This window comes from Pogoniulus pusillus, chromosome 3 (assembly GCF_015220805.1).
Source record: "Pogoniulus pusillus isolate bPogPus1 chromosome 3, bPogPus1.pri, whole genome shotgun sequence".
In the NCBI taxonomy this organism is placed as follows: Eukaryota; Metazoa; Chordata; class Aves; order Piciformes; family Lybiidae; genus Pogoniulus; species Pogoniulus pusillus.
In genome coordinates this window covers 27,678,704-27,822,882 of record NC_087266.1, presented here as the reverse complement: position 1 = coordinate 27,822,882, position 144,179 = coordinate 27,678,704, and the positions used below count along the sequence as shown (strand labels likewise).

The window sequence follows — 144,179 nt, the reverse complement described above, 5'->3', positions numbered from 1 at the left end:
GCTTGTGAATTGCTTCTCCATTTAAACTTTCCAATAACTCCCCAATCCATTGCATGAGTGTTTTCTTTTACCCCTTGTGGAACACTACAGCAATCTGTCTGCTCATTAAATCATGGCAGCAGGACACATGTGCTAGTTTGAAGCAAGCTAGAATGTTTTGGTGAAAAGAACTAGATAATGGGCAGCGAAAAGATAAAAATGGTTGTGTCTCCTTCCCTCATCAGTCTCGCTGAGAGTTCTAGGAAGAAGAAGGAAAACAATTAGATAACATTCTCCATTTTGTCTTTCATTCTGCCTTTGTCTTCAGACATAGCCACATCTCCTTAACCCCACTGCCACTAACCTTCCTTCTTAACCTCTTGGCTGCACCTCTCTTCTTCCTGGGAACTGGGGTAAGGTTGAGAGGGGCCAGGGAAGGTGTTGGGGTGGTTTGAGAGCCCCTCCTGGGGACTCAGGTTTCTGGGAGGGGAGTTGTGCTTCTGTATTGTTTATCCTTTGTATATTTCTGTATATAACTGTATATATTGTAAATAGCTGCTTGTGTATTTGCTGCTGTAAAATAAATAGCTTCATTTATATTCCTGGAGTCCCTTCTGAGTTAGCTGGGGCAATTACAAAAGTGTGGGGGGGGTGGGTAAGAGCCCAAACCATCACAACACATCACTTTAATTTTGTGTCCTGTCATAGAAACAAAAATCTTTTTGGTGGATTGGAAACGACTGAGAGCTGTGTTGCTCAGATGAGAATGGTGTGCGAGGTATGACAGGGATGTTACTGGTCTGTGAAACAAATGGAGACAAAAGCATATACACGCTCACCAGACAAAAAGGCAAAACAGAAACCAATGCATTTAATACATTCCCATTAAAAATACATCCTATTTTTCAGCTGATGTTAATTTAAAGCCAGTATGGTGGACAAGGCAGCTGGCAGAATGCTTCTAAGAAAAAGTTAATTTGCATCTCATTAAAAAACAATAAAATCAACACACCTCTAGACTATTTGAATGCAGTGAAGAATAGCAAAGTAGACAGTTGTATGAGGAACACTTTAGATTTAAAACAAAATTTGTATTGAGAATCTTACAAAGAAATCTCATTCTGAGTCCTTCACTGAAAAAGGAACAATTTTTCAGTACTCGAAAGCTTAAAAGAAAATAAATGTGAATTAAAAAAATGTTAAAAGATCACAAAAGAGCCAAAACAGAACATGACCTGTGCCAAAGCTGCACACTTTGCTGATCTACAAAGGGTTAAAATATTTCTCCCAGTGTTCTGTCATTATAAACTCATTATAAAATCAGAGAGAGGATTAACCATTAAGCACGGTGAATGGGCTCATCCTTCCCTTAGTGATTTCATGTTTAAAATCAATTGCTGACAGTGGTAGCACCAACAAAACTCTATGATGGAGCTGCCTGACACTTCATACAGAGGCTGCTATTCATTTCTTTGATGGGTTTTTTCCTCTGCAGCTCATGAGGTCTCATCTGAGTGTGATGCTGATGATCTCTCCCACATACATATAAATGCATTCCAGGAAACAACTAGTAGAATCTGCTGCAGCATTTTAATTTATTCAGTTAGCATATTTATTTCTATTGTAAGGATAACAAGGGTGGGAGATCTTATGTACAATGATGTGCCTTAAAACGCCCCAGGCTTTGCCTTCAGCTGCACACTATGGTGCTGAGCAACATTCAAATGAATCCCCACATTGTTGAACTGGAACCTCTATCTTTAAAAATCATAACTTTTTTTTAAAATTAATTATATAAATAAATCTTTGTTGACTTCATCCTCCAAGAGATGGATATAAAAAGATCTAAGTATATATGGAGTCACAGTTCTAGTTCTCTGACAGTTAATCTTTGCAGCTACTCCAGTTGCTGAAGATTTTTATGAGTAATGCCTACAGCAGTTAATTAATTCTTACGACTAGTTTGAAAACAGAAGATACAACAGCATGTATGTCCCAGTCCCAACTATTATCTTTTGCACTAATTACTTACCTGTTATTTAGTTCTCAGTTCAATGATTGATTTCTTATTACATATGCCTCATGTAATTTTGGGTATTCACCTATATTTACATTTTTTTCTTCTGGAATTCAAGGAAACATCAAAGATGGAGATATTGTTTGAAGAAAGGTGAGAAGGCCTATGTCAAAAGGCTTTTGGACATGATCAGTAAATGATGCCATAACCCAGTAAATAATGAATTTTCATTCTGAATATTATTAGGGCAATATTAAGGTAGCAGGCTAATAATACACTAGTTGGGATAGTAAGTGTCTGAGACCTCAGAAGAAAATTGACTCATTTCTCTGGATAAATCTTTCCCCTCTTCAGCTGGACCTCATTTCCCAGACTACCACACAGCATTTACTCAAACACACTTTCAAGCAAAGAATGGGGCATTCATGGTCCATGAACTGTAATGCATCAACGTTAAACATTTGGAAGTGCTCTTAAGCTCCCAAGCTCTCCAACCATGTCTAACCCCTTAACAGGAGAGAAATAGATGCTTCTTTTCCTGCTTTTCCTTCCAGCTCTTCTTGCACTGATAAGAAACTAGGATATATTCCCTCAATAAGAGCTGCAACATCTTCCAACAGGCAAGTGTGGGTGTGAACTGTGCTAAGTCCATCTCTGCTTAAAGTTTCCAGCAAAAATGCAGGCTGATTATGCTCTAATTAGAAGGATGATAGAGAAAAGTTGAACATAACTCTAGGATCAATTTCAGAGAAGGGAAACTGCAGATAATACACATTAGTTACAAGTCTGGCATCATTTTTATGGACAGTAGAAATACTCTTCAATACAATGGATGCAAATATAGTACACAGGGAAAAAACCCTTTGAGGTGAATACTGAATATTAGAATTTGTGCTTTCCATGTGCCTACATTTAACAAAATCATAGAATCATAGAATCAACCAAGTTGGAAGACACCTCCAAGATCATCCAGTCCAACCTATCACCCAGCCCTATCCAGTCAACTAGACCACGGCACCGAGTACCTCATCCAGTCTTTTCTTGAAGACCTCAAGAGACAGTGCCTCCACCACCTCCCTGGGCAGCCCATTCCAATGCCAATCACTCTCTGTGAAGAGCTTCCTCCTAACATCCAGCCTATGCCTACCCTGGCACAACCTGAGACTGTGTCCCCTTGTTCTATTGCTGGTTGCCTGGGAGAAGAGGCCAACCCCCACCTGGCTACAATGTCCCTTCAGGTAATTATGAATATGAAATGTAAAAAGGAAAGGACAATTAAAAGTGAAGTAAAGTCACCCTTAAAAGGGACAACATCCATCTATGTCTATATATTAGGTCACTCTCTAGGGAAATTCAGAGCAATTACTGAAAATCACTATTCATGATAAAAAGAATGGAAAGTCTGACCAGAGTATGTATCTCAAACTCTTTGGCAGGTCCTCAGAAACCTGCAGGCATAATATACCTACTTAATGCAATGTACTGCTCATTGAAAACAGCGAGCACATCGCAAAAGCTGGAACCAGCTGTCATAACCAAGGAGCAGAATAGCCCCTGCACTCCTCCAAAAGTACATAAACTCCTACAAGCCCATGCTGTGTTGACAGCAGAACATTTTCAGTGACAGTTGCTTTTGTAATATGAGTAGACATGTTCATAATCATAGGTAAAGCCAACAGTATGGAGTATTACTTTTTAACTAGTCTGTCACAGAGCACAAAAAGAATATTTGGTCCTTTGGAAATTACATCTTTAAATAGGAGGAGGAGGACAAAATGCCAACACCTTCCTTTTTTTTCCCTGCCTACACCAGAGGTCATCCAGAGTAAAACACAATTGAAGGCCAAACCTCACTTGACCCTGACATTATTGTTTTCTTTAGGATTTAACGTATCCCAGAGATAGTTTCAAAACACTGTTCTTTAAACTTTAAACTTAAAAAAAAGAGTTCCTGAAGCCAGTTCTTGGAAACTGATAAACCAGAGAACCCTAGAGCCTACATCTGCTGGAATTACTGAATCACTGAGAATGAGATCACCAGACTCACAGAGGTGAAAGATGGTCTGTGTTACCCATTCTCTCTCTCTTCTTTCCCTAAAACAAACCTACACTGAGAACTTGGTCATGCATACAAACTTTTTCACAATAGCTTTTCAAGGAAATATGATGATTTTCCAATGAAATTTTTTTCATGTATTTCTTTATCCCTTTATCATGCTTATTTTGCTTTATTATTTGACTTTTTGGGGTCCTTTCTTTGTTTGCTTTTCATACTTCTGTATTTGCTTAATAGCATTTGCTTAATGCAAGTTGGACAAAAAGCATGCTAAGACACACACAGATGTTTCCAGAGGCAGCCTGGTTTTAAGTAACCAGGTAGTGGGAAAGAGTTTCACAGAACCACAGAACTGTTAGGGTTGGAAAGGACCTCAAGGATCATCTAGTTCAAATCCCCCTGAGATTGGCAGGGACAACTCAAACTAGATCAAGTTACACAGGGCCATATCCAGCCTGGCCTTATAAACTTCCAGGATGAGGCTTCCACCACCTCTTTGGGCAACCTGCTCCAGTGTCTCACCACCCTCAGGGTGAAGAACTTCTTCCTAAAGTCTAATCTAAATAACTCCTCCTCTATCTTGGATCCACTCCTCGTAGTCTTATGACTACCTGACACCCTTGAAAGTCCTTCCCCAGCTTTCTTGTAGGCTCCCTTCAGATATTGGAAGGCCACAATAAGGTCTCCTTTAGAGCCTTCTCTTCTTCAAACTGAACAACCCCAACTCTCTTAGCCTGTTGTCATAGGAGAGCTGCTTCAGCCTCCTGATCATCCTCATGGCCCTTCTTTGGACACATTTCAGCACGTCCATATCTTTCCTGTAATATGGGTTCCAATATTTGACACAATACTCCAGCTGGGGTCTCATCCGAGTGGTGTAGAAGGGGAGAATCACCTCCCTCGACCTGCTGGCCACACTTCTCTTCGTTCAGCCCAGGACACAGTTGGCAAGTGCACACTGGTGTCTCATATTTGGCTTCTTACCCATGAGCACCCCCAAGTTCTTTGCTTCAAGGCTGTTATCGAGCCAGTCACTCCTCCATTTGGAGGAGAAAGTTGTCATCTATGCATTCCAGGAACATCCTGGAATGCTGGTGCCTTGTTGTGTTGTCCCTCCAGCAGATGTCAGGGTGATTGAAATCTGAAACAAGGACCAGGGCCTGTAAATGTGAAGCCACTTCTATCTGCTTATGTAGGGCCTCATCTGCTTGTTTTTTTTCTGGTCAGATGGCCTGTAACAGACTCCTACTGTAACATCACCTTCCCCTGTCTTCCCTTTAATCCTAAGCCATATGCTCTCAACCAGCTCATTGTCCTTTCCCAGGCAGAGCTCCACCAATCCCAGCTGGTCACTGATGTAGAGGGAAACACCTCCTCCCCTCCTACCCTGCCTGTCCTTCCTAAAGAGCTTGTATCCATCTATCCCTACATTCCAGTCATTGGAATCATCCCAACAAGTTTCAGTAGTAGCCACTAGATCATGGCTTTCCAGCAGTACAGTGACCCATAATTCATCCTGTTCATAGTCCAAGCTGCATGAGTTCACATAGAGGCACTTCAGCTGGGCTGGCAGTGTCTCCCTCTCAGGGGAATCCCCCTTGATTCCCTTGGGGTGTCCTGGTGCATTATCCCTGGCTTGCCTCAGGGCAACAATTTGAGAGCCCTTAATAGTACCACATTCCCTCTACCCCTGCTGTGCTGCCCCACTGTGTGTCACAGACAGGCGTGAGATTATTAACCCTTTCTCCATTCAAATCTAGTTTAGTTTAAAGCCCTATCAATGAGCCCTGCCAACTCCTGCCCCAGATTCCTTATCCCCAACTTGGACAAGTGCAACTCATTTGTGGCTCACATCTCTGGAGCCCTGTATACTGAGCTGTGATTGTAAAACCCAAAGCTCTGTCAATGGCACCAGTCTCAGAGCCATGAATTGACCTGCTGGCTCCTTCTATATATTCCCTCATCCATCACTGGTGACAGGGGGATGGAGGAGGACACAATTTGAGCTTCTGAGCCCTTTACCAGTTGCCTCAAGGCCCTGAAATCCCTTTTAACTGATTGAGAGCCTCTTGTTGCTACATCATCTCTGCTCACCTGAAAGACCAGAAGCAGGTAATCATCTGAAGGCCTCACAAGGGTGGGAAGTTTTCCTATCATGTCCTTTACCTGGCACCAGGGAGACTCCAGCCCTCCCTATGGGGCTGGATTGGTCTGCATATCAGGCCTTCTGCTTCCCTCAGCAGGGAGCTTCCTACTACAATGACTCACTGATTTTTCTTTTCAGTTTTGATGGCTGGACTCAAGCAAGTCCATCTTGGTGGCACTTCTGGCCTTCCCCCATCCTCGCTCACAACCAGTTCCTCCTGCAGCATCTCTTACCTGTCCTGCAAGGCCACGGCAGGCAGTGCACTTCTTAAAAGAACATGCTTGCTCTATGTGGTTCATCAGGTGGAGACCTGTTCCCATTGACTCTGCTCCTGTGAGTTGTTATAGGAACGCAAGGAGCTTGCTGATGAAAGGATATGGAAACCTCTGCTTTGCTCCCCTAGAAGTTACTTCCCACTCCACTTTTGTAGACATCTCACTCTTTCTGATGTCTCTTAATCTGCTCACCTATTCCCTGAGCTCCAACACTTCATCTTGGAGCTGTGCCATCTGGCTGTGCAGGTCATCAGCCTCTGCACACTGCACACAATCATAGTCAGCATTGCCCCCTGTTGTCAATGAAAGGCTACGGCATTCCTCACAGGCTGTAGCCTGGATATCTATATTAATTTTGGTGGATGCTGGGAACACAGTAGGCACCATCACTCCTTGAGCAATTTCCAGCACCAAACAGGAGAAAACTTCAGCAACACACTCAGGTGACTCAGCACCTCCCCCTGCCAACTTTGTTTGGTTTGCAGGAGTCAAAGATCCCTGTGCTCTTGGGGCAGGGTGGTGGGGGAAAAGAGCTCATAGTGGTTTAGACAAGAGAGAAACCTAGCAGGAATGACCAGCATTCCTGAAAATATCAGGGAGAGGTAATAGCTGCGAGGCCTCTGTTATCAATTGTTTAGATTAATAAGAAAAGATGTGAGACAAAGAAAAATATAGGAGATCTTTCCCTGACATTTGGATGACTGTCAGGAGGACTCATACAATCACTTTCAATTCACTAACTCTTCCTGTAAATGTCTTTGTATAATCACAATTCCCAGAGCAGGCACACGTACCTCCCTTTCCCTCTTTTTGCCAGGCCAATCCACACAACAATCTCACATCTGGATTATCAAGTGATTACAGTGGCTATTTCAAGTTTTCTTTCAGATCTCCAGGACTTATCATAACTCTAATGTGCTAGAGAATTTAGCCAGAAGAATTAATCATAAACCACATTTCATTTCATATAGTAGAGTTAAATTATTTGAAGAATCCTTGCACTGCTATCAGGAATGAAAGTACTACTATTAAATCCTTGCACTGCTACAAGGAGTGTAAGTGCTACTATTAAAACAAACAAACACAACAAAAAAACCCAACCCCAAAGGATCACAAATAAAGCCATTTAGTTTCTTTTAAGAGTTTCTATATTGACATAAACACTTTATTGGACATCTAATTCACTCACACCTTAAATTCAATTGCCTATAATTTCCTTTTTCTTATTTCCCTGCTTTTTCATGGGCAATTCCTTTGTTGTGTCCTTGTGACCCCTTAAAGACATTTTTTTACTCTTTGTTTTTTATAATGCAATATCAAGATTATAGTGAGAAATGGTTTATGTAACACACTGAGAGGATATTCTTTGTCCCTGTAGATCATAGCAAAAAATACCCATTCCCTTGCTTGCAACTCCTCTATTAACTTGATATGGTAGCTTGCTGAATAGCTGAGATGCAGCAGCCCTATTCAGAAGTGAAAACAAAGGGAAATAATTTGGGAGGATGCTGTGATGAGAATGGGTGTTCATTGGAAGAGATTGATTTGTACTAATGGAACACTGCAGAGACAGAGCTCCTGAAGCATGGAAAGAGAAGACTGTTGGAGCATGGAAAAGAAGTAGTCCACTGTATAGAAAGACTTGTCCATATTTTCATAGTATTGGAGCAAGTATTATTACTCCTATATAGCATCACATTAATAAAAATTAATAGATTATATACTTTGAAACCATATGGTTTCTATTGCAGTTCCATATGAAATCACAATGGTTTCCATTAGTGAAGAATGAACTGGAAATGCACCAGATCTCCAAGCTGCCCTTCTAACCCTCTCAGCAGAAAACTTCACCAGGGCTTAAACTCCATGAACTAGTTTCTCCCTTGTTCAACTGCTACAGCAAACTTCTGAGTTTTGATGATTTTTTTTCTTACCTTTTTTTTAACCTTGTTTCAGTGTCTCAACATAATCATAACCTTCAGGCCATTACTCTGTGTAAGACACAATACAGTTCAAAATGCTTTGGATGAACTGTAAGGAGAAAAAATCTTATTACCTTTAGGTTCAACAGAAGTCCTTCACAATGTTTGCACATGGTGAATATGACACATTAAGTGCATATGTGCTATGGATGAAGGTAGGTTGCTCACTTTCTTAAGGCACAGACATTAACTCACATTTGCAGCAAGAGTAACTTGAAAACTTTGTTCAGATTCACTCAAACGCATTCCTGCACTTCCCTGACAACATATGGTGGACAACATCTCCATCTGGTCTAAATCAGAAAAGATGCACTGAAGAACATTAAATCCAGAATAAATTAACTAAACAAGTTCAAAATAGGACATAAAATTTCACAGACACTTTCCCAATTTTCCATGGCATTTAACCTGCTAGAAACTGTATCTGTACAGTAAGATGTATTACTGCAATCTGCAGTGTTAGATTTGTGAGCCCTTTTCCACCCTCACCTCAGGGAAATTTTAACTTTCTGATAGCACTGTGCTACTGATTAAAAAATCAGTCTTAATATAAACATTTTAATAAGCTCTTGAATGATGTTTTCATGTGTTTTTCTCCCATTTTGAAAAGCCCATCAGACTGCAAATCACTTCCACAATCTGCCAGGGTCATGAAGAAACATTCTGTTGAGTTCAGGAAACTTGAGTAGTCTATGCGTGTACCCGCTTTTATGCCAACTAACTACGAAAGATATTGTGAAAATGGCACCTACTGGGCTGAATAAAGGTGCCCTGGAAGGACTCCTGAGGCATTTGAAGAATGCAATCTTTCTCAAAGGACAAGAGAAACATTTTGTAGAAGACAGAGAAACTCCACTCCTCTGATGAGCAATAGAAATCATTCTCTTGTTAAATTGAGTAGGTCCTTCTGTGACAGTTCTTGTGAGGTTCCCTGGTTGTGTTAGCATGCAAACACAGTCACACAAATGTACAAAATATGGAGGTCAAGAGGACAGAGGCAGGAACAATAGCATGGACTATCTGAACACATGAGTGACGTCCACTTGTTGCTGTAAAGGAGTGCCAGCTTTCCAAGTATTGTCAAAACCACTGACAAGCTCAAAGTCTGTAACAGTTTTGTGTATATTAAAAATGAAAGGGCCTGCTCATAGCTTAAATTGTTCAGGCAAGCAAAAATAAAAACAAAGAAAGTGGAAAAAAATGTTAAAGTTCTTCCCAAGACAAAAGACTATGCATTAATTAAAGGGACCTGTTGCAACTCCATGTGTTTTCTTTCTTCCCCCTGTAGTTGTTAACAGTGATTCATGAAGCACATTTGTGAAGATTGTGTAAGCCATTTCTTGTGTAAGGTCAGTGCTCCAAGATTTCATGGTCGTAGAATGATAACCAGAACCATTGTGTGCTTTCTAAAAGCTAAGTTCTGAAAGAACTTTCATGCAAAGGACTCTGTTTTAGTAGAAACCGAAGTATGAGTAGTAAAACCGAAAAGCATTTGCAAAGGTGCATTTTACATATCAGTAAGCCATGTGGATCATTGCTATGAGATACATTCAAGCATTGGCCAGCAATAAAAGTAGAATTAGGCATTCATATAGATAACAGGAACATGCAAGGTTTTTATCAAAAGGGTATATTAAAGCATATGTATTATTCTTACTTTAGCTCACTAATGCAATAGCCAGGAGGAGGAAGAACCTTCTGAAAGACAGGTTTTGCCCATAGCCACCTGTCCAACCTTGCCTATACGTTTTTCAGAATTTTTTGCCAGGACTGAATGTCAAACTGAATGGGCAATTCCTAGCTCACAGATAGATAAATAGGTTTTGCTCTCACTTCTGATGTTCTAAGGTGTTTGCCAGAGGCCACTTGCACATATATTGCATGCCATTATTTACCACTGCACCATATCACTCCCTGTGGCTCGTGAAGACATCGTGTTTGCAAGGGTTCTCATGTCTGTTAGCTATCTTAGAGATGCCAGCAAGTAGTCTACAACAATTGTTATAAATTCAGCCTTCAAAAGCTCAGCCCAATTCTCCCCTGAGATCTCAGTGGGAAGCACTCATCGCAGCAGTGCCTGCATCACTTCTCAGCATGAACAGAACTGAGATGCACAGCCACTCAGAAAAGCTTCCCAAATTCAATAGACACCGAAGCACACTGCAGAGGAGCAGTCTGCCAGAACACACAATCATACAAAAAGGGTCATATTCATGTTAAGGAAATGAGCCAAAACCAAAGCCCATTTGCAGAGCAGGACTAAGGCTGCATGCAAATGATTCTTCACACCTGTCTGACCTCCAGAGCCCAGCTGTAAGCATCTCTTATATTGGAAGTTGTTCACACTGGGGTCTGAATTAAGCATTATGCCCAGGATTTATGTTTAATACTTAGTCATATTGTGTTGCTGTGTCACAGGTTGAAAATCAATACCACTTTAGGTGGTATTGCTTTAAAAAAAAATTAGAATGACCAAGCAATAGGTAAAATAATGCTTTCATTAAGCAATGGTACATTTTTTTCCTAGAGGAATAGACACTCAAAACCTGAAATATGCAGTAACTAGCAACTTAAGCTACTTCAACTCCAGAGTACAGACAGTTTTCCAGCAAGGGTAGCCTTACACCTCTCTCTCTATATGCATAATCTGTATCTTCCCGAGGAGCTAAAGCTGTAAATGCTAACAAGATTTTCCCAGAAACAAACTGGTTCACAGCAGCATTCCAGACTGCAGGAGGGACAACACCAAAAAGCCAAGGAAATATAGCACTCATCGAAGGCAGTGTAATTATAAAATGAGGGAAGTGTCCTCACTTTCAGCACTCCAATCATTAGATGCCTCACACCTTTGCATGCCAACCTATAATTACAAGACATAAAGCAAAGGAAAGAGATTAACAACAAAGCTATGACAAACATAGAATTATAGAATTAACCAGATTGGAAGAGATCTCCAAGATCATCCAGTCCAACCTATCACCCAGCCCTACCCAAGCAACTAGACCATGGCACTAAGTGCCTCATTATAAGATCATGCAAAACCCCTCACTAATTATATTCAAGTGTGCTAGTTTGAAGCAAGCTAGAATGTTTTGGTAAAAGAACTAGATAATGGGCAGTGAAATGAAAAGCAATTGTGTCTCTTCGCTCACAGTCACGCTGAGAACTCTGGGAAGAAGAAGTAAACATTCTCCATTTTGTCTTTCATTCTGCCTTTGCCTTCAGACATAGCCACATCTCCTTAACCCCACTGCCACTAACCTTCCTTCTTAACCTCTTGGCTGCACCTCTCTTCTTCCTGAGAACTGGGGTAAGGTTGAGAGGGCAAGGGGAGGTGTTGGGGTGGTTTGAGAGCCCCTCCTGGGGACTCAGGTTTCTGGGAGGGGAGTTGTGCTTCTGTATTGTTTATCCTTTATATATTTCTGTATATAACTGTATATATTGTAAATAGCTGCTTGTATATTTGCTGCTGTAAAATAAATACCTTCATTTATATTCCCAGAGGCCGTCTGAGTTAGCTGGCACAAATTCAAAAGTGTGGGGGGGCGAGTAAGAGCCAAGGTTTCTGGGGGGGGAGTTGTGCTTCTGTATTGTTTATCCTTTGTATATTTCTGTATATAACTGTATATATTGTAAATAGCTGCTTGTATATTTGCTGCTGTAAAATAAATAGCTTCATTTATATTCCCAGAGGCCGTCTGAGTTAGCTGGCGCAAATTCAAAAGTGTGGGGGAGCAAGTAAGAGCCCAAACCATCACATTAAGAATCAGGTTAAGGAAGAAAGGAAAGTTATTCAGTCTGTAGAAAACACTTCTGAAATTTTCTACCCTGCTATGATATTCAGCAATACAAATATCTCTCTTCCACTGGCACAAGCATTTAGCAATGCAATAGTATTGACTGGAGCAATGAGATCAGAGAGTACTTTGATTTCTACCTCCCTGCCTCTTTTGCTTTGGGTTTTTTTTTTTTTTTTTTCCTATTGAGCCTCTCCTAATAGTTAGAGAATCCTTATCTACTAAAACTGTTAAAGTTGTGAGGTTTTCTTAATTGCTTTCAATGTCAGTTCAGTAACCCTGTAAAGCAGCCTATGAGAAAATGTCTAGAAAATGTCCCCTAAACAAGTAACTGTGCTCCTCCCTCATGTGTTCTGTCTTGCCTTCCTGAATAAAATTTTGCCTACTGTCTACACCAAATTTGGGGGTTGAGTTTTTTTTTTTACTTAATGCACTTGAAGTAGGTCTTCCTGCCTACCTGAGACTTGGATAAACAAGAAAGCAATTCACTGTCAACAGCAAAACTATGCAATAAATAAACTGAGCTCAGGGATGGATGATACAGAAAAACTCACCAGCCCAGGATGTGTAGAGCTGTGGAATCCACAGACACACGTTTGGAAAATTAGAGAGACCATAAGAAAAAGGAAGATAATTGGTATATGAATTCATGCCCTTCACATTAAAAATATAACATGAGCCACCAGTGTGTATTCGCATCCCAGAAAGCCAACTGCATCCTGGACTGCATCAAGAGAAGTGTGGCCAGCAAGTCAAGGTGATTCTCCCCTTCTACTCCACTCTGGTGAGACCTAAATGGGAGTACCACATCCAGTTCTGGAGCCTCTATTACACAAAAGATTTGGACATGCTGGGACATGCCCAGAGAAAGGCCATGAAGATGATCAGAGGGCTGGAGTACCTCTCCTGTGACAACAGATTGAGAGAGTTGAGGCTCTTTAGTTTGGAGAAGAGAAGAGATTTTTTAAGATATCAGGTAGTGATAGGACTAGGGGGAATGGAGCAAAACTAGAAGTGAGTAGATTCAGATTGGAAGTTAGAAAAAAGTTCTTCACCCTGAGGATGGTTAGACACTAGAATGGGTAGTGCAAGCCCCATCCCTGGAGGTTTTTAAAGCCAGGCTGGATGGGGCTTTAAGCAATCTGATCTAGTGTGAGGTGTCCTTGCCCATGGCAGGGGGGATTGGAATTAGGTGATCCCTGAGGTCTCTTCCAACCCTGACAATCCTATAATAAACCACTTTATTTTCTAAATTCTATTTGACTTCCTTTGGTAGTGAAAATGTCAATCTTGGCTGTATCTGCTGCTGTTCAGACTACTGGATGAAGCTGAAAACACAGATGGAGAGTATCACAGCTCACCCTTGGAAATGCCACGTTGTGCTTCCAGTTCTGTTCTGCACTTCATCCTTAAAATATAAAAAGAAAAGATTGTTGTATCAAGAACAGACCTCTGATCCATCTGTCCAGTAAAAACTTGTGGGATAACCTATCTGGAGAAGGAACATCTTGCTCATTCCACACAGACAGTTGTTGAATTACATTCTGAAAACCAAGTACTTGTTCAAAACTATTTCAATGTTCCCACTATATATACGTGTCTAATCTCTTGATGTCTGCCAAATTTTGTTCCAGTAGCTCATACTACAATCACCTAAAGTAAGAACTTCACCATAAACGTAGATGTTTCGGATTCTGAAGAGCTACCCAGACTTAATCCCCTGATAAAAAATCTATGAATAGTTCATTCCAAAACATGATTTAGCATGTTAACTTACAGCAACAGCATCAGTAAGCCTGGTAAAAATTCCTTAGATAAACTCTTAATCATATAAATGCTCATTTGAAAAAAATAAGTGTCAATGAAGTGTAGAAAGATCAAGTCTTGATGTGCACTTTGCTTCCAACATAGAATGGATTATTACAGTTAAACATACATTTCAGACATCTATGCCACTAATGACAAACTGGGCTATAATTTGAAACCCCACAATTCTGCCAATATTAGTGTATACTATATAGATTATATACTTGTGATGGTTTGGGCTCTTACCCACCCCCCCACACTTTTGAATTTGCCCCAGCTAACTCAGACGGCCTCTGGGAATATAAATGAAGCTATTTATTTTACAGATTCTGAAACTCTGCCCTGGAGAGACCTCACCTGGAGTACTGTGTCCAAGATTGAGACCCCTAAGACAAGAAGGGCAGGAAGCTGCTTGAACAGGTACAGAGAAGGGACACGAAGACAATCAGAGGATTGGAGCACCTCTCCTACAAGGACATGCTGACAGAGTTGGGGCTGTTTAGCCTGAAGAAGAGAAAGCTCCATGAAGAACTTAGAGCTGCATTTCAATGTGTGAAAATGACCTACAGATAATCTGGGGAAGGACATGGAGTGACAGAATGAGGGGCAAGGGTTTTAAACTAGAGCAAGGTAGATTTAGGATAGACATAAGGGGAAAATTCTCATTGTAGAGTGGTGGAATAGTGGAACAGGTTGCCCAGAGAAGTGGTTGAGGTCCTGACATGAGAAGAAAAAACCTTGTAACCCAGAAGGTTATAAGGAGACATTCAAGGTCAAACTTGATGGGGCCCAGAGCAAAGCAACCTAGCTGGAGATGTCCTTGCTCACTGCAGAATGGTTAGAGAAGATGACCTTTGAAGCTCCCTTCCAACCCAATGTATTCTGTGATTTGTTGATTCTGTATTATCTGTCTGTATAAAAGAGAATAGAGCAAACCTTCTCTCACTCATTATTTCACCTAATTCCCAAATCAACTACAAAAGTTGGCTTATCTATTATGTGGAATGGAATATTTTTCTTGGAAGGGATTTACAATAATCATATAGTCCAACTGCCTGACTGCTTCAGTGCTGATCAAAAGTTAAAGCACAATATTAAAAGCATTCTCCAAACGTCTCTTACACACTTACAGTCTTGGGGTATTAATCACCTCTCTATGAAACACCTAGTCAAAGACCTGTTCCAGAGTTTGACCACTCTAATGTCCAGTCTTATCCCAATGTCATATAATCTTAGAATCATAGAATGGTTTGGGTTGGAAGGGACCTACAAAGGTCATCTTGTCCAAACCCACTGCAGTGGCCAGAGACACCCTCTATTATATCAGGCTGACCAGAGCCCCATCAAGACTGACTTTGAGTATCTCCAAGGACGGAGCCTCAACAACTTCCCTGAACAACCTGTTCCAGAGTTCCACTACCCTCATGGTAAAGAATTTCCTCCTAACACCCAACCCAAATCTACTTTTCTCTAGTTTGAAAGCACTGCCCCTCGTCCTATCACTACAGGCCTTTGTAAACAGTCCCTCTCCAGCCTTCTAATAGGCCCCCTTCAGGTATTGAAAGGCCACTATTAGGTGTCCCCAGAGTCTTCTCTTCTCCAGGCTGAACAATCCCAGCTCCCTCAGCCTGTCCTTGTAGCAGAGGTGTTCCAATACCCTGATCATTTTCATGGTCCTCCTCTGGGGTCTCTCCATCAGGTCCACATCCTTGTTGTGTTGAGGACACCAGAGCCGGGCACCCTATTCAAGGTGAGGTCTTATCAAAGAAAAGTGGCAGAATCTCTTTTCCAGAATTGCTGACCATGCTTCTTTTGATGCAGCCTAGGAGATGACTGGCCTTCTGTCAAGTCAGAATGATACACCATACATAATGACATCTCAAATCACTCCATAGAAGACAAGTTTTCACAGTTAGTTTAGTGCTATTCATCAGTACTGTGATATGCAGAAGTGCCATCAAATCATGCACACAGTAAGAGAGAACAGATAGCTCAGCTGCCTATGCAGAGTAATAACTGCACCCTAGGAAGCTCTCTCTGAGGCTAGAATAGGACCCATTTCAATGTTTGATTGCTTTGCAAAAGGAAATAATGTTTTAGGCTTCCCTACAGACCTTTTCTATCCATAAAGCATGCTTCTAAAGGGCAGAAGATAACAAAGAAAGACTCTGAGGTGCAGATACAGTGTCAAAGTGCTGCCAAATATCTATGCAGTGTGATTCCTCAAGAGACACAGAGTCAACAAGTACTCTGGGTGGTTAATTCCAAATTATCTACTTTGTGTTCACTTGCAAAAACACAGCTTGATTTGTTCCTTTTCATTTTTTTTCTTTTCTTAGGGATACCAGCTTTGCTTTCTTCTGGAGAAAAAAATAAAACCCAACACAAAACCTACTAAACACACACAAGGGTTTTTTTAAAGACATCCATCCCTTCCAGTTTACATCTCAGGAGCACTTTCACAAGAGATGTAAAGAAAATAAAATATATAATAAGCACTTTGGCTGGCAGGCAAAGCAAAACTCCTGGGAACTGATCAAGCATTGTATCTCTCTTTGCTCTGGGCAGCACAGTAGCACAGAGAAAAGAGCAGCTCATGGGTGAGGAAGCATCCACTGTCTTTGTGTCCCTGGAGCTGCCAGTCCTGAACTTGGTCAGATATTTGAGTCCCACCATCTATGATTAGTCATCTCCACTCATTTTGCATTTCCAGCTGCTCCTCAGCAATTGTCCAAACAAACTGCAGAACCCTGCAATTTAAGCCCAAAGCAGACATGCTGTATAGATTTTCTCAAAAACAACCCACAAACCACAAATAGCTGTGGAACAGAGGTGAAAAAACACTTACAAATAAGTAAATAATGTCTAGTCTTTCCTGTAAGGAAAGTCTAACAGGAAGTTATTGCATTAATATGAAGACTGAAGGCCCACACTTCTCAGAAAAGACACATTTGACAGCCATTGTAGGCAGGCTTTGTTGGGGAAACTCTGACAGTCATGACAGACAGAAATTAATTAATTAATTAATTAGTTTAAAGGACATCTTTTAACTGGCAGTTTAAAACAAAACAAAACAAAACAAAACAAAACAAAACAAAACAAAACAAAACAAAACAAAACTTTTAATTTCCAGTTCCAAAAGCTCCCTTCAGGGTTGTATAAAGGAAAAAAAGATTAATGGTGTGCTATTTAGCACTGCCTGGTGTTGCCTTGTCCAACAAAAATGAATGCAATCAAGAGAGAGAAGCACATTCAGTGTTAGCAAATAGATAAGATATGAGTAAATAAGACATGGAGTAAAACACTTTGGTGCTTGGGCTGGGTTTGTTAAATTGTTTTCTTCACAAGAACAAGGAAGGAGAATAATTTTGTGTGCTATCGAACACAATTGCCATGCACTGCACCTCTTCAAAAAACATTGGACAAAAGTAAAGGGAGAGCAAAAATAATCACCTTCACCAAATATCAAACCAAAAGCAACTCAAACTCAGTAGCTTTTTCAAACTGTTAGTATCAACAAGAGATTTTCTGCTTGAATGTTTAATCAGAGGTGTGTTCTTGTGGAGGAGTGATTTCCAGCAGGCTTTCTTCCTGAGAATGTTCCCATAGCACACCCAGACCTATCACTGCTGCTCACTCAAAAGTCATGACAGACTTTATAGAGTATAATATTTTAATGAAGGAATTAAGATTTCTTAACATTTAAGGATGTACCTGACAATCTTCTCTGATATCCCAGCAAACCCAGGTACTGGGGAACTTTTCCACCAGTTGGCTGAGTAACAGTTATTAGCAAGGTTTCATGCAAGTGTCCTGCCATAGCCGTGCAATCTGTATCAGTATAACCGAACGAAGAGTCCAATTCCCAATCTGCAGGAGCCCCAGGATCTAAAAAATACTTTTTCCATTGTGTCTGTACTTCCTGAACGCATGATGATACTCTTAGAAATCAGTGCTAGACTACTACAAGGTGCCAGGACAAGTACATCTGATTTGTAAAAGATTATTGTTTAATTAAAACACAGGTTCTTTGTGCCAGCAGTTATCCTTCCTGTGTGTTTGTATGATGACTAATGTAATGGGAGCTAGATTTGAACAGTGGTAGTATATGGAACAACAGTGATAAAAAAGAAAGATTATTGAGGAACAACCATTATTCTATTCTATTCTATTCCATTCTATTCTAGTCTAATTCTAGTCTGTATTATTCTGTTCCATTCTATTCTAATTCTTTTCTATCCTAAATGTCTTTCTCTGTTCTCTCTCTTCAACTCAAATTCCCTCCAGTTTCCCAAAAGGAAAACTGAAGTCTTTCTAGTTTGAATTATGTAATGTTCCATCGTAATGCTTCTACTCATTTTTGAATGATGAGGTTTAATGCAGCGGTTTGCTTTGGTGTGATTAACTGAATTTAAACAAAAAACAGTTGCATTTTTTTTTCAGCCACAACCTTCATCCACAAAGAAATTGAGCTGCATCATCTGAAACTTGAGTATAACCTGGAATTAGTGGGTTGGGGAGCATGAGAAGGAATGGTTGATTTTTGTTTTGAAAAATGTGCTTGTGAATAGAAAAGTTCTTACATGTGCATGAGCATGTTCTTTTGCTAGGCATATAACCCACAATTTTCTTCTATAGAATTGTCAGAACTATAGTTCTCTTGCCAAATTCTGCAATTATAGATTATATAACAAATAATAAGAGTTCTTTTCATGTCCACAAGTAAGTTCAAAGTTACCTACCCCCAGCAGTGGTAAGACTGCCAGCAGGGCTGTGAAAACGACCATATTTGAGAATTTCCCAATATTAATTTATCACAAGGCAGATGGTTACTGTTGGTTGAGCATCCCTTCTGCTCCACCTGGGCAGATTTCAAGCTTCCTTCTAGCCAAAAACCTCATACTTTTTGTTAAATCATGTCTAGACACAGTCTAGACCATGCCCAGTCCCCATAGACAAGTGCACATCCAAGATTTCAGACCCAGATGACCATATCCCAGCTTCCTATCTGGGTGGGTGTGCCTTTCTGCCTACACTCCTCATCCTCTCATGTGTCTCATTTTCTTGCAGAGGAAATCTACATGTCTGCTCTGGACAGGCACAATGCAGCCTTTATGAGCTGCTGAAGATGCATGACTGAGATTGCAGAACTCTAGGACAACTAATGTGGTTAAGGTCAAAGTTAAGAAATCAGATTCATGAGAGACAGTCAAAAACTTATACATAATTTTTGCTTTATCTTAATGTGCTAGTTTGAAGCAGGCTAGAATGTTTTGGTGAGAGAAAGTAGATAATTGGCTGTAAAAGGAAAACAATGGTTATGTCTCCTTCCCTCACAGTCTCCCTGAGAGGTATGGGAACAAGAAAGTAAACATTAGATAACATTCGCCATTTTTTTACTCACTCTGCTTCTGGCTTCTGACTGAGCTGCATCTCCCTAACCTCACTGCCACTAACCTTGCTTCTTAACCTCTTGGCTGAACCTCTTTTCTTCCTAGGACTGGGGTAAGGTTGAGAGGGGCAGGGAAAGGTGCAGGGGTGGTTGAGAGCCCCTCCTGGGGACTCAGGTTTCTGGGAGGGAAATTGTGCTTCTGTATTATTTTACTTTGTATATTTTTGTTATATTTCTGTATATAACTGTATATACTGTAAATATCTGCTTGCATATTGTGTTAGCTGTAAATAAATAGCTTCATTCATATTCCCAGAGTCCGACTGAGTTAGCTGGGGTACCTTCTAAAGTGTGTGTGGGGGGGGATAACACCCAAACCACCACACTTAATAAAGACTTTGTGTTTATTAGTAATACTCTCTACCTTAAATACACTTGAAGAAATAAACAGCAGAATTCTCCAGGTAAAACAAATATTTCAAAATTACATCTTATTGACACACAGACTTGAAATTTTTAGTAACAGCTTATTGATGAGAAAATTAAAGCCAAGGACTAAGTAGTATCAATGGAATAGGATCCACGGATTAACGTAAAGCATAGGGTTTATGTGGCTTGAACAGGGGCACTTTGTGCTGGGTTAAGAACTGGCTGGAGGGCTGGGCCCAGAGAGTGGTGGTGAATGGTGCCACATCCAGCTGGCAGCCAGTCACTAGTGGTGTGCCCCAGAGATCAGTGCTGGGCCCAGATCTGTTTAATATCTTCATCGATGACCAGGACCAGGGGATTGAGTCCAGCATCAGTAAGTTTGCAGATGACACCAAGCTAGGAGCAGGTGTGGATCTGTTGGAGAGTAGGAGAGCCCTGCAGAGGGACCTGGACAGACTGCATGAGTGGGTAGAGGCCAATGGGACGAGATGTAACAAGGCCAAGTGCAGGGTTCTACACTTTGGCCACAACAACCCCAAGCAGCACTACAGGCTGGGGACAAAGTGGCTGGAGAGCAGCCAGACAGAGAAGGACTTGGGACTACTTGTAGATCATAGACTGAACATGAGCCAGCAGTGTGCCCAGGTGGTCAAGAAGGCCAATGGTATTCTGGCCTGTACGAGGAATAGTGTGGCCAGCAGGACCAGGGAAATCATTCTGTCTCTGTACTCAGCACTGCTTAGGCCACATCTTGAGTACTTCATCCAGTTGTGGGCCCCTCAATTTAAGAAAGGTGTTGAGATGCTCAAAGTTGTTCAGAGCAGGGCAACAAGGCTGGTGAGGGGGCTGGAGCAAAAGCCCTACGAGGAGTGGATGAGAGAGTTGGGGTTGTTCAGCCTAGAGAAGAGAAGGCTCAAGGGAGACCTTATTGCTCTCTACAACTACTTGAAATAAGGTTGTAGCCAGATGGGAGTTGGCCTCTTCTCCTAAGCAACCAGTGACAGAACAAGGGGACACAGTCTCAAACTGTGCCAGTGCAGGTTTAGACTTAATGTTAGGAAGAAAGTCTTCACAGAAAGAGTGATTTGCCACTGGAATGGGCTGCCGGGGGGGTGGTGGAGTTATTGTCCCTGAAGGTGTTTAAAAGGAGACTGGATGAGGTACTTGGTGCCATGGTTTAGTTAATTAGAAGGTGTTAGGTTATGGGTTGGACTCAATGATCTCAAAGCTCTTTTCCAACCTGGTTAATTCTGTGATTCTGTGAAATCTGAGTCCAAATACATCACGGAACAAATATTTGATACTAGAACAAATTCAAACATGGTCTGCCAGCCCCAGCAGATTCATAGCTAAGCATAGGGAGCCCCAAATCATCTATATTGTTCCACTAGTTTCATCCAGCAACAAAAATACGTGTTATGGAAGCCAACATCTCACATCGTCACATCAGTGTCAGTCATAGGATTTCCTTGCTTGCACATATTGCTCCTCCAGACTGAGTCTAACATTACAGTTGTGAGCATAGGCTGAAGCTAGAGACATGTAAAGATTTTTGTCTGTTCATTCCACAGACCTATTCCTTCTTTCTAGAGTAGGAGGAGCAGGAGAGATACTACGATGCTGCACAGCTATTAGGGCACTGTGAGTTGCCAGCACAGCAGTGTGAGAGCTGGAGAAGGTTCAAACAAGGACAAAAGCATCTTTTTTATAGATTCATAGATTCATAGAATTGTTTAGGATGGAAAGGACCTCGAAGATCATCTAGTTCCAACCCCCCTAGACCAGGTTGTTGAAGGCCGCATACAATCTTGCCTTGAACACCTCCAGGGAGGGGGTATTCATGACCACCCTGGGCAGCCTGTACCAGTGTCTTACCACCCTCACCATAAAGAATTTCTTCCCAATATCTAGTCTAAGTCCACCCTCCTCATGCTTAAAGCCATTTCCTCTCATCATATCACTACAAGCCCTTGTAAAAAGTTGCCTCTCAGCTTTCTTGTAGGTCCCCTTCAGGTACTGGATCTCGCATCTGGTACACTCTCATCTGTGTCTAGCATTTCTAACAACTTTAGAGTTCAGTTCACTGTTTTGAGGTGAGGTCTCCATCACAGGAATATATGTGGCAAAAGTCACTGTAAGGATCAAAGGACTTCATCTGAGACATGGTAATAAAGAGAAGGTACAGAGGTACTGCTACAGTGTTCCAGCATGAACCTTTCTCATTATAACCTTTCATGAGGCAGCAGGAGAGAAGGCATTAAATGAGCTCCAGATGACAATTTACTGTTCTGAAAAAGTTACTATCCTCTGTGCAAGTTATTGTAAAGCAGTGTTCATGCTTATTAGTCCTAGCACATTCACTGCGTACTGAATGTATGTAAGTATTTTTTTTACTACCACAAATCCAAACAGCTGTGCAACTGTTATCCAGGCTGCATTTTATCAGGTTCATATAGCATGGATAGAAATTATGAGATTAGAAAGAATTTAAGAATTCTATGGCTAGTTCGTGAGCTTCTGAAGGATCCAGGTCTCTCTACAAGAGTTATCAGATGTTTAATGCTAGAAGTCATCAAATCTAAGGGAAATATCCTTGGAAGAAGTTGATACAATGCAGAATTATGTCTTGTGCTTGTGGGTTTTTCTTATGTTCCAGCAATGCACTATGTATATACTTATATCCTCAGAGTAGAGTTATTTGACATCATGTCAAGTCATTTTACGTGACTATTGGAAGAGTAAAACGGGTTCTGTCTTTACTTCACGATACAAAGTCTTCATATATATACTCATGAACAAGAATGTGAAGACAGCTCATGAGTTACCATATATAAAAGATAAATAGTATAAAGAGCCAGTGTATTTGCATTGTGGGTCTACAGTGGACTTCTAAATTTCTGCTTACTCCTTCTTGATAGGGAAGGAAGGAATTCAGAAGGAAAGAAATAATTCAGAAGGAAGGAGTTTGGAAGGAAGAAAGAATGGAATTCAGAAGGAAGGAATCCAGAATGAAGGAAGGCATTCAGAAGGAAGGAAGGAAGGAAGGAAGAAAGCTATCACTGTTTCAGCAGTTGACCATGGAATAATATGACTTGTTTCAGCATAAACTGTGACATCTGTCCTGTTTTATGTTTATTCTCCTCTGTGATTATTACAGTACACTCTGAGCTCCTTTAATTTGGACAGAAAGAAGAATGTAAGATGAGGCACTGTTGTGTATTTTTCTTATCAGTTCTCCAAGAGCAGAAAAAAGAAAAGAGCCAGAAACAGGACAGTTTTGCCTTGTTGTAGTTCAGATTTTATTTAGTTTGATGTCTGAGTTTTCTGAGGGGGCTGTTTATTTCATATTCTAATACATTAATCTTTAAAATATATAGTCACATTTATTTATCTTAGAAAAAGCCAGTTTGAAGGCAGAAAATGTACTGAGATTAGTAATATCCCTAGTTCCCCAGTGATTTATTTCCAAATCCTGAGACTTTGCCAGGAAAACTTCATGAGTGTTGCATTGCGCAGGGAAGAAAATCATCAACCTAGAGATTTAGGACAGCTTTTAGATATCCCTGGATTGAATCACTGAGTATTTTGATGAACTCCATATTTTGTATTTTGATGAAAAACACCATAGGATGCCAGAGTTTGTCTGAAGGACAAGTTTGATGCTGGCACCTCTTTAACAGAGAAGACAGAGAAGAAGAGATATGATTTCAAACATTCTAAGAGCTAAAAGACTCATGCCCAGCTAAGTTACATTGCAGTAGTGAACTCAAAATATTATGAAGGCATGATTAACTATCTTAACATTCAACTACCTTAACATTATTACACTATGTAACCTGATGGAGAGTGATTTTCCATGTCACATCTTTCCAGCTGCTGATGGTAAATGGTTTTGGGTCTCCTTGAACCAAAAGTCACATCAATATTATGAAGTTTACTTGTCATCTGTGGATTTATCCTCCACAAAGCAGATCAGCTATTTTTGACTACTTAGGTTTCTGCTGCCACTAAAGTTTCATGATTTAGCTATTCACTACATGAAAGGTACTTCTTTATATTTTCCTATCTTCAGTTTATCAGCGGCTATCTCTTTTTTTTTCTTTTTTTTATCTTGTTAATGAAATTAGCTGTGACAAATTCTTAATGATCATTCTTTATTCACCTCTTGAATAGTCAGTCTACAGATTGCTATTAAATTCTCCTAGTTATATCTTTTTCAACATTAAAATTTCCAGTCTTCTATCTTTTCATGGATACAATTTCCTGTTTCATTTTCGTTCTTCTCTGTGCTTGTGACTGTTGTAGTCAATAGGATGACCTGCCTTAACATGACAGGAGACACCATGGTTATTTCTAAACTACAGACTAAATTGACCAACTGGGTCCCTGTGATTCTTTCAGTGGTCTTGGCCTTCCTTACATCCCTAGCTTGTTTGTCCTCAGCTTATGTCTGCTGAGTGAACCAGCAGGTTCTCCTGCCTCTTCCCTCCTCTATCTTTGGCTGTGAGTGCTTAAGACAATGTGGTAGCAGACCCAAACAGGCCCAGCACAAATCCTGGCATGTCCAGGCATGGACCCCAATTCCTCTCCCCCTTCCAGAGTGAGGCGATGCAGGAAGGAGGACAAAGCAACCTGGAGCCACGAAGTCTACGTTGGGCTATGCTAATTTTAATGACAGTATCACAGTATTATCAGGGTTGGAAGAGACCTCACAGATCATCAAGTCCAACCCTTTACCACAGAGCTCAAGGCTAGACCATGGCACCAAGTGCCACGTCCAATCCTGCCTTGAACAGCTCCAGGGACAGCGACTCCACCACCTCCCCGGGCAGCCCATTCCAGTGTCCAATGACTCTCTCAGTGAAGAACTTTCTCCTCACCTCAGGCCTAAATCTCCCCTGGCGCAGCTTGAGGCTGTGTCCTCTTGTTCTGGCGCTGGCCACCTGAGAGAAGAGAGCAACCTCCCCCTGGCTACAGCCACCCCTCAGGTATTTGTAGACAGCAATAAGGTCACCCCTGAGCCTCCTCTTCTCCAGGCTAAACAATCCCAGCTCCCTCAGCCTCTCCTCGTAGGGCTGTGCTCAAGGCCTCTCACCAGCCTCGTCGCCCTTCTCTGGACACACTCAAGCATCTCGATGTCCCTCCTAAACTGGGGGGCCCAGAACTGAACACAGCACTCAAGGTGTGGTCTAAGATGCACGCCCCTGGCATATGCTTACCTGATGCAAGGCCCCTGCCTTCCCAAATTTGGGCAAAGCTTGGCTCATGCCTTCATCAGATGTTGGTTAGCCCTAGCAAAATGCCGTCGTATTGGTTAATGGTTCTGTTTATCTCAGTTGCCAATTGGACCAAGTGATCCTTAGGCAACCGATAAAAGCAGGCCAGAGTTGTAAAGCACTTGCCTTGTTGCTTTCTACCTAACTTTGACACTTTAGGCCTTGTTTCCTGGAATCTGCCATGCCTCAGTTTACCAGGGAGAAGCACATGAGCACTACATAGCAGTAGCGTGCAGCTTTGCATCCTAGACCTCACCGCTTCAGCACATAGAGTGAACCAGGCCATTTCCAAGAGCCTGAACCCCACTGACAGGTAACAGCAGCCTAGTTGAGCAGAAAAGGAGTAAGACCAGGAGAGCCAAGTGCCCTCGAGTAAGCTGCATTACTGCCACTCACAGTTACAGCTTTGAAAGCAACAGGCCACTCCAGCCTGAGTGCCTGCTTACATAGACCTCACTGCAGTTGGTGCTGAGAGAGAAAGCAGTTTATTGCCAAGCAGCAAGAAGCCATGCTTGCCTGCACACATGGGAACCTCTGTGCAGAGTCCAGAGCCCCGCAGGATACCATCCACCTGAGAACAGGCCAAGACCTGATCAGGGGATGCTGCAAGACTCTAAAAGCTTTTACCAGTTACCATGCTGATGACAGTGCCCTTCCAAGTGCTTTGGGTATTGTTAGCTCTGGTAAACTCCAGAGAATTCAGGTCGTGAGTAAACTGACCTTATTTTGATAAAGGCTCTTTGTAGTTAAAAGTTCTCTCCTTTAGCTCTGCTCCTACTCCCTATCTTACAGCTGCTTTTAACAGACAGGTTCACTAGAGGGCAAGCAGCATATTGCACCGCAAGGTCCCCCTCACAAAGGTTCACTGTTTTGGGTTTTCCTGGGTTTGCTAAATTGTCTGGAGCTGCAGTCATCTTTCGCGATTCAGAAGGTACACCCCCCAGGAATTTTAGTACACTATCTTGGATATTACTTCTCCTTTAGGCAATATATTTCATCATCAGTTCATTGCTCATTGTTAGGAAATTTTATCCTAATTTTAATGACAAAAGGATGAGCCAAACTGAGGATGGGGCAAAACATAGACAAATATTACATGAACATATAAATGGTATTTAATCAGCTGCTCTGTAAATCTACTGAAGAACATAGGAAGTTATAATGATTGTCAAATAACTGTGACTCCTACAACTAAGGCAAGCTCCCATAGTCTTTTTTTTTTTTTTTTTTCTTTTTTTCAGAAAATGTCCAGTCTTGCCACTTTTTAATCTCTGGGCAGGGAATCCTTACTAATAGAAGAGGTTTTGAAAGAGTTTTATATAAAAGTTAAACTTCTTTAAGCTTGATGGGGCTCTGAAAAACTGATTTATTTTGGCATGTCCACGTTACTGCTGAATATTGGACTAGATGACCTTTAAAGTTCTCTTCCAACTCAATGCATTCTACAACTCTATGCTTGCTAGAGTAGCTAAATCATTATGAATTCAAACTCCTTTGTCCTAGTGTAGAATCTTATTTAAGTGAATAGTTGCATAATAGTGTAAAACTCCAGTGTAAGACCAGGGAATTTGTTCATCTTTTATGATAACTCGTTTATGACCAGGTGGACTATAGAACATGCAAAACAAGACCTGTGAGCCTGACCTCAGTACCAGGCAAGGTCATGGAACAGGTCATCTTGAGTGCCATCACAAAGCACCTACAGGCCAAGGGATCAGGCCCAGCCAGCATGGGTTTAGGAAGGGCAGGTCCTGTCTCACCAACCTGATCTCCTTTTATGATCAGGTCACCCGCCTGGTGAATGTGAGGCAGGCTGTGGATGTAGTCTACCTGGACTTCAGCAAAGCCTTTGACACTGTCTGCCACAAGAAGCTCCTAGCCAAGCTGGCAGCTCATGGCTTGGACAGATCTGTGCTGGATCAAGAAGTGGCTGGATGGCAGAGCCCAGAGAGTGGTGGTGAATGGTGCCACATCCAGTCGGCAGCCAGTTACTAGTGGTGTTCCCCAAGGATCAGTGCTGGGCCCAGTCCTGTTCAATATCTTTATTGATGACCTGGATGAGGGGATTGAGTCCAGCATCAGTAAGTTTGCAGATGACACCAAGCTAGGAGCAGGTGTTGATCTGTTGGAAGGTAGGAGAGCCCTGCAGAGGGACCTGGACAGGCTGGATGGGTGGGCAGAGGCCAAGGGGATGACATTCAACAAGGCCAAGTGCAGGATTCTGCACTTTGGCCACAACAACCCCAAGCAGCACTACAGGCTGGGGACTGAGTGGCTGGAGAGCAGCCAGGAGGAAAGGGACCTGGGGGTACTGGTAGACAGTAGACTAAAGATGAGCCAGCAGTGTGCCCAGGTGGCCAAGAGAGCAAATGGCATCCTGGCCTGCATCAGGAACAGTGTGGCCAGTAGGACAAGGGAGGTTAATCTTCCCCTGTACTCAGCACTGGTCAGGCCACACCTTGAGTACTGTGTCCAGTTCTGGGCCCCTCAATTCAAGAAAGATGTTGAGGTGCTGGAACATGTCCAGAGAAAGGCAACAAAGCTGGTGAGGGGCCTGGAACACAAACCCTATGAGGAGAGGCTGAGGGAGCTGGGGTTGTTAAGCCTGGAGAAGAGGAGGCTCAGGGGTGATCTTATTACTGTCTACAACTGCCTGAAGGAACGTTGTAGCCAGGTGGGGGTTGGCCTCTTCTCCCAGGCAACCAGCAATAGAACAAGGGGACACAGTCTCAAGTTGTGCTGGGGTAGGTCTAGGCTGGATGTTAGGAGGAAGTTCTTGCCAGAGAGAGTGATTTGCCATTGGAATGGGCTGCCCAGGGAGGTGGTGGAGGCACTGTCCCTGAAGGTCTTCAAGAAAAGACTGGATAAGGCACTTAGTGCCATGGTCTAGTTGACTGGATAGGGCTGGGTGATAGGTTGGACTGGATGAGCTTGGAGGTCTCTTCCAACCTGATTGATTCTATGATTCTAAGACCTAAATATTCTAAAATCCTCAAGAATCACTCTAAATATACAGCTTATCATAAACTACAAGCAAGGAAGAAATAACCATTTTCAAACTGAAATGTATCATCTCAGTGATTAAAGCTCCACCATGAAAAGGTAAAGTGGGTTGGGTCTTTTTTGACAGCAAATTTCCATTATTATTAGCAGCACAGAAGCAGAAAAGGAGCATTAGTGTGGGGGAAAATAAAACAGAGTGAAAAAACACATGAAAATATTCCCATTCACTTAAGCTTGGACATCTATAAAAAAATGTGGTAAGTTAGCAGCACATTAACTTAAAACATATGCAAGCAACAAACTTCTTTTATATTTGTCCCTGGCACCACTCGCTATCATTCTAAGCTAATAACTGTAGATAGGCATCAAATTTGCAAGTATCTTTAGCAATTTTATTTTACTTCTATTGCTTGTCTTCTTTTTACCCTGCTTCTCCCTTTCAGAATTCATTATGCTTCTGGAAACAGACCTCTTGCCTTAATTGTGAACTAGTTAGAATTTAAGAAGTTCCAGATTATACTTTCCAGGTGAGACCTCATGGAGAATGTACAGCTCCTCGTATATGAAATAACAGAAAGCTTGCCTAAATTGTTTTTGGAGCTTTTCTTTTGGAAAACTGTCCATGGACATAATTTGTTTATTGTAACTTACCTGGGTCTAGAAGAGATGACTTGGGAAAAAAATACCTGGAAGAATTTCTATGTGTGAATAAGATAGAACATGTTGAGCTGGAAATAGGTGTTGTAATGCTATAGAGTCAATATTGCAGTACAGGCTCTTTCTGTTTCATGAACACACAAAATACATGTGGCTATGCAAAAAAAAAAATAAAGGGGGGGGGGGGGATTTTGGTCCTTTATAATAAATGTGATAAATATATTTTACATAGAAGTACATAGAATATTATAGGGATAAATGAGACAAATTAGTTGCTATAAATGTCCCTTAAATGAGAATAAACAAAAATCCTTCAAACAGAAATGTAGAATCACAGAATATTAGAGGTTGGAAGGGACCCCCCCAAGATCACTGAGTCTAACCACACTGCCAAGGTAGGGTCACCTAGGGTAGTCTGCACAGGAATGCATCCAGGAGGGTTTTAAGTCTCCAGAGAAGAAGACTCCATAACTCCTCTGGGCAGCCTGTTCCAGTGCTTCATCACCCTCATTGCAGAGAAGTTTCTCCTCATATTGAGGTAAAATCTTCTATGTTTAAGTTTGTAGCCGTTGCTCCTTGTCTTATTGCTGAAGACCAGTGAAAAGAGATTGACCCCAGTCACTTGACACCTACCCCTCAGATATTCGAACACACTGATGAGATCTTCTCTCAGTCTTCTCCAGACTAATCAGCTCCAGCTTTCTCAGTCTCTCTTCATACGGGAGATGCTCAAGTCCCCCAGTCATCCTTGTGGCTCTCTGCTGGACTCTCTCCAGCAGGTCTCTGTCTCTCTTGAACCGGGGAATCCAAAATTTGGCACAGTACTCCAAGTATGGTCTCAGTAGGGCAGAGTAGATGGGAAAAAGAACCTCCCTAAACCTGCTGGCCACACTTTTCTTGATGCACCCCAGGATGCTGTTGGTTCTCTTGGCCACAAGGGCACATTGCTGTCCCATACTGATAGATTGTCAGAAAAGGCAGATCACAGCATGTATACAGCCTTTGCTCACACAGTGAAGTGGGAAAGAAAGTGCATAAATTTAAACTCACATTCATATTGATGTATGTGCTTGAAGTATGGGACAGAACATCAAAGCCTCTGCTTCTGAGCTCAAGGCAAGACACTTAGACCAACACACAAGGACTTATATCTATGCCTTCATTTACAAGGAAGCTGAAATGCAGCCACTCATTTAAGAACTTCCTCAAATTTCAGTATCAAAAAGGTTCTATTTTTTCCTTTATTTCATTCACTCACACAATAAAATTCCATTCAAAACATACTCACATGAGCTACCAAAAAACAAAACAAAATCAAATTTTAAGTGAAGAATATAAGCTTTATTGTTATAGATCCTATCTGTATGTTTTCTAAGGCTTTGAAAGCAGACTATTTTAATGACATTTTAAATGTGCTAAGAAAAGCAGTAGTCCAGATGCCTTAGTAAAAGATTAACTTCTTTTGGATTCACTGCTATTGTCTGGCTAGGCCCCAAAGTAGTTTATGTAATGCCAAAGGAGGCAGACAAAAACTTCATAATTAGGAATCAAACTTCTTAGTCAGAGCTTCATGTTTTACTGGAAAATCTGGGTTTTGGTTCATCAGAACTGGAATCTGGACTGACTCCAACATCTAACAATGACCAATTCTCATGTAAGTGGTTCACTCCCACCTTCCTTCCCTACCTCATCTTCCTCTGTATTGCTTGAGTTAGCCAGGCAGTCAGACTGATATCTCACCACCACAAGTAAGTAAAGTTTTTCAGCTATAAAAGAGAACAATTGAAATTATCAGGGTTGACTATGCTGGTGGGTTTTTTCCTATGTTTTACTTAGACACATATATTTTAAGAATGTGGCCATACACTATGACCTTATTTTCAAGGTAATAGAATGCAAAATGTATCATGCAAGAAAATAGATACATAATAAGGATGAGACATATTGATTTAGAAAGGTCTAGGAAGTCATTAGACCTCATCATTCCCCCAAATAAATGTTTTGTAGTATACTTCACACTCATCTGTCATAGTAAAATCAAAATATTCTAACTAGGAGCCACAATAATTTCTTGGTTACAACTTATTTAACCTGGAATTAGTCAGAATTTGAAAAAAAAATAGTTGCTGCAAATATCTGTTGAAAAAATAAACATAAATCTTTAAAACAAGCACACATACTGATAAAAACAGATCACAGTATATATACAGCTCTCACTCACACAGCAAAGCAAACTGGGAAGGAAAGCACATGAATTAGAGCTCCTGCTCATATTAACCCCTGTACTCGGTGTACAACTCCCACTGCACGACGCACATATATGCAGCTGTATTCTCTGCCTCCTTAACACCATTTTTACCACAAAAGTGGGTTAACACCTCCTAATGAGTCTTCTGGGGATGACCAAAACAGAATGACATTGTCTATAGTGGGCCATATCCAAAGCCACAGCATTACACACTGTCCACATCTGGAAGTTGAGAATTTGGAAGACATCCAGCTGTTAGGGCATAAACTCAGCTCAAATTTTGATGGTTAAACTACTCACATATGTCAGCTTCACAGAGCAGGGACACTCCCAAATCCTCCACTTCTGCATGTTCTCAAAATAGGCTAATGAAATCTCTTAACAACTACCCAGTTATATATTGCCTTTTCATAATTGTGTGCAGATGTTCTCTAGATTGTTATGATTTGCATTATCATAGTGGTTGGAAGTCCTGGGCAACAGGAACAGCCTCTCATGGTAGATGACACACTAAAATGCACTGTAGGTCAAACCCCCTCCTCTGAGGAGCTAAATTAAGATTGAAATGCTCTGATTCCTGAATTTAGACATCACAAAACAGGGTTGCTGACAAAACTTACATCTCAGAAGTCCACCTTGACTCCAGCAGAGGGAAAAAACAATGGCTAAAACACTTACAAGTCACCCTCTGAGCTGCCCCGGTAAAGACTACAGTAAATCAGATGAAAACTAGTGACACTTCATTCTAAATCATGACACTGCAATTTTTGCCCCTTCATCCACTGATAAATGGCATTTTCAGATGTCCTCATATGAGAAAGAGTGAAAGCAGAAGGAAGGCAATCCCATTAGTCATCTCATGTTCTTCTCCTCTCCTCATGAATTGAGACTCAAAGCAGAATAGACTGATAAGTGGTAGGGAGGAAGATGGTTTTCCTGCAGATTCATAATGGTTAGTCAGTAAGATTTTTAGAGTGGCATCTCAGATTTGTAGCAGAGAAAGCTCCTAGAGCATTTGGTGTGCTCATAAATCATTTGACAGAAAGCTAAGTTCTGCTCTGGTTAGAATTATAAATAATATGAGGAACAGATGAGCATTGTTTTAAACTACTGAGTGTACTTGTATAAGCTTTGGCTGGGTAGAGTTAATCTTCTTCATATGAGCTGGTGTGGGGATATGTTTCGGATTTCTGCTGAAAACACAGAGCGAAGGCCTTTTCTGCTTTTCACACACCCTTGCAATGAATAGGCTGAGGATGGACCAGAATCTGGGAGGGGACAGAGCTGAGACAGCTGACTAAAACTCACCAAAGGGATATTCCATACCAGGTGATATTACACTCAGGAGGAAGAAGGAAGACAAGACATTTAGGTTTATCACATTTTGTCTTCCCAAGTAACTGTTACATGTGAAGCAGCCCTGCTTTCCCAGATAGAGGTCTGCTGATGGAAAGTAGTTAATGAATGTTTGATTTTGCTTTCCTTGTGTGTGTAGCTTTTGTTTTACTTGTTGAACTGCTTTTATCTCAACCCATGATTATTCTCACTTTTACTCTTCTGATTTTCTCCTCTATCCCATGGGGATCTACCAGTGTATACCACAAAATACTGTAACTATACTCTTCAGCTCAATGAAGGTTATATTGCCTTTTCCTCAGGAAACTATAAAAAGAGGCCAGACAAACTAAACATGAGTAGCAGCAGAAAATCTGATGGGGTAAAGAAGGATGGATATCTTCTTGAGAGCTGATGAGTCTTAAGAAGTAATAACATTGTGATCACAAGAGTTTAATTTTTTTGTTTTCAAAATGTTGAAAATATTGTAATAAATTTTTGGTCAGTGAGGTGAAATGCAAAATGTCACCTCAGACACCAATATATGCTGAGGGGTCACCCATCTGGAAAGCAACTTGACAGATCCAGATCTGGGGGATCTTATTGAACACCAGATTAACACGTGCCAGCGATGTAGCCTTGCTGCAAAGAAGATCGATGTTATACTCAGCTGCATTAGACAAAATACTGCCAGCAATTGGAAGGAGGTGATCCTTCCCCTCTGTTTGACACTGGGGAGGTCACACCTGGAGTGCTGTGTCCAGTACAAGAGTACATTTAATTCCAGGCATCGTTAACTGCAGCTAATTAGATACTTTTACGCAATAGAAAGCTGAACACCAAAAGGGATATTTCTACATTCCCCATGCTCCTGCACCCCTTCATGGAGCCAGGTAGCATGCTGGTCTTAGACCCTGCTCCTTTCAGTAGCTGATAAAAGAAACTCAGAAGGAGCAGTGGGACGAATAGCGCACGAGGGGGCATCTCCTTTAGCAGCATCCCAGAGGCATGCTAACTTGAAGTGGGCCTCTGACCATGACTTAGTCTACTTTTCTCTGCTGGCTGAAAAAGAAGTTTTAAAGAAAAGCTCAGTCTAGGGTCTGCTAGACAGAAATTAATCTCTGCTGCTGTAATTAAATGCATTTCATATTAAATCTGATCAACTCTGCCATGCCTCGACCAGTGGTAAACCCCTACAGTCTTCAGTAGTTCAGAATCAGACCTTGTGTATCTGCACACAGTTCCCAGTGATGAAAACATACACACAAGAGAAAGGCAGAATTTTAGTTTTGTTACTTTGATCAGACATCTTTAGGTCAATTGTTTTCATTCTAAATTTACTGAGAGTATGAATCAGAACTTCTGTTAGTGGAATCCTCCTATCGCTATATCCAAATAACAGTTCATGTAGGTGATAAATCCTCAGAAAGTACCTGTTTAAATGTTCTACTTAGGCACAGAAAAATGCACTCACGCATAGCAAGATAATACATTGAATGTGTTAATTACCATGAATTATACTCAAACAGAAATACACTGTCTTTGTGATAATAATGAAATTCACAGAAACTCTCCCAGAAGCAATGAGATCAGACTGCAGTTATTTTTAATATGGTCATTTTTCATCTGTTCATTATTCTAATTGCTTCATCATTTACAATTACATTTACATTAAAGATTTGCATATCTAACACATTGGACATCTGTGTGTTGCTTTCAGTCTAGTTTGTCTGACACAATCATATAAATGTTCCCATATGTCAATGACTTCATTCTAGCAAACGCAGAAAAGGGGTGAGGGTGCCAATGGATATTGCTAAGCTTCTTCCATAACTGAATCACCATGGCACAAAAAATCAAATACTATAAAAGGATTACTAGGAATCACTATGAGAAACAGATGCATAGTCTCCTAAACCAGATTAAAGCAACATAGCTAAGTTGGAACCTCTGGGACTATGATTCAAAGGAGAAACAGACTGTTTATGAATATTCACATTACTTCCCAGTCTTAGCTTTCAGTGTAACACAGCAATACTCCACCATCCTACTGCTTCAAGAAATCACCTTCAGGGTGATGTATGTCCAGAAGTCCTGCAAAAATTCCAGCTATGCAAGTGCAAATCTGTTATACATACACAGCGCAGGGGACACAGGCATCTAAGTATCCCCAGGCTTCCAATACTTTCTATAGACAGTTATTTCCTGTTCAAAAAGTAGATAAAGAGTGAGCTCAAAACTATCTTACTGGAAATTTTAACACTTACCTCCCAGAAATATAAAAATTTGCATTCACTCCAATGAAGAAAGCTGTGGAAGCTATGCAATACCTTATTGAATACTGAAAACACTAATTCATTATGTTATTTGGGCATGCTCTCAACCTGTGTAAGCCACTATGGACTTTGGTGTTGCCAGCTCACTCTAGCTTTCCTTACAGAATGTCGATTTTTGTAACAAATATCATCATCGGAGACAGATGCTACACATGAGATCCATCTCACCTAACTTTAGACCTCTATACAGAAACACTATCATTATGATTAAAAAATAGATACTTCTAGGGCATGTTTTATCTTCTCTGTCTTTTGTGAATGGTCTCAGATGAGATGAATCACTTGAACCCTTTTAGGACTGATTGTTTCATATGACTGAGCAGAGATTTATCTCATTGTCTTTCAACTACTTAACAGTTTACAAATCTGGACTAAACAGCATGACCATTTCAATAGTCACTAGGGAAAGACAGGAATCTCCAGAGGGTAAGCTTGTCTCAATATGGACATCCAAGATAGGGACGATGGCAGGCCATGGAAGAAAATTGTATAATTCCTCAGCTTCATATTTCTTCCTAAGAGTATAGTGTGGGAACATCTTTCCATAATTACATAACTCAAATAAAAAAGCAAATTATCCCACTACTTATCTCATAAGAGGTTTTCTCTGAAGATAAAGAAGAGGTGAATATGAATACCCAATTATTTTATATAAGCAATGCAAGAAAAAGAACTGAATTTTACTAGGCTGAGAAGAGTGGTTTCTTTGAGACTTTTTTCTTTTCCTGTATTGGGCTGTGATCCACACAACACTGTTGAGCAATCCATGGTAAAAGCATTCAGAAAGCAGTAACTCTGTAGTCCTGCCTATCAGTTCTACAGGTGCTATCCTAAAAACCTATCAGTCCCAGAAATACTGCACAGAAGCACCAACCCACCACGGTTTCCACAGGCAAGTTCAGGAAGCTTAATGCTTGTTCTTTCCTTCACACAAGAATTTGAGGCAGATCAGAGAGCCTATGATGTGAAAAAATGTAAATAATTTTCAAATATATGTCTTTTGCTTAATCAGGTTCACTCATCATCTATGCATCTCAGTTCCTGGAGAAAACAAGAGATGAAAACACTAAAGCATGAAAACACTGAAATGTAAACAGTCAGTGAGAAAAGCCATAGAGTGACTCAGTAGGACTCATAGATGGATGTGAGTTAGAGATACAGAGTTTATTGACATAGGCTATTTTGCATCTCTCTAGGAGATCTGATTTAAGGAAAAGAGCAAGAAAATGTAAGTATAGAGGGATCTTCTTTTTAAATTGTTTCCTTTGTTTCCCACAGTTATAAGCTGAGACACGGTCTGTAGCTAGCCCACCATTTCTAACAGTTATGCAGACCATCTTGCATCCATTTGACTAGACTAATCAGATTTGTTTTCTAATCTGTTTTTATGATGAAAAAATATGTTAAATATTTTTCTTAATCTCTCTATCAAAAGTTATTCAGAAAGCATGAAAATTAATAACTTGGGAAGGCCTTTTCCTCTTCTCACCGCAACGCAAATGAGTTAGTAAAGTTCAGATATTTTCCCTCATATATGGATATACTTTCTTCCTTTTCCTTCTTGCCACTTTTCCAATGAGAGGCTCTAAAACTTACAGAAGAATATAAGGGAAACCAAACAAACAAAGAAATACGAACACAAACACAAAGAAAATCTTACTAATCTTAAATGCTACTCTGTTTCACTCATGAAAAAGGAACAAAGGCAAAAGTAGTGCTGAAAAAAGAACCATAAGCCATTTAGTCCACCTCTTTCTGGGTTTGCAACATAATTCCAGTTGGAAAGCTTAGCTAAAATATATTCCAAGCTATGTGGTTTTATCATTTATCTGTCCAAAGTATATCTACTGTATCTGCTATGCAAGCCACATGCTATTTTCATTGTGCTATGGTGGGAGGGGGCAGGAAAGGAAAATCTATCATCATCATATCAAAGATATAACAATGGCATGACATAATCTGTTTTCTTATGAAAACTCTCCCCTCTTTCATGCAATTTTGAGGTTTCCATTTAATTGCTTGGGTAACAACCGTCACATGTACAGAGGTAACTCTTCTTCTGGAAGTGAGACTTATTGGAAAGAGTGGGAGTTTTACTAAAACAATAACTGGAAACATGAAGAAAGTATTTCTTAATGAATACATTTGCAGGTGCTTTTTTCTGGATACTTAGAACATCTCTGAATCAGAAAAATTAAGAGGTCACACTTACTGGTCAATTCAAATTAATTACATATTTTATGTGCCACCAACTAGTTGCAGTGATTATATTTCTTCTACTTTTTTTACTTTGACTAAGACACAGAAGCTTAGGTGTCTATAGCCTGGACATGATTCCTCCTTATCTCGAGTTCTTGAAGGTACAAATACTTAAATAATGCATGCAAATATCTATAATTTTATTTTTAATCATATCCTCTCCTAAGCTCCATAGAGTTTACATACATGCAGATGTAAAAGAATGGAATGTCCCCAGTTATCAAGTCCACTTTTCTGCAGCTGGAACTATAAATCTTAAGTTGGAAGTGTCCATCCTTGCCCTTACCAACACCAGAAGACATGACGCACTTCCTATTTCCCATACCAGAAGTGATATTACTAATACAAAAGATGAGAAGTACCAAAAAATAGTCCATGACATATTAAGAGCTTTGGCAATAATTAGAAGCACCATAGAGTTGAGAATATATGAACATGTATGATCTGCAAAGTCAAGAAGTGTTTTATTTCCCAAGCAGCAATTTGTCCTGAACACAGTAATTAATTAAACAAGCAAAACAAACCAAAAGGCACCTCAGATCGTGGATAAAACCCAGGCCAGCAAAAGGTTCCCTATGTTTCTTTTAAGGCCACGGTCCTTGGGGTGCCTAGTCTCTTCAGTTAGCTTGCGATCTTCTAGAGCTGAAATGACCTCCATATTAAAAAGCCCTCACAATCATGAGGAGTGGGCATTAGCACTGATAAGACATTTATGTTAACATAAACAGAAACTGCAGAACAACCTTTCACTACCATATGGAACAAATTGGCTTTATTTATGTAAGAAAGGTCCAAATATTCTTGATTTTATTATCGGTTCAAAGTTTGGGATTTATTATTATTTACAGCACGCTGTACAACAGTAATAATACATGAAAGGAAAGAAATAAAAGCCAAAATGAAAAGGAAGCAAATTCCCATAGGAAAGCTTTCTGGATTATCTACACAAGAAGAAGACACAATTACTCTATTCTATCTGGAAAGCAATAAGAAGAAAATAGCTTTGAGTCAACGTTCTTCTTAATAGACACACTTGAGGCTCATAAAGCTTGAAGCAGAGGCTGCCAATAGATGGAGAGAAACTTATATTCTCATACAAAATTATGACCTGATATATAAGTAACATCATAAGGATACGTGGCCTTCTCACCAGGTGATTGTTTTCCATGCTCTGTCAGTTTAGCAGTATTTAATCTGACTTCTTTTCATAACTTCTTCTTCATTAAAAGAAAAAAAAATTAATTATATTGAGTAGTATTTTAAATTTAATTAAAAGTGAGGTAGGTTTTTTTTTTAATTCTGAGACATGCAAAGAGTAGTATAATGTAGTGTCATTCTTTCTGGGCTTGAAATGAGTGCAGGACCTTGCTTTCAGATAGTTTAGTGATCAGTTATTAAGTTTACTACAGTTAAAATCTGTATTAATTAAGTCAATCCATAGTTCCCTTATGTGCCTGAGTCTCACTATAGATGAGTCTCAACTGCCATTTTAGGTGTGTTAATTGTGTTAATTGGAAGCATAGCCCAGAAAAGTCGCCATTTGGTGTCTGTTCAGTCTGGAGTGAAAGAGACTGCGTGGCTGGTAAAGCTTTTGATAACATAGTTCGCCTGATTTCTAGAGTGCTGCACTTGGGAATTCTCAGAAGAAATGTACTCCTGACAGCCCTTAGAAGCTCAGTACATTATTTCATGCCTAAACCAGATTAGGTGTCCTTCCAATCCCAGCATTGTTACCTTAAGAGTTCAATTAATGAAGCATGCCCAGAGCACAGGCAGTGGATCAATCTCTCCATAAAGGAGAATGAAGTGTTCCTCTTTGTAGTGGTTTAAGGCAAAAAACCAGCAGGTTATCCCACTGATTTTCTCAACACAGAAGTGAGGAAAAATTAACACACTAAAATTGGGGATCGAGACCAAAAAAAAGTTCTTGCGCTATATTTTCTGTGATTGCAAGAGATGTGGATAGTGGGCATTTTAAATCCTCTCCTTTACTGGGAGATTAAAGACACTGTCCCTGCTTTCCCAGCAAATCTCAGCTTTAGGATGCTCAGAAAAAAGTGTGCAGCATAAGAGTGGAGAAACTGACCTATTTTTTATGTCAAAGCACTTGCTCTGGCCCTCCAGCAAGTCAGCATAGCATGGTGTGCACCCTGGCCAGTAAACTCACCACCTTCCAAAAGAGAGTGACCTTCTTCCAGATGTCAGTTAGCTGGCAGAGACCTGGGCACAGAATATACGTCTTTTTACATATACCACTTCAGCATCTCATATAGGTCACACGTACTCTCATCCAACTCATGCAGTTGAAAACTGCAGGCCCACAGATACAGAGGCTACACAATGCATATATCCCAGATCTGGTTCTGGGACTCATCAAAAAAGCTGATAATGGTCCCAGACCACTTTGCCAAGACCAGTAGCAAAAAGGAGGGTCCAAATCTGCTACACATTATCACTTGAGAGAAGAAAGATCTAAGGCCTGAAAGAATGAGTGTCACTACAAGTCTCAGGAGAAAGACCAGTTTCTCATCTGCTCAGGTTTCCTTTTTATCACAAGGTGGAGCTGGGTATCTCAGGCTTGTGGTCAATACAGCAGGTAAAAGAATGTCTCCTTTCTTACACCAGAAACAGTACCAAGCTCCCTTGTCTGCCTTTCCCTGGCTTTGCTATATATAAACATGGGCAGTGTAACCTTTGTAGAGGTTTGCCACAAGTCTGGTGGCTGCTTTTTGTATGTGTGAATTTTACAAAAAGGATACTATTAGAGAGCAAAATAAAACAGTCCAAAAAGTGATGATCATAGAATCATAGAATGTATCAGGTTGAAATGGACTCTCGACAGTCATCTTGTCCAACCCCTCCTTCAGTGATCAAGGCCATCTTTAACAGGCTGCTAAGGGCCCCACCAAGCTTGACCTTTAATGTTTCCAGGGATGGGGCCTTCCCTACCTGTATGAGCAAACTGTTCAAGTATTTCACTATCCTCATTGTGAAGAACTTTCTCCTAATATTCAACCTAATTCTACCCTGCTCTAGTTTAAAACCACTGCCCCTCATCCTATCACTACACACCCTTGTAAACAGCCTCTCCTCAGCTTCCTTGTAGGACTCCTTCAGATATTGAAATGGTGCTATAAGGTCTGCCTGGAGCCTTCTCTTCTCCAGGCTGATCGTGCATTGTGTTTTATACATGCATAACAGGATGAAATAAAGTCTTATAATGAACATGTAGAGAGACAAAGTAACGAAATGCTACATCAGAGCCCTTGCCCACCCTTTGAAACACAAATCATTACTATCGTAACCCATTCCTTCCAAACACAGCTGTTCAGGTTACGTAACTGGAACTAACATTTGTTCTACAGACTAAGAATGGTCCCTTAAACCTGCCTCAGATCTTCTTTAAATGGAAAAGTAACCAGTGTATAAAATGCAATTGCAAAGGTGGAAATAAAGCTTCAATAGCAATTATACAGAAATTTAGAGACATATGGATAAAAAACATATCAGTTAATAATATTTTTGTCATTGTTAAATCAAGGTATATGATTTTGTAGTAAGCACGAGTCTGCCAATTAAGCCTATTTCATCAGTACTAAATACAATGGATTATTTAACACTAATTTATTAGTAGAAGAAACATATTTAAAATCTCTAAAATTGAGACACCTCTAACAAAATTTCCACTTCTGGCAACATCATAAGAAGTATCTTCCTAGACAACTTTTAGCCATCTATCTTGGCAGTACAGCCCTGACCTCTAGTGGGTTGAGTGAAACTGTCAGTTGCAGACAAGACATGTTGACGTGGGTCAATATTCATTTAAATGTGGAAAACAGAATTTCCAGCAAAACCATGCAATCAGACAAGAACTAGCTGGTTTATTAGACAAATATGAATTCATCACAGGCCAACAGCAGCACTTTGTTTGCCTAGCACCAACGTCCATCTAACTGATGAGGTGTTTATGACACTCTGCAGTACATTGTTATTTTTTTAGAATCTAAGAACGCCTTTGCTGCAAAGACTTACATACCCCTACCACATTCAGTGAAAACTTAACACTTCCATGATATACTCCAGACTCCAAAGATTAAGAATATTAGGTTTCCTGTTATTCTCATCCCACAGTGAAAATTAACTCCAGAGCTCTGGAAAGATTGTAGCAATGATTTTTCAGGTGAAATATGGGAAGCTTCCCATATGAAGGCTGCAGAAAATGCTCAGGGCACAACATTAAATTTAGCTGTCCTCATCCAGAAAGCCAAAGAAGGCACAAAATATCGGGAACGAGAGCTGTCTCTTCCAAATTTATGACACAGTGTAAATGATGTGTAGACAGTCTTAACAGGATATCTATAGTTACTCTGATATTTGCCTCATATATCCACCAAAGTGCTAATGAAAGCACTCATATAGTTGATTTTCTTAGTTACATCATGTAACTCCATTGAAGTAAATTATGCTGTTCTCATCTACCATGAGCTAGCAGAAGAGAATCAGACCAAACTAGAGAGACAGAACATAACAGATGCATCATTACTGGAATAAAAAATGTATATAAAAATAAAACAAAGATACCTTTTCCAAAGAGTCACATATATGTTGCACATTCCCATCACATGTATATGTTCAAAATGCAAATATGTAAATATGACTTCCAGACCCTGAGTATTACAAGACAAAACCAACAGGTCTGTTGACAAGGAAGTCTGGAAAAATCAGCCAAAGAAGCTCATCTAAAAATTAATTATGTAGAAAATGTACATTTATTTCCTTATTTACTACCTCAATAAAATTGAACGGCTTTTAATCATCAAAGGAGAAAAAACTTCTTTTTCATGTAATTACTATAGATCACTTAACTCAATGCAGGCAATTACTTTATTAGTTATATAAATATATGTATATATTGCCAAATCAAGAATAATTTGACTGAAATTTCTAGGCAATCCTGAAACTGTCCTAATTTTTCTTGTATTCATATTCTTGCAGTTAGATATCATTGCCTTAATTAGAGGTCCTCATTTTATTGTTCCAAGTGGTTTGATGTGGCAACATCACTGTTTAGCAAAGCCAAGTTGACTGCTATGATCTGTCACATTTTACCAACTGGTACTGGGCAAATTCTGCCCTCTGAAATACTCAAAATGTAAGAGATGGTTTAAAGATACTCCTTTTATATGCCAGAACATTACAGTCCATTATGTAAGTTTGGTGTCTAAGACTCACATGCGAATTTTTTACTGTGTCTGTATTGCCCTAAGTTCTCCTCAAAGCACCCCCAGTACCAAAACTCTCCAACCACACGTTCTCTGGCTTTCAGAAAGAGAGCAATAGCTATTCCAATGCCAAATGCAAGCAACAGTCTAACCTAGCATCATGCCAAAATCCTGTGACTTTAATTACTAAAAGTATGATTTGCCAACCTCATAATGGTTTCTGTGTAAACAAAGCAGGAAAATGATCAGCCAGAGTAGCCTTTCTGTATGTCAAGTATAACTTGGACTGCAGAGCCCCTTCTGGCCCTAGCTAACCCTGACTGCTTAGCTCCATATTAGCAGGGAGGTGATGTAATCTGATCATTGCTTATCTCCCCAGTTCTCACTTCCTTCTTTTTCTTAAGGAAACAGGAAAATACATCCAAAAATCACTCCTAATAACCTCAGTCTCTGTCTTACTCTCTGTGACCCATGACATTTCATATTTACCACCAGTCTGCTAATAAATCTTCTTGCTTTACCTGCTAACAGGAGAAGAATGTCAGCTACTAAATTCAGTCTCCAATTTCCACATTTTGATGTACAGAAATCCCAGCAAGCTTTTACCCACATAATTTCCTAATGACCAGTTTGCAGTGTGTCAGATAGGAATTGTCAAGTTCAAACAAGGAGGAAGCAATGAAGAAGGGATGGTAATTAAATGTTCCAAGCCAGATTGGCAATCCTGCTCTTCTTTTGTGTCTGTGAGATGCGAATATTGGTGAGACAGCACAAATAAATTCCAGGTAGAGGAGGATGGAAATGTTAAAGAAGTTGAAATGATCTGTGGAATAGAGGTTGTCTCCAGATGTCCTATATATCTGTGGTGTGAACGCACTGCTCATCTGATCAAGACTTCAAAACATCCTACGATGTTGACAAGGTAGTCCAGCTTTGGTAGCCACACTGTGACTGCTATCAGAAAAGGAAACTCGAAATAATACATGTGGTTGGAACTGAGCAGCTTCAAATCAAATGTTACATTTTCTGATAGAAATCATAAATAATTTGCAATGGTAATTATTTTAGCTGTCAAATTGGAAACCAAACAAAGATGCCTAAGTCACTGAGTGTAAGTCAAAACATTTTGAAAGCTGAGGCTGTTTTAAGGTGTCTTTGACTGAGCATCCCAAAACTAAGGCATTAGAGGTCTTAAAGAAAGCCTCCGTTTGAGATGGAGACACCTGTGCTAATGTTTCCTTAGGCAGATGAATCCATCAACACAGCCAAGAAGTCCAGGAGTGACTCAGGCTGACCAAAGATGAGGGTGTATTGCTATTTTAGACTGCGATGGGTAACCTCCCCAGAAGAATACAGATCTCCCTCATGTTCTCTAGCGTATTTTCCAGCCCTGAATAAAACTGGGTAATGCAAACAAGGCACATCACAGAATTAACTAGATACTTATTTTCAAGCAACTAAGGCTTACCCAATATGTCTACTTTAGAGTAAGATTAATTGATTTCTAGTCTTTACTGAGCCTAATTAAGGTCTATGCTCCTAGCCCACTTAGAGTAACTTTCTATGTCCTAATTATGTACTGAACCCTACTCTGAAGTCACTTCAAAACATTAATGCCGCAGCATTTCGTGCTTTCTTGCCCTTTACTACCTGAATATAAACAAAAGGGATTATCTGGAACCTTCTGTGTGTACTTCCAAGAAGGAGATTTTCAAACAACAAACTGAACACAAATTGAGTAAGAATGTTGCTAACCTCTGGCTGCCAACTGCAACTTTCTGTTTAAACAGTTGCATTAGAAATATCTGGGGATGAATGGATGATTGTACTTGATGAGGCATATCTGACCTTTACAAAAAGAAGCTGCAGGTCTTCAGCACGTCTGCAAATCATTTAAGTTCTAAATAGAGATGCCCATATTAAGGGTAGGAAATGTTATCCACAGGGATTTAAAACCGTTCACACACAATGTCAGTGACATAACTGAGTTAGAATTCAGGAGTTCATGGCTCTTTGCCCTAAGTTTCATTCACATGCCCACAGTCTGTCTGACTTGAACAAAGAGCTTTCTACTCACAGTATGCTGTCATTTCTTTTTTTTTTTTTTTCATCTGTCCTCAAAGGAGAGGCAGCATACTTGTATCATTGTTTCAGGCTAAGCATATAAATCTGACTCAGATTCATATGTCTGTATCCCACTTAATTTTGAAACAGCATAGGAAAGTGAAAAAGAGCTTTGCAATTTTTTGTATTGGGACAAGTGTATCACTATGGCTGCAGAACTCTGATTCTGTTCCCACGAAGACATCAATGATGGGAATCTGTTTATAGATAGATAGCTAACACGAATTAAGGGGGTTTTAACTGTTAAAGAACAATTCAGTTTAGATAGGTTAACAATGAGACTCTCACCTCTGAGATGAACAAATTTTAAAGCTATGGTGGAATACCTGGGTTCAAAATCTTCAATCCTTTCCACAAGGACTGTAGAGAGGACAGAGAGAACACGAAGTCAGGTGGATTAAGTTAACTGAAAGCAGGAAAACATGACTTCCAAAAGTACAACTATTTCATCATGAAAGTCATTGAGGTCCTTCAAATGGGAAAAGACTACACAGGAATTCATACTTCAGATTATCTCAGCCTGATGCTCACAAAACTTTAGAATGGAAGAGGATAGTGAGGATATTCCCCCAGTGTGATGAATGGCTAAATGACTAGGAAAACATGTTCAGTGCTCCAAAGTTAATCACTGAACTCAGAAAAAAAAAAAATCTAAATGTAAAGGCTCCTATTCTGAGCAGGTATGACAAAATGTATTGTGGAATTTGTATCACCACCACTCATTTTTCCTATCCCAAAACTATCATTACAAATCCTCCAATCTTTCCTGAAAAATAAAAACATTAATAGAATATTCCAAGGTATTCTTCCTATATGTTTTTTTTATTTAATTATGAAGAAATCAATAGCTTTTACTTACACAGCTGCTTTATAACTCTAGCTTTAATGTGCTTAGATGAATCATTGTCATATACACATTAGCTCCAGTGACAAATTATCTGCACTTAAAAGACTAGTTTTCAATAAAATATGTAAGATTAATGTATGCCAAGCCAAGCAGAAGGAAAATGACCATAACAGATCTAGGGCAGACAACAGCAAGTGTTCAGAACACCATAACTACAATACTCTACCATTGTGTAAAAAGTCAGCCATGTGTTTATCATTTATTCCATGTGAATACAATAAGAAATACAATTTGTTTCTGACAGGGGGCTAGCAGGGCATGAAGAGGCAATATGTTTAGAGAATATGCAAACTCATCTGTTAGTATAAGATATCTAGTTGTTTTTTTTTTTTTTTTTGAGAAGAAAACCCATTTCTAAATGCAACATTGTCTTTGTAAATAAAGGTTCACACTGAAGTAATGGCTACATGCTGTTTCTCATCCACCACAGCATGAGACTAGGCAAGGCGAAACACACAAATAGGTTAATTGTGGTCAGATTCTCTACCTCTGATATAATCTAACTAGGAGTCAGCTCTGGAGGAAGGCTGTAGGCCGTGAGAAGGCTGAGCATAACACAGGTTGCTGCCTAGATCTGAGAAGAGATTTATTCCTTGGATATAAGGTATTTTGAAGGTTCTTCAAAACTATACATTATGCCACTTTTGTGAGGTTAGATCACATTATTTCTGCTTGAATTGAAAAGGGAGAAAAAAGGGACCTAAAATGTGAACCTTGGTGGTACAGTCAAAGACTATCGCAGAATCACAGAATGTTAGTGATTGAAAGGGACCTCGCAAGATCATCTAGTTCAATTCCCTTGCCAGAGTAGGATCACCTAGGGTAGGTCACACAGAAACATGCCCAGGCTCAAATGCTGATCTTCCATTTCCTATAGCCAGTAAACAGCTGAGAGTAAATCAAGAATATATTTCACATAATGATAATCTTTTTATAAGAATAGACAGGAAATGTGACATTTATTATTCTAACTAACCTTTTGGATGGGCAGCCTTATGAACCATGTAGCTTTCCTGACTTCCCTGCAGCTATTTGGCTCACCATGTCTTTACAGTAAGTTGCTGTGAGGCTTCATGGCATTTGGCACACTGATGGAGAGCTGCTCAGATGAGCAGAGCAGTGACAGAATGAAAAATCAACTAAAGACTGGTATCATGTTCACCAAGCTAGGCTGTAGCAGGAGGTAGGTCCCTCACAGCAGATGATAATGCTGCTGGGCAGAAAAAGGTTGCCTGCCTGTCTTAAATGACACAAGAATGTTCTGCAGATTGCCACTCTGGTGGTCAGCCAACTACACTCTAGGCATCAAATTAAGCTGAGACAAAATGATGCTTAATATATGCCTGTATTTTGCCATCTTCAACAACACAAAGTAACAGAATTAAACAGAAATTTAAAAAAATATAATAAATCTTTTCAACACTGTGGTGGTAGGCCTAAAAGAAGCCTACTGTGATACTGTGTGATACTGTGATATTCATCCTGGCATGTTCAGGCATGGTTTCTCACTCCCCCTTCCCTTCTGGAGTGGGAAGAGATACAGGAAGAGCACAAAGCCACCTGGAGCCACTGAGTTTAAGGACCCTGGCTTGACCAGACTTAGTTTGCTCCTGTTTTCATCCTGTGGTAAACAAGGTACACACACTTGGTTTGTGCCTGCATTGTGCAAGGCCTGTGTTTTCCCAAATTTGGGTAAAGCAAGTCCATGGCTTCACCTAATATGGTTAGTTCTGGCAAAGTGCCATAGCAATTAAGACTCAGGCAATTGATAAAAGTAGGCCAGAAGCTGTAAAGAACTCGCCTCATCTTGCTATATTATGTCTTGTTGCTTCAAGGCCACCTTAGGATGAACAAACCCACTGGCAGGTGACGACAGCCTGGACAGTGCAGAAGGGGTAAGACTGGGGGAACCAGGTGCCCCCAAGTAAGCTGCATTACTGCAACTAGCAGTTACAGCTGTTGAAAGCAGTAAGCAGCTCCTTGCTGGAGAGCTCACTTACACAGATCTCACTGCAGTTTGCATTGTGAGAGAAAGCAGGCTACCACTAAGCTGCAAGGCATCGTGCTTGCCAGCACATATGTGAACCTTCGTGCCAAGCCCAGAGCCCTGGGAGGACACCGTCTGCCTGAGAACGGACTAAGACCAGGTCAGAAAACCGCTCAAGCCCAAAACATCCTAAAAGCTTTACTGGTTACCATACCACTGACAGCACCCCTCCAAGCATCTTGGATACTGTCTGGACTATAATGCAGCCCCGGAATTCCAGAGATAGGAATTTGTTAGTAAATTCTAGAAAGCCTCTTTGTAATTAAAGGTCTTCGCTTTGGTTCTGTTTACTTTGCGCTTGTGCCTTCTGCTCCGGCAGAAAGGCTCCTATCGAGGTCTTGCCCCCTAGAGGGCAAGCAGCATATTGCACTGCAGGATTGTCCTGTCAAAGTTCACTCTTTTGCGTTCTGCTATTCTTTTATACATTGTTCGGCACTGCTTTACTCAATGTACACATTCTGTAATCTGTTTGCACAACCAAGTACAAAAGACCCTGTAAATAAGTTAAAGAAATATTGTTTATTAATGAACAATGCTTAATAATTGTATTACTAACTCGTATTTAATAATTCCACAGAAAAAAACAAAACCTACCTAACAATTTAACACTCTGAATTCGCAAATTCTTCAGTTCACAGAAAAATGTGAGCAAAATTGCTTTCATAACAATTATGTTCTGAGAACTTTTACAGTTCCTAGGTAACAAGAAGCGGATGGCACACAGAACTACAGAAAATTTTAGATTGAAACGTAGTCTGACTGCCCACTCAGAGGTGGGATAGCTTCAAAGTTGGCTCAAATTATACTGCAGAACTGCTGTACCATGCATCAACAGCTGCATCAATGACTTCAGGGAAGAACTGCCACCAGGATGGGATCCAGGTTATCCCTTCTCTAAAGTTCAGGAACACCATGGGCTCCTAAAAAGATGTTGAGGTAGCTTTTGACAAGCTGAAATTAGGTGTCCGTCTTGTTTATCCCCAGATTTCAAGAACGCTAATGCCATCATAAGATTTTTTTATATGTGTTGCCCATGCTGAGGGACAATTAATTTAAAATATTTTTTTGACCCAATTCTTATTCTAAGGATACAAAATCTTCTTTACTAACACGATGATGTTCCAATCTTTAATCACAAAATATATCAACTAGTAATCTTGATGTTTAACAATCTCTAAGAACATATTATTTAATTTTGTTTGCAGATGGATCTGACCATGGATAAGTAACTGTCAAAACCAATACAGCCATTATTTGATCTCTCTGAAGGAAGAGGTCACAGCAATTTTTTTCCTCAAGCTACTTCAAATCACTTTGTTGTTTACTATGCAACTCAAATTTTCAGCATGTACATGAACATATATATATACCAAATCTGCAATTCTGCTTTATTTGTTTTGCCTGATTTCACAGAAAATTGAACATTCCAGAAAAACAAATAGACACACAAAACTCCCCAAACAGGCACCTATTTTTTAACACTACAAACAACAGGCTTTCAATGGAATTTTAAAATATGTGTTTATCAGTTCAAATGGATAGTTATTTGCATAATGATCTGATGAATCCCCTAGCAGCTCCAACAAGTTACCTAAAAGCAGCTGCTAAAACATTCACAATCATCTATTTCAGGCTTCAATCTTCTCATTCTTTAGCATAATTTCTGTATACCTCAAGTATGAAAACAAAGGCCATTATGATTAAGTAAAATACATGCTGAAGTAACATTCAGGCACTGTTCTTAAGCTAAGCAAAGATTCCCCACTGCTTCCTCAAATTATCCTGTTCAGTATCTTTATTGATGATCTGGACAAGGGGATTGGGTCCAGCATCAGTAAGTTTGCAGATGACACCAAGCTAGGAGCAGGTGTGGATCTGCTGAAGGGTAGGAGAGCCCTTGCCAGGCTGGATAGGTGGGCAGAGGCCAATGGGATGAGATTTAACAAGACCAAGCGCAGGGTTCCACGTTTTGGCCACAACAACCCCAAGCAGCGCTACAGGCTGGGGACAGTGGCTGAGAGCCCCGCCCCGCAGCGCCCAATGGCTAATGCTGCGGTAGGCGGAGCCCATGGGCGGCCCTCGGGGGGGCGGGGCGTTGAGGCTCCCGTCTCTATGGCGACGCCGCGAGTCTCTTCCCGCCCTCAGCTTAGCCCATCTAGTCGCCATGGCGACCGCCCCGCCTCTTCCGGGAGCGGCTCGGAAGCGACGGGGCGGAAGCGGCTGGGGGTGCCGTGGTGGGCTGAGGCGGGGGCGGATGAGCGGGTGGCGGGGTTCGCTGTGCGGGGGGCAGGGCTCCGCGGGAGGCCGGCAGGTAATGGTGCTCGGTATAACGGGTCTGCTCGCGCTGGGGAGGGGAAGGTTGGTCGGTGCTGGCGGCGGCCTCCTGCACCCTGCCAGGCGGGTGGGCCGCAGGAATTGGGGGCCTAGCCTGCGCCCATCGGCCCAGCCGTAGTACGGCCTTGCGGCTTGGCCCGGCCCAGCCCTTTCCGGCTGACTGTCGGCGGTCGGTGGCTTCTTCCGGTCGCTCTCCGCCTTCGCAGGTAGGCCCGGCGGCAGCACCGGCGGGCACAGAGGTGCAGTTGGCCTGACGGTCCACCTGACAGGATTCGGCGGGACTTACAGCAGGGCCTGGGTGGATCTGGCTCCCCCTCCTTCGCGGGGCTTATACCTCTGCGCCTCGCTTGCCGTTGTGCAGGGTGCTCTCAGTCTCCCACTCCTAGAACCTGGCTTCAACCTAAGCCGGGGTGGGGACGGAGACACTTCCCGGAAACCAGTTGGTCTGTGGGGTTGCACGGGTGGACGCCCCTCTAAACAACCTGTCTTTTTCGCCCATCCACTTGCCGTCTGCCAGAAGCCATTTGGTCTTGCAAGGAGCTCAGGGTTTCACTCTGTGATTTTTTTTTTTCCTTAAAACCTGAATAACGTTTAGGGAGATGTAAAGTAATCTGAAGTTTAGGAAGGTGTTTGCCAAAACTAAGGCTGGCGTGGGATATAGCTGCAATGGAAATACTTCCGTAAATTAACATGTGTGTGTGGTACAATTTCATAAGTAAACATTTCAAGTACAGTGAGGCAATTTAATGTCCAGATATTGGAAGTAAAATTAGCTTAAATTTTCCCATCTCTTCATTGAGAATAATATGAAGAACAGGATTTTAAAATTGAGTGTTTTGAGCTAGTTTTTCTTCATACAACTATCTAGCTGAACTTAAAACTGAAATGGCAGAGAGACATAGTATGTGGAGGAAAGGACACGCAAGATTGGTGCTAGAGCTGTGCACATTTAATTCATGATTGACAGCCTACTGTGAGTCAATATTAAACTAATAAAATAGTGCTAAGAAGACACTGCTAGTGGAGGTGTTGCTTATGAAATACATCTTTGTAAAAGCAAAGCAAACCTGGTAAGGTATGCTTAATGTTTTGGCAGCTTGCTACTAAATGTCCTACCCTCCTGTATATTCATGGATGTTACATTTGGGGTGACTGCTGCTGTAGAGCACTTGGCTATGTAATTTCAAGTATTTACTTATTTCACTGTTTAGCTAGTGTAAAATGATCGTGCAAAGTAGTGTTCATTAGAATTGGAACCTCTGCACTTAACGCTGCATGGAATTTTATGATCTGGAGGAAAGAGTTCTATGCAAATGAAATGTAAGTTGTTAATTAGCCACTGAAAAGGTTATATTTAAATAAAATGCTTATTTCTTAATGATTTCTTTTCTCGATTATTTTTCAGCACCCCAAGTATAACTATAAAATATGATTCTTTGCCTGCTGCTCCAGACATTTTAAGTACTTCTTTTGCCATTTGGTCACCTGGCTTCAACTACAATGGTATGTTATGATTCAGATATGGTATTTTCAGATTATAGAATCACGTCTGATAGCTGTGTGACTGTGAGCAAAATGCCATTTATGTTTTTACTTTTTTTTTCAGTAAAAGATAAGAGAAGGAAATTTAGGGATCAAGGGAGACTTTTTCTGACAGCAGTACTTGTTTATTCTGTTTTGAAATCCTTGTCAAATTTTAGTTGAAGAGCTCGTTCATATCTATGAAACTTACTGCTCCTTTTTGAAATTGCACGTAACTTGCAGGTACAGTGAAGTGAAAAATTCCAAAGAAGCTAAAATCTTTGATGTAAATGCTGGTTTGTATACTATGCTGTGGGATGTAGAGAAGCTTCTGCAGATTTTAGTATCTTGTCCTAGGGTTGGTCATCCTTAGCCTGCACTGGAGGAAGTCTGGATTGGAGACTGTGTTTGTTTCTTAGCCATCAGTATTATGTCATAAGAAACTTTTTCTTACATTTTATGTGCAGAAGTATCATTCTGAGATCCTTGTTACCATTCTGTAGAAAAATAACTACTAATATTTAAGCATCAGTGTCTAAAAATAAAATGTTTTCTTCAGGGTCAGCTTCTCTGCAATACTTTGGTGTAGTCTTTCTGTTAAATTAGTAGCCAGCTTAAGAAAAGAGAACAGATTTTCTATTTGTAATCTCAAATTGTTTTGGTTAATATTTGTTACTACTTTTATTATACAAAATTTCTATTCCTACTTTTAATTCTAGTTGCCTTTTATTGTTTTAAGATATCATAATTTAGCTAGAACCTGACAAGCATCGGTAGTAGGATTCATTACTGTTGATGCAGTTACATGAAGCTTAGATATTAGGTTTTGTATTTGTCAAAGAACTTGTGAGCCCATATTCTAACTGTAAATACATATAAGTAGTAATAGAGGGTTTTGTGGTGTTTTTTTTTATATGGGAGGATCTGTAAACAACATACAATTTCTAAAAAATCCTGTTTAATTCTTCTTGCAGCAACAAGCTTTAGAACTGGCATTGGATCGTGCAGAGGTATGGAGTATCTAAGTTATATATTTTCACAGTTAAAAATATCTTATGTTTTTATGGTTCTTAAAAGCAGTGGAGGAGCATGTTACATAAATATATTTGTATATGTATAAAAAAATCACCTGTATGTTTAACACTGGGTTTGCAAAATTCTCACTATATTGCTATGTCCTATATTTGTCTCATGTCTTGTAATGATAATATAATGACGATGGACTTTTTCAGACTTTGGTTTTCTCCTTTTAAACCAGCAAATCTATGTGCTGTGAAATATGTACAGCTATACAGGGGCAGCTGACAGAAATATACGACAAAATTCTGTTTGTGTTTTTTAAGAGTAGTCCAGTGAGAGTGAAGAGGCAAGTGCCTTTACATTCGTATTCTTTTCATGCTGACTATCTGATGTGATAGTTTCTTATTAACTATGGGATACACATATTTCTGTTGGAAATCTTCTCTTTGTTGATATTCTGAACTAAGCTGCTAATTAAAGTACTTCAGATACAAAGTAGAGATTTGGAAAAAACGTTTTAGAATGTAAGCTACATATAATGGGGGATGACATATTTCATCCTTTTTAGTTCATGTATTTAATGTACTCATATTTATAATGCACAGCTGTATGGAAAAATAGTGTAATTGAAAGAAACAAGGAGAAAAATTAAACTTCAGATTGGTTTTGTTAAGGGTAGTTAATTGGTTTGTAAATGTTGTCAAGCCAGAATGCATGAATGGGATTGTATCTTGACGTGGTAATTTCAGTAGTGCTAAGTACAGTAGTGTTGCTACTACAGTAACATAAATATAAAGTCAAGACTTTATGTACAGCTCAAGCTGTAGCAACAAAATGTTGTGTGTCACAGCTGAACTGATCTGTGTCCTTATTGACAGCATACACTAGATTATGATCACTTTTGAAACAGTCGTGTTCCATAAATGAATTAGTTTCTGTATACTGTTAATGATCTGAAGCTCTATGGTAGCAAGCATTAAATTTCTTTGTAATATATGTTGATTTTTGGCTTACTTTTCTCTTCTAGTATATCATTGAAAGTGCTCGTCAGAGACCTCCAAAAAGAAAATATTTATCCAGTGGAAGGTAGTAAGAGTTTTGGTATCGAGTTTTAAAATAGCATTTCTTTAATTTAATTTTGGTTACATCTTAAGGTTTTTTCATTTCAGAAAATCTGTATTTCAAAAACTCTATGATCTATATATAGAAGAATGTGAAAAAGAGCCTGAAATAAAGGTAAGTGGAAATTGCTGAGAAGATTTTAATTTCTGAACTTGCCTGTTTAGACAGCAAATGCTTTTCTTATTTCACTTAATTTTTTTGTTTAAAAAAAATAAAATTAATGAACTACAGTTATTGTAATAGTTACCTAGGATATGAACTATGTTTATTATGGTAGTTACGTAGGACTAAGACAACAGGAGAAACAATTGCTGTGACTTTTGTGTACTAAACTAAATAAAAACAAGGTGATGGGAGGGCCAGTGACTACCTGGCACCCTTTAATCTGTTTTTAAAGGTAATAAAGTAGGATGTTGGCAGAGGATTTTAAAGATTGTGCTCTTGATATGAAAAGAGAGAGTTTAAAAGCATGGTCTAGAGTGGACAGATTTTTAGATAACAGTGCTATTAAATAGTGGATTTGTGTAATATGAATAGTAGGACCTAGACTGGCTTGAGCGACTTGTTCATTCTGACCTAATCCTGTGTCACACAGTTATTGTCAGATTCAGGGCCGACGTTAATGCCATGTGCATTGTCATTATCCCTTTTTCAGAATCAATTGCTTAGCATTTTTAGAATCTCTGCTTTGTTCTAAGTTCAGATTTATTTGTTGGATAACTGATGAGCTGCTAAGACATTTTCTAGTGTACTTACTTTTTCACAGCATTAGCAAAAGAGCTCAAACAGGCATAGCAACAATAAATTTAAGGTATAAGAGGCTCAAGCTACTTTGCTAAACTATGAATATCAAATGAAATGAGCGGAACAGGCTGTGGAATCTGTATTGCTGCTACCCAAGGAAGTAAAAACCATTGAGAAAACAAATTAGTTACTGAGCACCTGTATTTTTTTTTATATAATTTTGATGTACTTGGGTTTATTTAGCATGCAATGCTGATTCAAATTGCAGCTGTGAGGTGTTAAGTAATTTACAGGCTTGAGAAGATTAAAATATGAATGAGTTACAAAATATTTGAGCAGCAGCAACATTTGACTTGCCGGACCAGAATCTAGAAGTGAAAAAAAGGATTTCAAAGTAATAATATTAGTGCCTATAATAAAATTGGTGATGAGAGTTATAACATCACAGTAAGGTAAGTGGATTAGGCTGATCTAGACTTGACTAAAAAATTAAGTTCTTTGTTGAAGGATTGGGAGCTTATTATCATAAAAAGTTTGTTTAGAGCCATTATTCATGGAACAAGATGTGGATAGTTAGTAGATATCTTGGTCTTATGGGTTGTGTTTTTTGAAAATACAAAGCTCAAAGATCAAGGTTCATAGGGCTGTTTGTCTCTTAATCTGCATGCACAGTAAAGCTGAAGGAATAGTATCTTGACTAGAATTTGGCCAGTGACCTGAATGTAGCCTAAAGCTTTTAGTGTACAGAACTATTAAAGTTTCTGTTCCAGTAATGAACCATTTTGATGGTAGAAGTTGTAGTTACATTGTTGCCTTGAAGGCAGTTCTTAAATTGGCACTGATTATTATTTTTCCAGTCTTGTCTTTCTCCCTTAGCTCTTGTAATGCTGCATCTCTTCCATGTTCATATTTTCTACCCTGCACATTACTCACTCTTGCCCTTGTTCTTGGGGAAAAACTGATTTGCCACAGTAATTCACAAAGTACTGATTAATTACTTATCCCCTACTAGTCCAGACTGTTCAGCTTTGTTACTTCTCAGTGTCTCTTCTAGTTGTGCATATGAATATTTGTTAAGAAGTCTTGGTGACTTAGGCATACTGGTGGGTGAGAAGATAGACATGAGCCAAGAATGCACGTATGCAGCCCAGAAGACCAATCACATCCTGGGCTGCATCAAAAGAAATTTGACCAGAAAGTTGAGAGAAATGATTCTGCCGTTCTGCTCTGATGAGACCTCACCTTGAGTACCGTGTCCAGCTCTGGGGCCCTAAACACAAGAAGGAGTTGGACGTGCTGGAGTGAGTCCAGAGGAGGGCCACAAAATTGATGAGAGAGCTGAAGCACTTCTCCTACAAAGACAGCCCGAGAGAGTTGGGACTGTTCAGCCTGGAGAAAAGAAGACTCCAGGGAGACCTCACAGCTGCATTTCAATATCTAAAGGGGGACCTATAGGAAAGCTGGGGAAGGACTACATTATCAAGAGTGTGGCCAGGAGGTGAAAGGAGGTTATCCCCCACTTCTGCTGTGGTAAGGCCGCAGCTGGAGTATTGTGTCCTGTTCTGGGATCCTAAATTCAAAAGGATATACTAGAGAGTGTTCAGGAGAGGGCTATGGGAATGGTTAAGGGTCTGGAACATCTGTCTTACAAAGAAATGTAAGAGACTTGGAGCTGTTTAGTCTGGAAAAGAGAAGACTGATGAGGGATCTTACTGGCATTTATAAAGGGTGGGTATCAAGAAGGTGGTACTAGCCTCTTTTTGGTGATGCTTCTTCACTGTGAAGGTGGTGGAACACTGGAACAGGCTGCCTGGAGAGTTTGAGTCTCCTTCTCTAGAGACTTTAAAGACCCATTTGGATGTGTTCCTGTGCGACTTCCCTAGGTGGTCCTGCTTTGTCAGAAGGATTGGACTTGCTTTTGAAAGGTGCCTTCCAGCCCCTACCATTTGATGGTTCTGTGACTGTTTAGAAGGGCATGTGGCAATAGGGCAATGGGCAATGGTTTTAAGCTATAGCAGGGTAGATTACAGTTGGACATTAGAAGGCAGTTCTATCATGAGAGTGGTGAAGTACTGAACGTGGTTGAGGCCCCACCCTTGGATTAGAGTTTTTGGGAACCTGAGAAACCTGATCCAGTCAGATATGACCCTGCTCACTGCAGGAACGAGAACATTTGAGGGTCCTTTCAACCTGTTGCATTCTGGTGTGTGATTTAAGTCATCTCAGGATCTGATTTTAGTTCAGTTAGGTCACAAACATCTTTTGGCTTCACTTTATTGCTTGTATTTTGTAGTTAAAAAAGTATTCTTCCTCAAGTTGGTCTAGTTTTCAGTCAGTATATACAACAGTCTGCTTTGCTTTTTCTTCTTCCCAGAATAATAATGCTATGCAGTGTTCCTTCACTTCTGTTGAAGTTGAGATGAAATAGTATCTGCCAAGATGCAACCTAAGTAAATTTTAAAGTGGTGATGAGATTAATAGGAAGTGTCCCAGGGAAGAATCTGAGGTGGCTGTTTCAAGATTTCCGTTTCATAGAGATACAATAAATAGCTATCAGAGCTGCCTTTTTTTTTCCACCTGGAGATGATCTATTTTAAGTTTTTAACTTTTCACTCATAAAGATAAGTGGGAGTATCTATTTAAGATACTGCAGTGAGGCTGTTGGAGAACTAGGTATTAAAATTAACGTTTTGCTCATAGCCAAGGACAAAGGAGTTGCAAGCAGTATAAAATCATTAATTCAAGTCTTGTTAGGCATACGTATTCAGTATTCTTTGTTCAGTGGTGGGTGTCAGAAGTCACTGGAAGCCAAAGGAAGCAGTTGTGCCTTCTCTACTACTTTCTACCTGTTGCATAGTCACAATGTTTCATGTTCAGGTGGAAGGAGTGCCACATATCTGTGGGTGAGGTCTGAGAAGTGTAGGACTTTTAGCCAATGTAACCAGGTTGTGTAACTGGCCTGGTTACTTTGTATCTGAACTCTTGCAATATACTGCATGAGTGCTTATGAAATGTAGTACAGCACCCCAGGCAAGTCCTTCGTCTTTAGAATCTTTCCAAACAAGACCTGAGTTTAGTATCAGGTCTGAACTAGTACTTCTTAATAGCCAACTCAACATTTTTGTAGTCATAATTTTCATGCTTATTGAAATATAAGCACCTGCTTATTAAAATGTTTGTATGCTTAGAGTTATCAAAAATGTTCTTAAGCCTGTGTGATTGTCCTTTTTCCTTTACTTGTCTTCTACTCTTGACATCTTAGCCACTGGAAAAAAAGATAATTTTTAAGCTAGCAAAAACCCCCAAGCCATAACTGGCCAACTATTCCTGAACAGAACCTAAAAATAAAACTAACATGGTATTCACTGAATGCACTTAAATTAGACAGTGATGTGATTAGTTCAATTATAATTGTAATTGTGTTAACCATTTTATATTTTTCTTATGAGATGTTAAAGGAGCAGAGACCTTCCATAAAATAAATCTCATGACTATGTCTTGCATGCACACACACATGTCTGGAGAAAGAAGGAATTGGTTTTTTTTTCAAAATGTTGAGTTATTACTTGTGAATATAATTTATTCAGTGATTGTATTTTGGTTGGAATAGTGCCCTTAATCAAATGATCCTTTTACTATAGCTCAGGAAAATAGTAAATTTTGGTTAGAAATGTAAACAGTATTATTAGTAACAACTTACAGAACAAGTATTGATGCTGTCCCAATGGTAGATAAATGGAATTGTTCTGGAGTTGATTTATTTGTTGTGTGTGTGGTTGGTTTTTTTGTTTGTTTGTTGCTGCCTTTTTTATTTTGAAATAGAACTTCAGTATAAGTAATTTCTTCATAACTTCCCATACACTACCCGACAATCCATTTTTAAATCAACTCTTACAGAGTTCTCATACTACTTTCCAATTTAATCCCATTGTGTAACTAAGTATAAGTCTACCCACGCTGTGGAAAAATACAAAAACTTTTCCTTAAGAGAAAAGATAGACTCATAGAGTCATTAAAGTTGGAAAATACTTCTAAGATCCAGCCCAACCTGCCATGACCATTAAACTACATCATGAAATGCCATGTCTACATGTTTTTTGAACACCTTCTGGGATGACTACCACCTCCCTGGGCAGCCTGTGCCAGTACCTGTATCCAATGTAAACCTCCCCTGGCATAACTTCAGGCCATTTCCTTTTGTCCTGTGGCTGGTTACTTGGGAGAAGAGACTGATCCACACCTCACTACACTCTTTCAAGTAGTTGTAGAGGTCACTCAGCCTCCTCTTCTCCAGACTTAAACAATCTAAATTCCATCAATCAGTCCTCACAGAGCTTGTTCTCTAGACCCTTGTGATGGTTTGGGGGTTACCCCGCCCCTCCCACACTTTGTATTTGCCCCAGCTAACTCAGACGGACCCTGGGAATATAGATGAAGCAATTTATTTACAGCTAGCAGAATTTACAAGCAGCTATTTACAATATATACACTTATATACAATTATATACAGAAATATACAAAGGATAAACAATACAAAAGCACAACTCCCCTCCCAGAAACCTAAGTCCCCAGGAGGGGCTCTCAAACCACCCCAACACCTCCCCCGGCCCTCTCAACCTTACCCCAGTTCTCAGGAAGAAGAGAGGTGCAGCCAAGAGGTTAGGGAGCAGGGTTAGTAGGAGCAGGGTTAATGAGATGTGACCAGGTCCAAGGCAAAAGCCAGAGTGAGAAACAAAATGGAGAAAAAGTCTTTCTTCTTCCCAGAGTTCTCAACGAGACTGTGAGAGAAGTTGCCATCAATTGTTTTCATTTCACTGCCCATTATCTAGTTCTTTTACCAAAACATTCCAGCTTGCTTCAAACTAGCACAACCCTTCACCGATTTTAACAGAATCACAGTTACATTCCAGTTGGAAAAGACTATGAGGACCACCAAGTCCAACTCTTATCCCTACTCTACAATGTTCACCCTTAAACCCTATCCCCAAGCACCATATCCAGATGACTTTTAAACACATCTAGGGTTAGTGACTCAGCCATCTCCCTGGGCAGCCTATTCCAATGCATGACCACTCTTGCTGGGAAAAAAATGTTTCCTAATGTCCAGTCTAAACCTAACCAGTCACAGCTTGAGGCTGCTTCCTCTTGTTCTGTCACTATTCACCTGTGAGACAAGACCAGCAGCATACTCTCCACAACACCCTTTCAGGTATCTGTAGACAGTGATGAGATCTATCTCAGCCTACTGTTCTTCAAACTAAACAGCCTTGGCTCCTTCAGGCACTTCTCATACAATTTATTCTCCAGACCCTTCAGCAGCTTCATTGCCCTCCTCTGCACTTGCTCCAGCACCTCCACGTCCCTCTTGTAGTGAGGTGCCTAAAGCTGAACACAATACTTGAGATGTGGCCTCAGCAGAGCCGGGTAGAAGTGGACAATCACCTCCCTGTTCCTGCTGGACACAGCATTTCTAATACAAGACAGGATGCCATTGGCTTTCCTTGCTGCCTGGGCTCACTGCTTGCTCGTAGTGAGTTATTTGTTTGTTATAACCCCTAGGTTGCTTTCAGCCAGACAGCTTTCCAGCCACACTTCCCTGAGCCTGTCGCTTTGCTTGGAGTTGTGGCCCAAGTGCAGGACCAGACATCTGGCCTTATTGAACTTTGTGCCATTAATAATGGCACACTGATCCAATCTATCCAAGTCCCTCTGTGGCGCCTTCCTACCCTCCGGCAAATCAACACTGCCAGCCAACTTGTCTTCTGCAAATGTACTGGTCACACACTCTCTGTCCTCATCAAGGTCATCAGTAAAGACATTAAACAGAAGTGGTTCCATCATTGAGCCCTGGGGGACATCACTTGTGACTGGATGCCAGCTGAATTTAACTCCATTCACCACCACCTTTTGGGCCCTTTCATCCAGTCAGTGCTTTATCCAGCAAGGCTGTGCTCATCCAAGCCATGAGCAGTCAGTTTGGCCCTGAGAATTCTGTGGGGAACAGTGGCAAAGGCTTTTTGGAAGACTTGGTAGACAATATCCACAGCCTTTGCCTCACCCAGTAGCTGGGTTATCTTGTCATAAAAGATAATATTTGTCAGGCAGGACCTGCCCTCCATAAACCCATGCTAACTGGGCCTGATCCCCTGGTTGTTCTCTGTATGGCATGTAATAGACCTCGAGATAACCTGCTCCATGATCTTCCCTGGTACTGAGGTCAAACTGACAAGGCTGTAGTTTCCCAGATCTATCTATCTATCGTCCTCCTTTCCTCTTCCTTTCCTCTTCCTTTCCTCTTCCTTCCTTTTCTTTTCTTTCTTTCCTTTCTTTCCTTTCTCATAGATAGGTGTGGCCCTTCTCTGGACCAACTCAAAGAACTCAAAGTCCTTCTTGTAGTGAGTGGTCCAAAACTGAACACAGTGTTCAAGGTGTAGCCTCACCCATGCTAAGTACAAGGACATGATCACTTCCCTACTCTCATTGGCCCTTATATAGGTAAGGTTGCTGTTGGCCACCTTGGCCATCTGGGCACACTTGGCTGATGTTCAGCTGGCTGTCAAACAGCATTCCCATGTCATTTTCTGCCTGGCAGCTTTTCAGCCACTCTGCCCCAAAACTGTAGCATTTCACGGGTCTGTTGCGATCCACCTGCAGGACCCAGCACTTGGCCTTGTTGAATTTTACACAATTGACCTAGATCCAGCCTGTCCAGCTGTCTTTGCAGAGCCTTCCTGTCTTTGAGTAGATCAACATTTTCATACAGTTTGGTGTCATCTGCAAACTTGCTGAGGAAGCACTCAGTCCCATCATCCAGATCATTGATAAAGATATTAAACAAGACTGGCCCCAAAACTCATCCCTGGGGCTCTGCATCATTGTTAAAATGATTTCTTGGATTATAATGCTATGGGATCTGGGGGTCTGTTTTCGGTCTTCTGTTGCCCTGTAAGTAATGTTGCTTCTTTGTCTTCTTAGTAATTCTGGAAAGATAAATTTGCTCATAAGAGATAATCCACTGCTACTTAGTTTGGTGCATGGGAAATGAGTAATTGAGCAAGCTTAGTAGAGAGATGGCTCCAACCAGACTTGGTATTCAGTGATGAAGTCTTGCCTCCTACCAAAAGGTGCAAAATTATTTGATATTTAGAATTCATTGGTTTAAGTTCTAAGGTTGCTTTAAAAATATTAAATTCTTAGGCTGCATAGGGAGTCTTTGAAATGTACTAATTAATTGTTTTAAATCTGTTCTACATGGAAAAGATCATTCTTATAGCTAAATAAGGGAATAGTATCTGCAGCTGCTGGATCAAATTTCAACAAATACACACAAGGCAATGCAATTAAGAAAGCTTCCAAATGCTGTAATTGTGTATTTTAATCCTGAAAAGAAATACATACTTCTGTTAGGAATATTTGATAGTGGTTTTATTATCAAATGATCTGTAATGTTTAAATGGTGGTACAAATGATGGGTATACAAATGATAATGCACTGTAGATTTACAACACTGTAGCACAGGATTGTTCTTACTAACTGTGTTCTCTGTAGATTTATAATTCAAGGCTTTTTTTTTTTTCATTTAAATGAGTGGTTCTTTGGGAAAAAAAACCAAACCCCTCTGTGTGCATAAACATGTACAGTAGTACATAATGTATGTACTCTGCTAAATACAGTCCAGTTAAATGTAACTGGACCAACATCTAATACTCTAGAAATTGGTTTTATTTCTACTAATTACTTGATAGTATTATGTTCATGAGCAATGTTTACTTTTAAAGCAGAAGCTGAGGCGAAATGTGAACTTACTTGAGAAGCTCGTTATGCAGGAGACGTTGTCATGTCTGGTAGTAAACCTCTATCCAGGAAATGAGGGTTATTCACTTATGCTCAGGGGAAAAAATGGCTCAGGTAATATTTTTGCTCTTCAATTTTTAAAAATACTCTGCATACTCTATGAATAGTTAGAATGTGTTGTTGCTTACATTTAATTGTTTCACTTCTAACATAATCCCTTTGTTGGGGGGAGAACAACCAAAACAAAACAACTGCACTTGAACTAAAAACTTATATAAAGCTGGGGGGTACTCAGAAAGTCTCTAATGGTGCAGCATAAATGAGTAGATATGGATCTTTTTGATGGCATTACTTTCTGCTATTTCCCCTTAGCTTCTCAAGTTGCTTCTCTAAGTTTGTCTTGCTTCAGATTACTTCTGTCAAATTGTTTATTTCACTGCTTTCTAACCAAAGGTATCTGTGTTCTGTTTTGGTTGCATCTTCATGCCACTGGTACTGCAGTGTGCTATAAAAGCAAACAGTATATCAGCAGGGAGCAAAAATACCATCCCATGGAGCTCTTAAGGCATGTTGCCTTTTGGCACAATGAGTGAAAATGGATGTAAAAATACTATGCAGAAAACTTCTCCTGTTTGGATATGTTTCTTCTGTCCTAGTATTTTACTGTGGCAAGCTCATTCAAGATGTCACATTTTTAACGCTTGAACTTGAAAAGCAGTATGTTTTGTTTAAATTCAGATTCTGAGACCATTCGGCTGCCTTATGAGGAAGGAGAGCTGCTTGAATATTTGGATGCAGAGGAACTACCACCTATTTTGGTTGATCTTCTAGAAAAATCTCAGGTTTGAAAGTTATGTTTTCAGAAAAAACATACCGTTTGTACCCATATAGAAAGCATTTTTTTTTAATGCCTCACATAAGTGCTTCCAATATATAAAGCACTTGCGTGTTTAGAACTGTAACGTTTAATGTCCCAAAGAATTTTTTTTCGTACTATGTGGGAGAGAGAAAAACGATGTATATTGGGGAGAAAGTGTTAGAAGAGAGATTGCTATGGCTAAGTTTGCCAAATGTCTTCAACTCCACACTCTAGCAAAATATCCTTTGTTCTTTGTCATTATGAAATACTTGGTATAGGAATTTCTTAAAACTACATTGTAGGCATATGAAAACACTACATTTTAAGCTTGTGTGTTAAGTATGTCTGGGTATGTTGTAAGGATCACTGGTCTAACAAAATTAGTCCTTAGTTTTATTAATAGCATTGCTGAATTTTATATGATAGATAAGTTCTTAGGCAGCAAGGGCCTTTGTTTACAAGTTGTTTTTTGTTTCAACTAGGTTAATATATTTCATTGTGGATGTGTCATAGCAGAAATACGTGACTACAGGCAGTCTGGCAACATGAAGTCTCCAACATACCAAAGCAAGCACATCCTTTTACGTCCCACAATGCAGGTAGGAATTGGTTTATGTCATTCCTCAGTGCTGTGGAAGTTCCTAAACTGGATATAAACTATTACTAAACATAATTTAAGAAGTTTTATTTAGTTGAAAGCTAAGTACCATTATGTCTTTTTCCTCAGACTTTAATTTGTGATGTTCATTCTATAACAAGTGACAACCACAAATGGACACAGGTGGGTTAGCAGTTATTTTAAAACTTTACAATGATATGGCAAATACACAATAAAATTTATTTTAAATGTTTATTTAAAGGATATTCTCAAGGATGTGAGAAGTTGTGCATGGTATGTCTTCCAGAGAGCTGCCAAACTAACTTGTTAAAAACATCTTCCCATAGCACCATAGACATCATAGCAAACAAGAGGATTTGCTAAAAGTTTTGTAGAATCAAACCTTGATTTTTGATAATGCAGAATGGCAGTGTTGGAGTTATACTAACTCGTTTACCTTACTTCATTCATCCTCAACATACAGTCCTAGAACAGCAGTTGGAGTCAAATAACACAATTGCTCCTCTAGCATCATTTTGCTAGTGATACTGTTCCAGTAAAGAAAATCGTAAGTACATACAGTTGTACAGTTATAGTTGGTTAAATGCTGAATAGCATGGTGTACTCGGCATGCTCATTTGTATTTCAGAGCCGCAGTCATGCTCAAATCCATTTCAAAATTTAATCTTAAGTCACTGGTAGATCATTGTTATGGCACTGATTGTAAGTGTCAGTATAAACTGCCAACAGAAAATGGATTTCATTGCCACAAATATCATGTTTAAAACAAATCCCAGCCAAAGCGCCTGTATCTCATTATAATAATCATTAATGATACTTAACAATTGAATATTTTATTTTATTTTATTGACTATCCAAATACAATTTACTCATTTTTCTTTAAAGTAACATGCACCTATGCAAGCTGTATATGTCAAGCTAGAGTAAAAGTCTAGAGATTTTTGCATTTATTAATAGCTGTGTATATTGCAGGAGGACAAACTCCTACTTGAGAGCCAACTTATTTTGGCTACAGCAGAGCCTTTGTGTCTTGATCCTTCAATAGCAGTGACCTGTACTACAAACAGACTCCTGTACAACAAGCAGAAGATGAATACTCGCCCCATGAAACGGTAGTTTTCAGTGTGAAGTTTATTCAGACTTTCTTTGAAATTTTATGACACATTTCAAAGAAAAATATAAGTAGTGCTTTATGTGGAAAATTTTACTTCTCATGTATAGTATCTAGCTAAGTATTAGGAATATGAGGAATTATCAACAAACTATCTTATTTTTTAGGGCTCAATATTGTTCTGTATTTTAATGAGTAATAGGTATGTATTATACTAGGTATTGTATATCAAAAGAACGTATATATAGTTTTCTTAAAGTGATATTGCAGTTTTGACTTTGTCCTTTTTTTGCATAATTCATATGTCAGCTCAGTGAAGTAAAATATATAAATAGACAAGTTTCCTGTTGGTCTCTGATTTGTTGAAAGCTAAGGAAATCAAAGGAATTATTTCTATGCTCACTCTTTAAGCTAAACTGAAGCATAGACATTAGAATTTTAGAAAACCTACAAGTAGTATGGAATGCACTATATACAAAACATTGAAATTGTTTAATTTTTGTGCACGATTTTCACTTTTTTCCACAAAAACTTGGGATGGTTCACATTTTTCTATTATGAGATGCATTAAATCTGTGTGGTAAAAAATGTACTAATGTTCTGTCAGAATTACTGAAACATTTAAAGCCAGATTTGCATCGAGTGTGTATGAATATATGTGTATATGCTAAAGTACAACTAGTGCTAATGTCTAAAAAGACAACTAATGAAATCAACCTGTCCTTATAATTAGATTTTGGTGAACAACTAACATGCCACTACAAAAACAAAGGTGTTAAATGAACATCCAGAACAGCATTAATGTATCAGTGGACTTGGCATAACACAAAAAATGGAGGCTAGCTAGTGTGACTTTATATTAGCAGTACACAAATCTTCTGACATAATTGAAATCTGTGGTAATATGCAAATATCTTAACTTGGCATCTTCTCAGTTAATTACCTATTTTGACAAGGATTTAGACCACACCTGCAATATTGGGTCCAATTTTGGGCTTTCCAGTTCAAGAGAGACAGGGACCTGCTGGAGAGAATCAAACAGAAAGCCATGAGGATGACTAGGGGCCTTGAGCATCTGCCCTAGAGAGAGAGAGACTGAGAGATCTGGGACTGTTTAGTTTGGAGAAGAGAAGACTGAGAGGAGATCTCATCAGTGTCTATAAATGTCTGAGGGGTGGGTGTGAAGTGGATGGGGCAAATCTCTTTTCAGTGGTCCACAGTAATAAGGAGCAGTGGGTACAAACTTGAAAATAAAAAGGTTCACCTCAACGTGAGGAGAAACCTTCTTTACAGTGAGGGTGACAGAGCACTGGAACAGGCTGCCCAGAGAGGTTGTGGAGTCTTCTTCTCTGGAGACTTTGAAAACCTGCCTGGATGCATTTCTGTGCGGACTACCCTAGGGGATCCTGCTTTTGGCAGGGGGGTTGGACTCAGTGGTCTCGGGGAGGTCCCTTCCAACCTCTAATGTTCTGTGATTCTGTGATTCAGTTACACATTTCAGAAGTAATGCCATTCTAAGTGCTGAAACACATAAGCAGAATGCTAGTATTTGTTATGAATATGAAACTGAGAGTTTGAGCTGTATTGTGTCACCCAGAAGAGCAATTTTAAATTAATATTTCAAAACCTATCTTTTGGTCTCAATATAAGTGACATTTGCCTGCAGAGGGGAATTTAATTTAGTTAGGTTTACAAACTTATCTATTATTTTACCATAGTTGCTTCAAAAGGTACTCAAGGTCATCTCTGAACAGACAGCAGGAAGTAACTCACTATTCAACTCCACCTCAGCTCAGACTACTTGACTACTTACAGAAAAGAAAAGAGAGGAAAGGAGCCCAGCAGTATGACCTCAAAATTTCTAAAGCTGGAAATGTAAGTGGGCAGAGACATAGGTGGGTATACTTCTAACAATTTAAAGCGTTTAACATATTAATACTGCTCTTTCATCTTCCAGTGCGTAGACATGTGGAAACAGAATCCTTGTTACTTGACTGCACCTTCTGAAGTGGATGTAAGTTTTTATCACTAGCAAGTATTAGCAATTGTATTGAACGTTATATTGTATGAAGAAGTGACTTAAAAGGTATCCAGTGTCAAAAACTATCTTTAAAAATGGGAGTTACTAACATGTAAAATTATTTTTCTGTACTGTAAAGTATAAACACAATCTAAACAACATTGTAATACATTGTGATACATTGTTATATATTGTGATACATTGTAATGCTTGATACTTTGGCTTACCAGTGCAAACAGACCTTTAGGTATTGTCTGTGGGTTCAATGACCACAGGTTTCTTCGAAGTTGTACAATAATAAAAAAGTAGGAAAAGAAATGAGGTAAGGAAATTATTTAAAAATTAGTCACTTCTCAGCATGGTAGAAATCCTTCTCTTTTGATATGTTATACTAGAGACATAATATTTAAAATAGTTTAATTGCTTTGTGCAGAGAATTCTAGTTGGGAACTCTTTCAATCACTCTGCATTCTTCTCTTGGCAACATTCACATTCTGGGTTTCTGGCACTGCCAAAATAAATGCTACTAGCATACAGAAGTGACTAAATACTAGACAAGATTGTAGCTTTGATCTTAATAGGTCTGCCAAGAGTGTGCATTACATATGAAATGCTGTGTGTGTATACAAGCCGTCTCTCTCTTTGCTTTTCAACAGCATTGTACCTGACCTAATCATAGTCATTAGGAGTTACTAGTGTTGTGAAAACACTTAAGTTTCACATGGCAGGCAGTGATTTCAGGCTGTAGTCTTAAGATATGTTTCATGTTTTCATCAAGTTTAGCATAGCAATCATCGTGTAACAGAATAAGTATAAAGTTCTGAAGGTTCTCTAATTTACTTTTCCCAAATGCTTAACTTTTTACGAAGTATCAAGCTATCCTTGTCTATCTCATGCTCTCACTTTTCAAGGCTATCATGTTAGCCACTGTTAAAAACAAGAAGCTGTGCTAGACTGACTTCAACTCTGGCCCAATACAACCACTGTTGTCTCTTTGCTGATCTCTGTATTTTCTTTAAGGTGGAAAAATATGCCAAAGTAGAAAAGTCTATCAAGCCTGATGACTCACAACCAACTGTCTGGCCAGCACATGTGAGTAATTTGGCCACACTTCTCTGTCTGTAGTTAAAATGCTTCTTATTTCAGTGAAATCAGTGTGGGAATACTCATCCCTCCCCAATTTGATTTATCTTCCACGTGTTATGTAGGCACAGAAAGATTACCACAGATGCATGCTGCACTATATGAAATTACAACTATGTGGTCAGTCTTGTAATATTCTCAGGTTTTCAAGAATTACAAAAGAAAAGCAGCCTCAATCTCCCTAGTAACAGGTGCTGTTCCCATATTGCTAAGAAAGCATCATCATTTACAGGATGAAGTACTCTGCTCAACTAATTGCTTTCTTTACACAGACAGCCAAAAGATTGATAGAAAAGAGCTTCTGTTAAAGTGTTAAATTTGGAAAGAGATTAATATTAAGTACCTCTTACAAAAAGCTTTTTCTGTATTTTCCAAGTTAAACATTAAGAATGTGACACGAATTATGTGATAAGCAGTAGTCATTTCATATAATTAGCCATAAATAAATTCATTGTTTCTTTGTAATATTTTTAGGTAAGATACTGTTGTTATTAACAGCACCTATCATGATGTCTTTGTTGTTTTACATTAGCAAAAAGTAGTACCTTCCCATAGAAATTGATCTTAATCTGCAATGCTTTGCATATTTTGCACTGTCATAATTTACAACAGAACTTATTTCTATCCATTGTCACCCAGTCTGCCTTTCCATATCTAACAGTACTGTTTGGAGTTTGCAGTGGTTTGTTTTTTTAATTTTTTTTCTCTCGCCCCTTGAGTTAACTTCTTTGCAAATCACTTTCAGTTTACCTAATGCTACCGTTCTTACAGAGCTTTTTCTTACTGTATTGTATAGAACTGGCACGTTTCCCTGTTTCTGTTATCACTTGTTTAAACTTATTTTCTTTTCCTTCTGTGTTTCCAGGAAATAAAAGATGATTATGTTTTTGAATGTGAAGTTGGTAATCAGCTTCAAAAAACAAAACTGACCATTTTTCAGTCTCTTGGCAATCCATTGTACTATGGTAAAATTCAGACACTCAAAGGTGATGAGGAAAATGACAACCTCTTAACTCCATCACAGTAAGTTACATGCCCTTTTAAACCATGCTGCAATCTGACAGATGGAGGACAAACATTGCTTACCTTTTTAAGTCACAAAAATAGAGTTAGAAACGTAATTTAAGGAGTTTTGTTTGAAAAATTCAACTAAACGAAACTAGGTTTTAAAAAAAAAAACAAACAAACTCCCATGGTTCATGCAACCATACTATATTGAATGTACTTTTATGTTGTATCTGCATGATCTTAAACATTAAAGATATGTCATAAGCAAACAAAAAACCAACAAAAACCTTATACCCACTCAAATTGTGGAGCCACCTTGAGACACTATAAGCATTCCTTTTTAGTGCTACTCATTTTGATTGTTGTCAAAATTTGCCTGATACTCTGAAAATATAAGACTTAATTATATTACATTTATGCTTATCCAGAGAAACTTAGGCTAAATAAATGAAGAAAAGCATGGGCTTCAAAGAAACTTCATTGTTTTAAATTGTTTTGAATCTTCTTGTTGGTTCTACAAAGATTTTCCATTCTTGGCTTTATTGTAAGTAGCAGAACCTTAGTATGGAGAAACCTGTGCGGCAGAGTAAACCTTACTAATGTCAGTAATGCAAGAAGCAGCGAGCCTGACCAAACTTTAGTTCTGTTAATGAAAGTTATCTAGTACATAATTCTTATTTTTTAAATTGAAATCTTCTTAATACTGAGGACGTTTTATTGCTAGACCAGCTCTTTACTGTTTGTTTTTAACCCCAGCTGGCAACTAAGCACCACGCAGCTACTTGCTCACTCTATGCCTTATGCCACCCCCAGTTAGATGGGAGAGAGAATCAGAAGAGTAAAAGTGAGAAAAGTTGTGAGTTGTTATAAAGACAGTTTAATAGGTAAAACAAAAGCCACGCAAGCAAAGCAGAACAAGGAATTTATTCACCACTTCCCACCAGCAGGCAGGTGTTCAACCATCACCAGGAAAGCAGGGCTTCATCACATGTGGTAGCTACTTGGGAAGACAAGCACTGTCGTCCCAAACGTCCCCTGCACCACCTCTTCCTCCTTCTTCTCCCAGCTTTCTATTGTTGAGCATGATCTAATATGGTATGGAATATTCCATCAGTCAGTTTGGGTCAGCTGTCCTAGCTGTGTCCCTTTACAACTTCTTTACCCTCCCAGCCTACTTGATGGTGGACTGGTATATGAAGTAGAAGAGCCTTGACACTGCAAATACCACTCAGCAGTAACAATGAAACCCTGTGCTATCAACACTGTTTTCAGCACAAATCAAAAACACAGCCCTGTACCAGCTACTGTGTAGAAAATTAACTTTATCCTAGGCAAAACTAGCACGTGTACTTAGTGCTGATCTACCTAGAACAACAGTGCTAGCCTACAATTGTGTGATGCTGAGAATTTAAAGGATTTGTAGATGCTACATGCCTGAGGCTTTTTGGATATCAGTGCATCACTATTTGAAGTTTATCAAAATTTAGATATTCCTCATTAAAAATCTGTGTCATAAAAACTGAAAAGATGCAGAAGATACTTTGGCTGTTCTGCTGTAAAACAAAAGAATGCTTTATTTGTTTATTTAGCTAGAGAAACAGAGAAAAGGTTTGTAGTGTTTTAAAAAATAAGTCACTGAAATAATACATTTGCAAGCCCAGGAATATTGCACAACAAAGAAATTCTGATTTAGGAATTCTGGAAATTTATCTGTAACTTTTCCTTTGTACTTTTTACAGTAGCAATGCTGTAGCATTTATTCACTTACATTTTTTGATATTATAAAATACAAAAGTTTTATTTTCTGTCTATTGCTTTGTAGGTTACTTTTAAAGGAGACTGTGTTAGACCATGCGTATATATTGTATATAGAGTTGTGAAACCAAGTTCACATTTCAAATACTGAATAATACCCAATCCATTAAATGGTTACAGCATCTCTTGTATTCTCAGCATTTCTGGAAAAAAAAAAAGAGCAGCAGTGACATTCCTTTTAAGTTTTGTGATTGCAGAATGTAAACTACAATGTTCTTTTAGTCCAAATCATGACTGAAAACATATTATACATTTTACATTTCAGGTTCCTTATTGGTTCGAAGACTGATGCTGAAAGGTAAATTAATGTAGTACATACATAAGTCTTTGGCTTGATGCCAAATGATGAATTTTGTTTATTTTAGTCATTATGCCTGCAAATGTTGTGGTTATGGGAACATGCAGAACAAATGAGGAAAATAAGAGGCATTAACTATCAAAACAAGAAGTAGGATATAGTGTGCTATTTATTAAACAAGAGATGGGTATTCATCCACTTTTCCATCTCTGGTACGCTTCTCTTTTTGTTTTGAGCAGACTCAGAAGCTCCCAGTTAAGCCAAGGAGGTCTGCTGCTCCACATACTTCCCTTGCCTTAAAAGGGATGAACTGGCTTTGCACTTCTAGGAGCATTCTTGTAAAGCTCCCAGCACTTGATAACTACATTGTCCTGTGTGGAAGCTGAGCTCTGTAGAGAGCTAAGTTTGCTTTTCTAAAATTCAAAATCATTGTCTTAGTACTAACTTTCTGTGAGCTCAACAGGAACCCAAACGCCACAATATTGTGATCACTGCAGCTAAGGCTGCAGTAACCAAGATACTACAAAGCAGTTTTTCTTGGCTTGTGAATAGCAAATCCAGCAGTGCCTTGTTCCTGGTTGGTACACTTAACATTTGTATGAGGAAGCAGTCCTCTATACATTCCAGGATCTTGATGGATGATGTGAGCTGGTGTATTTTCTTCCAACAAACATGTGAGTAATCACCAACGAGAACCAGGTTCAGATGACTTTAAGCTTTCTTAAGTGACAGAAAATATTCTGTGTTTAAATGATACAAATTGGCAGTATGCCTACTGCAGCAGATGCTTGCTGTACCATCCCCCTTAGATCCCCATTAACTGGCATCCCAACGAAATCCAGTTACTTTTGGGATGGAAATTGTTCTGTCTACTGTTTTGCATATTAGCCCAAAAGAATGTTTCTTAAACTTATTTGTTATACTGTATAAGACCATGATTAAAAGAGAAGTTAAACCAGAATAAATTTAACAAAAGAACTTAAAGTAGAAAGATGCATAGAGGTATGCTTCATATAGATGTATGTTTATTTTGTATAGATATATACTTGCATAATGTATACTTATATGACTCTACAAGATGTTTTTTGCATATATGTGTCTACTTTAGAAATTCAAAGCTGTTCAGCTTTTTATGTCTTTATTATTTGTTTCAGAGTGGTGAACCAGTATCAGGAGCTAGTACAAAATGAAGCGAAGTGTCCTGTGAAAATGTTTCATAATTCAGGTGGATCAGTTAATCTTAGTCATCTTTCTCCAGGGAAGGAATTGGAAGTGAGTTAATCAAGCCATACATGTCTTTAATTTGCATTTAATCATTGAATTATTAAAATATAATTTTTGCTGTCCACATTTCAAAGTAAAATAACCCCAAAATGTCATTATAAGGTATTTTTAAGTGCTTTATTATCATAGTCATTCAATGGGAGCTTATTGGAAAAAATGGAGAACAGCTCTTTTGTTTTCATTGTCCAAATATTGTATCCTTTAGCCATGGCTTTGTTTTATTGCTATGTGTAGCCATTTTCCCATTCAAATGAACCTTCCACAGTGCAACATAGTTAAATGCAGCTATGTGTTTTATTTCGCAGGTCAATAAACACAGAAGCAGATCTATTGGCTGAACTTTTTACCTTTAGAAAATATTTTCTTTTTACTTTGAAGAGGAAAACTCTTTTGAAACCCCAGAACAACAACAAAGATTCCAAACACACCCCACACCCCCCCCCGCCCCGAACAACAAGCTAAGCACCAGGAATTCCTGCATTCTCATGCCTGTTACTTGCTCCTTCTGACTTTCTTGGTCAGATTCAGAAGTCTAGGGGAAGAGGTAGTTCTTGGTGTCTGCCAGAGTAGCATACAGAGGCCAGCAGTAGCAGAAAGGTATAGGAATGTTTCTGGGTGCATACACACGTATATAAATCATAGAGTAACTTAGAGTAGGAAGATACTTCTGGAAGTCATCATGTCTGACTGTTCAAGCCCTCACTGAAATCTGGATTCCTTTTGAAGAGGAAGATAGTCCTCAAAATTTTTCTCAAAAGATTCTTTTTTATAAGCAAGCAATTGCAAGCCGGTAGAGGAGGTGTCACTTATTACTGACAATCAGTGAAAGCTTTGCTCTCCAAAAGGGTCGATTCTGTACGGTGCTGTGTGCTCCGATTTATTCAACCATGCACAGCTAATTTAGGCACCAACACTGAAATAACTCTGTTCACTATACCGGTAGCCTCATGCTCTAGTTTCAGATCTTTGTGGACTGTATGTTTGTTAGATGTTATTTTTATTTATGGTTTACCTACTTTATAGGTACAAATTATAGACTATACCTGTCAGTGTGTTTCACTGTTGAGTACTTTGACAGTGTCAGCTATTGGAATGCTGGATTTAGGGTCTGAGTTAGTGCCTGAGAACCACAGACTTCATTAGATGAAAATTTATGTTCAAACAACTGAAGCAGGTTATAAGAGCAAACCAAAAGGCAGCGCTTTTCCTCTAAAAAGGTTAGCAAAGCTCTGATCACATTGAAGTTGGTGAGAAAATGTGTATTGATTTGTGTACATTCAGAATTTTCCTGAATCTATTTAAATTACTATTCCCAGAATCAGGAAATCTGATTCTACTCTAAATCTTTGCTGGAAATGGCAGAAATAAACAGCTGAAAAATAAATGAAATGAAGTAGTTTTTCAATACCAAATCATCTTTTTATTTAAAGTGCTCCTGTCACTCTTGCAGTTGTCAAAATTACTGAGAATGATTTCAGAACTGCACAGAAGAATGAAACTGCTTAATTTTCATTAAATGTTTTGCTTGGTTTAAATTTTATCAGCGCTTTAAAGCTGCCTCTTGATGGTAGACATTTTGCCAAAAGAGAGTGTGTCATAGGTTATGTTTTTAAAATAAATAGAAATCTGAAAATTTTGAAGGGAATTTTATCATGATTTGGAGAAGTGTCTAGTACAAATTAATTGAAATGTCTTTTCTATCAGATATGTGAAACCTTACATTGCTCTGGTAGTGTTAATTTCTCTTTCCTCCTAGCAGCCAGAAAGTATATCAGGCTCTGTTCAGTCTTCAGTATTGGGGAAAGGGGTAAAACACCGACCTCCTCCCATCAAACTACCTTCAAGTTCAGGAAGTAGCTCGTCAGGTAATTATTCATTGACTCGGGCATTTCCTTTTCATATGTTCTGCCTGTTGTAAAATGACATTTCTTTAGTAAAGACTAAATGAAAAAAATAATTATTTTGTATGTGAAAAGAGCTTTTTTTTCCTTTTTTTTAAATTCGTGATTGTATTATTCACAAAATCACATTCTAACAAATACTCAAGTTAACATGTGCTCACAGAACAATGATGTATTATAATTACACTTTTTCAGGTAATATTTTTAGTCCACAACAGTCAAGTGGCCACCTAAAGTCCCCAACTCCTCCTCCTTCTTCTAAGCCTCCTGGTCTTTCTCGGAAACAATCTATGGATCTTAATCAAGTTAGTATGCTCTCCCCATCTGCCATGTCTCCTGCGAGCTCTTCACAAAGTGAGTCACGACCTAAATTCTCCATTAAATCTTAGGCTTTTGCTTAAATGCTTCCTGAGATAAACTTCTTAACCTGTGGAACGATGAAACTTAAGTGTACAGTGTACTGTAAATTGTATAAGTTGTGCAGCTTGAGGCAGGTCTCTTGTTCACTGTATGTATTTCATGTTTATTGTAACTGTGTTCGTTCTTTCTGTATATATGTATGCACCCTCTGTGTATACGTTTTAATACATTTTATGCAATCAGTATGATGATCTCCTTTATGAAAGGCTGGTAGATTGTGTGATGAGATAAAATTCCAAAGTGTAGATTTTTTTTTTCCTCCAGTGTGAAAACAGTGTGTTAGATCAGTTTGCTTATACATAATTTAAGCATCTCGGGTTTTAAATGTTCTAGGAGCTGGTGCAGTTGTATCTTTATGTATGTATATAATCTGATCAGTCCCAAGGTGGTGATACAATAAACAATAAGATGATTTTTTTAAAACACTCCTACACTGTTTTACAAATCATTGCTGATTGCAAGTGTGGTGGTGATGCTGATGATGATAGCACCATACTCTCAGGTGTTAAAATGTAAATTTCAGTAATTAGCATCCTATTTGAAGTATTTTCCTTAACAGTGACAGGATTGTTGCAACCATAGCTACAAATCATAAAGTTTCTAAAATACGTATGCGTCTTGAGACATTTCGGGAGCAGATCTGTACAAAGAGAAATCAAAACTGCAGTCTTTCCTTTTTTAATGCATAATTGTATACTGCGCATTCCAGTATCCTGCACAGTATTATAATATGCTTTTTGCATTAAATAATTTAAAAGCTGGATAGTTCAAAAGGTGTAACTTTTCTGCCTTCTTGTTTTGCACAAAGAAAAAAGGAAAACTTACAAAATTATTCCAACATAATTAGTCTGTTTTTACATTAGTGCTATGAACTGTGTACATCTGCTGCACACAGTTGTTTAAGGCTCTGGTCACAACAGATAAACATTCACGTTTGTTTACTTTCTTTCTGCAGGACATGAAAGCTAAAAAAAAAAAAAACAACCCACCCCCTCATAAAAGAAAAAAAAATCAAACAACAAAGAAACCCAAAAAAACACTAACCAAAACAAACTTAAAACTCTCCCAATGAAACAACCAAAACCACACCTCAAGCTTATGGGGGCTTTTGTTATTCAATTGACAAACTGTACTTACTGCATCCACAACAAATATAGCTATACATACTACACTTAAGAGTAAGGAATTACACAGTAACTTTTAAAGATGCAGTATTATCCTCTGCTTAAGCATCTATATAAATATTTTTATTTGGCAAATGGGACATTATCTATCTGATTAAATTTAGGCCAATACCATGATTATTTAAAGAGTCTGTGTTCTTTGTTGAATCTGTTGTTTTCCATATGTTTTTAATATGATGCAATTGTGCAGGCAGTACAGAGACTATATGTTAACAACTTAGGGCGAAAACATTAGGTTACAACAGTCACCAAGAATTATATATTTTTTACTTTATGTATTTCTGAATGAATTTATGACAGTGTATGATAAATTATTGAAGGACTTAATGGAGGATACAAATCTGTGTATGGCTTAAAGAATTAAGCATGGAGAATGGGTTTTCTGTGTGATTATACTGCATCCTTAACAATGAGTGCGTGCTGCAACACTCGTGTCATGTAGAAATTAACACTTGCAGTCTGAGGAACAAATTGTCAGTGCTAAATAAGATTCCATTAACCTTATTATACAAAAAGGACTGGCCTTTTATAACAAACTAGTACTTTCTATTTTTCTCAATGAGCAGGGTCTGGAACTCCTAAACCATCTACTCCTACTCCAACCAACACCCCTTCATCGACCCCACACCCTCCTGATGCTCAGAGCTCAACTCCTATTACCCCTTCTGCCATCCCTACTCCCCAAGATTCAGGCTTCACCCCTCAGCCCACTTTGTTAACCCCGTTTGCTCAGCAGCAGATGTCTCTGAGCCAGGCACTGCCTGTAATGACCATTCCTCTTTCCACCATGGTAACATCCATTACTACAGGAACAACCTCCACCCAGGTCATGGCAAACCCTGCAGGACTTAACTTCATCAATGTAGTGGGCTCTGTGTGGTAAGTTTTTTGTTGCAATGGGTTTTTAATTTACCATGGGTGGGTTGGTTGTTGGGGTGGTGGCATGGGGAGTTTGGGAATGCTACAGGACTATCCAACATCCATTAGGGTAGGTATTTTTCAGGATCTGCCATACAAAATTATCATTAATTTTGTAATTATGAAGTGAAATGCCACTAGAAGCTATTTGTATTTCTCAAATGTAAGGCAACTACTATCAGAATATTCAGAAGGGCTTTTATTGCTTTCAGCTTTTTTGGACACATATAGTTTATTTTTATAAGGCTCAACCTTAGTTTAAATGTTTTTTGAGATTTTGCCCTTTATGAAAACTTTTTTTATTAATCAGAAAAGAGGAGGAATATCATATGCAGACCACTCTACAGGAAGGGTGAAAAGAGATTTGATAGTAAAGTGCCTATGAATGAATGGTTGGATGTAAAATACAAGAAAACACAAATCTGTTTTTTAGCCACTTAGCTGAAGTTAAATGTTCTTTGATCCTTAAAACTCTTTTTGTGATAAAAATGCTACTGACAAGAATAGATTGTATGGTATAATGTGAACTGCATTTCAAAATACACAAAATTTGGTGATTGATATAGGATAGTCAGACACATAGTGTGCGTCACTGCAAGCACACTTGAGTTACTCCACCAAGGTATTCAGCAGCTGACTACTGCTGATGAATTGGATGCTTTTTTAAATATATATAAAATACAAAAAGAAAACACAAACCTGATCCATGACTTTTTGTTACAACAGTACAACCATTTTGGAGAGCTTCAATCTCTCAGTATTTCTAGAATAAAAGAACCATTTGTGATTTGTTTTTCATAGATTACACCAAAGGAAAAATCTGTATATGCTGAGAATATGGATTTGTTTTGCCCTAGGTGTAACAACTTATCAAGCTGTGTTGATGCTTTGTCCATAATCTCATTTACAGAAAACAGTTGGTTTATTTATCATGAGACAGAGGGCAAAAATGTATGTGTATTTACTCATACCACTTGGATTTGATGTGTTGTCTTTCCTCTTCTACAGTGGAGCACAGACACTGATGAGTGGGTCAAACCCTATGTTGGGGTGCAACACTGGTGCCATAGCCCCTGCAGGTATAAATCTGAGTGGCATTTTACCATCAGGAGGTCTGGTACCAAGTGCGCTGCCTGCTGCAATGCAGTCTGCCTCTCAAGCAGGTTAGTGTGAATAAGTTGAAAAGCCACCCTTCAGACAGGGACAGTGACAAAACATACTGTAAGAAAAGTGAACAAAAATGGCTGGTGTGTGAATACATTGTATATTTGATGTCTGAAGCTCAGAAGCAGCGTGTATTTTTGCATTCCAAGTGCAGGCTGTGTTTGAAATGGATTTTTGAGGAGCTGGACTGGCAATACATGCTCTAAACCTGGATTGTTTGGTATGTTCAGTAGGACAGTTGAGAGGATTCCAGAGTCAAATTCAACATGGATGGTGATGACTGACAGAAAACCAGACACGACTAACTTTAGAGAGAGGCTTCACTTTTTAAATATGCAGAACTGGTACTGCTTTATTCTAGTAGTACAATTATTAATTCCTTGATGCCTTCAAAAACGACAATATAAATTTCATTACACATTAAAGCAGGGTTTAAACTCTTAGGTCTGGGAGTTCTGATAAAAAACCCTAGTGTCTATACCATACTTCACCAATGCTTATCTAAACTGTCTAATTGCCTTTATTTAAGAAGATTCCTATCTTTCTCTGTAGCTGTTTGGAGTAGTTCATTATCTGTACAAAATATTTTGTTCTAATTACAATGCATCTCTTTAATTGCAAATTAAATGATTTTTTTTCTCCTATTCCTTGCAGACATGAAAAGTAGTCGTTCATCCTTTCTCTTTAAGTAGCAAACATGCTGTCATGTCCCACCTTTGTCTTCTCTTTCTGCTAGCTTGTATATTTCAAACCTTTCATAATCCTGTCACTCTCTTCTAGACTGTCCAGTTTGCTTACATCCTTCTTAAAATGTGATAACCAAAACTGGATACAAGCCTGAGCTTGGCTGATTTACCACTGTGGAGCACAGCAGAATAAATGCATCTCATCTCTTTCACAACATTCCTGTTAACATTTCCCCAAATGAGGTCTGCTTGTTTTTAGTCTGTTTTTTTTTTTCAACAGCATTACTTTAACATTAAAAATATTTTACTGAGTTAGGCTAAAAATTCATCCCGTTTATATTCTGTCTCTGCCAGTCACCATTAGAGGATACTTAAGAGAGAGTTTAAGATGAGACAAAAGAGTGAAGTGAAACATCCTTTGTATACAACTGTACCTCTTCTGGCAATCTACAACAGGGAGACTTCCTTAGCTGAAGACTATATACATGGATCTTTGTGCCTAATATCCTGCGCTAGACTTCTAGTCTGGATTTATCTAATTGGTTTTTGAATACGTTTTTATTTTTGGAATCTACAGCATCTTGTGACAGTGAGTTTTATAAATGTAAACTCTGTGAAAAGGTTCTTTTCTGTGTTCTAGAGTTTGTGATACAGATGATTCAGATATGTTTGTGACTTACTGTAGCTTCTCCTGTCCTTTCTTGCTGTATAGACACAAAGCTAATTGCTCACGATTTTGTACTTTTTCATTTGTCTTTTTTAATGCGATGTTACTTAATTTTTGACCCTTTCTTCAATTAACTAGGATCATTTTGAATTCTAATTCTGTCCTTTCAAGTACTGTCAACCTCAAGCACTATCAACCTTTATCAGTTTGGTGTCACAGATCTTTACATGCTACACAGTTGCCCACTTCACATTTGGGAGTAATGAGCTGAGCTAGGTCCATGGAAGACCTTGAAGGGTTCTGTTTGGCAGCCACTGTTTTACTGGACTGGTTTTATCAGTTTTATACCCACCTCACAGCTAGCTGTATGTACAGCTGCTTTTAGCAAAGCTTTGAAGAGTGCCATGTGGAGTAATGGCAGAAGCTCTAGAAGTCAGATAACATCTTGCCAGCAGCTCTTGGGGGAGGTGGGTCGGCCGTTGCTAAGATTTTTAAAAGGGATTGCTTCTGTTAATGATTGTGAAACTGAGAGCCTGTTACTTCATTAAGCTCATGGACACTTCTGGATTTACTGCACAAACAGTAAAGTTTTTTAAAGCCAGAAGAATCACTGAACAGTAACTGCTGTGACTTCACATTCGCCTTTGTGTGAAGAGCATTAAGAGTTACAGAGTACAGTCTTCAATAGCAATACAGATTTCTTTCTGATTAGGCAGTTCTCTTCAGTTTCAAATCTGGATAACTTTGAACCTAGCAAGATTATGGAAAATGCATCATTGTACTAAGTTTAAAATTTACACTTGCCAGTTTCCCATCTTCCAAACGTTTAGCAGTAATCCCAGTGGAAAGGTGTATTAATTGCAATACACGTGTATAATTAAACAAAGACTTCTACTAACAAAAAGGTGTTTTCTTTAACAGGCAGCCCCTTTGGTTTGAAAAATGCATCAAATCTTCGGTCCTTAAATCTTCTACAGGTAATTGATATATTTGGACACAATAATGAGAATTTTTCTATATATATTTAGAGACGTATAATGCTGCTTACTGCATTGCCCACCACAAATCCTTGAAGCCAGTTGATGAAACTAAACCATTTTATTGTAACTTTTTGCTTATTTAAAATGCTTAGAATAAGAGAAAAAGCTACTTCCATTAAGATACAAAGCAGAAATGACAGATCTAGCTCACAGCAGCTAGTTCACAATAACAATCCAAAATTGCTGACATTCGAATTCAAGAGATTAATCCTAAAGTACAATCACCTATTTTCAGGATTTGCTTAAGTTTTTACTCCAAATCATTCTTTCTACTGAAGTTAAGATTATTTTTAACGTACAAAGCAGTACAGTAGAGTCACTCAGAGGTTACATACAACACCTAAAAAGTCATGCTCAGCATGCACTGCTAGGTGCTTTACAGAGCTTCTGGTATTGGAAACAAAAATTCGTGTAAGATAATTTTAGAAGGTTGGTAAACAGTTTCTTGCCATTAAGCATACATTCAAATAAAAAACATAAGCAAAAGCTGCTTATTATGTCATATCTCCATTTGAAAACAAAATAGGAAGTGTTTGTGGAATCAAGTCGAGTTACTGGATTTTGAAATCAGCTGCAAGTTACAGGTGCAGAATTCCAGCTTCAGTGTTTCACAAATGTTACACCATGCTTCAAAAAACTGTACTAATAAAAAAGGGATATGTAGCTTTGCTACTTCCTTCTACCACTCTGTATACACTCCAGAAACATGAAAAAGGACAGGCACAGGAGGTGGTTATGCCACAGTAGAGCTCTTCTATGAAATTAAATGCTTGTCCTTGTGTGATTCCACATTGAACTACATCCTTTCAAGCTACTTCTGCTACTCATATAAGCAAAGAACAATTTGTCTGAAATCAGTGCTATTAAAATGGGAGTATGAAAGAGGAATTGAGTTTGTTTAACTTTTTCCTGCATCAGACCTTGAAGCTTCATGCTTGGAAACATCTACTAAAATTAAATAGAACATTCAAAAGCACTGAATGTTATTTTCCTTTTTGAAAGACAAGTCTTTACAATTTCAGAAGCAATGCAATCTACTTTTAGAATGAGCATCATAAAAATGTGTTTTCCTGTGTAAGTATCTCACTATAACGCAGGTTTGTTTTCTGAGGATAAGGCTTTTTCCACAAACAACAGCAACTGTAAATTGAATTATTTTGAAGGATGTTTCAACAAACACAGCACCAATGAAACAAACTAAAAACAATGAAAAGCAAACCTCCAGGGAGTGCATCATTGTCAATGTCATGTTCATCCTAGGACAGTGAGGATACTCAGCAGTTTGAATTATGCCTTTTGCTTTTAATCTTCAACAGTTTCCAGGTGGTTCGCTTATTTTTAACCCACTACAGCAGTAACAGCAGCTGTCACAGTTCTGGCCATACAACAATCTCATTAGCCTACAGTCTAGCCCTCAGCCACGGGGAGAACAAGGGTGTGCTAACAGCCCTCAATCTAGGATGCATGGATGAAAGAGTTTCTTCTAATCTTCTATCTCCACAAGTAATGTGGAGCCTTTACCCAACAAATCTGAAACACTGGGAATAAAGTCTTCCTCCAAAAGCTTGTCAAACTGCAAAGGCTGCAGTGGTTTGTTGCCATGGCTGGAGTGGGTTATACTCTCTTACTTATATTCTGTATAGAAGAGCTTTATCAACAACTGGCTAAGCATTGTCTGACTTTAGAGAGACAGCCCACTCTATGTATGGTATAAAATCAGCTTAATGTGGTCAAGAACAGACAAAAAGCACCATCATGATTGCAACAGTAACTATACGAGATGGTTTACAATCCTCACTACTGTACTTAACAGCGTTTTTCTCTTTGTGGTGGAGAAACCATCAATTTGCTTTGAAGCTGTAATATTAAAGACGCTTGCTCTATTGCTGCCTGACTAAAGGCTTTAGTCACCAAAGAAGCCTTGAAAAAGTCCCCAGCCAGTCTGTTCTTGGAATGACACGTCTTGACTGGTTGGTTCTACATGTGCTTAAAAATCTTTACCAGCACTAATGTGGCAATTTGAGAAACCTAGCTGCTGTGACTTTGTGTTAGCTTTTGTCTTCCCAGGCATGCAAACTTCTGTTTATCAAATAGTCTCTGATGGATACTTGTTTTGTTGTAATGACTTTGCTTGTGCTGCTGTGGACTATTCATAAATACAGGCCTTGGTCTGATATGTGGGACAGTTTACTGGGAAACTCTCAGAATCTAAATGTCAGTTACTAGGTAAATTACCCAAAAAAATCATGCAAGCACTTATTATTGGATTTTATTTCCTATACATTGAACTTCTAGGGCATTTGGCTAATATGAACCTAGACCTTCTTGTTGCAGAAAGTTCTTCTGAAGGAAATCAATCTCTGCATTGGCTAATTTGCCTTAAGGAACAGTAGTTCTCTCTTACAGGACATTACAGAGTAAGACTGGGGTCATTACCTAAAATGACCAGTTAGGAATACTGCATTCTTTCACTTTCTCCAAGGACAAGAATGTGTTTAGTATCATAATTCAAGTGCTTAGTGCAAAGCACCTGAGCCCAAAAGGACCCAGCAGTTTTCTCTGATACCAACAGACCATACACACTCTCATCTCATGCTTAGGGCTTTTTCCCAAACGTTGGTTCTATGACTTTCTAAGTCTTTGTCAACTTCTTCAAGGTGATTTCTTCTTAAATGTGCGACTGTTCGGTCAAGCTTACCTAGATGCTAAGTATATGGTCTCATATGGTTATTCTGTAGAAGCATGCAACCCCTGGAAATGCACCAGCTCAAATGTTCAGGTGGTTATTTTTCTTTCTGACTGAGAAGCCATGCTGTTGGTTTGAATTGCATGTGTAAGACTTCATTTTCCCACAATATGAATCCAAATTTAGTAGCACCCTTTGATATCATTTGGCACTAATTAGACTCTGCTAATTCCTTTTGAGGGATTACTGTGAGAATGACTCTGTTCTGGCAATAAAACTTTAAAAGTAAGGGTTACCATTTTTAACTAAGGAGTATGTGGTACACCGTGAATGTAAGTTTCATACTTTTCACATTTTGGTGGGTTAGGGCTCTTATACATGGATGGTGTCAGGTGGTACCTGAAGACTTTGAGGCTGGGAGCGGGACAGGAAATTGTGGTAAGATTACAGCTATAAACTGTAGTCTCTGCTGACTACAGCAGGGAAGTAACCAAGCATGTGAGACTTCTGGTGGGTAACAAACATCATTTCTGCTGAAACAACTGTTTTGGGGCATCCAACATCTGTTCATATTACTTTAATAGTGACTGTGTTATAGCCTGTATCTACATGCCCTGGAAGATGCAGAATGAAATGTTTCTAAATGGCACTTCAGAAGTTTGCCATCACACTAGCTTTTACTTTTTCACTGATACTGAAGTTTGGTAATAAGGATCAAGCTTTTCATTTTTGCTAGGGGTCTGATCAAGGTCCATCCAATCAAGATCAGGCATTATCTGCCCAACAAGCTGCTGTAATTAACCTGACGGGAGTAGGGAATTTTATGCAACCTCAAGCCACAGGTATGTGCTTGTTGAGCTTCCTTTTGCAGTTAAATGTGTATGTTGATAAATTTATACTGAAATGAAGTTTGGTGTCGAAGTCTTATGCTAGATCAGAAATTTATTTTCAGCATGTTTGGCAGTTAAATTCGTAAGTATAGCATTTTAATGTGATACTAACTCACATGATAGAAAAAGATAACTTCTATGCCAGACTTCATTGAGGAATGTTTAACTGTGTCTTTAACATCCAGTACAAGAAACCTCTTTTGTTTTTCCACAAGCACTTCGTACTCCAAGTATGTTGTAACTAACAGAGTATGTATATCATGTGTATTTTATTCTGCACTGTTTCAAATTTTACTGTGAAACTAATTCTGTTGATCCTCATTTTCTGTTACACTCAATACCTGTCTTCCTTCCCTGACCCTTACAAACTTGACCTGACCTTTTGACCTGCCTGCTTTCCCCTTCTCCTTTCTTAGTGTTGTCTCAGCTTGGCTCTGCCATGAACAGACCTGGGCAAAGCCTTCCTCAGCAGAGATCGCAGCTCTCTTCTGCCTTACAACAGCAACAACAAGCCTTGCAGCAGCAGCAGCAACAGATACAAGTAATCCAGCAACTTCACTCTGACTGTGTTCAAAGTAAAAAACAGAAATTAAAAATACAATTCTCAGCTCCAAACCCAAAAATCCAGCCCCTCTGTGTTTTCTTTATCTAATGTCTATGTCTCAGAAGTTTAAAAAAAGAAACACCACATTCATTTGGCAAAATATATAATGAAACAATTAATCCTCAGCTTGGAGCACTGAATTTATTTTTATTCACTTGAAGCTATTCACCTTCCTGATTTGCTAACATTCAAGGAGTGTTTGTGGCACATATGTACATAAACTCACCTAGGTGCCAGTCAGTTTCAAAAGCGCATGAATGGAAGTACCTGCAAGTTCAGATCTAGCACTGCTACAGTCACTACATGAAAATAACAGCTCTAGCAAAGCATTCCTTTAGCCTTCTATCATTTGGGTGCTTTATGACAATAAACACAGTCTCTTCTTTGTGACACCAAAAAACACATACACTGCATACACTGAAAAAGTATTATGTAAAAAAAAATACTACATAACCTAAATATTCACTGAAGTTGCTGAGTTACTACGGTTACTGCAATGGAGAGAAAGGGCAAAGATATGAAGCTGTCAAAGTACATGTGAAATGTTAGATATGCCCTTAGCAGGCTTCTGTGCCACTGGTGCTGCTTGACTGTACTCAACTGCCCAGTACATGGTGTATTCCTATTGTCTACCCTCGTTCTGCTTCATTTTATTTTCTGTTTTCCACTCCTTCCCTTCCTTTCATCCTTTCTGACAAGAGACACAGCTTCATAGTCAGCACTAACAAGCCTTTTCTCCCCCTTCTCTATGGCAGCAGTTGCGATTCTTGCAGCATCAAATGGCTATGGCAGCGGCAGCAGCAGCACAAGCAGCTCACCTGCATCATCAACAGCATTCAGGCAGCCACTCAAAAAGTAAAAGGAAAAGAGGCACACCAGCCCCTCCAAAATCCTGAGACTTCCCTTTTTTGTTCCACTCCCTCCAAATGAAATTTTTATTCAGAGGGGATTTATTTTTTTCCAGATTAAAAAGGAATCAAATCAGTGTTTTATATTACTGGCAGGAAAATGAACTTGTGATGTTACACTGAAATAAATAGAACTGGTCTTGGAAGCCAACCCTACTGAACTTAAGAGTTCATCTATAAAGGAGCTGGAGTCTGGTTTTCTTAAGTCAATTTTCTAACAGAATGTTTTCTCTTGTATTTTTTACCACTTGGCAGCATTGTACATAGTATAAGGGTGAAAAACATTTTAGGAAAAAAAAAAGAGCTTTGTAAATGTAGTATTGGTATTTGTTTATTTAGTATAAAAGGTTTGTGAACACTGTAACAAATACAATTTTTACAAATCCCAGTTTTGAAAACATCTCTCCTTTTGTTCACTTGGGCTTTATACTTTTTATTACTTTGTCTATCAGCTTCTTTACTTCTTTGTGTCTTGTAATTGCTCTGGTGATGCAGTCCTGAAGCTTGGCTCCTGTAAGAGGACTTCCTCCTAAAAATTAGAGGAGAATTGCTAGATTTTATACTTCACTTAGGTATCTCTAAATACATTTTCCAAATGAGAATATTTGGTGATACAGTAGTTCTCAATGACCAACAACTTTCATCTGGGGAAGCACAGCAGCTGCCCCATCTCCAGTCTTAAAGCACTACAGCTATCACAGAAGACATGCTCAGAGGCTGCTTTTTGCTATATGTGGGTTAAGCTGTGACATCTTTTTGAACTTCAGTCACACCATCTTTTTGAAAACTGAAGAGCAAATCATGGAATCAGCGCTTAGAGAGTCTGTTACCATAAAGCACCCACATTTTACAAAGAAAAGCTGGCATATAATAACATTAAAGTCAAGAGAAGGTTATCATTACAGATTCCTCTGTAATAAACTTACAAGTACCTGGTTTATGGACTGAACAGAGTCTGCCTTCATCATCAGTTACAACCGTTACTGTTCCAGTTGCCAAGTCCTCTTCTTCAGCAGTTGGATCAACAATCAGTAAAGTGCTTGTGAAAGTAAAACATGCAGACACGTTAGTGTATGTTACTCCATTAACACTGTAACATAACTGGAAGTTTACAAAATACTGTTTAGTTTTCAGGCTTAGCTTCTTTCTAGGCAGAATGCACTGATGTAAAACAAACAAACGACAATAAAACCAACAACCCTATAAATGTGGGAGATTCCACATGCTCCAGTGCATGTGTGTATTAAAATACCAGATGTTGAAAATACAGCTTTATGCCTAAATGCCACAGATGTGCAAATACGCACATATTACAGGAAAATGCCATTGAACTGCCATTTGCAGCAAGACTCATTTATTTTGTAGTGACACAAAGACAATGGCACTGAGTTTCAGGCATAGGCTGCAATAATTTCTACCAGACCTTAAGGCAAAACTTATTTCCAATAGTAAATTCACAAAAGTTATTCTCCGTTTCTTGTCAGAGAACTCTTAACGCCTCAGAAAAAAAGCGTAGTTCAAAAACTGATTTAATGGGTTCCTTAAGACAGCCAAAATAAGCTGTTGTACATCAGATGATGCACAACGCTGAGAGACTAAGTAGCTATTTTTGAACCATTTAATGAGTTCAAAATAGAGCAAAAAGACTTAAACTATAAACCAATTTTGCACAATAAGAAAAACCTGAGCTTTAAAAAATGTTTAACAACTAACGTTCAGCCTTATTCTCTTTAAAAAAAAAATACCATTACAAACATTTGCTTGAAGTGCCAGCTGATCAGCTGTAGTTTTCATGAAGCCTCTGTTCACCCTGGCCAATTAAAGTTTAGTACTGATGTAATCCAACTCAATTTAGCAGCTGTAGTACGCCTATGCTGAGTGGTGACAAGTTTGGAGTGGAAGACAGCAGCAAGGCTATCGCAACCAACTGCACAAACAGCTGGAAGCATAAAAGAATTTCTCAGTTGGAACTCTGACACCATTCATACATTTTCTGGGCAATTTCAGATTGCCAATTAATAGCAATAGTGTAATGAAACATTAAGTCCTTAGCTGCACTACTCAAAAATACTGCATTATTCTACCCACGTGCCCTGTGCAGCACTGGCCCTTTGCAGGACACAGGGAAGTGACACAGATGGAGAGCCCAATGCATCAGACTTTCATCTGTGTGCAGGTTGGCTCCACAGCAGCCAACTGTGGCATGGCATAGCACTCTGCACCAGCACACCCTTCCATAGCCACATAATCAGCAATCCAAGTTTTATTTACTCAGGGCTTTTACATAAAAAGAAAGTTGGGAAGCCAGAGTATGTAAAGAATATTACCTAGAGGGTTGTGTTAACACCTGTTAAAAAAAACAAACTAATAAACCAGATTAAATAAAAAACAACAAAACCAAAAAAAAAACACACACAAAACACAGGCACCTATCTCCTCAATATTTAGTTTCAGGACCTAAAGTGAGACTCGAATAAATTAATGCAACAGTCAGTTTCAATGCAAGGAACAAGCCAAACAGGCAGTCCCTGACAGCTCTCTTCAAAAGTAACTTTTTTGTCTACTGGTAAATACATGTGATTTATGTATAAACAATATCCTACTGACAACTGTCTGCCTGTCCTGCTAGTCAAACTCAGTCTACATAAAACTTCAAACCCACAAGAACTGGTATTAAAACAATTAACAGAAGGTCTCTGAAGTACTGATGACTTTCTGCTTTGATCTTGGTAATCACTTGGTCAGTATTTGAGTCTAGTGATCTCTTCACCCCATCCCATTAACTGCTTCTGCAAATGCAGATATATATGCCATAAACCCCTAAATATACCTAAATCTTTTACCAGATTCGTAACACAGCCTCATCTTATTAGTCATTTTCTAATTTTCAAATGGATACCACCATAAATAAATGCACTTTTTATAAACACCAGTAGAACACATGCTACTCGGACTAATAAAGAGCCAGTGAACTGTTTCAGGCGAGAAGTTATCACATGGGATTATTCTGACTTCTCATAATCAGACTCTTTAAATACAAGAGCAATGACTTAAAAATGCTGGTCATATTTCATCTTGGGTGATTACGTTTTCAGTTATCCACAAGTTCTGTTGTTCTAACTAGACCATTACTTATTTTGTCCTCTGATGATCCAATATTTGGTATAAGCTGCTCAAAACTGCCATCTTTTCCTTTAGCTATTCACATAGGCATCTAAAATGTTTCTTTCATTGGTGGTGACAGTCTTGCATCTCTCATAAGATACTTCAAAAACATATACCCACACCTACTCTCTGACATTTAAGCATATCTTTTAGGTTGGGAACCAGTTCTGCTTTAAGGTGGACTAATTTGTTTTGTGCTGTATACTCACATCACAGAACTACGAGTCAGCTCACAATGAAAGGCTGCAGATTTAAGACCATGTGAAACAGCAATGACCAAGACTGCACACTCTTCACCAAGAAAGTGCATAGGAAGTGCAAAAACATCACTGGTAGCATCAGTTTTTCACTTTTTTCCCCTATGTACAGTTGTTTTCATACATACACAACAGTTAAGAACTTACTCATCAAATACAGCGAATGATGTGGCCACTGGATGTTTTCGGATGATCAAAGGCTTCTTCTGTTTTAAATCAACTTCTGAGGAACCAGTTTCTTCATTTATAGTAACTGATGGCAACTGAACTGAAGAGGTGAAAAAATACAACTGTATAATATTAAAGAATACCAGACATGGGTTTAGAGTAGGCCTAGTGATGTCCAAGACTACTGAAATATTTATGCTGTTCTTAAAAGCAACTGAAAATCAAACAGAATAGAGATTGGGCCATATGACCTGTGTTCTTTACACAAAATTACTTAGAATTACTCATTCAAGAAGACTTTTTTTTTCTCCTCAGAATAACTCTCTTTTATAAAAAAGCATCTTCTTCTTCCAAAATACCATACAATTACAGTACTTTACAGTCATATTTAACCAAAAAAAGGTATTTTTCCCCAAAAAGCCTACTGGATACATAAAAACAGGCACATTGTCTCATCTCATTCATTTTATGTATTTGTAGAAACAGTGCAATCTAGTCTTTAAATAACTCTTGTTCTGACAACCTAGTACTGGAGACAGAGAATTCATGAGCAAGGCACCTACATGAACTCAAAGGCAAGCAAGATACAGCTAGAAAAGGATGCCCTCCCTTCACACTGCTTCCTACATGCATTTATAACCCACATGCCTGCCAACAGTCAATCCACATGTTGCATGCTTGAAAACTATGATGCATTAAGAATATTCTGTTGTGACACATAAGCAAAGCTCCAAACAACTTACTCTGCCTACACAAAATACATTAACAAGATCAGCCCCAGATGTGGCCACTGAACTTGTCTATAGCCACTGCTGAAAGATATAAATCTCTGAAATAGAAGAGCAACAGCAGCATAACTATTAGTTCTGTAAGACAGTGGTACACAAGAAGACACTACTCCCCGAGTTTTACACACCTATGGTAGCCATACCATCATTTCCATTTTGTATTTGTGTTTTAGTAATTTAGCATTGAAATGACAGGAAAAAAAAGCAGCCTTAAAAATGGTGAAACAGTTCAAAACCAATGTATTTCTCTAAACAATGCTAATCTGAGAGTGTCTCTTGTTCTAGAGAAGACTTACCACTTTTTAACGCTGCTAACAAAGCAAAGGCACTGGCATCCAAAATGTTTCCATCGTAGTCCAGACATATGATATCACAGTATAACACCCAAGCAAGCTATCAAAAAAGGTTTGCACATGTGAGATATTACAGCAGCTAAGCAAATCGTGTGGTATCTAAGAAAACACTGGCTACATGAATGAAATCACTCTATCATACGATTTTTACACTTAATATGTAAGCCAAACTATGAAGACTAAAGGCAAAACTAAGAAAATCTACAACCCCAAATAACTTCTCCAGCACCTCAACACAGTGATCTTGTTCGTATGTCCCTCTTCATTTTGAGATACAACTTACCTTGCCATTTGCAATACATAGATCTTCTTTTGCTATCATCTGTGAACTAAAATAAAACGAAAGAGTAAATCAGGAAAGTGAAAATTGTCTTGCAAAGCTGTTCTGCTTTAAATGCACTAAGATAGTTCTTACTTTTCAATCACATCTGCAATGAACTGGCTTGCTGCTTGAGCTTCTTCACCAGGTGGTCCAGAGCGAAATCGTGTTGAACAGAGGGTTGGAAATTCTACATTTGGAACTAGGTAGCAAGAGTCATTATTTGTAAACTAAGGAAAGCAGCAAAAACAGAAGTGAGACAACACACACTTTATATACTTTGAATGAAAGCCATGATCAAAAAGTTTTTGAGCCTTTATAATTCTTCCCTCAAAACTGAAGTTATGCACAAGTCTTAAAGAAGTTGTAGTACTCTGTACTCAGAAACTATGTATTCCATGGAGAGACGTGTACTCCTAACTACCATTTTCTGTTTGTAATCCTGCTTTGAGCACCATGGCTTCACACAAACTCTTCCTTAAGTGTTAAGCATTCTTAAGTAGACCAAGAAGCAACAGCATTTTCATCTTATTGCCTGACTTTACTGGTATGCTATCTGCTTTTCAGCAACCATTAATACCTATCGCCTTAGACTTAAAGCATGAACATAAGTAAGCACACATGAAAAAAAGCAAAACTAAGGAGAAGCAAGTTCACTGAAAACAACACGGAGCTGCATTAGAAAAAGAGAATATAGTCTAAGCTCTCAGTTCCACAGTATTATTTCAAATGAAACTTGAAACAGGAGTTAGGATGTACTCCCTGGACTTCTACAGTTCTCTGACAAATAAACAGGGTTTATATAGTTGTTTGTTGGTTTTTTTTTCAAGACAGAAGTTAAAATGCCTCTGTAAAACCTTGCAGGACACAGTCTCTTACAGATGAACTATCTTCCCCCTCTTAATGTACAGAGTTTTTCCTGCTGTGGGTTTGCTTTTAGTCTCACCTGGAATCACCAAGAAAGAATCTCTACATGACTCACATGCAGAGTAGAGGAAATCCTAACTTTCCTGAGATACTTATATATCATTTTGGTAACTGATTTTAAGTAATACAGTTTTACCCAAACTCTTTCTCTTAAGAAGTCTTCAACCTGTCCCACTGTTACAGCCTTCCAGCTGAAGCAATACAAGATCTGAGTAAGATCCACACTGAAAAGCTTACCAATATATCCCTTATTAGCAGAATCTGCTGTGGGTGCAGCAAGCTCCTGAAGAAAACAAAAAAAAAAAAAGAATAGATTTTGTATAAAAATATTTTCAAGCTATGCTGTATCCAAACTATCTTTCCAGTTATTCTTACAATGAAATTTACAAGAGCTACTTTCATCAGTCCCAGTCTGTATTTTTCCTGTAGGAAAACGCAATACAGGGATGTGCAGCAGTGTACTCCATAGATCACGGTAGACCAGCAGCAAAGCTGAGGTTACAGGGCACTTATAGTTCAGTCATCTAATTACCAGTGCAGTAACTCTTCAGCTTTTATCTAGAAGTAACAGAATTTATTTTTCTAAATATCATCACAAAAATACACATCCTCAGACTACAGAGGTAGGATTAGACAAATTATATATTAACTTTTATGTCCAAAAGAAACTCAGGTAAAAGACTGTAATGGTGCCCAACTGGCATACTGCTGTAATTCTGCAGGAGATTCATTGTAAACAAACACAAAAGTTGAGCCACCAGCGAAGTTAAAATAAAAGCCAACCATACCGCTTTGACTCCACAAATCACAGTAGTATTTCCTAACTTCACCAAGGCAGAACCATCTGCAGTTGTAATTGAACCTGAAAAGAGAAAGTGCTGTTCAATAAAATCTGGCTTTCCACTCAAAAAGCCTCAAAGAGCACCCACTGACACAAAGTGTTTATTTTCCATCACTTTACACTTATCATAGGCCAAGCAGTCTTGATGAATATCGGGCTGGAACAGAGCCTCTGTATCAAACATTCAATCACAGAGAATCAAACAGAATGGTTGAGTCTGGAAGGGACCACTGGACATCATCTGGTCCAGCTCATGTGCTCAAGGAGAGCCAGATACAGACTACTGCCCAGTACCATGTTCACATAGCTTCTGATTATCTCTAAGGATGGAGACTTCACAATGTCTCTGGGCAACTTATGCTAATGCTCTCCCTTACACTAAAAATATTGTTTCCCCATGCTCACAGGCAACCTCCTGTGTTTCTGCTTGTGCCCACTGTCTTATGTCCTGTCCCTATGCACAACTGAAAAGAGTTTGCCTCAGTCTTCTTTACACCCTTCCTTGAGGTATTTATATACCTTGATAAGATACTCCTCTCAGCATTCTCTCCCACTATGTCCAGAACTGGACACAGCACTGCAGGTGTGGCCTCACCAGTGCTGAGCAGAGAGAAGGGATCACCTCCCTCCACCTCTTGACAATACTTTCCCTAATGCAGAGCAGGATACCGTTGGATGCCTTTGCAGCAAAGGCATACTACTGGTTCATGGTCAATCTGTTGTTCAACCCAACTCCCTAGTCCTTTTCTGCCAAGCTGTTTTCCAGATGGGTGGCCCACAGCATCTACTGATGCCTGAGATTGTTCTTCCCCAGGTGCAAGACTTTGTGCCTTCCCCTGTTGAATTTTATGAAGTTTCTGTCAGTCCATTTCTCTGGTCTGGTGAGGCCCATCTGGATGACAGCACAATCCTCTAGCAAATCAGCCACTCTTCCCAGCTTGGTGTCCCCTCCAAACTTGCTGAGGCTACACTTTGCCCCATCATCTAAATTATTAATGAAGATGTTGTACAGGACTGAATGCAACTCTGTTTTTTTTAAACAGAAATCATAGATGGTTACTATCCATAGATGGCCCATTTTCTGGTTGACTTACAGCAAGACCTCACAGAAAGTATTGTTGTACAATGGAAGGTACCTGCAGTGTCAAGTTTGAACAATAACCACCAACTATTTTGTGATGGTACAGTAGCTTGTATTCTACTTCTAGAAATCTTAAGTGTAAGAAGGGTGGGTAAGGTGCTATCACTCATTCTACAAGCGATGTCTTGCCTCTGCTTGACAGAATTGTTCATCAAGCTCAAAACAAAGCAGAACCCAGGAGTCATTGCCACTTCAAAGGTGCACTGCTCAATGTATGAGCAGACACTGTCTTCAGCATCTGTAACATATGCTGTTGATCTTAGAAAAGGACAAGCTTCCACAACCATCCAAATTGTGCTATGCATACCAGCCTGGGAGCAGAACTGAGTAAAAATGGTCAAATGCATTACCGAAACAGGCATTCTCTTCAGTGCTTGTTGAAACTATGAATAAAAATCATCCTTCTTTCTTGTTTCAAAATGCAAGCACCAAGACAACTGGTAATTATTATGTCATTAGGGTCACTAGCTGTTACAACCTGAGAATAAAATACCTCCCCCATTACCATGCCAAGTAAGTACTTGCCAATGTTGACAGTGGTTGCCCGGAATTCACCTAACTCCCTTCCATCAGGACGGCAGTTCTCTTTCTAAACAAAAAATTATAAAGTTCAAATCAGAAAAAACACATTTATATTTAATAACACATCAGTATCTATGATATTAGTTCACATAAATTAGTGTTCTCTTCTTTTCAGCAGAAATAAGCAGTTATAAAAACGCTAGGGAAAACCTGATCAATTGATACATAGTTTGTAGTTGTAGACTCACAAAATTCCCTGTGTTTTCAATTTATTATTATTTATTTAGAAAATAAAGATAACAGAGTACATACCACAGGCTAGACTCAGAACATCATCCAAGAATCAATACCCAATGATACCTTATATGAAGAGTTTCTACTCATATGCATTGTTTAAAACCAATTCCCCTCATTCGTCCCCACCTGGAGGAGCTCTTAAAATTGATGTTACAGTGGACTAAAGCAAAAGAAACAAAACACAAACAAACAAAACCAAAATCCACTAAACATACCCACAAAAAATCCCCAGCATTCAAATACCACCAGTAAGAACCTGTACAATACTTGAGCCTTAAGTTAGAAACTGCACCAGTTCACCATCATATTAGATCTAAATTATTACCCTATTACCCTTCCCAGCCACTATTTTGTTTTTCCATTATAGTTTCAGGTTTTCACACAGACGAATTAGAAAAGCAGAAGAAAGAAAACACTGATTACCAGCAATTTATATACACATATTTTACTCACCAAAAACCTTCTGTAATATTCCAATGGTTCCACCGTTCTAAAATGAACAGAAAGGGAAGTTTACATGCAGGTTTCCAAGCAGGCAAGAGGCAATAACAAAAAGAAAAGCAAAACCAAAACTATGACAACAAATAATTCGAGAATCAAGATGACTACCAAAGCTTCTTAGCAACGCAGTTACAGAAAGATGAGAAAACACTAAACTTATCTAAGAAAAAGATGCTTTCACAAATTCACTTCCAAAAATGCTTCTTCCTCACAAAGAACCTGACTGCACACACACCTAACACAAACTAATAACTTTCAATTTAATAATCATAGAATCAACCAGGTAGGAAGAGAACTCCAAGATCATCCAGTGCAACCTATGACCCAGCCCTGTCCAATCAACTAGACTATGGCACTAAGTGCCTCATCCAGGCTTTTAATGAACACCGCCAGGGACAGTGACTCCTAATCTTGGCTATTGCCTTTGAAGAAATGCTTTTTAAGAAATGCAGAAAGGGTCATTTTATTACAGGCTATGAAGTACCTCAAGGAGTGCATTCAGACATACAGAATGGTTTAAACAATTTTACAGTCTTTAAATGTTAAGAGTTTTGCTCAGAATCTTTCAGAAAATATAAAAGTAATAAATATGTTTTATGCAATGCTTCAGCTGAAAAATAATTATAGTAACAGAATTTGTGTATTAGTTTAAGAAAAGAATATTAAGAGGGTCAGTAATATTTCAACAAAGCATTCCCAGTTTTCTTAAGCACTTCTGAGGAGAAAAACAAACAAACAAACAAACAAAACAAAGTAAAATACCCACAAAAAAACCAAGCACCCACGAAAAAGGTGTCAAAATGGCAAGTCTTCCAAAAGCATACTAACACATCACAACTCATGGCATCCTCAGCAAGCCACTTCCCATCCTTTACCAGCAGTCCTGGCTAAGTGAGGAGGTCCCAGCTGACTACAAATGAGCAAACATCACAACCATCTACAAGAGGAGTCAGAAGGAAGATCCAGGGAACTGTCAGTCTGACCTCAGTGTCAGGGAAGGTCATGGAGCAGGTCATACAGAGTGTCATAATGCAGCATGTGCAAGGTATATTCAGGCCCAGTCAGCGTGAGTTCATGAGGAGCAGATCCTGCTTGACAAACCTGATCTTCTATGATAAGGTGACCTACTTAATGGATGAGTGAAAGGCTGCTGATGTTGTCTACCTGAACTTTAGTAAAGCTTTTGGCACTGTTTCCCACAGCATCCTCCTGCAGAAACTGGCTGCTTATGGCTTGGATGTGTGGACAATTTGCTGGGTTAAGGACTGGTTGGATGGGCAGGCCCAAAAAGTGGTGCAAATGGAGTCAAAACCAGTTGATGGATGGTCACAAGTGGTGTTTCCCAGAGCTTGGTATTTGGGCCAGGTCTCTTTAATATTTTTATCAATGATATGGACGAGAGGATTGAGCATAACCTCACTAAGTTTGCAGACAACACTATATTACATTGGGTGGCAGTGTTGATCCGCCTGAGGGCAGGAAGGCTCTGCAAAAAGATCTGACAAGCTGGATGGATGGGCCAACATCAGCTGTATGTGGTTTAGCAAAGCCAAGTGCTGAATAGTGCAATTGGGTCACGACAACCCCAGGTAACACCACAGGCTCAGGGAAGAATGGTTGTAAAGTTGCCTGGTGGAAAAGGACTTGGAGGTGCTGGCTGACACTGGCTAAACATGAGCTAGCTCAGGTAGCCAAGAAGGCCAACAGCATCCTGGCTTGTGTCAGGAATAGTATGGCCAGCATGAGCGGGGAAGTGATCACACCCCTGTACTTGGCACTGGTGTTCAGTGTTGGGGTCCTCACTACAAGAAGGATGTTGAGATGCTACAGCATATTCAGAGAAGGGCAAAAAAGCTGGCAAAGGGTCTAGAGAACAAATCTTTAGGGGAAGTGGTTGAGGGAATTGGGATTATTTAATCTGGAGGAGTCTGAGGGGAGACGTCATTGCTCTCTACAACTCCATGAAAGGAGGTTGTAGTGAAGTGGGTGATGTCTTCTCTCTAGTATTAGGTAACAGGACAAGAGGAAATGACCTGCAGTTGTGCCAGAGAATGTTTATACTGGATATTAGGAAAAATATCTTCTCTGAAAGTGATCGAGCATTGCAGTAAGTTGCCTAGGGAGGTGAAGTTACCATGGAAGTGTTCCAAAAAATGCATGGCCATGGCACTTGAAGATGTGATTTAATGGCCATGGCAGTGTTATGTTGATGGCTAGACTGAATGGTCTTTTCACACATTTAATATGTAAATATGGAAGATGCAAGGACACAGGAACAGGTTGCCCAGAGAGATTGTGCATGCCCCACCACTGGAAATGTTCAAGGTCAGGCTACATAGGGACTTGAGCCACTAGATCTAGTGAAGCATGTCCCTGCTCATGGTAGAGGATTACAACTAGAACATTTTTGGAGCTCTTCCAACCCAAAGCAGTACACAATTCTAAAATAAGAACTTATAAATATGATGCCACTAACTTTCTACTGTTCAAAGCTCTTTGCAAGGCATTAGTAAGTTTGATCTGTCTGTACCTCATCCCTTCTGCAAAGACGGCTGCCGTTCTTCTAACGTGACAGGAGCTAGGGAGCTGGAGGAGCCTCTAGAGGGCGCTTGGTCCAACCTCTCATCCAAACAGGAGGCACACAGAATGGATACATCACTCACGGCCTTGTCCAACAGCACTGTTTCCCGGGATGAATACACCAGTCTCCCTAAATGACCACCCTTCACTATCACTTCCCTAATCCCCGCAGAATCATGTTTCAGCCTGTATCCAGAGTCTACCTCTTCTGCCACCGCTATCAGGCAGCTCAAGACCTTACTGATCTCCGTGCTTAGCCTTGCCTTTTAAGGCTGAACAAACCCAGCTCGCTCATCACCACAACATATATGCCGGGCCTCCAGCTCCCTCGGCACCTTGCCAGCTCGTCGCTACCCATGCCTTCTCCTGTTCACTTCTCGCCTGTAATGGGATGCCCAAAGCAGAGCCAACACCGCACATACCCAGCGCTAGCGCCTACCGTGAAACGGGAGGCTGCCGGCTCTGGCGCACAGCTCACGCGGCAGCAGGAGGCAGCACCGTAAAGAAATGAGCTACACTTAAAGACAACGCAGTGAGGCTCTCTCCCGAACATTCGCAAGCTGCCGAGAACGAGGCCAGGGCCGTGGCGGTAACCGGGCAAGGGCCCCAGCAGCTCCCGCGACCGTGCTGCCTTACGCCCTCGGAGGCAGGCAAAGAAACCCGCTTGCCCGTCCGCCTGCCTCGTGAGACGCGGAGCGAGCGGGACCGGCCCAGCGTCGCGCAAGCTACAGCCCACAGCCACCAGGCTCGCCACTTACTTGAAAGCCGTCGCCATGGCGGCGCCGTTGCCGCCCCGGATGTGCTGCCTCCTCGTGACCCGACGGGCCGGAAGCCTTCGCCGGCGGACTGGAGGCAGCGGCGGCCGTAGGGACGGCGGCGTCTCGCAGGACCCAGCTGCCAGGGGGCGCTGGCGGACTCCAATGCCGCTGGCCGGCCCCTCTTGGCGGCACGGCGCTGTGCCGGTTCGCTTCCGCGTCGCTGTCGCTGCGCGATAGGGCGCCGCCCCGCGCCGCTGCCGTGCGCCGGCCGCGGGCTATGGCGCTGCTTTCGTCCGTGGCCGCAGCCGTCACAGCCTTGGCGGCCCTGGCTGCTCTCCTTCTTGTCCTGGTGAGAGCCGCTTCGCGGTGCCCGCGGGCTCGGGGGGCCTCCGGCGCGGGGGCGGTACGTAGGGCCGCACGTGTGGCCTCCCGGTCCCCGCCCCTGCTCTATGGGGCAGGGGCGTTGGGCAGCTCCAGGCCCGTAGAGGGGGCTTGGCGACCTGCAGCGGGCCGCGGGCACCGGGACCCCGTTTTGCCCTGAGAGAGGCGGGGGTGGCTGGGATGATCCGTAGCGCCCGTCGCACCTAGCTCTTCTCAGCAGCTGGCATGACTGTGCCCGTACGAGGTTTTATGCGGGAAGTATGTTTTTGTAAGGCGTGGGGTGAATGGTCTTGCAAGAGAGACATAAAATACGCTTTCGCGGTAACTGCTTGGGAGCTCCGTTTGTGCCTGGATGACAGAAATACCCGTGCAAGGTAGAGTTCGACACCTGGACAGGGAAATTCAGGTACCCCACAGTGCCACGTATACAGTGGTCCCAAGCAAATGCACCTCAAAACACGAGTGCTATGGATATATCTTAGTCATACATGAAAACTGTCCGAGCCTTCTCAGTGAAATTACATACGGCTATCTAGTTGTGAGTAGTGCCGTTGATTTCAGCGAGTCTGTCCTGGATCAGAGAAAGCACCAGCCTCTTGACTGGTATAAATTACTTGCATAAAGGGGAAGTGGGGCAGAGACCACAACTTTGGAACAATCTACATGCTTTGCACTTGAGAACAGCAACAACCCAGTGATGCTGGTAGTGGTCAAAGTAAATGAAACTGAGTATTCAAATTGTATGAGAAGGTTTTGGTTCTGTGTGATTTAGTACATGGTAGGGTACCATTGACCCACCATATTACTTAAATGCAGTTGGTTGCCCCTTGCAGTACATTCAAAAGGTAGGTAAACCTTTTAATAGAATGCTCAATGATTTCTGTCATTTCTTTTCCATCACAGATATGCGTGATTGCTCATGTAACTGCCAGAAAAATGCCAACCCTTCACCGACATGAAGAAGAGAAATTCTTTGTAAATGATGAAGGCAGGAAAGAATCTGTACCAAGTATACATGATCGCCCTGTAAAGGAGCTCTCTGTTGTTGTGCCTTCTTACAATGAAGAAGACCGGTGTAAGATTTTTCCTGATTTGAGAAAAACAAGAAAATCTATCCTGTTGTTACTCTACTAATGCAGAAGTCAGTTTGTATTAGGAGTAGATTCTGGCAGGCCAGATTATGTATCTGACTTTGGACACAGTTTCCAGAAAAGCATCCAAGAACATTGAATTGCAAAATTAAGACACTGCGTAACTTGATTGCTGCTGCTAAAAGTAGCATGGGACACACATAAGAATCCTCTTTATTTTAATGAAGTCCAGCAGGATGGCTGCTCATTGCCCTTAAAAATGCTATAAGGCAGGAAGTAGACGGTGACTTTTAAAATTTATTTGAGAGCTTCCCACTCTGTAAACAACAGCAGCAGCTTCAAACAAGCATTAAAAAAAAAAAAAAAAATCTCATTGGTTTCTGGGTTTCTGTTTGACTTGGCCATATATACAAGTACATTACAATAGAAAGGGAAGGCTTTCAGATGGGATAGAAATAACCAAGCTCTGAAGCTATACTTGGGATTGACCTGGTAGCACCTATTCTCATTTGTTTTCTTGGCAAGTGAAAAAAAATGAGCTGTTTGTGATTCTGTTAAGAGAAATGTTGACGAAGTGTAGCTGGACACAAGGTAGGCCTGGCCCTTTCTCTAGCCCAGCACCCTCCTCAGTCCTGGTTCTCACACACCTCTTTTCATCACGCAAGGTCTTAATATGTTTTGTGTGATTTTCAGTTAGTTGTTCCTCTCCTTAGAGATAAAACAATCACTTGAGATGTGCTCAGGAATTGACATACACTGCAAAGACAGCTGTAAGGTTAAATGTCTTTTTAACCTGCAGATAAATCAGCTGCCAAAGTAGTACTTGTTGACTGAAGCATCAAGGCCAGCAGCCTTTCTAAGAGAAGGCATGTAACTGACTAGTGTTAGAAATTTCTCTTGTTGGCTTCTCTGTCAGCTTGCTTGAATAGACAGAAGTCAGTGCTGGTTTGCAATTACTCGTGGAGAATAATTACTGATTTTCCTTTAATATTGTGTAGAGAATCACATATTTCAAAATAGAAAATTGATTCTTCTTTTCAGAAGAAATGTCTTTATTCTGTCTTATATGTGTGATTTCATGTCTGAAACAACAACAAGACTTAGAGTTGCAGGCACTAAGCTTGTTTGCTGAAGTTGGTGAGAGAGGCAGTGTGCTCAGCTTTGCTTTGTGACTGTTTTCAGCTTGCTTTGCATGTGCTTTTTGGTACTTGTCCTGTTATAATCTGCTGACCTGACATCCTCCACTTTTCCTCTAGTACCTGTTATGATGGATGAAGCTTTGGATTATCTAGAAAAAAGACAGGTATTTTCATTTTGCATTCAAAACTCCTTGGTTTCCTGTATGCTATGTATAGTATAGTATACAGTGATCTGTTGACTTTCTAGATTTGGTGCATATTGAAACAGTATTACTTAGCCACTTTTGCCCCTTAACGATGTTTTGGGGCTTGAATGCTGGAAAGCATTTTTAAATTAAGAAAAAATGTAATATACTACTATATGATGAAAAATCTTTGTTTGCATGATATCTCTAAGATGGAAATCGAAGATTAAGCACACACTTAGCTTTTTTTAGTTAAATCTTAATTTGTTCCAGTAAACTTCTTAAGTATGTATTTTTCATTAGGATTTGTTTTCTGAATAAGAAGCCCATTGTGAATTTTGTAGGTTTTGTTTTTCTTAACGGTGATATTTTTCTAAGATGTCATCTTTTGCAACTAAATTGATTTCTTAGTTCTAGATGGTAGCTGAGGAAAATGATGGCAAGTCAGTCTGATAGAAAATGCATTGAATATGGATAAATGCTTTTACTGTGCCATCTTAACGAATTTACTACATCATATTGGTGTTTGTTTGCAACCCTGAATGAGTTAAAAACTGCTAGGAAGAAAAGAATACTGATGTTTGAAAGACCTGTGACCTATTTAAGAAATTGGATGAAATGTATTATTTCTCTTTTTAATTTTCAAGAAACGAGATGCTTCATTCACTTATGAAGTAATAGTGATTAATGATGGTAGTAAAGATCAAACTGAAAAGGTAAGAAGAAGTAGTGACCAGGTAATCAGAGGTATGGAATGTTGTGTTCTGCATTTGTGAAATATAACAATGTTTTGCATTAATATTTTGTATTTGAAGTAGTTGACTATTAAGTTTCTGAATAGTTTCTATCATTTCCCTACATGTGTTGTGAACATCACATACATGCACATACAATTCTTTTGCAAATACTGGCCATTTTCCCACAGCTGAATTTCTAAAAATTCTAGCCTTAATCTCAAGGAATTTCTAATTAAATATTTTGCATGTGCATAATGATGTGAACATGAACTTGAGGAAGCTAGAAGGCCTTTTAAAATAGCCAGTTTATGCTGTGATTGACAGAACAGCGGGCATGTTGTATGGTTCTTTCCCATACTTTTCATGGCATTGTTAATTTAAAAATCTCCATGCTAGTAGTACTATTTTCAAAATAGTTCTGCCTTCTGCTGCTTTGACTTTGATGTATGTCACTGGAAAGGAAGACTAGACAGCTCTAGGATTTTTTTGGAAGGTGTTTCATTTAGCTTCTACAATGAGTGCTGCTTTTTCATTAACGTCGCATATGCTTGTCCATTAAGGACTGCTCACATAAACGTTTTGGCTGCTTTCTATTTTTTCTAGAATCATTTCTAACTGACCACACTGTGGCCATGGGCCTCTGAACTTGCAAGACCTTGAAACAACCTTTAGTAAAAATAGAGGAGAAAACACATACTTTCTCTTCCCCACAACATGGAACAAAATTTGCACAGTCCCACAGTGTAAATGGGATTTTAAATCACTGTGAATATTTTTTAAGCCACAGGTAGCAGCAAGACAAGTGAGAAATAGGTAGCAGTAATAGAAAAATATTTCTCTTTTATTTATTGGCATTGCTAAAAAAGGTCTGTAATGCTGATATAAACTGCATTAGTATTGAGGGGTTTGGACTTGGATGAATGGGGTTTATTGCTGCTTGGGGGAATATCATATTCTCTTTGAACATGACAAGCTTCCTCAGTCTTTTGTTGACTGTGAACTGTTTTTTGTTTTCTCAAACAGACTTCAGCAAACACTGGCGATATGTTTGTGCCAACTGACATGGTTATAGCTCTGTGTTATTAATTTATTCTGTTTTTAAGGGTGAGCAAATGTAAGCTTCCTTGATTCCTGTTTTTGTTTTATGCTGTTTTTTTGTGTGTGTCCATCAGGTTGCAATGAAGTACTGCAAGAAATATGGAAGTGACAAAGTGCGAGTGCTTTCTTTGGTAAAAAATCGAGGGAAAGGAGGAGCAGTCAAGATGGTAATTGATACTTTCATCACCTTCTCATCTGAACTACCTGTGTCTAAATATGCAGAAAACAGAGCTGTGCTGATTGGTGTTTTGAATTCAGTACATTAACAAAATTATTGATGGAAAACTGACTACAAGTTCTGTAAATTATGGCAAAAACTTTTCAAAAGTTTGTATTTTGGATACTGCCAGGAAGATCCATTTTTTTTATGTGAGAATTCAAAAGAAAAAGGAAGCAATCGACACAAATTTCATGTTCCTGTTAGTTCCACTTATAAAATAGGGTTGGGTTTAAAAAAACCCAAAGAAGCAACAACAACCAAAAAAAAAAAAAGAAAGAAACAAAAAAACCCCAAACACAACACACCACCCCTATAAAAAAAAAATCAGACCAAAACAAAAACAAACACAAAAACCACCAACCTTACAGATTAAACTAAAACTTTAGTTGAGGAAATGCAGCAAAATTTGTGAACGTTACATTCCAGATCATACTTGTGCTTTTAAGAATGGCTTTTGAACACTCAGCACACTTTGTGTTTACTGAAGTCTACTGCTATCACCTACACTCAACACAAGAACCAGCAGAGTTTATGCTTTCACTTATTAATTTTCAAATAAATATTATTAAAAAAACATCGTGTTCCAAGTATAAAATAGCTTGTTACACAGAATGAACAGGTGAGTGATACCTTCTGTGAAAAAAGGCAGTAGCATTTATGAGTTATCACTGACCATCTTTATCTGTATTTTAATCTGTCTTGAGTCACCCAGAATCACAGAATGATGGGGATTGGAAGGGAGATCAGTTCCTTTCCAGAGATCATCTACTTCAACCCTCGTATCTGAGCTGGTTCACCTAGAGTAGGTTGCACAGAACAGCATCCAGGCAGATTTTGAACGACTGTAGAGATGGAGCCTCTACCTTCACTGGGCAGTGCTTGACTTACCTCAAAGAAAAGAAGTTCCTCCTCATGTTTAGATGGAACTTCCAATATTCGTGATTGTGCCCATTGCCTCTCGTCCAGTCACTGGGCACCACTGAAAAAAGCCTGTCTCCATTCTTCTCATTGATAAGATCCCCTTCTTAGGCTTCCCTAGGCTAAAGAGCCCCAAGTCCCTCAGCCTTTTTCTTAAGAGAGATGTGCTACGTCCCTAATCATCTCCAGAGCCCTTTCTTATATCCTCTCAAGCAGTTCCCGAATCTGTCAATTTTGATGTTTTTTGTTTAATGTTGCATTAGAATATACGGAACTTTCATAAGCGATATAACACTGAATTTACATCGAGAAGGAGAGTGATTCCCTATGTGATATATTTTTGCACTGCAAAGTGGATATATATATATATATATATATATATATATATATACTACTAATTCCTTGACCAGCTTTTCCAAAGTCACGCATGCTTGGTTATAACAGCACTTTGGCAGACTTAGTGCTCATTTTTTCCTGTCGGGACCCCTTCAAAAATCGTCCAAAACGTCTGACCATGAATATGGCAAAAGCAGCTGTGAGACCTGTGCATCACAAGTGTTTTGCATTGATACTGTGATTAAAGACTTATGTCTCACAACCAATTTGTCTCTTGAATTCCTTTGAAACAGTGTTAGGAAGAACCGATGCTGCATCCTCCTTTCCATGGCTCAAATTACAAAGAAAAGCTATCCAGTGCAGTGGCAGCTACTATTCACTGCTTCTCTGTGCTCCCCTGTAGAGCTGACTATAGCAACTTCTTGTGTCTTGGGAGTTTGGTTTGTAAAGCTTTCAGTTTGCAAGCTTCTCTGGAGAGGGATTGTTAACCTTTCATGTTCATTCATTGTCGCTGTGGGACGCCACTCAGTGTGTGACTTCTCTAGATGTTGTTACAATACGCATCAATAATTAGTTAGTAGCTGCAGAATATTAAGATTTATCTATTGTGTGGTATTTTTGAAATGTCACTGGTTTAGATACTACATTAGAATTTTGAGTGCCTTTCAGGCAACTTAAGACTGATATCAGAAATATTGATTTTTACTGCCTGTTTTGATTGCAGGGTGTCTTTAGTTCTCGGGGGAGAAAAATTCTTATGGCTGACGCAGATGGAGCCACAAAATTTGCAGATATTGAAAAAGTAGAAGAAGGTCTTAAAAATCTTCAACCGTGGCCTGTGAGTATAAATTCTCATGGTTTCAGTTTAATACACATGCATAGAGATTGATTTTTGTAGTTCCCTTCAGTTGGAGTATTTTTGAGATCTGGTTGAAGATCTAGATGTAAGCCTGAAGACCTAATGTAATCTCAGAAGCTGCAGAAGTAGGCTATCATAAGGTAGCTCCTAAAGAGTCCTTGCCTTCTTTGCATTCGCTGTGCCCACTTCAATGCAGTCCACCATGTTCTACTTGCCATTCTTCTTTGAAGTTGTTCTGCTCTGTATAAGTACAATGTGTTGCCTACTTAGTTAAAAAACAATTTCGTCTTTGTGTTTTCTTTTTATCTGATGTCATCTTCCTCTAAGGACGCTTCTTAAATCCACCCTATTCTATAGTGGTTCTCTTTTCTCAGTTGTTAGTTTAATGGCAGTATTTGGTAGAACTTTTATTGTAAATAAAAGTTCAAAAACCTGTGGAACCAGGGCGCCTCCCTGTATAGTCATTCTCTTCGGGTGCCTGACTTGAAAGAACTGAGGTTTATTTTCTGCATACATGCAGATGAGTGAGGTACCTGCAGCGGGTTTGCCCTAGTGCCAGAGCAGCGGCGCGCATTGCTCCGGCGGGGGGCGCGCCGCTGTCGAGGATGGGCCGTGGCCTGCCGTTGCCACAGGGCGGCGCTGTTTCCCAGCGCGCTCCGCGTCGAAGCAGCCTGCGCCTCCAGCGCCAGGCCCGGCACGGCCAGGGAAAAAGGTTCGGGAGGTTTCATGCAAGAATCATAGCGTCCGAATGATGTTAAACCTTTTGGGTTTGATCACGTCGTTTGGATTAATTTGAGGTTATAGTTTTGGCTGATACCGTGGCAGTTTTAATTTGACGGTACATAGGCGCAACAAGTACTTTGTTATCCTTTCCACAGTGCAATATTTAGGGGAAACACACATTGTCACATCAAACACCTCAGAATGCTGAACGTTTATCTGTGCTGTTTTAACACAGTTACTATGCGTGTTCCTCAGAGGAGCAGTGTAAGCTAAACTAGACCTGAATTAATTGCAGCAACTTGCATGCACCGTACACAAAACGTAATAAAGTTTAGACTATCTGTTCATTGTAGAAAAGATTGATTTTTAGCCTCAAAATCTAGTAGAAAAAAATACAGCTGCAGGAGACAGGAAAGTGTACAGCATTGAAGTTTTTCATTATGCAGTTCTTAGCACAAGATTCCACTGAATCAGGAAATGCTACTTTAAATAATAACTCTTTGATCTGTGTTCCTCTGCAGAACCAGATGGCTATTTCCTGTGGTTCTAGAGCTCATCTGGAGAAGGACTCAATAGCAAAGGTTTGTTTTCATTTCCTGCTGTGTGCTAATAGTCAAATACTTCCATTATTTAAATCCACTCTGCAGATTTTGCAATTAAATCACCAGTATTTGTGAAAAAATGGAAGCTAAAAAATAGGAAATATGTGTCTTAAATGTAGTGTGTGCTCCATCATATGCAAAGGATGTGTTCCAGATTTCAAACACATTGAAATGGTGTTAGTTCATGTTCCAATATATGGTTTTAGTTTTCCTAGTTGAGAACATGCAAGCAGAGCTTCTAATCCCCGACAGGGAATTGGTTAATAGTAGCAAATAGTGGGGCTGGAGTGGAAAGTAGCTAATGAGTTCATTTTTATTGATTCCCTTTCAGTGCATCTTGAAAACTGTTTAAAATGAGTTGGGGATAATAGGCAGCAAAATGTTTGAAGAGTATCTCAACTCATGGGAAAGTACTGTAATTTTTCTCTATTATTCGTAGTAAAATTTCTGGGGTTTGAACACAGACATTACTGATCTGTGTGTGGCTCTTGTGGGATAAACAGTGATGCATAGGCGCACAGTCTTATCTCGCATCTGGTTTTCTGATGTCTTGGCAGACAGTAGTTGACAAAGCACAGGCATGGAACTTGTATTGCAACAGACACATTGCTGGGCTAATTTTTTCGGCATCATTGGATGTGCTAATCATGTTGAATGTTCTCAAGAGTAAGCTTTGTTTATACTGATGTTTAAAACTTGAAATGATTCTAAAATATATACACAACTACTTAAATAGTTACAGAAGTTCAAAAGAACTTACATTAGTCGTGTTCAGCCTGTAGGAGATGTGTCATTTTTTTTCAGGTAGTCTTAGAGTGGGTCAATGAAAAGACTTATTGTAAATGCTGCTGACCAAAAATAAAAACATACCCTAAAACTTTCTTCATTATCAGAAGTTAGAATAAATCTTTGAAATGCTACTTGCATGCTTGCAGTGCAGAATATACAATTTGCAGTTATTTTTCAGCTGTGCAGCAAGTGCATCCCGGAAATCTTGCAACTGCGTGGAGACCATGTCTCTGATAAATCTGAGTCCATTGTGTGGTACTGAATACAGATAAAGTTTCTTCAGTGCATTCATGTTTTTTCTCATCTTTGACAGCCTTGATCAAGGAAGGAGAGGAATTGGAACAGGACTGTATCTTTTAATGCAAAAGTGCAGTTTTTAGGATGTGTTCATCCTTTGCTACCTGTTTCTTCCCATGCTTCTGACTTTTTGTGGAATCAACAACTGGTTAGGTAGTAAGGATTTGTTTGAAATATAGCCCATTTCAACCAACCCTGTGTCCCCAGACTGGGAAGGAGACCCTGCCTTTACCACATTGGGAAGGAATTGTCAGGGACTGCAGCAGGGCAGTCTTTGAGAAGCTGAGATTTCTGCCTTTAACTAATGGCGGCCAAGACGGTAGAATGAACCTATGAGAAGCAGCCATATGAGATTTATCATTAAGACCAGAATTTCATGCTAAAATTCAGTCTCAAGACATTAAAAATTCTGTTCTTCCTCAACAATTGTTAATGTACTTTAGTGAATCCTTAGTATGACATGTACAAAGAGTTCTGGAAGAGACAGACATGAGACAGACATAGTGCAGGAACTCGTTTTTGTGAAACAAGTGGACAGTTTCATCAGCTGACAGTTAAGCATCCTCTTCTCCTTTGCTACTGGTAGCCTCGTGTTCTTAGTCACACAGTGGTTCACAGAGGGCACAGAGGATGAGAGCACTGAGGAGCATCCAACTGTGATGATACCTAGGGTGGAGCAGTCCCCAACAACTGTGGTGACTAGCTCCACAAAAAACAAAAAAAAAGAGAAGGGTCATAGTTGTTGGGGACTCAGTCTTGAGGGAGACGGAGGGACCAATTTGTCATCCCAACCCATCTCACAGAGAGGTATGCTCCCTTCCTGGTGCCTGGGTTAGGGACATTGCCAGGATACTCCCTAACCTAATCCGGCCCTCTGATTATTACCCTTTGCTGGTAACACAGGCTGGCAGGGATGAAATCGAGAAGAAGGGCACCAGGGCAATTAAAAAGGAATTTAAGGCCCTGGGGAAATTGATAGACGGGGTGGGAGCACAGGTGGTGTTCTGCTCAGTTCCCTTTCTGGCAAGAGAGTTCACAGAGAGGAACAACAGAACCCATGTCATCAACAACTGGCTCAAGAGATGGTGCGAGTGGCGACACTTTGACTTCTTCGACCTTGGGGGAACTTTTACTGATCCAGACCTGCTTGATCATGATGGGGTGCAGTGGTCTAGGAGGGGCAGGAGAGTCCTGGCACTGGAGTTGGCAGGGCTCATTAGGGGGGCTTTAAACTAGATCTGAAGGGGGTGGGTGAAGCAATTACTTTCTCTGAGAAGGAGAGAGTGGGAAGGAAACTAGGGACAATTGAGGAATCGAGAGCCCAGCTGAAGTGCATTTACACCAATGCACGCCATTTGGGTAACAAGCAGGAGGAACTGGAAGTCCTGGTCCACCAGGGTGACTATGATATAGTCACCATTTCAGAAACTTGGTGGGACGACAGGCATGGTTGGAGTGCTATACTGGGGGGATATAACCTCTTCAGGAGAGATAGGCAAGGGAGAAGAGGAGGAGGGGTGGCCCTGTATATTAGGGAGTCACTCCTTGCCACTGAGCTTGAGGTGAGGGAAGAAGGGATTGAAAGCTTGTGGGTTAAAGTCAGAGGGAGGACTAACAAGTCTGACATCTTGGTTGGAGTCTGTTACAGACCACCCAACCAGGACGAGGAAACAGATGAGGTATTTTACAAACAATTGGAGGCTGTCTCAAGATCATCAAATCTTGTCCTTGTGGGTGACTTTAACCTGCCAGATATCTGCTGGGAACTTAATTCAGCAGAGAGGAGGCAGTCCAGGAGATTTCTAGAGTGTATGGAGGACAGCTTCATGACCCAGCTGTTAAGTGAGCCTACTAGGGGTCAAGCTCAGCTTGACCTGCTGCTCACCAGCAGAGAAGGGCTGGTAGGAGATGTGATAGTGGGAGGCTTCCTGGGGTGTAGTGATCATGAGTTAGTGGAGTTTTCAATATGCAGGGAGATAGGGAGGAACTATAACAGAACCCACACCTTGGACTTCCGGAGGGCAAACTTCAGTTTGCTCAAGAAACTTATTTCCAAAGTCTCCTGGGTAGCAGTCCTTGAGAACAAAGGGGTCCAGGATGGTTGGACCTACTTTAAACAGGAGCTCTTGAAGGCTCAGGAACTGGCAGTTCCCATGTGCCGAAAGATGAGCCGGCGGGGAAGGTGACCAGCCTGGATGAGTAAACAGCTCCTGAAGGAATTGGGGGGAAAAAAGAGGGTGTATCACCTCTGGAAGGAGGGGAAGGCTTCTCCTGACGTGTTTAAGGAGGTAGCCAGATTATGCAGGAGAAAAATTAGAGAGGCTAAGGCCCAGCTAGAACTTAGGCTGGCCACCTCTGTGGATAATAAAAAGCACTTTTATAAATTTATAAATTCTAAAAAGAAGGGCAAGAAGAGCCTCCACTCCTTACTGGACCTGGAAGGGAACACTATAACTGATGACAAGGAAAAGGCTGGGGTCCTGAATGCCTTCTTTGCCTCAATTTTCAACAGTAAGGAGGGAGGAATTCAAGGCAAGTTGCCTCTTGAACTGGGGGATGGGGTCGGGGAGTGGTGTGTTGCCCTGGAAATTCATGAAGAATTAGTTCAGGACCTGCTGAGCCACCTGGACACCCACAAGTCCATGGGACCAGATGGGATCCATCCCAGGGTGCTGAGAGAGCTGGCAGCTGAGCTGGCCAAGCTGCTCTCCATCATTTTCCAGCAGTCCTGGCTCACCGGAGAGGTCCCAGGAGACTGGAAAATGGCCAACGTGGTCCCCATCCACAAGAAAGGTCGGATGGAGGAACCTGGGAACTACAGACCCGTCAGCCTGACCTCAGTGCCAGGGAAACTGATGGAACAGGTTATCATGGGGGCAATAACTGTGCACCTAAGGGATGGCCAAGGGCTCAGGTCCAGCCAGCATGGGTTTAGGAAGGGTAGATCCTGCCTCTCCAACCTAATCTCCTTCTATGATCAGGTGAGCCGCTTGATGGATGTGGGGAGGCCTGTGGATGTGGTCTATCTGGACTTCAGCAAGGCCTTTGACACTGTCCCCCACAGCAAACTGCTGGCTAAGCTGTCAGCCCATGGCTTGGATGGCAACACTCTGTGCTGGGTTAGGAACTGGCTGGAGGGCCGAGCCCAGAGAGTGGTGGTGAATGGTGCCACATGCAGCTGGCGGCCAGTCACTAGTGGTGTCCCTCAGGGATCTGTGCTGGGCCCCATCCTCTTTAACATCTTCATAGATGATCTGGATGAGGGCATGGAGTCAGTCATCAGCAAGTTTGCAGATGACACCAAGCTGGGGGCAGATGTGGCTGGGTTGGAGGGCAGAAGGGCTCTGCAGCGGGACCTTGACCACCTGGACAGATGGGCAGAGTCCAATGGGATGGCGTTCAATAGCTCCAAGTGCAGGGTGCTGCACTTTGGCCACAACAACCCCATGCAGAGATACAGGCTGGGGTCGGAGTGGCTGGAGAACAGCCAAACAGAGAGGGATCTGGGGGTGCTGATTGATACCCACCTGAACATGAGCCAGCAGTGTGCCCAGGTGGCCAAGAGAGCCAGTGGCATCCTGGCCCACATCAGGAATGGTGTGGTCAGCAGGAGCAGGGAGGTCATTCTGCCCCTGTACTCTGCACTGGTTAGACCTCACCTTGAGTACTGTGTTCAGTTCTGAGCCCCCAAGTTTAGGAAGGACATTGAGATGCTTGAGCGTGTCCAGAGAAGGGCGACGAGGCTGGTGAGAGGCCTTGAGCACAGCCCTACGAGGAGAGGCTGAGGGAGCTGGGGTTGTTTAGCCTGGAGAAGAGGAGGCTCAGGGGTGACCTTATTGCTGTCTACAACTACCTGAGGGGTGGTTGTGGCCAGGAGGAGGTTGCTCTCTTCTCTCAGGTGGCCAGCACTAGAACGAGAGGACACAGCCTCAGGCTGTGCCAGGGGAAATTCAGGCTTGAGGTGAGGAGAAAGTTCTTTACTGAGAGAGTCATTGGACACTGGAATGGGCTGCCTGGGGAGGTGGTGGAGTTGCCGTCCCTGGAGTTCTTCAAGGCAAGATTGGACGTGGCACTTGGTGCCATGGTCTAGCCTTGAGCTCTGTGGTAAAGGGTTGGACTTGATGATCTATGAGGTCTCTTTCAACCTTGTTGATACTGTGATACCTTCATGGAGAGCCGAAGGATTTACATCAGATATGCCCTTAACTTAGGGCTAGAGCACTTTTCTAAGAGGGCACAAGCTAAGCTATGTTTCAGTTTCCTTAAGCCAAAGGCTATTACATAATAAGCTGAACATCTTACTACTTTCCAAGTGAGATTTGAAAATAACTACATTTAAAGGTATCTCTTATCACTCAAAGATCCTTACCAGGTAAATTGTTGACTCCTAAAGATTTTACCTGTAATTTGGCTTGGAGTCTTAGATATAATCACCTAAATTGAGCTTAAGACCAGCAGTGAGTTTAGAAGCTGATTTTGGATCAGAGTTCTACTTGTTCAGGAGCTGTCTTGCAAATAAGACTAGGAGAGACTTCTGCAAACCCAGAGTCCATGGAGCCTCTGGATTCGTTGGACAAACTTAGCTGCATGATTATTACGTCAAGAACAAAAGTGTAACAAAAGAGCAAGCTGAGAAAATACTTGAGAGCCATAAAATACATTGGGCGAACAACAGAATAAAAGAAGCTACTATGTAATATTGCAGGAAATGTAAACTGAATCTCACACAGCAGTTGTTACTTTAGTCCTGTTTTCACTTGGTCCACTACACTGCCAGAAGGTGCATTCTCTAATTGCATTCCCTTAAGTGCCTTAACATGGTATATGCAAGCTCTGGAAACTGTGCAGTCCTGAATGAAGGAAATGGGTGGCAAGCAACAAGAGATGCTCTTTTTTTTTTCTTTTTAGTAATACAAAACTTCATTTTTCCTTTTATCAAAGTATCAGCTGGAACATTTTTAGGTTTTGATATGTATTCTTAAGAATAGTTAACCTTATGCAGTCCTGCTGGCTTATTCTCTGTTGTTTGTCCTGGTAATTTTTGAATTTGTTAAACCTATTCAAATGATTTTTAGGAAAACAAGAGGACTAGAGATAGAAAATATAGTTTGTAAGTGTCCAGTGGAGTAGAGCATGTACCATGCCACACCCTCTTCCTTCACCATTCTTTTCCAGGAAGGTTTCCCAGAAAACTACATGAAGATACCATGGGTGTCTCACTCCTTAATTGACATCCAGTTCAGGTTTCTGTCCCATTTAATAAGGCATTACCCAGAACAAAAAGCTGCTCTGATTTAGAGAAAGCAGAAAAAAGAACTTGGACTTCTCATATCATAGACCACTATCTAACCATGTGCTCAGCTGGCAAGTCTTTCCTTTTCATAGAATTTTCATAGAATCAACCAGGTTGGAAGAGACCTCCAAGATCATCCAGTCCAACCTATCACCCAGCCCTATCCAATCAACTAGACCATGGCACTAAGTGCCTCATCCAGGCTTTTCTTGAACACCTCCAAGGACAGTGACTCCACCACCTCCCTGGGCAGCCCATTCCAATGGCAAATCACTCTCTCTGGGAAGAACTCCCTCCTAACATCCAGCCTAGACTTTCCCCTGACACAACTTGAGACTGTGTCCCCTTGTTCTCTTGCTGGTTGCCTGGGAGAAGAGGCCACCCCCCACCTGGCTACAACCTCCCTTCAGGTAGCTGTAGACAGCAGTGAGGTCACCCCTGAGCCTCCTCTTCTCCAGGCTAAACAACCCCAGCTCCCTCAGCCTCTCCTCATAGGGTTTGTGTTCCAGGCCCCTCACCAGCTTTTTCACCCTTCTCTGGACATGTTCCAGCACCTCAACATCTCTCTTGAATTGAGGGGCCCAGAACTGGACACAGGACTCAAGGTGTGGCCTGACCAGTGTTGAGTAGAGAGGAAGAATAACCTCCCTTGTCCTACTGGCCACACTGTTGCTGATGCAGGCCAGGATGCCATTGGCTCTCTTGGCCACCTGGGCACACTGCTGGCTCATGTTCAGCTACTATCTGCCAGTACCCCCAGGTCCCTTTCCTCCTGGCTGCTTTCCAGCCACTCTGTCCCCAGCCTGTAGTGCTGCTTGGGATTGTTGTGGCCAAAGTGCAGAACCCTGCACTTGGCCTTGTTAAATGTCGTCCCATTGGCCTCTGCCCACCCATCAATCCTGTCCAGGTCCCTCTGCAGGTCTCTCCTACCTTCCAACAGATCAACACCTGCTCACAGCTTGGTGTCATCTGCAAACTTACTGATGCTGGACTCAATCCCCTCATTCAGATCATCAATAAAGATACTGAACAGGACTGGGCCTAGCACTGATCCCTGGGGAACACCACTAGTGACTGGCTGTAGTGTTGTTTCACTGTAAGAATCAAAAAGTTCTGATTTTATTCCAGTGCAAAACAAAAGGAGCTTGCGAACGAGATTGTTGTTTTATAAGCCAGCTCTGTTCACTTTGATAATCACATAAACAAAACCACCTAACTTCTTGCTTTTTGTCCACAGCGCTCTTACTTTAGAACTCTTCTTATGTATGGGTTCCACTTCCTCGTGTGGTTTCTCTGTGTCAGAGAGATCAGGGACACACAGTGTGGATTTAAACTTTTAACCAGAGAAGCTGCCTTGAGGACTTTCTCTACTCTTCACATAGAACGCTGGTAATTTTCTTTTTTCCTTTGTTGTTGTTGTGTTTTTTCCTGTTTTCAAAAAGTAATTTCAGTATTGCAGCTACTGTGAAGCATGTGATGTCTGTGTGGAAATCCTAGCTCTCAGGTTTAACCAATTACAGTCCTAATTGCTTGACAGTTTAGTTTTCTTGTTACTCCAAAATCCTGGCGTTTGCAAGGAATTCTACTTTTTTGTCTTTAAGAGGTACTTTAGGAAACAGTTAAGTACTTAGCTTTATTCTTTCTATTCACGATGATAGGGAGAAGGGGAACAGATGGGCTTAATAAGTTTTAATTTTAAAAGATCATGCAACATAAACTGCAAAATAGATTTTAAGACTACATTGCTAAGATTTTGAGTGCCAACAAGTCCATTTTAGTTTGGCATGTGGTATAGAAATATTGTGTAATACTGAGAAGTGAGACATATCTCCCCTGGCACAAGTTGAGGCTGTGTCCCCTTGTTCTGTTGCTGGTCGCCTGGGAGAAGAGACCAACCCCCACCTGGCTACAGCTTCCCTTCAGGTAGTTTTAGACAGCAATGAGGTCACCCCTGAGCCTCCTCCAGGCAGCCTTCTTCTGGACCTGCTCATGTCTTTATTACACTGGAGCCCCCAGAAGTAGCTATGCTACTCCAGGACTCACCAGAGTAGAGCAAAGGGGGAGAATCACCTCCCTTGACCTAATGGTCAAGCTTCTGTTGATGTAGCTCAAAGTACAGTTGTTTTCTTGGGTTATGAGCAGATGTTTCTGGCTCATGTCTAATTTTTCATCCACCAATGCCTCCAAGTTCTCCACAGAACTGCACTCAATCCACTCATCACCCAACCTATATTTGTGTTTGGAACTGCCTCAAGTCATGAGCAAGACTTTGCACTTGGCCTTCTTGAACTTCATAAGATTTGCACAGGCTCGCCTCTCAAGCCTGTCAAGGTCCCTCTGGATGGCATCCCTTCCCTCTGGTATGTCAACTGCACCACACAGCTTGGTGTCATTGGCAAACTTGTGGATGCGCTCCTTCTCACTGTCCGTGTCACCAACAAAGATGTAAACAGCTCTGATCTCCGTGCTGACCCTTCAGGGATGCCATTAAATCCCCACAGTTCAATGCTTCTTAGCCAAAATAATTTACCTAAAATGCATATCTGATGTTAGTACTTGCTGAGGGCTCAAAGTGAAAGGAAATGCCTGCCCTTAGCTTATTTTCTTGCTATAATATTTCATGGAAGAACTACTGATAGATGTAGGAGGGCAGAAAATGATACATAGTCTTTGAATTACTTTAGACCTCTCATAATTTAACTAGAACAGTTTGCTTATGAGGGCAATGCAACCATGACTGAAACCTTTTTTTTCCACACACGTACCATAATTTCTGTAAATTTCCTACACCACAGTTACTGCTGAAAAGGATGGTGACAGTTCCCAAGCTTAACTAAGTGTAATCAAGTATTTTTAAACTACTGTCTTCATCAAAGATCTCTCATGAGCTATTGCGTGCTGACAAGGAGCAGAATTACTGGGCAGTGTTCTCATACTATAGCTGTAGATAAACAGAAACAGAAAGCTATAGATAAACAGAAACAAGATTTCTGCTGCTACCTCCAAAACCAGACTTTCTAGGTTGTTCTGTAGATCTCACATACAGGAATTTTCTAAGCACATGATTAAAGATGTATCTGTAACCTAGAAGTGCTCATCTCAAAATCATTCTATTTAAGTTCACTCTCAAAATGAAGGGTTTCAAGAATACTGAAAGAAGGAGAGGGAGCTGCTTGAGAGAGTCCAACGTAGAGTGACAAAAATGATTAAGGAAATTGAACATCTTCCTTGTGAGGAGAGACTGAGGAAGCTGCGGCTTGTTAGCTTGGAGAGGAGAAGCCTAAGGCGTGACCTCTTTCATGCTTATAAAAGGGTGAGTGCCAGGAGGAGGGAGCCAGCCTCTTCTCGGTGATGCCCAGTGACAGGGCAAGGGGCAGTGGGTGGAAGTTGAGGCGTAGGAGGTTCCATGTGAACCTGAGGAAGAATTTTTTCACTGTGAGAGTGACGGAGCACCAGAACCAGCTGGCCAGGGAGGTTGTGGAGTCTCCCTCCCTGGTGATATTCAAGATCCATCTGGATGCATTGCAGTGTGAACTGCTCTAGGTGATCCTGCTCTGGCAGGTGGGCTGGACCAGATGATCTTTAGAGGTCCTTTCCAGCCCCTTACATTCTATGAAAGAAACAAATAAGAATAATCACTTTAATCTGTAAAAACACAATCTTGAATCTTACTCTTTTGTAAAAGGAAGATTTTGAATAAAGTTGTAGTTACTGGGTGGACATACTATGTTAAGTGTCCAGCTTTTTATTTTAAAATATGTTAACAGGCTTTCTTCTGCTACTCAGAGCCTCTAGCAACAAAAGAACAAAAGAGTAACTGTAATTGTGTTGTTCATTATCATCTCTACCCCATTATCCAGGAACAATGACAGCAAAACAGGGATATTGGTAACTGATTTTGTAGTAATTACATTGCTGATGGGAAGCACAGCCGATCTTCAGGTCTTGATGTGTTAATTCGTTGTGCTTATACGTGTTGTTATAAAATTAGCCTTCTATTCTTGGTCTTTTATTTACAGTAATTCATAAACTACTGCCCTAAATGTTTTCCTATTTATATGAAATTTACTGGCTAGCAAGGAAAAATGTTTGTTTTCTTAGTTAAAAGAGAAATAACTCAAATTATTCCAGGAAACAGTTCTTCAGATACTTCCAACTCATAACATTGCCTAAAACAACAGTGGAGCTTTTTTATTTGGTTTAACTTTTTTGACAAAACAAGCATTTATATTATCTGCTTTTATCCTCACCTGTCCACCAGGCAATCCTTGTACTTCCTTCCCTTTATTTTCATGCTTACTAGCTAATTTCAACAAATTCTGGCATAAGAATACAGATTTCAACATGGAAAGCTTTGAGAATTTTTGAGCAATTGTAAACCTAGTAGAAGAGAGAAACTCAGATTATTGCTGCTGAAGAACAAACGTCAGTTGCTGATCATCAGCTTCATAGGTAACCATTCAGTGTGTGTAATTGGAAGGCAACATTTCAGTGCACAAAACAGAATCCCTTTCCCAGTTAATATTCATGAGAACTGGAAAGAAGAGTGGGAGATAGGGAGGCTTAAGCAGGTGGGGAAAGCAGGTATATTTAAAGGAAATGACATTTAAAAGTGAAATGTCTGTGATATACAGGCCACTGGGATAATTGCAGTAGGAATGATACAGGAACCATACATTGGATTCCTTTGCATATGGTGATGTAAGATTCTGAAAGACCCCAATAATGAAAATTCCTCAATTTAAACAAACAACAACAACCAAAAAAAAAATAAAACAGGCAACACGACCTCTGATATCTTTCCATTGCACAGCTTGTGTGTAAATAGAAAATAAAAACTGGTTAGCCATTGTGAGAATGAAGATGTAAAAGGAAGAAATAGCAGACAGTATTTACTGTATTGTTGCTTACTTGGAACAATTGGGAGTCCCTAACTGGTTCACGGAACAACTTATTTATGCTGAGACCATCAGCAGGGTTTTGTAGAGAAACTGATGTCTTGATATTGGAGATGAGGCTCTGAAATCTGGGTTTGTTACCGCCTCTGCATCGCTGCACTAGAGCTATTTGACATGTGAAGAAATTGATGCTTTTGGATCTTAAAACCCCAGTAGTGTAGTTCATATGTTAGGTATTGAAAGAAAAATTCTGTTTAGTGTAGTCAGTGCTCAAGATATGCTGGTAATAATAGTGCTGGTAATAATAGAGAAGAGTGCTGGGGCCATCTGAGACGGCACCCTAGTCACCAAGTCTGTCAGGAGCTTCTCCGCTGCTAAACTGGAGCATGTGGTGAGTTGTTGAAGAGAATGGACATGATTCAGTTTTTGCAGAAGCCTCGTCTGTCCTATCTGCTGAAGTTTGGTCAGGCTCAGATTTTTTTTGAGGTATTACAGTGGAACACTGGAACAGGCTACCCAAAGAGGTGGTTGAGACCCCTCCCAGGAGGTGAAGCTTAGCAAGGCTCTGTGCAACCTGATTTAGTTGAGGATGCCCCTGCTTACTGCAGAGGGGTTGGACTGGATGACCCTAGGAGGTCACTTCCAACCCAAACCATTCTGTGATTTGCTTTGTCATCTAGGCTCTCTACTTGAACAAATAGAAAAAGGCACAATTTTAGGGTATAATTTATTTCATCGTAATAAAGGCCTCTAAAACATGCCAGATGAAATGGAGCTGAAAAATATATGTTTCCTGCCCTCAACTCTAGACAATTTGCATAGGAAGACCTCTCTTCACTGTAGATGACTGAAGTTCAGCAGGGTAAAACCAACTCAAACTCTAGTAGTATGTAGTCATATAATTGCATGTATCACGCAACCATGTGTCAGGTTGGTGGTTCCTAAACTGCATCAAAAGGATAAACTATTCGGAAAGTCCTGAAAGTCTTAGCTTAGAAGCAAAACTACTTAAACAATTTTGTATCACTTTCTGGGCTGTATTGGCAGCACTTGTCATTTCTGTAGACAGAAAGCCACAAGAATTCTTCTCTTTGGATAAAGGAATCCAGTAGTGTCCTTGCATACAAGAGAGCAATTGCCACCAAGTAGCAGGACCCTGCCCTGAAGTGCTGAAATTATCAATACTGCTCCAAAAGGCAAAGAAGTGCATATTCAAGAAATAATAACAGGTTTTATTTCTGTGTCTTTCATCAGCCTGATAACACACCTCCCTCAGAGACCAAGTGTTAGAAAGCTGAGCATCTTACACTCTGATAATAGATAAGTCCATGTAAATAACACAGCTGTCTTACTGCAAAGTTGGACAGGCTGAAAGATTTCTAAGGTTCCATACTTAAATAGACATCAGAAATAGCAAAAGTAAATACATGAGGTGTTTTCAGTGTTTCAGCAGCACCACCAATAAAATGGAGTCTTATGTTTCCATATTCACCTTTCATAGGAAAACAAAAAGGGGAGATCATCAAGACCTTTACAATATCTTATGTGCATCTTTGACAGTTTCAATATTAGTTTATTCATAAGGAAATAACCAAGTATCAGCTGTATTAAAAATTAAAAACTCGGTGCTTAGACCTTCACTTTTTTTTCTGCTTCATGCTCATTTGATTCCAGTTGACACTGAATCAAGTATTACCTCTTCAATACTAAAAACATCAGAAAACTGACACCAGAGTGCTCTTCTTGCAGTGCCAAATTTGATTTACAGATGCTTATATTTAAGAAATCTTAAAAGCAAACTGAAATATACAAAGAAAATATGCTGTCTTTTTGCTATGGTGATAAGGATCACGTAACACTGTTTAAAGAGAGACCAAGATACTTCCTAGAACACTTTGTTAATCTAACCATGAAGTTTAGAAAGCACTTGAAAATTAATAGGTGCTGGAAACTATTTATATATTCAATACTAAGAAATCCTGCTTGCATCCTAAACTAGCCTGTTTTGTAAGTGTTCTTGTTGACTTTTTTGTTGTTTAGCTGTCCTTTGGTGAGCTGGCTGTGTATACACAAATGCAAACCAAACATGCTTGAAATCTACTTTTTAAACAGCAAAGTTTTGACGTTAGTTCCGAACGAGAGCAACCTTTTAAACAGAGAGCATATGCTTTGTGTTTTGGGTCCTGAGACTGATGACACTGCTGATCTATTTTTCAAAAGTGGTTGGAGCACATTTTTTAAATTAAAACTTAAAAGCAAATTAAAAGAAGTATTTTAAAAACATAGAAGACAGTTGGAATTACCCACTTGCAGGCTCCAAAAGAAGCTCTAGTTCTGCATTTATAGGCTTACTTGACCTGAGATGTAACTTTTCATGTTAAATTTTAGTGCACAGGAGGAGAACTGGAAAATTAAATGGTCTCACTGGCAGATTTTTCCTATCCTCAATTTAATCATTGATTTTTTCCAGTTGAAAAAAAACCAAGTCATATTTCCAGCCAGAAAATGTATTTGCTTATATAGGAGAACTAGACACAGCAGCAGTTACTGTCCTGCCTGGAATAGTGGTAAAATGAGAGGACATTCAAAACATAATTCTAGTCCTGGTTTGGTTGACATACTTTTGTGAAAAGTGGCAATTTAGAGTGATAGGACACAACTCAGGAGATCACTGAGTAAATCAAACTGTTGATATTAATTTTGCCTGTGAAATTTGCCATGTCCACTGAACAAGCCACACTGTTTCGCATTTTAAATTGTTAAAAATCAATACAAAACCCCTGATGCTTACTTCTCCAGTGTGTGACTAATCTCTAAATGTGAATCTGTATAAAAACTACAGAAAAATAGCATTCATACTGCTATGGGGATTGGGGTTTTTCCACTCCCTTGGCACTGTAGACCAGCACAAGCAGTGGAATAAATTGTTTTTTCCTGGTTTTGTGCACAAGTAGTATCTTTTATTAACATCTCATTTGTTATATATGTTTTATCTTGTAAAAAAATCCTACTCCTGGCAGACATATGTGAACTTTCAAAAGCTCCACTACAGCTCGAGCAGTACTGGCAGACTAACTCTTGAAATTGTATTTCATTTTTAGACTTCTTTGGCCATTAGAAGTTTTCTCCACCCATTAAGAGTTTGCTGGAATAACGTATCATGGATATAGAAAAGTCCTGAATTCCCATTAAAACAGTTTAACTGAAGGCCTAATTTTGGCTTTTGAAACATTTAATATGGGAACAGTATTTGAAAAAAAAAATCCTAGTGCAACTTTAAATGCAGAATAATTTTGTAAGATAGGTATTTTAGAAGCTGAAGCATTTTAAAGATTCCATTTAAAAGGATTACATTCAATTACAGAATCACAGAGTCACAGAATGTCAGGAGCTGGAAGGGACCTCAAAAGATCAACTCCCCTGACAGAACAGGATCAGCTAGATCAGATCACACAACGCGTCCAAGCAGGTTTGAGTATCTGCAGAGAAGGGAGACTCTAACCCCTCTGAGCAGCCTGTTCCAGTGTTTTCCTACCAGCTTGGTGTTCAACTGTATTTTAGTCAGCATCATCTTAAATCATAATTTAACCAGAAATACTACTTAGCATAAACACAACCATGTGGAGAAGTTTTCTCCTGTATTTTATACTTCATGTTTCTGTCAATTAACACATAACAAAGCCACTGTTACAAATAGATGGAAAACCATTCACACCATGGAATTTCAGGTGTCTCTGATTTAGATTGGAGCCTGAATTCAGCAAGGCTAGAGCCAAGCTTAGATATTCTGAGCTGTGTCCCCCCTCCCGAGAGGCACCTACTTTCACTGTCTGTGGCAGAATCTGGTGAAGTATGTGGTGTAAATAATTCCCTAGCGTTCGTAACATGGTTCTGTTAGATGTTAACTAGTCACAGATAGCTTCATGACAAAACAGATGTCTTGCACTCACCAACTCATCCACTTGTGTTGCTTTGATTTCTAGAGTAAGTTCAAGCTAGCATACCCGTGCTTATATGCTGACTGTGGAAACTACCATATGGTTATTCTGTACCATCTAGATCTAGTGATCTGCAGTACTGGTGTGCTACTATCCGTGTGTTGAATACACCAAAATCTGTATTGCCTGATGTATTATGTGTATGAGGTGTACCGAAAGGTGGTGGGCAACATTGGAAGAAGAGTTATGCCAGCAGTGTACCACAGAAGTAATTGTTCTGCTGGCTTTGATTTTTTTTTTTTTTTTATTTTTTAATTTCAGGATATGTTCACTGCTACACAAATGGCAGCCACATGAACATATTCATGTTCCACTTGTGCTTTTAATCTTTCCCTCTGAGCTCTGTAGTTCGCCAGACTCTTTTAACGTTGTTGTACTGTGATGTATATGCTGACATTCCAGTAATCAGTTGTCCACAGGAATTGTTGCAAGTAACTAGTAGTTCACTAGGCTAATACTTTATGCAGCCATAGTTTTATAGCAGCTCACGCAGTATAATTCGTCAGGCAATTACTCTGTGTCTCTTTTAAGATTTTTAGTTGGTTAAGTAAATTAGATTTAGTCTTAATACACGACTCAAACATTCCAAGGTGAATAATTGGGGATTTTGGCTTACACATGTAAAGTGTCAGCAGAAAACAATACAACTGCAGTAGAAGAGATCGTGACATAATTAATAAAATAACTTTTAACTCGCATTTGAAGAAAATAGTGAAATGCTTGGAGCAGACACAGTTCACTGAGGTAGAAGAACCTCCTGTAACCTCTTTTGTAACAATCAAAAGGCCTGTGTCCTAAGTCGAAATCATAATTACAGAGTGTTTCTGGAGTCTCTAAACAACATATCTGTAGGTAACATCTTTTTATGCTGCTTTTGCACGTTTTAATGACGTGTAGAATTATATCAATAGCTCTTCTGTAACATACATGTACAAAACGAGTTCAGGCGGCTGCATGTTTGTAATGATTTCAGCAGCAAACCAGCATGCTGTGGTCTGTACTTCAGTGGGAACCTACATGCATGTGTCATACCCAAGTGTACATTTCAAAGGTGACTTCTACTGTTGCATTCAGTAATAGTTTCACAGAAATGCACTGCACTGATTAAAAAGTGGACGGCTTGAAGCAGAAAGAAATAGCATCTGAACTGGGCTAGCAACCTGCTAACATATGTCTTTTTGCCTGCTCTTGATCACCTGTCTGTTCCTTTCTACCCATTCCATAGTGTGTTTTTTATTGCATTGTCTTCTTCAGTGGCAATGGAATTTTTTTTTCATTTCAAAAGAAAATTGTCTTGGACTTAGCAATGACAATTTAAGGAGATTGAAAATTTATGAAGCTATTGAGAGAAAATGAGGAGTAGTGTTGAACTATACTTGACTGCTTTGCAGCCACAATTTCAAGACCTGTGTAAGCTGGTTTGGATCATGTGTTCCATTGACTTTAAACTGGAGAAACTTTACCAGCATCTGCACTAAAACATTTCCCATTCCTCAACCTTCAAGGTTTATTTCACTGAGCCAAAAGATGCTCAGTGTTTAAGTATTTGTTGAGTCAAGTAGAAGTCAGAATTGGATGGCCATTGGCAGTTTTTTCTCCAATACAGATTATTATTTTTAAAATATTTTATTGGGTGGGAGGGAGGGGACAAAGAGTTGTGTAACTTAAATTCCAATTACTAGAACTCATTAAAGGAACAACAATATCCCTACTGGCATTTAAGGATTACAAAGGGGGTATAAAAAAGACCTAGGAATCAATAAGTCTAAGAAATATAACCAAATCACTAGAATCTTCATAACTGTGATTTGCATTTACCCTTGTCAGTTGTAGCTACTGATAGTTACTGCTAGTTTTATATGCTGGTTCCTATGAGTATTACAAGCTGTAATTGCCAAAACACTTCTCTTACATAAAAAGCCTCAGCATCACAGGTCCAGAAGGTTCACTTGAGCATGCATTTGCCAGAGTGAAACAAACAGTTCTCTGAGAGGATTAAAGTGTATTTTGGATAAATTGATGAGGGAGGGACAGTTTAGACTTAGAGTAGGGTTGCTTCCCCAATTCATTTTGCTCCACAACCTGCAAACAATCATGCCAGCAATAATGACAGGTCTCTCAGGAAGGTTTTTGTGGTGTACATTAAATTGTCACCAAGTAAACTACAACTGTTGTTCGACTTCACAGTAACATTTCACATTTCTGTCCGATGCCTTTATTCTTGACTCAGAAAGTAACGAGGAGAAAGCATCAATCAATGTATTTAAAAATGTTAAAATCATGATTGTGACAAAATGGAAAGTAAGCAGCAGTCTGGACACAGCATGACCTATACCTTCAGAAACAGGACACAGCAAAGTACTGCTGTCTGTATATTGGCTGTGTCGTGAGCTGTTATATCAGGGAAATTAATTTCCCTTCCATGTGCATCTGACCTGTATCAGATGCAGATATTATTGGTATCAACTTCATAACTGAACACCAACCTCCTTAAATCAGGCTAGGGATTTAATTAACAGTGCCACCATCTCTTTTCTGGAAATAAGTGTGACTGTATTTGCAATTTCCTGTTCTTCCTCAGGGCGTTTGATGTGGAACTGCTTTATATAGCTCAGTGCTTGAGAATACCTATAGCAGAAGTTGCTGTCAACTGGACTGAAATTGAAGGTAAGAGAATGGATTATGTTCTCATAAGATTCCTTATGTGTCAACACAGAATAAAATATCCAAGAGTCTTCCCATATTTTACTCAGTGTTGATAACACACAGCCTTCTTTCCAAACAAATTTTGAATTTCATGTCCTTGCCAGTCTTCTGCCAGGGCATGGTACAGGAAGGGGCAAAGGGGTAGCAAGGGAGAGAAATTGCACTCCCACTGGAGACAAATGTAGGTGGTTCTATTGCTAGGACAGACCACTGCTTTGGTTCATCTTCTTCCTGTAATGTGTTAATAAAAATATCACAGTTGCAAAACACTGTGCTGAGTGTCTGACAATCACTGTTTACCAATTCAACTGCATTTCACTGTGTCTTGCCTTCCAAAATTCTCAGCCCACCTATTAAGGCCTTGTCTAGGACTGCCTCTTTTCTTAATATGCCATATTCTTTCAGACTTGTAGGGAGGTGTCTGTTACTGAGTTACTGAGGTCTATGCATATTTAAAGCCATAAAAAAATGTTGGTTAAAAAAACCCTTTACACTTATCAAGTCCAACCATAATCTAGCTCTGCCACATCTGATGCTAAAATACATCTATGCATCTTTAAAACACCTACAGGGGTGGTGATTCAGCCATCTCCCTGGTGACCCTATTCCAGTGTTTTAGAGCTCATTCAATGATGAATTTCTTCTGATATCCAAACAAAACCTCCACTGGTGTAACTTAAAGCCATTTCATCTTGTCCTATCACTTGTTACCAGGGAGAAGAGACCAACACCCACCTTGTTACAACCTCCTTTCAAGTAGTTTTAGACAGCAAGACCTTTCAAATAGTTGTGGAGAGCCACATATTCTCCATGCTAAACAACCCCAACTCCTTCAGCCACTCCTTATAAGACTTTGTTCTCTAGACCTCTCAACAGCTTTGTTGCCCTTCTCTATACCCACTCCACTACCTCAGTAGTGTTCTTGTAGCAAAATCTCCAAAACTGAACACAGTACTCTAGGTACTAGCCTCACTAGTGCTGAGAACAGGGCATCATTTACTTCTCTAGTACTACTGGCCACGCTATTCTTGACACAGGTCAAGATGCTGCTCTCCTTGGCCACCTGAGCATGTTGCTGGATCATATTCAGACAACTGTTGATCATCACCCACAGGTCTTTCTGGACAGCTTTTCAGCCACTCTTCCCCAAGCCTGTAGTGCAGCACAGGGTTTTTGTGATCCATGTTCAGGACCTGGCAGTTGGCCTGGTTGAATTTTATGCAGTTGACCTTGGCCCATCAATCCAGTCTGTTCAGATCCCTCTGCAGAGCCTTCTTACTCTCAAGCATGTGAACACTCCCTCCACCTTAGTGGCATCTGCAAACTTACCGAGGGTGCGCTCAATCCCCTCATTCCAATTATTGATAGAACTTGCCCCAGTACAGAGCCCTGGGAAACACCACTCGTGACCATCCACCAACTGGATTTAACTCTGTTCATCACCACCCTTTGGGCTTGGCCACCCAGATGGTTTTTAACCTGGCAGAGTGTCCACCATCCACCATAAACAGACAGTTTCTCCAAGAGGATGCTGTGCGAGACAATGTCAAAAGCTTTCCTGAAATCCAGGTAAACAAGATCTGCAGCCTTTCACTCATCCACCTTGTCATAGAAGGAGATCAGGTTAGTCAAGCAGGACCTGCCCTTCATGAACCTGTGCTGACTGGGTCTGATCACCTGGTTGCTCTGCAGATGCTACATAATGACACTCAAAAAGATCTGCTCTATGACCTTTCTGGGCACTGAGGTCAGATTAATAGGTCTGTAGTTCCCTGGGTCTTCCTTCCTACCCTTTTGTAGATTGGTGCCATGTTTGTCAGTCCCCAATCAACTGGGACCTCCCCAGTTAGCCAAGACTGCTGGTAGATTATGGGAAGTGACTTGCTGAACACTTCCACCAGTTCTTTCAGTACTTTTGGGTACATGCTGCCCAGCCCCATAGACTTGTGTGTGTCCAAGTGGTGCAGCAGGTCACTAACCATCTCCTTTTGGATTATGGGGACTTTATTCTGCTGCCTATCCCTGTATTCCAGCTCAAGGGGGCTGGGAAGCCAGCGAACAACTGGTCATACTACTAAAAACTGACATAAAGAAGGTATTGAGTACTTCAGTCCTTTCCTTATCCTTGATCACTGTGTTCCCCCCTGCACCCAACGAAGGATAGAGATTATCCTTAGTCCTCCTCTTGTTGCTGATGTATTTGTAGAAACATTTCTTGTCGTCTTTAACAGCTGAAGCCAGATTAATTTTCAGTCAGGCTTTGACCATTGTACTTTTCTCCCTGCATAGCTTCACTGCAACTTTGTAGTCCTTCTGACTGGCCTGCCCCTTCTTCCAAAGACCATTAACTCCCCTTTTTAACCCTGAGTTGCAACCACATTTCCTTGTTCAGCCAAGCCAGACTGCTATTTCTTCATAGTAAAGCCAGCTTATAAGGTGCTGCTTGCTTCTCCTCACTCCCTACCATCCAATGCAGTTCTTTGCTTTTTTTCCCCTTGTTTTTTCTGGATCTCTTCTTAACACAGCCCCTAAACAATAAAGTATAATGAACTGCAGTGCTGTCGTAGGGTGCAAGTTGAGAACATCCTAAGTCAACTTGACTAGAAATGTTTCCTTTAAGTGCAGTTCCCCTTGTTTATTGCACCTAACAGATATCAGCAGAGATGGAAGAGTGCTTAGTTTCATAGCAGGGTTCCTTACTTTGCCTGAAGATTGCTTTAAGATAATGTGGTGGTCCTCATCTCCAAATAGATTCTACTAAGAAATCCTTTGCTTAATTGTTGGTGTTCAGGTTCATTGCAACATAGAAGGCCTCACTGTGCTGCTTGCAAACTAGAATGCCCCATCTGTGGTGCAATGTAATTGCTATAAAGCAATAACTTTCACAATATAAGTTTTTCTTAATCTTAAGGTCTAGGTTGTGGGGCTGAATGTGCTGAGAATGCAGAGTTCCATGACTACTTAAATATGTCTCTTGCCAACGCTCATTTTTTCTAACAATGTCCTTTTGCTTTTCTTCTTCATTAATCACAGGTTCTAAGTTAGTTCCCTTTTGGAGCTGGCTGCAGATGGGCAGAGATCTTCTTTTTATACGACTGCGATATATGACTGGTGCCTGGCAGATTGAAACAAGAAAATGTAATTAGGTTATTTACATTTCCCAAATATATTATTATACTTAATGGAACATGAGAACAGTTTCAATCAAGTGAAGTGCTGATGAAAGCTGAGGTAATTCTTCATCGCTCCCGTTCTGTTTCATTTTTGCAGCTTGTATGCATTTTATAAGATTGTCAGCAGGGACTTTATACAACGTTTTGAAAAGAGAAAGAATTTCCAAAAAAAAGATTTTCCTATCTGGTAATCAAGTTTTTGTTTTATTAAATAGTAGATTTACCATGTCTCATGAATTCACTGGAATAAATAGATCTGCTTTTGTCTCATCCTACATTTTGAATGTCCTTATACATACTAAAAAGCTGCACTCCATTCTGCATTGTGCAATTGTATTGTGAATGACCAGAACCATTTGTTTCTGTGCTGTCTGGAAGTACATGACCGTATGCCAACGTGGAGTTATCAATCATCGTTCATGCTGATGCATGTTTAGATTCAGTGTTATGGGAAGCACTAATGGGTTTTACTGAGTGGTAACAGTCATGTTTGTAAGGCTGTTTTAAGAACCTTCAGTAGTCTCTTCACATTCCAAACATTTCGTCTGAAGCTGAAATAGTAAGTTTGTCTGAGCTCAGACTGCAGATTGTCTCCAGGCTGTAGAAGGTCCAAGAGAAAGCATCATTTTAAAATGTTGTCTTTTTGTAAATATGTCTTGTTCATATCTACTAATTAGTACTGCATGCTTGATGGCTATTGGTTCTTGGCATATACAGATCTGTAGTGAAAAGGGTATGGAGACCAAATTCAGGCCATACAAGATGAGACCCTGTGTGCACTGGGAGCCTATGCATTAGCAATGCCAACCTGACGTTGTCAGGTTTCAAATGAGATCAGAGACAGAAGGAGCTTAAGTCTTTCTTAGTGTTGTCATACTCGGTGGCAATGCACAAATTTCTGTAGTGCTCTCAGAACAGTTGTGGATTGCCAGCAAGCTCAGCCAGTCTTTCTTTGGGAAACATACAAATGTAAAGGAAGATTAAAGGATGAACAGTATATGACTGTACTTTCGCATATGATTTCACTGGTGATTTTTCTTATTCCTTTTGCAATGGGCTGAGTTTTGCTTCTGTTAGGGTTACCTCAGTTTTCTATAAATTGAAGTGTTTGAATAAATTCTCCAAAAGCACCTTCAGTTTGATTTCTCAGGCTTTTTATTCTCTTGCCTAGTTCATATACATCTCTGTTGCTTCTGCAAAACCAATCACGTGATTTCTTACTGCCATTGCTAGATGAAACACCAGCTTCTCAGTTTTTGTAAAGTGGATTTTCCTGATCAGTGATACCTCTTACTATAATTAATGCTGCCAACAAGTTCTTAAAAACAGATTCCTAAAATTTTCCTTAACTCTTACCTTAAAATGGAGCAGATTATGAAATACAAGACACACAGGACAGCAAGACACCACCAGGCACATGCTCTTAACAGAAGGTTAGGCTCATGCTTGGTTTCAGGTTTTTGATCACAGTCATTTATTTTCATTCCTTTAAATGTGTATCAGTCAGGTACATATAAACATCACAACCTTAAAGCAAAGGTGCGCTACCTTTGTGGATCCCAGCCAGTAGGAAATACAAGATAGCAAAAAATGGCTTTTTCACTGTCAAAACTGAAGTGCCTAAGTGCCAGTCCCTAGTGAAATTGAGTACATCTGAGAAATTTCAAGAGATTTTAAAGTCCATGCCTTTTCACATGTTTTCAGGTCAGGTCACAGCAGAGCAAAGATTTTGAACCCTAACAAATCTCTGATTTAGGTCAGAGGTCTTAAGTCCACTTGTTTCTTGAGCCCTATATCAATATAACTTAATCCAAATACATACCGAATGCAGAGAAAAGGAAGCACAATAGCAAGTACGCACTGAAAACTAATTAAGCAAATGAGAAGGGTAAGTGGACATTTTGAAAAGTAGCTGTCAGAGGTCAGAGATGTGTTTGTATGAAATATATATCCTAACAGTCATTCACATCCACATCTTCCACAAGTTTTTACCTTAAACGGAAGAGTTAAGCCTTCCTGTTAAATCCATCTGTAAATACTTGCTGGTTATTCAGTTTAGTTTATCTCCAAGTTTATTTAATTTATTACCATTATTTTTCGGTGTATCTATCTGAACCAGTGGGAAGGTTGGAATTGTGTATCTTGATTTTCCCATGAAGTTCACATCAGGTGACAGGTTTTGGACCAGACCCAATATGTGACTTCAGAAGTTAAGCATCAAGTTCCCAGGTGTCTACTTTTAAGATTATTGGAATCCAGAATCCTGAAAAAGGCACTTTTTACCTGTGTGAAATATTATGTGTCCTAGGACAACCTGCTGACTTCAGTCAGAGTTGTCTAACATCAGCCTGTGGGGAGATCTCTGTCTTAGTGCTCAGCCCAGAATAGTTTTCTTTAGGATTGGAAGGAGCAGCAGCCTTTCAGAAAACAGTTCTATGCTTCACCTTAGCAGAGCAGAAGCCTGCTTACTAGTCTACCAATTCAAATTTGTATCTAAGAGTAGATTCCTATGCTGGAGGGAGATCAAACCATCTGTCCCAGGGGGTGATATCTAACTGCTTTCTATTTAAGCTGTTGCACTATGCACTGTGCATAAAGGTCAATATTAAAACATAATACTCTTCAGGATATTTACTGTCTGTTTACTATACTTAGAATATTGGGATAAGTTTCCTGAAGGCACTACTTTCCTCTGTGTTCCTTGACCCCAAACATATCTCAACTGTTGCTCAGCAATCACAGAATCAGTGAAAGAGTCTCCTAGGTACCATTTCAGAAGCAGATGTGATTCTGAAAGAGCACAAGGCCTTGAGAGTGTTCCCTCTGCAATGATCCCTCTGCAGCTATTCGGGGGCTGCTTGGAGACTCACTCAAGACAGTTCAGCTCATTGGAACAGCAGGGTGCCATCTTTCCACTTGTTGAGTTTTATCTCCTTTTTTCTGAGATAGTTTTCTGCCATTTCAGTGATTTAAAAGGACTCACTGACTAGTCCAACAGACACAGAGTGCAGCAGCAAGAGGAGAACTTCCCTTTTTAACAGCTGTGAACAAGCTATGTACTTGTCACCTGGAGGCTAAGACACTTTTCTAAGGTAGGAACTGGGAATTTAAATTCCTCCTTTTTAAAACCTAGACAAGACCCGAAGTCTTGTTGCCCTCTCAAAATGACACCTTTATTTACAGAGTTCAGCAAGAAAGTCCTGGATGCATCTCTTGATGTATTTTAGAGCCCCCACATTTTTTAATGTAGTGTCACAACATGGAGTGGGAGACTCATGTGGAACATTTCCAAGTTGTTCCTACTAGCAGAAAGGCTAATTGATTCCTGTTTGATGCAGTCCTACTTAATTGCAGAGACTGTGTAGAGAACCAAGTTCCTCTGAGCATATGTGGACAACTTTCCTGATCACAAAGCCTGTCATTCAAACCAGTGCTCTAACTTCTTGTCCTCCCTCTTTTCTTTACAGACTTCCAGATACACAAAACGTCTCCTCATTTTTATTTCAGTGAAATAAATCTTAACCCTTACTATTCCCTCCTACTCTTGCACTCTTCAGGGTGACCCACAGAGATGCAAGTCTTCTCGTTTGATGCCCTGCATAATCCCATCTCCCAAGACACATCAAAACAAGAGAATCTCGGACTTTGAAAAGGAAATAAAAACAAATAGAGGAAATCTAGGAGATAATTCTGCAACATTCTTGCCAACCTCAATGCCTGCATAGTTGGTGCTTTCATAAATACAGATTTTCACTTTTAAAAAAGTATTTTGATATGTGCATAAAAATACTTTTCTACACTACTTTACTAACACTTCATAAGAGACTTTTTGAATAGGCTAATTTGATCTTAGAAATCTTTTCCGACAGTAGCAGGTCTGTCAGACTTCTAAAGAGTTCTCTTCAACAAAAATATGCAGAAAAACAAGTTACTGAAAAAAGTTCAGCAGTTTACATATTTTCTTCAGTTGCCACATTTTGTCACAACTCAAAACAGCAGTGCAAAATCTCCTGATACACACTTAGCTTGTATCCTTAATTTTTTAACTCATGGATTGGGAAACCCAGTAGAAATTCTCTCTTTTAGTCTCAGGTATGCCCTCCTGATGCGGAGCATGTTTTCTGTGGCAACTCTAGCAGTTAACTCAATATCCCTAACTGGTTCCAGTGGCACTACAGCATCATCACAAAGCAGAGTAACTCTTAAGCAAGTTATAACACAGCTTTAAACAGTTTTAATCTATATAAAGTATTCAGAGATCACTAGTATGAAATGCAGGCAGCCAAACACAGAAGACAGCTCTAATTCATTTTGCAGAGCTACATTTAGTAATAGAGAAGTTTACAACTCTTAAAACTTCCACTACCACAAATGCAGAGGAGGCTAGGTTACCTTTTCACCCTAGGAAATTAATTTGTATTGATAGATATAAGCACAGCAACATCTCCAAGATGTTGATTAGTGGTAGCCAGCATGTAACTTGGATCCTCTGCTAATGTTTAAAGCCCTGGAGACCTATCCATAATTACTTATGTACCTATTGTCCAAGTGTTCCTTGACTTCACAGTCATAACGCTGACCGCAAACTAAAAATAGTCCAAATGAAGAGACAGGCAAAGACAGAAGGCTGCAATGAAGTTTCTGCATCTCAGTGTTTATTACTTAAAATAACATCTAACCTTATTTATGATCCGTGTATGTTTCTTAGGGATTCAGTGGCATGTCTGTTATAGCCCACAGGGCACGAATTAAAGTAGTGTTCCAGCACTGCTGAAGGCTGCACCCTGCCAGCTGAACCATAAGTTATCTACGTCTTTGGGATGGGGATTCAGAGGTTAAGAGTTGGGTGCTACTGTGTCGTGCCTATTGCGTTAGCCAATAGCACATAAGGGAGTCTCAAGCACACTAGCCCAAGGGGTCATCTGGGCTCAGGGGAGAAGCTACAGACAAGCCTTTGTTTCTTATTGGAAAAAAAATATATGGTATTTTTGTATGAGCAAGCTTAAGTAATAGTTGTGAGGTCATAGCTGAGAGGGGTGTGCTAGAAATGAGCTCATTTATCAGATCCATCAGAAAAGAAAGGGCTAACTAGCTTCCATTTCTCTGGATATTTTTAAATAATCCATTTTTCTTTATACTATTCATTAATCTGGTCAACTACCCTAACTTCATATATTGCCCTGATGTTAAAAATACCTAACAAACTTGCCAGTTCTACTTGCTGGCGTAGCCCTCAAAGTACCAGTACACTTATGCAGGTGACAATGACTCAGTCTGCAAGTCATCCCTCTATCTGCCGGATTCTTAGACTACACACACGTCCTTACTATATGCACATGAGTGCAAAGGGTAGGTGTTTGTTTGCTAAAGCAATGTTCTTCATGTCTCACTTTCTGCAACTCTTGCTGGATGTGGAATCTATTGGTAATAGTAGCACTCCATACCTGACAAATGTAGGACACTGATTTTAAAAGAAGGAAGTTAAACTGTCTAGCCTATTTCCAGCCAGCAACCAGGTCAGCAGTAGCTCTTCAATGCACTGTAAATGCATGGCTGCAGCCACTAGAAAGAATATGACTTGCTGGATGCAAGAAGAAAAATCAATCCTATTCCAGACAAAACCAGGACATTTAAGGCAAACAGCCTGAAGAAAGCTGCTGCAGCAGCACAGGGTGTGGATCATCTGGGTGTGCTGGCCAACTGCAAAGTAAGCATTATTGAAGCAGTTCACCAGGCCCAGGGGAAATGCTTCCAACTTCTTTTGGGTAAACCACACTATCACACAGCACTCCTTTACACAGGCTTCCTGCAGCTCCTGCATATTGCACTAAGGCCTCCTAATTCTGATACCTTTTCTAAGGGCAGTCTACCATCAGTGAGCAGTACTTGGTCATAAGCTCTCTAACAGACTGTCAGTGGTTATCCTTTGGCTACTTTTACTCGACCATGTTTCCCAGCATTCCTATGCAAGCAGCAAATTATTAAAGCAACTTGCTCATATTGACAGGCTTTTCCTACATGTACACTTAGGATTAAAGGAACAGCTGCAGACCAACATCCTCCCAAAATCGCTTAGCCACACAGGTGATCCTTCTTACCCATGTGATCTTAACTCAGGCCCTTGCCCTTGCATCAATCAGGCTCTGCCTTCCTTGGGTCTTTGTGTTCTGCTGTCAAGATTACTTTCCTCTTTAGACCCTTCATCAATTTTTTGGTTTAGCAGAGTCAACCTCAATATCTAGACTGAATCCAAGACTTTGTTGCTGGCACGTTCTATACACTATTCTTTAAGAACGAGGTGACATTAACTCTGGGATTCTTGTCTGTTTTTTGCCATGTTCTAATGTTTCATGTGGGGTTGTTCTGAAGCTGTTTAAAGATCCTGTTACAAAACAAAGGGAAATACTGAGTGTCAGCTTTTGGACTGGAGATCAGAAGAGCTGTTTGAACCACAGGATGATGAAGAATCATTGAGTTCTGCAAACAGTTTTGGCAAATTCACGCTGCATGGTCTCTGGAAAGCAGCCTTCCACATGTGGGACAAATCTTTGTCTTCCTATATTTGTAGAGTAGGGAAAGGTTTAGCTAATCATGTCAAGGATAGCCTTGATCCTGTAACCATATTACAACCTCAGTTGCACAGGCTGTCATAAACTACCCGACTGCAGATTCTTCATCATCTGCTGTCAAACTAGGAACTAGGTCGAAACCACAAGGAATTTCTGACTCCTTTTGGCTGGCTAGGCCTGATGCCATTTAAGGTCTTAGCACAGAAGTGCTGATAACTTTTGTATCTTGCTGCCAGAAAAGCAAAAAAACCCAAAACCATATCCATGGCCATCTTCCAGTCTTTAAGCCAAGTCATAAGTTTTGGAAATGGTAATCAACTGTGTCAGCTCTTCATAGTTTCACAAGTCTGGGTAGGTCCCACCTGATAGAAGGTTTCCTGATAATGAGAGCTTAAACCCAGATGAGGTTAGAACAACCTTTACTGTTTTACAATCAGACAATAAAATGTTGGTCTCACAAAAATGTTTTTTGATGTAATGTCTCATTTTCCTATTCTTGACAATTAATTTTCTCAATAAAATGCTTTATAAGAGCAAGAACAGAATAAAGCCAGTTTTCTCCAGGAGTACTGCAATGGGACTACAAAAAGGTCCAGTTAGTGTCACAAAGGAGACAGCAAGCAATTTCATTCCAGTATTTGACATAAAGCTAGAAAAGAAAAAAAAAAAAAGTAAAGGGTTGACTGCACAAGATTATATTAGATTTTAGCACATTCCCTGTGTACTATTGATGTTTTCCTGTATTGCCTCAAGTTCCATGACACTCTGAAATTCTTACACCTATGTCTGTATATAATGCAAGTGATCCCAAGACAAAAAAAAACCCTGGGCCTCTTTGATTCACTTACCAAATTAACTGTTTAGCAAAATGAATAAATACAGCCAGACAACTTACTAAAGCCATTTATCTTTAGCAGTCAACAAGGAATGAGAAATACTGGGATTTACAGAGTGGAGATGTTACTCATAATTTTGTCTATGTGTGTGATATTCATCTTTGACATACTTGCCAGTGTCTTCCTAAACCTCATGCTAACCAAGGGAGGGCTAACTTCACATTCTGGATATTGCCTTCTCCAGACAATAGAACAGGATCGTAGTAAAATCCCAAATACACTGCTCCTGCTCAAGCACACTAGAAATTAATTACACCTGGACAATCGTTCAAAAGGTGGGGGAATGTGACTGCATCTTAAGAAGACTGAAGGAAAGAAATTCCAGTGCAAGGCCCATTCCATGCCTGAAATCATGGATGCTCTGCTCTGATACTGAAACAGTTTTGGATAATGGAGCAAGGGAAGGTTATCTTGATGTATGCGCCTTCCCCCATCACAAGGGAATTTCAGGAGTGGCTTGAACAGACCTGTATGTTTAAGGGAATCTAATTTTACATGTACTGATTTCTCTGGGTTGTAAAATAATTAAGCATTCTTTCCATTCCTGGCTACTTGTGATTTACTCAAGATTATACAGTACATCACTCTATCCCTAATCTGGAAGATGGGCATGATAATTTATTTACCCTCAAAAAACCCCTGCTGAATTTTCCAGTAGTAAAGCAAAATATTTTAATATACTAGAACAGAAGCTCCTTGCTGTGAACAGCAAACATTAACAGAGGGGTATGAAGTGATTTAGTTGATTACCTAGGTCCCAAATTACCCTCCCTGCAGTCTGCACTAAAAATCCTGAGGTTTTAGCTCTCTTCCTCCTAAGATGTTCTCTATTAATATAAGCATTATGCATATAGCTCTGTAGGTGTGCAGTCAACAAGCAATTACATTCCCCACTTTAAAGAAGTTTTATTATGCACAGTGATTACTTTGGGGAGAATACCATCTTTGCTACTAAGTGCAAATCTAATGCACAAGTTTGAGCAATGTGTAAGAGCTTTTCTATTTCCATCAAGCAAGATGTTTGGGGAGAACATTTGCAGAGTGGTCACTCATATTTAAGAATTCGGAAAAGTCAGCAAGCATATAAAGTGCAGTTCTCACTTCTGCCTAGATAATAATATACAAGGATCCTAAAAGTTTCTCAGGGAACTCACATGGCTAGCTCTGCAAGTAGATCATTCTTTCCATGTTTCTGCTGCAAACTTGATATTTCACCTCTAATTTAATCTGCATTTATGATCACTCACAGTTGAATCCCCTATAGTCCTAAACAGGACTCTGTCCTGTATCGCTTAATTCTTCATTCTTGACAAAGATCAAAGTGAACAGTGCACCTGAGATGGCTTTTGCCTTTGCAGACAGTAAGACACTAAAGAGCTTCAAAATAAATTGGCTCACACTTCCCAGGACTTTGCTTAACACAGCAAAAATGCTTATAGGATACATCCACTGGATGTAAAGCCAGCAACAAGTCAGCAGATAAAGTCATCTTCTGTATCTGGGAGATAACATAACTTAAAAAAATAAAAAAGGATTTGTAATTTTGCTAAGATGCAAACTTGATACCAAAATGTTACGTGACACCACACCACTTGTGTTTGATAAGTGCCACTAAGTCGGACGAACAGCTCTTTACATTAAAGAAGAGTCTGCAGCATAGAAGGTTCACACAAGAAACTCACCAAATGCCAGGACAAAGCCACAGCATAGTAGTTCCACCAGCATTCTGGTTTGCATTTGAAGGCACTATACACACCACTGTATTACAAATATAGATGTCATTTCGGAGATTGATTACATTAGTGCAAGGCTTCTCCAGCTTTATGATGCCATGGCTTTCTCAACAGCAGGAAATAGTCACTCTTACAGATCTACTACATTTTTACCAGAAAATAAAAGGCTAATAACTTGAAATACGAATGCCACAGTAAGGCAGATGATTAATAGCTATTGAGTAATAAAATCACTGCTGACAAAATATGTCCAATGAAAAATTTAAATCTTTTCCAATAAAAAGTTTAAATATTCCTCTGGGAAAAGAGTCCTCAGCCTTGTTTCCAGTGCCGTGTAGAAATTTTTTTCAACAGTTTCTCAGGCAAGTGTTGTGAAGCAGTTCCCAGCAGATAGACAAGAATCAGACTTCCCATCCTCAGATACTTTGCTCTGTGAACAGTGAGGCAGTGTACCTCTCTACTTAGTCTATGTCCTCAGGAGTCTTACACTGTTTGCTGAACCGCAGCCCAATTTCAATGAGAGCTCAGTGACCTCATGTTAGACCTTTTTACAGCTCAGCAGCTATTTTAGAAAGGAGCTACCACAGAATAAGTTTCTTTAAGCTGAGGAAGACCCAGAACCCCTCTGCTCCACCTTTATGTTGCTGTGGTAACACATTCTCTACTTTGAATCTCCTTCAGAAGATGGTCTGGTGCTCCCTCCTACAAAGAAGTGCAAGTCTTTCATGGAGCCCTGAGTCAAATGTCTCTTGAAGCACCCATTTCATATTTATTTTGTGTCTTCTAGCAGCTGACTCCAAATGGCTTCTCTCACACATATATAAGGAACAAAAAGAGAAATTGCCATGCAGAGGCATATGGAGCCATATACTGTCGAGAGATGGCCATGCCTCTAAGCCTACATAAAGTTCCCCTACTGATGAAAGATGTGGTCTTGATCTTCTTACCTGTCATCAGCATGTGGTCCAGCTGAATGCAATGTGTTTTGTTTTCAGCTGGACCTTTACCCACCAAACTCCTCACACAGAGACTCACTAGTGCCTGTAGAAGGAACAAGAAGGCATAGCCAGGGAAAGTCAGATAATCTTACTGATTTCAACACTGCCTTCATCAGCTGAAGACAATCATGGAGCTACACACATACTGCGCTGGCCCCACTGTGGGAGGACCCAGTCTTATCCATTACAAAGAGCCCAACTGCTTACCTTACATTGTTAAGAATCATTCCACTGTGACCAAGCACCTACTCTAATGCTCAAAAACTTTCAACTGAGGGGCAAAGATCAGCAGGGAGAACTGTAATAACTGTCACCAAAACTTTGCCAGAAGGGGATTACAAATCCATGTTGTGGAAATGAGATCCATCCTCCAACTCTTCATTAAGGAATAATTAATTGGGAAACCATTGTTTTGTAGCACAGGACTAAAAGCAAGAGAATGATCAGTTACTTCTGACAGAGAAAACCAGATTGGAAATACCATGGGAAAAGAAAATAAGCTGAGCAAGGAAGATTTGCCGAAATATGCTCAGTCCATGGTCTCATTTCTTCATCCCCTGAAGAACCATTGTGCAGTAGTCATTTATAGTAGTCTGTCATAGCCTTGTCTTCACAAGACATGCAGCACAACACTGCAGTAAACGGCACCATTCCACTGGAGGTACCAAATAATGTTAAAGAAATCTGAAGGAAGAAGCTGCTTCAGCCAAGGGGTATATGGCCAGGTGACACACTCCAGTTCATGGAGTGGCTGCTCCAACCAGAAGACTCCTGGCACTATCCGTTACATAGTCAGAACACAGCCACCGAAGGCAAGGCAAAAACCTGACCTGACATCTAGAGATGGAGGATATCACCACCACTCTGGCCCCTACCCACACCGTTTTCACATTCACTGCATCCATAACCTGGTTCCACCTTAGCCTAGGCCCAGCTATCTCGGCCTTTCATTCTGAGGCTTTTGGTCATTCTCCTTGGTCCCATCAGTTGGCCTTCTGGACATGATACAGAAGGATACAATAAGCACTAAGTGCCTGGCCATCTTCTCTATCACAGAATCACAGAACATTAGAGGTTGGAAGTGACCTCCTGAGATCATCGAGTCCAACCCCCCTGCCAGGATCACCTAGGGTAGTCTGCACAAGAATGCACCCAGGTGGGTTTTGAAAGTCTCCAGAAAAGGAGACTCCACAACCTCTCTTGGCAACCTCTCTTCTTGTCCTGCTCTCTTTCCAGTAAAGTCCCACAAGGCAGCCCCCACTCCAGTACATGTTAGACATGTTAGACTTAAATCTCTATGCTGATTCCTTGACACCTGCAGCCTAGTTTTTCTACACAGCATGGCTGCTGGTAGTCTAAATCATTAAAGGAGCTAAATGCCCTAATGCAGACACATGTCAATGCAGTTCAACATACAAACTGAATTAGACAGCAAAGGGTAACAGAGCTGTGGCAGCAATGTATTATACATTGACTTTACGGCATCTTTGCCTAGGACCTGGTATTTTACACAATGTTGTGATTTGTTATCCACACCAAGGCAGAGATGCCCAGACCACATCATATTTTCTCTCTCCTAAGAGCTTAAGAACTCTGGCTTCCCTAAATGTAAATGGAGAGTTTGAGGAAACACAAGTCTTTGATGTGTGTGGGGAGATGTAATGCGTTTAGGCAGAATATTTTAATTATGTGAATTACAACAGGACAGCCTGCTCTTTTGCTTTTTTTGCATGCTGAGTCATTTCCACTTGGACTCTGCAAACATGAACCCATGCACTGAGTGTTTAAGCATTTGGAATAAACTATTAATGCTGTGCTCTAGCTTTGGCAAGCCTTAAGCAGATTCTTCTTCATTTCTCTGTGCTTGTTAGTGCCTCCTTTAAAAGCGACTGGAGATAGTTGAACATCCCAGTCTGAGATACACAGTGCCAAGGGCCAGCATGCTGAAACTATCTATCCCACTTCCCGGGAACTGGCTTCTGAAACGTCTCTGAGGCTTTCAGTTGCCATCCAGCCTCATTTGTGTACAAAATAAGGAGGGATGAGTCAGAGTAATTTCTTACCCTTTATGAAAAAAAATGATACCTTGTGCATAGTTGTGGTATTTCTGTACACAGTTTACATACTTGCCACCAACCTAGTTTTATTTTTGAGTCCTTTGATTTTTTTTTTAATCCAGTAATTGTTCCGCTGAAGTCTGTAGCTAAACGAGGTGTTTATTCAGCATCTGTGCCTTCTAAATATTTACTAATGAAGATCTTTTTAAAAACTTTTTCCCTCAGCCTATCCAACAGGCAGCATAAATTTTTCCATTTCTTTGATCCTGAAGCCCCCCTTGTTTTTAATTATTCTTCCCTTGGCAGCTGAAGGAAAATGTGGCAATATATACCAAGCCCTTCTCCACCTCTCCACTTAACAAAGATACCGGTTGCAGATCAAAGAATCCATCAGAACAAGCTGCTTCCTATGCAATAAGCTCTCTGTCTCTGGAACAAGCAAGTTTATCTTCATTGTGCATTCCGATAAGATGCTATTATAGTAGTGACTTTAATTACATTTCTCATTATTGCATTAGTGTGCAGTAACACAGGGTTTCACTGAATCTAAATGTGTTAGTTTGTGGAATATGGTGCCTTCGAGTCTTGTGATGGACGGAAGTAAAACTTTGGAAGCCACAAAACAAAAAAAAAAAAGGGTTCATTTTACACTCAGATGGGCAGATGTCCCTAAAGAAAGAATGACAGAATTTTTCATTAGTATGGACTGAAAAGTGGAAAAAGATAAGAGACATCATAAAAAGGCAAAGTATATGCACCCCTGTACATCCTTGTAACACAGGTGCGGCAAGAATCTAGAAAATAGGTAGCTGCTTTACGACTTATGGAATAAATATTTCCATTCAAAGTGGTATACCTACAGGTATGTTTTAGTGGCACATCTTTAAATGTTGACCTATTTTCCTCTATAGGAAAATAGTTTCTTGTCCTCCTATTTATTTTCTTTTCTTATGGTAAGACTAGAGGCTGTAAGGCTACTATGCCATCTCAAAGTATTTAACCTTAGGCACTGACTGGGTTAAAAAACTGTTTGAAGGTATAAAAAACATTTGTACATTTTAGATATCTCACAAATAGTCACTGAGCTGATACTCAGTAAAACAGATTTTCATGTAACTCAGCTTCTCTGATAACTTCATTAAATGTGAGGTCTGGTATTTGGTGCCAGGTAATTCCCAGGGGAGTGAATTTATCATACGCCTCATCTTGCAATCCTTACTCAATACCTGCTTGATCTGCAACTTACAGAAAATGGTAGTAGTTCCCATGAACTGTAGTCAACTTTCAATCAGGACATAAATTGCTGAATGCATCTCCTTTGGAAAGTCACAGACCTCCAAACAGACCATTGCTACTGGTCCTACAGAGTAGTAATAACTTCATGGTCTCCAAGGTAACTGCTATTAACATATTTGCAAGGAGTGGATTTGAGCTCAACAATTTTCTTCTCAGAACCCTTAGGCAAAATACTCAGTCGGTCCCCAACTTCTTATAAAGAAAATGCATCATTAAATGATACATTTCTTGACCCCTGTTGCTTGAAGCAACTATAAGTTTATGAGGCTCTTTGTGCTTCTGTCAGATAGCGAAAACAGAGATAAATTTGATCCATATAAATCAAGCTTTTAATTAAAATACTGTGGGTTTTCTAATATAAATGTAATTTTCCCCTCTGCTTACTGCATCCTGATTTAGTGCCAACTAGGAACAAATAAGCTGTGCTTATCAGTACAATGTTCTTCTCTGTCAAATATTACTGAGGCTTTCTTCCTCTCATTATATTTTGAGTTTCAATCTAGATGCCTTTACCTCCCCCAACCACAAAAGCATATATACTGTCTTTGTTTAAACCATGGAAATGTTTTGAAATAAAACATTATTAAGAAGATGTTTGCTATAACACTGATTTATGAACATCTTTTCATGTTTTCATTTGGAGAGGGAAATCCAAGGACACCATTTCATGAAGAGAGCTTCAAATGACATTTCAACATGAGCTGTCTCACATCTTTACTATATCTGTTTTCAGTCATTTGTTAATGAGGTAGTAAGCCCAGGATAGAAAGTAGAAAAACACCCAGAGTATTACCTGGCCTCCAGTGAACATTATTTTGCCTTTACACAGCAAGAATATGAAGAAACCACATATATGTGTGAGGATAATAAACACAACATGCAATGGCTTTTTAGGGTCACTGTTGCACTATGTCTGGTTTATGAAGATGAAGCACACTGAAAATTATTAAGCAGTTCACAGGCAACTAACAGAATGCTTCTGTATGCACATCCCTTCACATTAGGAAGATGAAAGTATTTTGCTTCTATTTTGCACCAAATGTCTGTAGATGGAAATGTTTCAGCCAAGTTTCAAACAGAAAAAGGCTCACAAGAATAGAAATTAGCATGTTAAGATGACTCCACTCTTAATATTTTCAAAACATGCTGATCTGCCTCATACTACTTCTTCACCAATAAGAAGACTAAAAGAAAAATTTCTCTATGGACTCACTTTCATGCAGAGTCAGGAAGAGTATGCTGTCAGAGTAACAATTTATTGTAAAAAGTTCTGCTCACTAAAGATAGCTTCCTTAGCTCCAAAAATGCTACATCTGACATGAAAGGAATACATACTACATTCAATCTTGTCTGCAGGGTAGCACAACTCGATTGCATTTGCAACGTGTGACCAAAAAAAAAAGTTCAGACATCTATGCTTGTTCTTGGTAATTAAAATAAAAACAATGCACCACAATAATCCAGTCTCACAAAGATGAAAACAGTTAAAAGCTAAATCAGCTGAAAAGGAAGAAAATAAATAGAAAAGGGACTAATAATTAGGAACTGCTTAAAGCATTCTAGGAGATGCTTTAAAAACCACAATCCAGCTGAGAATGGAGGCTATTCTGGTTAACAGAGAACAGACAGACTCAGAAAGGGTATGAATGCAAATGCAGTCTGTAAAACACAGGAGACAAAACAGAAATAAAGATTAAGGAAAAAAAAATGAAACAAAAGAAGGAGAAATCCACGACTAACAGACTTAGCAGTAAGGCATTAAGTCTCCCAAACATTAATGTAATTTAAGCAATTACTTGTATCAATATTAGGTGCAAATGATGGAATTGTGAATAATAAAGCAAAGACTTCAAAATGTATCTGGAAAAAAATATTAAACTATATTTTATTTATACTGAATGGTAATAATACATAGAATCACAGAATCAACCAGGTTGGAAGAGACCTCCGAGATTGCACAACTTGAGACTGTGTCCTCTTGTTCTGTTGCTGGTTGCCTGGGAGAAGAGACCAACCCTCACCTGGCTACAGCCTCCATTCAGGTAGTTGTAGACAGCAATGAGGTCACCCCTGAGCCTCCTCTTCTCCAGGCTAAATAATCCCAGCTCCCTCAGCCTCTCCTCACAGGGCTTGGGCTTCAGGCACCTCACCAGCTTCACCACCCTCCTCTGGACATGTTCCATGTTACGTTTGAACAATAAGTGAAGATGTAAAGGAGCAAATCCTAACTTAAGGCATTTTTAAATAATCAGGTCCTGATACCTTCCTCAAAAGAATGCTAAATGTGAGTGCGGAAGAACTCCCTGACTGATGCACACTGCTACAGAATTTGGAAGGCTAGGAATATTAGACTGGAAGACAGCTAATACCATGCCAGCATTTTTACTTGTATATGGACTAGGTAATTAGAGGTCTTTCAGAGCTAAAACCTGCTCCAGGTAAAACACTGGAACAATTTACACAGATCATAAATTACCAAAGAACAAGGGAGAGCACCATTAGTACCACGAGTCAACAAAAATATCTGGTGAAATTAAAACTATATTAAAAGTTTAGCTGGTAAAGGAAATGGGTTTGATATTACCATATTTTCAAAGGTATTCAGCCTCACGTTACCTGACATTTTAATTAAGAAATTAATGTAAGACGTATTGAATTTCTATTATTCTAAACTGATTAAAAACTGACTAGTCCCTAGGTCTGAAAATGTCACCACAAATGGGAAAAATTTTATCAACTTGATGTTTTTTTAATGAGGGCTTAAAAAGATCATTTCTTGCTCTTAAAGTATTTTAACTACGTTTTTAACAATGACACAAAGCACACCATGAAGTCATTACTGCGAACTTTGCCAGTGACTAAAATTAAGGAACTGTTGAATATGGAAGAGAAAAAAATCAAGACAGGCATAGAATCATAGAATGGTTAGGGTTGGAAAGGACCTTAAAGATCACCTAGTTTCAACTCCACCTGCCACAGGCAAGGACACTTTCCACTAGAACAGGCTGCTCAAGGCCCTATACAACATGGCCTTGAACACTTCCAGGGAGGGTGCAATGATGTAGTTAGGTTGTCAATAGGGCACATGAGGACCTCAAGGTCACTCCATCCCTTTCCATTTCCAAGTAAGGACCAACTGTTCTAACAGAGTTTTGCCTAATCTGTTCTTCAGGAGGAAGATTCCAATGTCGGATTGTAAGCCTAGTGCAAGAAAACAGAGTATGTTTCTGCACACTCAACATAAGGTGAATTGCAAGAGTGAAAACCCTTTGCACACAGAAGTATGAGAAGATGGAGAGTTTAACCTGCAATCTAAAGAGATCTTTGACATCATCTCAGCAAGAGCTAAAATTACTAAAATGCTAACGTGACCTCTATAGGTTTAAACCCAGATGTAATAAAGAAGGGTAACAAAGCTGATTGAGCTCTGTATATGTCCCCTTATGTCTGGTAGAGCTGGAGAACTCTCGAATTCCAGAGTTCTTGAAGTCTACAATTCAAAAAGATATTGAGAATT

The 144,179-nt window shown here is 39.9% G+C and overlaps 3 protein-coding genes across 12 annotated transcripts; 2 read left to right on the top strand and 1 right to left on the bottom strand.

Moving 5' to 3' along the window:
- The first annotated feature begins 49,558 nt into the window (after window positions 1-49,558).
- SUPT20H (SPT20 homolog, SAGA complex component) lies at window positions 49,559-85,441 on the top strand. 9 transcript variants are annotated; one of them, XM_064173276.1, is made up of 24 exons: window positions 49,559-49,604; window positions 51,033-51,130; window positions 52,123-52,158; window positions 53,196-53,254; window positions 53,338-53,404; window positions 61,816-61,942; window positions 62,567-62,670; window positions 63,170-63,286; window positions 63,415-63,468; window positions 64,279-64,418; window positions 66,136-66,292; window positions 66,375-66,431; window positions 67,458-67,529; window positions 68,446-68,603; window positions 70,669-70,701; window positions 71,856-71,973; window positions 73,745-73,850; window positions 74,082-74,240; window positions 76,057-76,369; window positions 77,417-77,571; window positions 79,847-79,902; window positions 83,388-83,493; window positions 83,958-84,082; window positions 84,901-85,441. In XM_064173276.1, the coding sequence occupies exons 2-24, from the start codon at window positions 51,128-51,130 to the stop codon at window positions 85,039-85,041; spliced, it is 2,463 nt and encodes an 820-aa protein (XP_064029346.1). In that variant the 5' UTR covers window positions 49,559-49,604; window positions 51,033-51,127; the 3' UTR covers window positions 85,042-85,441. The 9 variants fall into 9 exon arrangements, with proteins under 9 accessions (XP_064029346.1, XP_064029326.1, XP_064029316.1 ...); XM_064173256.1 differs by having other exon boundaries at window positions 73,742-73,850; XM_064173246.1 differs by having other exon boundaries at window positions 61,813-61,942.
- EXOSC8 (exosome component 8) lies at window positions 85,359-97,794 on the bottom strand. Its single transcript, XM_064173340.1, has 11 exons — window positions 97,671-97,794; window positions 94,285-94,321; window positions 93,538-93,601; window positions 91,819-91,892; window positions 91,268-91,313; window positions 90,200-90,305; window positions 90,068-90,113; window positions 89,728-89,824; window positions 88,623-88,743; window positions 85,986-86,092; window positions 85,359-85,582 (listed from the first exon to the last, which is right to left on the bottom strand). The coding sequence occupies exons 1-11, from the start codon at window positions 97,685-97,687 to the stop codon at window positions 85,467-85,469; spliced, it is 831 nt and encodes a 276-aa protein (XP_064029410.1). The 5' UTR covers window positions 97,688-97,794; the 3' UTR covers window positions 85,359-85,466.
- On the top strand, window positions 97,746-128,249 carry ALG5 (ALG5 dolichyl-phosphate beta-glucosyltransferase). Of its 2 annotated transcripts, XM_064173321.1 has the most exons (10): window positions 97,746-98,019; window positions 98,955-99,126; window positions 100,399-100,445; window positions 101,114-101,182; window positions 102,376-102,468; window positions 104,500-104,613; window positions 105,879-105,938; window positions 113,576-113,727; window positions 123,816-123,901; window positions 126,974-128,249. In XM_064173321.1, exons 1-10 carry the CDS (start codon window positions 97,948-97,950, stop codon window positions 127,084-127,086), a joined length of 978 nt encoding a protein of 325 aa, XP_064029391.1. In that variant the 5' UTR covers window positions 97,746-97,947; the 3' UTR covers window positions 127,087-128,249. The 2 variants fall into 2 exon arrangements, with proteins under 2 accessions (XP_064029391.1, XP_064029401.1); XM_064173331.1 differs by lacking the exon at window positions 101,114-101,182.
- Window positions 128,250-144,179: the final 15,930 nt, after the last annotated feature.

Excerpts from the sequence above, each read along its gene's own strand:
- SUPT20H (XM_064173243.1), top strand. Across the intron at positions 66,293-66,374 it reads AAATTTCTAAAGCTGGAAAT|TGCGTAGACATGTGGAAACA; the intron begins GTAAGTGGGCAG and ends TTCATCTTCCAG. Across the intron at positions 67,530-68,445 it reads CAACTGTCTGGCCAGCACAT|GAAATAAAAGATGATTATGT; the intron begins GTGAGTAATTTG and ends CTGTGTTTCCAG.
- EXOSC8 (XM_064173340.1), bottom strand. Across the intron at positions 89,825-90,067 it reads TATGTATTGCAAATGGCAAG|CTTGCTTGGGTGTTATACTG; the intron begins GTAAGTTGTATC and ends CTTTTTTGATAG. Across the intron at positions 86,093-88,622 it reads TCATTCGCTGTATTTGATGA|CACTTTACTGATTGTTGATC; the intron begins GTAAGTTCTTAA and ends TACTTTCACAAG.
- ALG5 (XM_064173321.1), top strand. The coding sequence starts at position 97,948 with ATGGCGCTGCTTTCGTCCGTGGCCGCAGCCGTCACAGCCTTGGCGGCC. Across the intron at positions 100,446-101,113 it reads ATTATCTAGAAAAAAGACAG|AAACGAGATGCTTCATTCAC; the intron begins GTATTTTCATTT and ends TTAATTTTCAAG. Across the intron at positions 101,183-102,375 it reads GTAAAGATCAAACTGAAAAG|GTTGCAATGAAGTACTGCAA; the intron begins GTAAGAAGAAGT and ends TGTGTCCATCAG.